This window comes from Hylobates moloch, unplaced genomic scaffold (genome assembly GCF_009828535.3).
Source record: "Hylobates moloch isolate HMO894 unplaced genomic scaffold, HMol_V3 SCAFFOLD_16, whole genome shotgun sequence".
Taxonomy (NCBI): domain Eukaryota; kingdom Metazoa; phylum Chordata; class Mammalia; order Primates; family Hylobatidae; genus Hylobates; species Hylobates moloch.
The window spans coordinates 19,889,538-20,033,716 of NW_026652291.1; the positions used below are offsets into that span (position 1 = coordinate 19,889,538).

Sequence of the window (144,179 nt, forward strand, 5' to 3'; positions counted from 1 at the left end):
AATTAAAGAAAACCCCTCAAGATATTTAATACTTGCTACGTATATTGTGATGACCAAAGTTTACTCCCCAAGGAAAGCTTGGTCATGATCGGCATTAAAAAATAATAATTGCATGATTCTAAATGTAGTCAGCAGTTTGGAAGGGTCATTACTCCACTTATTGCTTTACTGTCCTGATAAAATATACAGTTTTGGAAATAAAGTATTCAGGTTGGCCATTTCCAGATTTCCTTTGCTTTATCTGCAGAAGAAACCACCACAAGCTCACAGCAGAATCCACACTAGTCAAGTAGTTAGATAACAGCAACTGTTAAGAATTTCTGCTAGTGAAGCACTATGGTGTGGTGAGGCAAAACAGCCTGATTTGAAATCCTAAGCCCTGTGTTTTCAAAGCTCACTCCATCACTTATTGTAAGAGCTTAGCCAGTCCTTTCTGGGGGCTTCAGTGTTTCCATCTTTCAAATGGGTAATGCACATAATAATATCAATAGTCTATAAATATAAATTCTACTAACACACTAATTTTAGCCAAACTCATGAGAGAAAATTCAGCAGCTATCCAAGAAGATTGAGACAAATCAATCATTGCTACCATCATTTGGGCTCATTAAAAAGTAGCAGAAAATGGAAACAAGTCTCAGAATGACTAGGGGGGGCCCTTCTTCTACTTGCATTGTAGAAAGTAAATGTGGTGCCTTGAATGCCTAACAGCCTTTAATACTTATCCTCTTTTTGCCCATTCCGATAAACTACTTTCAAGAACAGCTGCTTATTTTAAAACCATAAATCACTTCACAAAGAGAATTCAATTCTCTTTTACTCCTGTCAAGATTTTGTCAACTTAACGAGAAGGCATGCTCATAAACAACTTGCCATCTGGTTAACTGAATTTGTCAAGGAGAAGGAAACAGGGCAACAGTGAATGAGAGTCATCACTTTCCCAGCTTCCAACCAATCACTGAGAAAACCTGTGGGATCCTGCAGGTATCCTTAAAATAACTGGATCATGAGAAAACATTGTTACAGAATAGAGACTGCCTGCTCTGGAAATTCTTTTGGTTTCAGTTTAGTTTTTATCTATCTACAAGAGACGACACTTATCCTAATGCACCAATCATTTTGATTGTCATTTTCTTGAACATTTTTATTTTCAGATAGTTGATAAACTTGGTTTCACTGGGCTTTATTCAAAGAATTGTTTGTTAGCTAAATTTGTTTGCTTTTTTGCACTGTGTGTTTTTTAATCTTTTATTTTTAGCATATACCAAGGTTATTTGACAATCATAAGAGAAGGGGAAAAATTCAGTACTGGTTAATCAAAATAGGTTTGCAGACATGCAGCAAAATCTGGGCCTCTTATATGTTCAGGTGCGTCATTTAAATTGAAGGAATTAGAACAGTCAGTGGTTATAACATGAATTAATGTTACTTCGCTCTGCTCAATAAGTAAAGAAATCCCTTGGGCCCAGCCTTACACCTTCACATAATTATAGTTCTATTGTTGGAGGAATTCAAGACAGCCTTGGGAAGAAGTGTGAAGTAGGCTGTAGCAGGTTGAGTTCTCAAGGAAACGGACTCTGAGACAGAGTAGCATACAAGAGGCTTACTTGGGAGGGTTTTTACAACTGACACCTGTGGAAGGCTAGGAAGAACCAGGACTGGTAGAGGGAGAAGTAAAGCCATGATGAAATCTCAAGGGAAGACTAAACAGCCTGCAGCCCATCAGAGCTGATCTGAGCTGGAGTAAGATGTCTAAGACTTCCTACCCCAATATCTATCAGTCATCAGGAAGTGTTGCCTGGAGAAAAAGACAGAACCATGGGAAAGCACTCTTTCTTCAGCCTGGGCGACAGGCAAGGGCCTAACAGCAAGGCTGTCTGCCAATAGAACCAGAGCACTTCCAAGAACGCCAACCACACAGGCAAACCTTGCTCTCTGCAGTGGCGTCTGTCCATTGTAATGGCCCGTGGTCCAGACTCTTCCATTTCTCCTTTCTCTATCCACACTCAGTTGTCCTTTATCCCATTCTCTACCGGTAATTGTTACATTTAGGATAAGCCACCTAGTCCCAGCTTCCATCATAATGATTACTAAACATTTCACTTCTTGAAAATCTAGCTAATGTGTATACATTTTGTAGTGATGCCTGGTATCAAAAGAATAAGGATAATGGTAGGCATTTCAAGCACAGTGGAGGATGGTGGAGCAAAGTAAGGACAAGAGAGAATTTAAATTCCCTTTAAATGACACTACTATATGGGTTCATATAATTAACCCTATTATTACCACTGGTGGGTGATTACAACATGAAAAATTTGCAAGAGTGTGTGTCCTGCCAGCTTTTCGAGAGACATCCGCAGAAGCTCCAAAGGAAACTATTATGTTTCAAATCTTCCTTTAAGACAAGTGATAGATGAGCCTACCCAAGGAATATGGCAGGAATGGTGGATCCACCCTCAAAGCTACATCACTCCTGATCACATGAGAAGGCACCCTTCTCTGTCTGAGATATTCACAGAAGAGCAGACTGGGGGGTGTTTGCTGTCATTGCAGGAGCATGGAAAATCACTTAGTTCTACCAGGAGTGACAGACAATTGTGGAAAGAAAGAATATTGAATGGAGTTAACGTAACAAGGCAACTGTATATACTAGACACTGTGCTAGTAACTTTAAATGAGTCCTCATACCAACACTATGGTAGGTGTTTTTGTTATACCTTTTAAAAAATATGAAACCAAACATTAAAGAGGTGAAGTTATTTGACTAGAGAACACAGCTGGTAAGTGAATGAGTCAATATTTGAACGCCAAAGCTAATGTTTTCCTACCACGTCTGTGCCATGGTGATTCTTAAATGCCTTTTAATTACTGCAGTTTAACTTTCTAATACTTAGAGGGATAATATTTTCAACTACTTGTTAATGCTTTTAATAACTTCTTGGTCTAGATGAAAATTTTGTATAGTTTATAAATTACCCTTGATTAGTTAAAGTTGTACCCATGCCAGAAATGATTTGTATGTGTAAAATCTGTTTACATTTATCTCCACAACACGTGTTGCTTATTTTTCCCTAAAAATGTATGTCACACCACTATTTACTTGCCCACTTTGATTATTGTTTTGTAAAATGTGTTTTTTTGTTTTTTGGTTTTTGTTTGCTTTTGCCTATTAGAATGTTAGTCTCCTTTTTTTTTTTTTTTCTTTTTGAGACAGAGTCTTGCTCTGTCGCCCAGGCTGGAATGCAGTGGCGCGATCTCAGCTCACTGCAACCTCCGCCTCTCAGGTTCAAGCAATTCTGCTGCCTCAGCCTCCCGAGTAGTTGGGATTATAGGCGTCTGCCACCATGCCCTGCTAATTTTTGTATTTTTAGTAAAGGCGGGCTTTCACCATGTTGGCCAAGCTAGTCTCAAACTCCTGACCTCAAATAATTCACCCACCTCAGCCTCCAAAAGTGCTGGGATTACAGGCATGAGCCACCGCACCTGGCCCAGAATGTTCGTAATTTCGTAAAAACATTTTTTTTTGCCTTTCTTTTTCTTTTCCTGAAGATGGTTTGTTGCCTACTTTTCAGTTTATACTGGCTTTTTAAAACAGATTTCCTTTAGAGTAATTCTTTCAATAGTGACAGCTATATTTACTGAAATAAAATGTTTCAAACATGTCTCGAAGTTTGAATTTCTGTCACTATAGAAAATTAGTTAAGATTAATAAGAACATGTTTTTTTTTTCTGCAGGTGACTTCGCCTTTGATTTTCCTACATTTAGGCAATGTTAGTGATGTTCTTTAAACTGCCAGGTAGAATTTCAATGTTTGCAATACAAATACCATTAAATACTTTTATTATAGTTACTTTGATAAATTCTTTTAAAAATACTATTTTGGTCCTTTATAGAGGTAGCATAATATTTAAAACTAACTTTAAAAAATAATTATTTTACTAATCTGGTTGCATTTTATTAAATTCTCTTTACAGAATTAATGAACTTTTAAAGATTTCATAACAAAGAACTAATTAATGAGAAGCATAAATAACAGCTTATGAAAGAATAGATAATGATACCTTAGTCTGAGTCCCAAGGACCACTTTCCAATTACACAATTACAAGCCATTAATTTAAAATATCAATCATTAGACTATTATCAATTATTGGAAATGTGTATTATATAAACATTATATAAACATCTTTGATAAAGCAATGTTGATTATATTCAGGTGTATGATGTGATGAAATAAAGCTAGTGTTCACTGGCAGATATTCTTAGGTAACCGCTTTAAAGACTAAACATTTTGAAATGAACATTTCATTGTTACCTGCTACGTAGTGGTTTTATAAAAGTATTGAAGGTCCGGGAAAGAAGAATTTCCTAATTATTCCAAAAAGTTGTCATCTTTCTTTTTTTTAAACCATAATTGTACATTTGTTCAAGATTCAGATAAAAGTGGCAGGGATCAGGGTTAAAATCTGTTCTATTCCATCAAAAATAAACCACATTTATTATTTAATATTTTCTAGCTATTCTCATAATTCTTTTTCTGTCAAATATTAGGGTTTAATAGCTGTTATATAAAGGCTTGAAAACATAAAATATTTAATATTTTAAGAAACAATTTTTTATACAATTTTTATTGTAGGACACTCTATCTTTGATAATTTTTACTTAAAGTGTTTTATTAACAGCCTATTTAGTAATATAGATTGCATTTCCTTGTTTTGAGGGAGAAGTGATTGAACTAATGAATTTTGTTTTCACTTGGTTCTCTTTCTATTCATTTGTATTTTTTCAGCCATAATGGGTTTGAATATATGCCAACCACTGAAGTGAAGATGATATAAATTATCTCATCAAATCTTTAAAAGTATTAGTACCTCATTTCATATATGAGGAAACTGAGGCTTAGGGACATTAAATAATACCACACAGATACAAAGTCACAGTTCTTTGTGATTCTGTACCTCCTGATTTTAGTGGTTATGCATGTTGCTTCCCAAACATATCAAGTTTAAGGTTATTATAACTAATGAGAAACATGTTAGTCTTTATACTTAAGTCAATGAAACTGAGTGTTTATATGTTTGCTTTATCTATCCTATTCACATCTTCCTGAATTTTAAAAGCACACAGAACACAAATCAGTCCAAAGAACCAAATCTAAACTACATAGAAAATGAACAAGCATAAAACAGAATTTAAGGTCCAAAATAACTTGGGAGATCAACTAAATTCCTGTGCTTTTGACTACAAGAAACAAGCCAGAGAGAGAAATGGTCTTATCCAAGATATAAAGGAGATTTGAGTTATATAGCCCAACTTTTTGCACACTAATTCCATATATTTTCAAAAAGTAGCTGACATTGATTGAGCATTTTATATGTGTCAGGCACCGTGCAGTATGGTTACTGTTGGTGAGTATTGTTATTAACCCATATACAGATGAGAAAATTGAAGCATAAACATGCCCAAGGACCAAGGTTAGTATGAGCAAGGATTTGAATTTAGATGTAGACAGAATTGGACTCAGAATTTAAAAGATTCATCATGTTTTCATAATATAGCTTCCCATCCAATAGGCTACAGTCTTATAGACACTGTTGCTGTTAGATATAATTGGCCTCCATTACAAAACAACTCACTTCCTGTGCTTCCTCCTTATTTCAGATACACTAGTAAAGCATGCTGTATTCCAACTAATGAGGGCAGTTATGTAAAATACTTAGCAATAGGATAACTGAGGCCTACCAATCAAAACAGACACTAGTCCAAACAGAATAAAGATTGGCAGTAGACCACAGGAATGCCAGTACCCATAGATACTTGTCAAATAACTGTCCTGAAACCAATTAAATCATGCAGTCAAGGACTGAAAAAGTATATTTCCCCCATCATCAAACATCTGAACTTCTGCATTTATTAAGCAAGGAAAGACATAAATAGAAAGCAAAATAATGCTAATACAGGCCGTAGTGAGTGAATTGCTTTGAGACTATTAACTACCACAAAGTGTACAGAAAGAAAACAGCATGACCCTGCTGAAGAGGATGCATGCCTGTTAATAACAACCAGGTTACAAACTTAATAATGATATCGATTGCAAAAAGCAACTGCATGACCAGTGGTAGACTATTGCATCTGCATTGTAGAGACATTAAAATGTTCTTCCATTTGACTGCTACCATCCCCACTATCAGCAAACCAAGTGTGGATTTAGATGCCGTAATAGGTGGTGTACTAGAATCAAATAAAACTGTGTCTTACTAGAAATTATAGATTTCTAAAACAGAATATCAGAAATTTCTTACTTTTTTTTTGAGACAGGGTCTTGCTCAGTTGCCTAAGCTGGAGTGCAGTGGCACAATCAGAGCTCAATGTAATCCTGATCTCCTGGGCTCAAGTGACCCTCCTGCTTCAGCCTCCCAAGTATCTGGGACTATAGGCACATGCCACCATACCTGGTTAATATTTTTTTTTTTTTTTTTTTTTTTTTTTTTTTTTTAGAGATAGGGTCTCACTGCATTGCCCAGGCTGGTCTGGAAATGCTGACCTCAAGCAATCCTCCCACCTTGGCCTCCCAAAGTGCTGTGATTATAGGCATGAGCCTCTGTGCTCAGCTTATCTTGATTTTGTTTTTAGCATTTTGATTTCCAATGCTTTCTGAATGCTCATTCCTGAGGCTTTTTTGAACACCCACATATTCTGAATTGATTTTCAGCAATAACCACAGCTACGTGTACTCTACCAACCAGATAGAATATGTGCTACATTATAAAGAAGTCTGTTCTCTTTCTGTTCAACAATGTTGCTCAATGATCCCACTCACCATGAGAAAAAAAGGCCTGCCATGGTTGTGCGTTATCCCATGGCACCTCATCTTCCCAACTTTTTCCCCCAGAAAGAATAGAGAATAACGAAAACCTTTCTGACAGACTCGTCTTGATAATGGCTGTGCAAATTATTGAGTGTTATGAGGAATTCTGTATGCTAATTACCTTTAAATAGATCATCTCTACATGTAATTCTTACCCCAATACACAAGAAATTTGATTTTCATCATATAAAGGTGGCAATTTGTCACCATGTGCTTGTGAATTACATCTGCATGAAAAATACATGGTGCTTCATGTAATTTATTCAATGTATACTCAGTACCAGATACTCTGTCAACTACTATACATGCCTTTAATTCTGAAAACCACCATATGTGTTAGACATCATTGTCCCCATTTTAGGAAAAGTACACTGATAACCATAAAGTGCAAGTTATTGTCAAGGCCAGTTGGCAGATCAGTGGTTGAAGCAGGATTCCAAAGTAAGTCAGCTTGATTTCAAACTGATTTCTTAATAACTACCACTCTCCACTCCCTTCTTTACAAGCATATCATTTCTAGGAAAGACTATTCTCATGGCAATAACCAAGATAACACAACGTGAACCTTTAAATGAAATATGCTCTATTTTTATATGGAATATGACATAGTGAATAATGACTGTCTTTTTTGATTTTGCTGATGAAAATAAAAAAAAAATCTCTGCTTTTCACATGCGAAGAATTCATTTTGACTAGCAGACCGTCAACATGTTTAACTTTGTGTCTACTTGTGTTTTGTGGACTTGTCATGATGGCAATATTTTGTTGCAAGGTGATTTTTTTTGAGTCTCACTCTGTCACCAGGCTGGAGTGCAATAGCACGATCTCGGCTCACTGCAACCTCCGCCTCCTGGATTCAAGCAATTATTCTGCCTCAGCCTCCTGAGTAGCTGGGACTACAGGCGTGCACCACCAAGCCCGGGTAATTTTTTTGTATTTTTAGTAGAGACAGGGTTTCACCATGTTGGCCAGGATGGTCTTGATTTCCTGACCTCAAGATCTGCCCACCTCAGCCTCCCAAAGTGCTGGGATTACAGGCGTGAGCCACCACGCCTGGCCTTAAGGTGATTTTTAAAGATACCTCTTCGTATGCTTTTCTGCAAGCTGGTTCAGTTTTGAGTTTGTCTGTAATATATCAAAAGGATGTTCTTGGCCGGGTGCAGTGGCTCATGCCTGTAATCCCAGCACTTTGGGAGGCCTAGGTGGGCAGATCACCTGAGGTCAGGAGTTTGAGACCAGCCTGGCCAACGTGGCAAAACCCGTCTCTACTAAAAATACAAAAACTTATCCAGGCATGGTGGCGCATGCCTGTAGTCCCAGCTACGCAGGAGGCTGAGGCAGGAGAATTGCTGGAACCCGGGAGGCGGAGGTTGCAGTGAGCCGAGCTTATGCCACTGCACTCCAACCTGGTGACAGAGCGAGACTCCAACTCAAAAAAAAAAAAAAAAAAAGATGTTCTTCAGGTCATTTTAATTGTTCTCTCAGCATACCCTACGAATGTAGACATACTGATTCCATCTAAACTTACAAATCAGATGCATGGCCACCAAATAATCATAAAAACAAAATTTCTTTTAAAAATGTTCATGAGTAATCAAGAGATTTTAATGAAAATATATACGTTTGTTTTTTCTTGTAAAATGCATACTGTGATGTTTGAGCAAGGCTAATTTTGCACAAGTCAGAACTCCACAGCTCTTTCTGGGGCTATTAAAAAAAAGAGCCATCTGGCCATAAGCGACTGACAGAGTGGCTCTTCCCCTGCGGCTGGGCACCTACCAGGGCCTGGGCATGGCTCTCAACACTGGACGAGGTACAACAATTTACAGAATATGTTTTCTGTTTCCAGGGGCCCCATTGTATAGGCATGAAGCAGACTCACAAAAAATTACAATATATAGGTGCTAAAAATAAAAGTATTTTAAAGTTATATTAACTGCACAAAGGGGTCAGATAATTGGCAGGTGTGATTCCAGCAGCTTTGGAAGAGAGGCCTTTGACTTGCATCTTAAAGGACAAATATGTCATCAGGCAAAGGGGAATGTCATAGGATGAAAGACCTTGAGCACATATACAGTGGTTTGAAGGAGCTTGAGATCCCAGGAAGATAAACGGAAAGCATTTTGAAGGAGGAGGCAATATTGGTAAGGAATGTAAGGGAGCAACACGTAGTAGGATACATATGTCACAGAAAGAGTTTGAATTCTATTTTGCAAGCAATAAAAATGCATGTTTTGCAAGCACTACAGTATCATACTCAGGCATTCCTTATAGATTATGATTACCCTTTGTCCTTCAATGTGTTGGAAAGGCTAAATTAGAAAAAGACTAAAGGAAGGGTCTTAACCAAGTAAGAGTCAGAGAACCGAGAGGAGAAAACACATTTGAGAGACCATTCTAGTGCTGGAACTAGCAGAATCCTAGGCTGATTATTTAAATGCAGCAGTGTGGTTCATGCCTGTAATCCCAGCACTTTGGGAGGCCTAGGTGGGTGGATCACCTGAGGTCAGGAGTTCGAGACCAGCCTGGCCATATTCTGTTCAAAGAAAGCAAAGAGGCAGAAAGAGCCCAGGCCGTCTATTAAAAACCAGCAGCTTCCAAGAAAAATTTTTGATGAGCAAAATTTGACTGTCCTGGAAAACATTCTTATTCTGCACCAGAACTTACCAGGCCTCAGTAAATATTTGCTGAATGAAATCAAAACTAAACCAACCAAGGTCCATCCTATCCCATCTAGGGAGTTTAGAAGACTTTCTGAGCCAGCATAGTTTTATATTAGGAAAAGAGTGACCCAATACTGAGGTTTATTATGTCATTGAAGTAATAAGAATTCCCCTAAGGATATATTGAGGTTTTCGTCTAGTTTAGACTTCATACCAAAAAAAAAATAAAATAAAATAGACAGATATGATCACCCGTTGGTATGTGTGTGCTAAAATGACATATAGTTTGGGGTATTACCATTAAAAACTTTTGTATTCTTAACTTTCAGTAGAGCCAATGAAAATAAAGCTTATATAATATCCCCTAAAGCACACATTTTCATCTATGTTATGGAAAAAAATAAGATCACAAATTCAGAAGCCAGTTTACTAATGCCCTAATAGATTGTGACATATGTGCTTTTTCAGCAGAATCTACAAAATACTTAGAGCAACATCTCAAGTATGAAACAAATGCATTACTAAAAATAACCCAACTCAAGACCTTTTAGTAGCTCTTTCAGCTCACCCTATGGGTACAGACATATCTTGATTCCATCTGAAACTTTCAAATCAGATAAACGTGCGACCATCAAATAATCACAAACAGAATTTTTATAAAAAAATAGGAATGGATGACCAAGGGCTTTAAAAGACAGGAATTTTGAGGCTTCTAAAATGTTCCCTTGATTTGCCATAAATGATAATATATGCATCCACTGAGAAGTTATGATAGCTCCATCATGAAAAATCTGAAGGCTAGTCAGTCTCAAGGATGGTCAATTTATTAAGAGGCAGGAAAACAATCAAGAGTCCATGGAGTCATGCTCAGGGGTAATTCCTGACTCTGCCATTTACAGGATTTGTAGCTATAGACTAATCACTTAATTTCTCTTGAAGCTAAGTTTTAAAATCTAAAAATTAAAATAATGCACCTTACAGGGTTATTTTAAAGACAAAATGCAAACATACGTTATCACACAGTTTGCACAAAGTCTTACATAAACAAAGGTTGTTAGTAATTGTCAGGTGCTATTATTACTCCTTCAGATTGATTTCCACTGTGGTGCTTAATAAAAATTTAAACGGCTGCATGTGTAATTACCAAATACAATTTCTAAGTTTTCAAATACTTGGTGGAAACTCGAAAATTTAATTCAAATTAAGTTCTGACTTTAACAATGTACTCTCTCATTGCTGCATCTATTAAAAGCCAAGAACATCTAATACATGACAGTTGCGTCAACCTTACCAACAGGTAGAAACATCTCTTTTGTCACCTTAGATGTCCTGTCAATTTAATGAAGTAGTATAAAGTGATTACACAGTCTCTGAGACACTGGAATGCATTAGAAAAAGTGTTTATTACCTGATCTGTGAGTTTCTTGATGGCTCACAAACATTTTTCTCTGAATCCCCAGAAGACCCTAACATAGTGCTGTAGAAAGTAGACGAATAGTAAATATATCAGATGAAGAGATTTCTTCAGGGACATAGTGAGGGAGAAGATTTGCCTGATTTGGCTAAGAACGCATTTCATTATTTTGTGAGGCCTCTGAACTCAGCCTAGTGTTTGGAACAGAGTAGGAGGACATTAATGAATTATTTTGAATGAATGGTATTTTTTGACTAATGGTTTAGTCTGCATAGAATGAGGTCTGTAACTCTTGGCAAAAGTACCCAAGAATAGCATGGATGTTACTTTACATAAAATCCCCAAACGTAATATGAATTACTTGTTAGCACTATCTTTCAATGTTCCAACGGAGATTCTACAAACAGGTAATACTAGTTAACTGAAATGTCATAAATTTGTTTCCTGATTCAATCTCTGTCAAATACATTATTAATGAAATGGCCAAGAGGGGTTAGCAAAAGGGGTTCTGAAAAATCATGAGACTAATCAGAATTGAAGTTGAGCAAATGAATAGATACATTTCCTTGAGTGCCTATTGAAAGGATGGATGGATGTGCTATAAATTCTGAAGCAGAAAAGTACTATGAGAATTCTTAAAGAAATCTGACATCTAAAACCAATAGTGTGGCTGGGCATGGTGTCCTATGCCTGTAATCCCAGCACTTTGGGCGATCGAGGCGGGATGACTGCTTGCATCCAGGCGTTTGAGACCAGTCTGGGCAACATGGTGAGACCATGTTTAAAAAAATGTAAAAAATAAAAAATAAAGCCAATAGCATCTATTTTGAAGTAGGGGAAAAGAGTATTCTGATAGGATAAATACAATGACATTATCTATATCCTAAACAACATGGATTTCACCAGTATAAAATAAGATGCTCTGTGTATGTGTGCATACCTAAAAGGTATTCGTAGGAATACACAATTTAGTTGGGAAATTTAAAAGAACATGAGGATTTCATATAAACTCCTCACACAAAAAGGATCAAATGGCCTTTAGAAATGCAAGTCATATTCATGACAGGAGAATATGAAAATCCTATTACCTCTTTGATTCGTGCCCTCCCGTGTCATTTTTTCTACATTAACAGCACAAGTATTGACTGTATCCCAATGAACTTACTCAGATAAACACAATGTGGTTTTCTTTTAAAATAAGACTTTACTGAATATATCAACAAGGTACTGTATAGTGTAGAGTGAAGTTTGTCATTAACAAAGTGTGCGACATGGTAGGTGTCAGAGGATGTGTGATGCAGAATCTTCCAGCCCCTTGTCAGAAAGAACACACTAAACAGAAACCAGAAGCAAATCAGCATATGGTTCAAACAATAACAAATCATCAGGTTAACTTTCAGTGAATATATACTAGTCCTATGAGGGACACACACTTGGCAATGCCTTCACCTTGCCTTAAACGGTTATAAATCTTACATTCCAGGGACACCTTTACAAATGCCCCCGTGTGTGTGTGTGTGTGTGTGTGTGTGTGTGTGTGTGTGTACAAGCATGTGCATGTTTGATATTAATTTTGAAATGCCTGTTGCAATGGCCTTGCTTTGTGCTCTTCTGGTGGGTGTGCAGGTAGAAAACAAAAAACTATAATAAAAAAATTTGTTTTGTTATAACAACGGTATCAGACATATACAAAACTCTTTCTCCAGTGACAAGCATTCCCCATTGCTAGTAACTTGTCTTTTGACCCTGCTGAAGAAATCAGAGAAGGATGTAGGTTATGCCTTCTTAGCATTCATATTTTGACTTTAGAAAGAGCATCAGGCAAGGTTTGACAAGACCAAGAACAAGACCAAGAGCTGTTTTGTTCTGTGTGAGTATTATTTTTCCGTTTGGGGCACTGTTTTCTGCTTTGCTTTCCCATGCAGCTGGAATGGTAAGTCGTGAGCAAAACTGCTATTCTCATGTTCTAAAGTAAAATGTAATGTCTCCTTGTTACAGGTTAGAGAAAAATGCTATAAGCAAAGATGCCAATGGAAATTAACCACTTCACTTTTCAAAAGCTGCGATGGCCTCTGCAGCCGAGGTCCGGCGATCAAGTGAAGCATCCATTCCCTATGGACTACAATATTGCCTCGTGTTCTGAATGGATGCTTCGATCACAGCATGAAGATGTTGTCCTCCCTGGTGGGGAAGGAAATTCTGATTTGTGTGAAATGACTAAGACCATTATGATAGGTGCTAGTAGAAAATGAAGCTGTAATATTAGCTACTTCATTAATACTTTTTACCAGACTGGTCACATTATACTGTTTTTAACCTCAGGGAGAATGTCTAATATATTTTCAACGAACATCCAGATAATTAGAAATTGCATTATTTCTCACAGGGGAGAATGTTTTCCATTTGTTACACAAGGAAAATAGGCAGGGGATACATTCCTCGTATCTGCCTGCGATTGTCCCATGCAGTAGGCTGCTAATGCATCTGACGGTGTTTGACGGTAGCCCAGAGTCTCTCTATAATCAAACATATCTCCCCAAACAAGCAGGTATTAACAACTACCCTGGCTATAGATAACGGTCAATATATCCTTCTGATCATGACTATGCCTCTTCCTTTTCAGTGTCTTCTGTACAGTGACAGTTACCAAGCTCTGAATGGGATCAGATTCTATCTGAATCACCTCATTTGGCCAGGCAGCATCAAGCTCTTTACTGGCCAGTGAGCATGGCCTTTTTCCCATGGTCTTGGCCTGTACTCTCAACCTTGACTCTTGACTAATCATCTCAAAATACATCATAATGACAGCAAGAGAGGCCCAAACATAGAGCAGGTATATCAGCAAAAATACATTCCCATGACTAAAAATGCCAGTCAAAGCAGAATCCCCAGGGACAGTTGTTTGGCAATTTTCATAAGACACATTAGACATCACAGATTCCATCATGTGCTTTCTATCCTGGTGCAGGTGAGGCTGTAACAAATGGGAGACGGATTTTAACCTTAGCAGTCTTTGCCATGTTGTACACGGATGAAAATAAAGCCTGTTACTAGGTTCAATCTCTTCAGGAACACCTCCAGCAAAAGGGACCCTGTCAGACCATCTTAAGCATTGCACATGACTGTCTCCATTGTACCATTTAAGCCCCAAATAATTCTGTGAACCTCATAAGAAATGACAGGAACCTCTTCATCCTTGTTCTTCCTGGCCCAAAGCGGTTTCAGCAGCCAGAAATCCCACTGGGGGTTAAACATACAATATACATAAATGAGAATGATTATTTTGTGAATAACAGAAATAAAAACCCTCAAAAGTCAAAGTACCATCATTTGAATGCACAATTTTATCTACACGGCCAAGGGGAAGAGGACAGTGGAAGGGAATTATCCAGCTAAGTACACAAAGCCCCCATGTCATTGTCTTGATTTTAGATGTCTTACTGCTACACTCATCACCTTCACAGACTCTTTTCCCTTCACTGTGTGGAGCTAACTTTAAAAAAAGCAATAGCCAAAACCCTCTAGCTAATAGACTAAAATGGAAACCAGAGTCACTTTAGAATTAATTTAAATTAATTCATAGCTAAGTTCAGCTCTACTGACTGCACAGTTTCAATTCTTGTGTCTACGACATACAGCTGCAGTTACATTTTCTGCTTATTCTGAGGGACAAGGGAGATTAAAACATATAAGTTGGACTATATTATTAAAGAAAATAAAGCTCTTACTATAAAGAAAAAGTTGCATAGCATTTTATACCTAAACTTTTACAAAGAAGACACATCACAGTTTTCTTTTGCTGAGAGAGAGAGAGAGAGCTAGTAAGATGATTGTGACATTTACTTCATGGGTCCCTATAATAATGGCCAGTGGTAAAAGAAATATGCAGCACAGAGTGAAATGTTTAAATTTGATTTTCAAAAGATATTTTTTCCAAGGGAGTAGTTTTTGATAATGTATGTGATCCATAGCCCTTCTCTACCTAAGGATGGCAAAGATTAAATTACGTGTTTTCTGAAGATGTTGCCTCAAAAGTATCTAGAATTAAGCATGGACATCCTCTCTTTTCTATGCCCTGCTCTGCCAGGATTAGGGGAACAAGCCTTCACTCTCTGACTTGTTTTTCATGGGTTGTCCTGCTAACATAAGATTGATTAGCCCTCCACAACTGTCAAAGTAGAGGAACATCCACGATGGAAAAGGGACAAATAAAATTTCAAAAGTGGAACAGGATCAAAGTCAGTCCAAGGTGGAAACCAGATATTGCTTTTTAAAAAAATTCGTTATTTTGGCCAGCTTTGATGTGTCCTTACAGAATTATCAGCAGTGAAAATTAGTATGCATTTTAAAATGTATAAGTACATAATGGATATTTTGTGCAGCCAAGACTGGCATCCATAATTTTCCTTGAAATACTGAGCAGAGGGAGAAAAACAAAGGTATCATAAACAACTAATTATGAAAATATATGGGAGATGGTTGGAAGACAAGAATTTGCAAGGGGATAAAAGATATTACTTCAAGCTATTTCAACATGATACTAACAAAGTCAGCTGACATAACAGAACCACTGATCAGTTGTTTTTGTCTAAATAGCAGTAAGGGTAATTTTTAAATAAGTCGTTGTATTTTCCAAACATTGATCACCTGTTGGTCTAAATATCATGTTGACATAGCCTCCGTGAATCTACCCAAATAATTCTCATTATCAAAAATAATTCCATTCAATATAATTCTTCCCTTTATTTTATTAGCCTCTTCTAAAAAAGTATTCTAGAATATATCTCTGTTGAATGTGATTCAACCTGACATATGATTTGAACAGTAACACTTTTAAAGGGAGTCTTCTTGCTACAACATCAGACCGGTCCCTGAAGATGACTGAAATCAGACTCAAGTCTCTAACTCTGTTATCACATAGGACCAGGGAAGCATGAAGAGTGATTTTTAAGTTCCCAGTCAGAAAGCCGACCCCTGCATTTTCAGGTCCTTTCAAATCTCATCCCGATTTTCTTGATTCTGTCAGGCCGGGTTAACTTATCTCATGGGAACTGGCTTCCTCTTGGTGCTTTCAGCATTTCCCACACAGGGTCAAATTAGGGTAACTACCTCCATTCTTACATTATAGAATTTTTTACCTGTCTTCCGGACCTGGAGGTATAGGAATAGTGTGAAACTATCTGGGCCATTTCTTGTTTTACCCATATTATTCCTCTTACCCTGATGAGTCCATTTAATCTGCCCTTTCATCTGACCACCAGGAATTTATTCTGACAGCTTCAACAGCAAAGTGGTTGATGTGTATCCTAAGGAAGAATCACTCGTTCTTTTTGCCTTGGCATTGGGTTCTCATTGTACAACCCTGTACAGTACTTCAGCAACTATTTTTTGTAAGATTTAAAAAGCAAAGAGTTACAAAACTGTAATTAACTTGAAATAGAAAAGATAGCACTTTTTTTAAATCCCATTATATAGTACACCGTATAAATTACAGAGTATTCAAATGCACAAATGCATCTGTGTAACATTTATCAAATGTAATCTGCGTGTCTTTATGTGCACACACGAGTGTGTTCTCAAGAGTCTAATTGTCCGCCTTGATAACGCTGGGCCTCTGGCTGTCACGTATGGCAGTGCTCCAGGTCTGGCACGCTGCTGTTGCAGTATCGCATGTTGTTGGGGATATGGCAGTCTGTGTAATTAATGCCCCCATTTGGGGTGTAAATGGGCTGCAGTCTGAAATCTCCTTTAAGGAGTTGATCGTTATTTAAGGAGACGATCTGAAAACTGGTTTCTGTCATCTCCAGGATGGAGTTGTCCTTCTTGGTGCCTGCCTCGCAATAATCATCTTTCCGCCGGCCACGGTTGTATTTCCACTTCTGGGAGGTGTAGCGCCCCTTTTTGTGCATGTGCCAGCAAAAGACGCTGAGCAAGACCACCAGCACAAATATCACCGCTCCCCCGATCAAGCCCGCCAACAGAAAGGGGGAGCCCATGCTGTGGGACGTCGTCTGCTCATGGCTGGACGCTGTGTTGCTGCCGTTGTTCAGATAGGAGGCATGGGTGGTGGCCTCTGAACAAATGGTGTCTTCTACCGCGCGGTAGTTAAAAGCATCCAGTGGCACTAAACAAATCCGATAGGTGGATCGGGGCTCTAGGTTAACCAGGCTCAGGTGTTGCTTCTCACCGCTGACTATGCGCTCCTGAACAATGCCCCCTACTAAACTGTGGCCCATTTTCACCCATGTGAGTTTGTATGCCATCACGGTGAAGAGAGACAGCCAGCTGACTTGAATGGAAGTATCATTCACAAAATGGATAGACAGCTGGATCCGTTCAGAAATAGGTGGGGTCACTCTTTCTCTGCCATCCCATTCAGGAATCGCGGGAAGTTTCGATGTGGTAGGAGTCGGAGGCGTGTAGCTTCGGCTAGGGTTTGGAATAGAGAGGGTGGGAGGCTGAGTGGTCGGAGAAGCTGTACTTGGGGCTGGGGTGAAGAGAGGCAGGCCGGGGGTCGTGGTGGGACAGGACAAAAGATTCATATTTAATTCCCTGACCGCCATCCCCCGGACTTGTTCAGGACCTTGGCACATGAAACCCCGCACGTTGAGAGATGAAGGGATATATTTGAGCCATTCCGTGACCCACTTAATACTGCAGTCACAAAACCAAGGGTTATTCCGAGCTGTCAGCTGCTTCAGGTTGGAGAGATTATCAAAAACCCCTTGAGTCAGCATCCGCAGTTGGTTGTTGGATATATCCAGCCGTTCCAGCTTACGCAGATTTGAGAAGGCTGTCAAAGGAATGTGGTTTATCTGGTTGTCCTGCAAATAGAGCCTGATCAGATGCGTACCTGGGAGATCGGGAGGAGGGTGGGACAGCGAATTACGTACGATTGAAAATTCCTTGAGCTTGGTGAGATGGCTGAAGGTGCCCTCGGCGATACCCTTGTTGGTCAGGAGGTTCCCATCCACAATAAGACGCTCCAAACTCGTGAGATTCTGGAAGGCCATGTCGGATATGACAGCAATTCGATTTTCATCCACTCTTAGCTCTTGCAAGTCCACAGGAAGCCCAACAGGCACACTGCTCAGGTGATTCTTAGATAAAAACAACAATTTGAGGCTAATAGCCTCCCGGAAGGCCCCGTCTTCCACCCCCACTGTGGATATGGAGTTGTCATCCAGGTGCAGCTCTTCAAGCTTCAAGAGCTGGGCAAGAGCAGCCCGTGAAATGGTCTGAATATTGTTTTCCTGCAAATGGAGAACTCTGACATTCTTGGGAAGGTTCATGGGGAATTCGTCCAGTTGGTTGCCATACAGGTAGACCGTGTGCACCGACTGTACATTGTGCAGTTCTGCAGGAAATCCAGCATTATTAATTTGGTTGTTGTGGAGGTAGAGTACGGTTACGCCCTCCGGGATCCCAAGAGGCACTGAGGTCAAGCTTCGCTCATTACAGTAGACAAAGTTCCTATCGCAGCGGCACACACTAGGGCAAGCCAGGAGTTTGGACACCTGTGAGTAGAGCCCCAGGGAAATGATAAGCCAAGACTTCAGGAAAAAAGCCCCATGGCTGGGCCACTTTGTGGTCTGTAGGCCCATTTCTGAAGTACAGAAATAAAATACAATGTGGTGGGAAAAAGAAAAAGAAAAAAAAAAATAAACAGATAGCAAAATCAAAATGACTGGATGGCGTTCTGTTGAAGTCCAGAACTCCAGCTAGAGGGAACGTCCTGAGGGCATATGGTAAAATAATCTCCCTGCTGTCTCTGTTCTTATCAGCCTGTGTTGCCCTCTTTGCTGCTGTCCTCCATGTGCAAAAAATTCAACAGGGAGAATTTTTCCACACTGGCAACAGGTGGTGGCAAGTTATCAGCCGTGTCAACACAAGCCCAAGTGGGCAGGCAGAACTCTCTTCTTCTTTCGTAGGTCAAGCCAGCCTTGATTAGCCTATGAACTTCTTGGTTAAGTTCAATCTGCAATCTGTTGTAGGAAAGAAAAGAGGAAATGGTCAGTTAAAGGCAGTAATGACAGAAGTGCCAAATATGACCCTGAGCCTTTCAAAAACAATGAGATTGGGATGAAATGTTGAGAGGCCAGAGTTGGCATTAAGTGGAATTTCAAATAACAGTAACTTAGTTGGAAAGGTATTCAAGAAATAATTAATATAGTATCTTCAAAAGGACATCATGCTATTACCTGTCACTATCAACCATCATATTGTGAATTTAACATCCCAATCAGTACCTTCTCTTTTATCTATTCTTTATCTATTTGCATATCCAAACACTTAATTACAACAGGCACACTGCTGAATCCACTCAATCAGTTAATGATAATTATCTACAAATCCTACCGGTCATAGACTAGTTTCAAGGTAGAGGTGATGACTGACAGCTAGCAAAAGTAAAGGGGAAAATGTGAAGCCCTGCAGAGTTATATATTTAAAAATGCAAAATGGAGACTAATAAAGTCACTTAAAAAGATGCATCCTTACAGAAAAGTTATTCCAAATGTATTATATATGGAATATATATGATATTATATGAACTTTCTATATACTATGTTATAAAAAAGCTGTAGCTGAATAAATTGCCATTTCCTTTTAAATGTGTTTTAAAACTCTGATACAAAAGCTTATTCATGCTTAATGGAAAATTTTAGAGAATAAAATATAAAGAATACAGTACGAAGCTGATAAAGATTATTCATTATATTATCACTCAGAGATAACTGATCGATTTGCTTACTTTCCTTTTTTCTATACACATACTTAACAAAATTGGAATCATTATTTTTCTTTTTGTTACCTAACATATGTCATGACCACATTACCACGTAATTTAAAAAAAATCATTCAAAGAAAAAAAAGAAATTCAAAGAAAAAATTTTTCAAAGAAAAAAAAAGTAGTATAAACCTAGTGAAAGAAGCATGTATGAAGGCAGACTTTTTTCTTTCCCACTTCTTGTCTCCCTTCCTCTTTATCTTCCTCCAAAATAGCTTGCACCTCGAGTCACCGAGGAGAATGACTAAGCTCCAGCCCACAAAACATTTCCACTTATTTCCTCCTTCGGGACCTCTAGGTCCAGATGAGATATACCATTGTGATCCCTTGAAGAGTTGCCAAGCTCACTACTAGGGGTAAATTATTTTTCAACAGCACCACCTTCCTTCCGTCTGTGCTTTCCTGCTTTTATAAGAGGTCTTTTAGCAAATTTTGAAATGACAGAAGATAAAGTTGAGGAAGTCAAGGCAATCCACAGATAGTAATCATGCCTTCTTGCTCCAGAATGTATTCCATCTGTTTTTAGATTAGAGAGGTAAAGAAGTTAATTGAAAGGTGCCAGATTTGATTTCCCTACAAAATAAGCTAACATGACAGGACATGGCAAACTGAGAGTCTCTTAATTCTCACCAATACATGGAGATTGAAACAACTTACATCTAAAAGCACAGAGGAACTATTTGAAATTGTTCCCTTAGCTATCTTTAGAAATATAATTAAAAAAGAAAAAAAAGAACACTGGAAATGTTATTTAAGTGTTAAGGACGTTGTAAATGTGTTCTATAATTTAAAAGACTGTAAGCCATCTAAAAAAAATGGCTTTGATGACCAGAAATGGTAAAATTCATTTTTTTATTGTTTAGGAAATAGAAGGTGGGTGGCAGGGGATCTTTTTTCAGGTAAAAATAGAGAGATATGATGCTTTATTAAAAATCAAGCATGGCTGGGCTTGATTTCACGTGGTGGCTTACACTTGTAATCCCAGCACTTTGGGAGGCTGAGGCAGGCACAAAGCTTGAGCCCAGGAGTTCGAGACCAGCTTGGGCAACATAGTGAAACCCCATTTCTATTAAAAGTTAGAAAAATTAGCCAGGTGTGGTGGTGTGAGCCTGTAGTCTCTGCCACTCTGAAGGCTGAGGTGGGAGGATTGCCAGAGCCTGGGAGGTGGAGGTGAGCCAAGATCATGCTGTTGCAGTCCAGCCTGGGTGACAGAGCAAGACCCTGTCTCAAAAAGAAAAAAAAAAAAAAAGTCAAGCATTATTTAATTTTTTACAAAACCTAATACACATTTTGTTGCTGAAAAAGGATGCCATTCCTTCCAAAAGAAATCTATCTATAAACTTAAAGAATAATTTATATAACTGAGGTGGCACAGGAAAAATGAGTTTAATGCTATCAGCCTGATGGCATCCTTAGCTCAGGCTTCAAACCATCTTAATGTTCCCTAACATCTTGGTACTCAAGTGTGGTCCTTCGTCCAGCAGCATGAGCCTAACCTGGCAAGATGGTAGAAAAGCTAACCCTCAGGCCCAAAATCTGCATGTTAGCGAGAGCCTGGGGTGGGCGCATTCAAATTTGTGAAGCACCATGAACATCTTATTTAATCATTCATGTTTTAATTTATTAAATGTAAAATAGATGCAAGAGCATGTTACATGACTCTTTTGAGAAGAGTTAAGGCATAAGGCATACTAATCACTTTTGTCCCCGGGAGACAGTCTCAAATAACATCTTATATGTAAATTACATCTTCTGGGTGGAGCAGTGCAATGACTATGTATGACACTTGGCCTTAACAGAAAATGTTTATCTGGATGACAAGTACTAATGCGTAGTAGGACCTTAAAGAGTGACTTGTCATCATAGGAGCCCACTTTTGTAAAACATTTAAGAATAAAAAACTGTTTGGTGCTATTAATAATTACTTCCACAAGAGCTAGGAAAGTGAGACTAAAGAATAAAATGTAATATGTTTGAGTATTCTACTGGAATCTTCAAAGTGTGATGAAGCAACCACTGAAGAGAATGTCCTAAGGGAGAAAAACAGCAGCACCAGGGTCTCTAAGTTCATATGTAAGAAAAAATATACTTCTACATTGTCTTATAGGCCACGTATTAGGGGCTAAGAAACAAATCAATACTTGAGGATGATGGTGTTTGCTTAGACTTCATCAACTAACAGCCTCAAGGACATTAACACTGGGAGTAAACCAAGTACTCAGGGATGGGCCTACAAACTATTATTATGCATCCGAATCGTACATTTTCCATTCCTGAACTGTGTTCTCTGCAAGGAGAGACTAGGCCCCCATCAGCCAACCCTTTGCCCCTGGGCCTTGCTCTCTTGCAGGCATATTTTACTTATGAGTGGTTCTTTTATAATTATATAAGAAGATGATGTGGTTCTGAAGAAAGCTCCTAATAAGATTACATGGGGCAAACTGTCACTGTTCATACACCTTAACAGGAGAAAAGTCCCGTCGAGACCACAATGTGTTGATCGGCTGTGACAAGTTCAATTTTGAATGAAAACAAACTCTCAGAGCTTTCTTTGACCTTCTTGGGAATCCCACAAAATAACAGCAGATAGCAGATTTGTTCTGTTCTGTGTATCAACAGCAGCTTACACCTATCAGTGAATGCACTGTATTTTTGTTTCAATCAGTATAAATATTGGTAAAATTACAACCACCTAGGCCATAATGATTTTCTAAATTTAAATTTAAATTTTCTTTGCATTTCCAGCTGTGGTTCCTATTGAATAATGAAGGTAGAGATCCTTTTAGACTTTAAGTTGGGGACCATATTTACAGAGAAAGAAAGTATAATGGTCACCAAGCATAGATCCTGAGTTCTCATCCTACTTCTATCACCAAGTAGCAGCAGGATCTTGAGTACACATTTCTCTTTTCAAGTCTCAGCCTCCTTATCTGAAAAATGATAATAATAGTTCCTAACTCACAGCACAGTTGACAGGGTTAAATAAAATAATACTTGTGAAAAGCTTATGTTTGTACATGGCAAGAACATAATAATGCTGATTATTCTCTATGTAATTGTTATTATTAATGATATCCAAAGAGCTGAATTCCACTGTGTAGAACAAAATAAAATCAGCCTTGACCTGCCAAGCTTTATGCACTTCCAACTACCCCAGTTTCTCAGCCTAAGCACTACTGACATTTTGTGCCAGATAATTCTGTGCTGTGGGGCTGTGGTGTGCATCCAAAAATGTCTCCAGATGTGGCCATATATATGTCCCCTGGAGTGGGAAAATCACCACCTGTTGAGAACCGATGATCTACACACACCTTCTTACAAGTGCTTTCGGAAGTTGGCATTATTGCCATAATTTTCTAGAGAAAATTAAGATAAATTTCTAATAAACATAACCTAAAAATGCTTCTCCCATTGACATCGAAAAGCATGAAAATGTAATATACTTTCCATTCATTTATTGAACCAATACTTATTGAGCACTAGAACGAGGATACAGCTGTATACAGAGCTGATGTAGTTTTTGGCTCATGAGGCTTAAAAGTTAAGTGAGGGGAGAAAAATGAGTAGGTGGGGAATTAGGGTTCTATGTAAAGAGTTCTTAACCTTAGAGCATCAAGTAATCGTGGTCCTGTGTAAAGAGTTCTACCCTAGCCCATGAGGTATCAGGAAAAACACTGCAGGGAAAGGATGGCTCTGTGAAAATCAGAAGGATAGAGGGCCCCAAGCCAGGGAAGAAATGTAAGTTCTGCATACAGATCCAAGCTGCTTGTAATGTGAAGCCAGAGATGAATCCCAGCCCAGCTGAGGGAAGGAAAAAAAGGTTAACTGCACAATACTTTCTCCCAACTCTCTGTCCGCTTCTCACTGAGGTATCTGTGCTTCTAGAAGATATTAAACAAACTCATGTTTAAAAATCATTGGGCATTTCACCTATAAGCCTAAATGTTGGTGATAAAAATAATTTCTTTACAAGATGAATTTCAAATATCAGAAGGAAAAGGGTTTTTTTTTTTTTTTTTTTTTTTGTCTTTTAAATGTTTCCCTGTTTGTGTGAATACTGTATTGAATATGTTGCTTCCTCTCCAGGAAACTAGAAATTATAAAGAACGGCTTAATGGCAGGTGCTAGGTAAAAACAGAAATTTTCATTTAAAGGAGACTATAGTTTCAAAAGCCTGAGTATAAATCAACATGCAAAAAAAAAATGCTCTTTGGGGGCAGCAAGAACCCGTCCTTGCCAGTCTCTTAAAGATGACAGTAAAAGCAGCAATTCCAGGCTACTTTATTGTAATTTAACTCTTTTCATAGGAACTGAGACTCAAAGCGCGTAAGTCATGCTATAGCTTTCTGCTCAGTGTTTCTCTCCTAGTGCTGCCTAAGAAGGTTTTTTCTTTTTCTAATTAATTGCAGGAGCCTGTATTCCAGGAGAACTTAATAAACTAAGACTATAAAAATCATAGTACAGAAAATAAGAATTGTCAATAAGCATTGCCAATCGCGTAATAGAATGACAAGGACAAACCTAATAAAATCTTAATGGTTTCAGCACTGGCTGAATTGTGACAAGGTAGCACAGTGCACGAAGTGATACAAATGAGAAAGCTATACTGAAGAGGAATTCTCTTAGAAAAGTTTCCCAGGGTCATATCTGACTTACAGCTTCTAGAGTTAAGCAGTTCGTGCCGAAAATCAGACACAGGCAGGTACATAATCCACAGGCCTAACTACACTACAAATCTGGAAACACTAAAGCAATCTATAGATTTTATGCACATTTCCACAGTCTTGACTATAGGTTATAAATACTGTTTGCACAATAATCAGGAGAGTCCTATAGTTAGCTGACCAAGGTGTGGGGATTAGCAAAGGAATTTAGGGAAACATATATCAATAGCCACCCCGTAGTCTGAAACCATTTTTCTATCTCATTCACTAAACTTCAACCAAGCCCCCGGAAGTTGATCATTAGGCAGATATTTCTCTTTACTGAGATAAAGAGAAACAAGGGAAAGGAGAAAGAAGGAGAGAGGGAGGGGGGAGGCAAGAAAAGAAAAGAAACACTTTGTTTAAACACTTGACCATTTCCAGGCTCCAGTCAGTCTAAAATTGAAAACATTAAAATCAGACCAAAAAGGAGAAGCTATGCTCTTGGCAAACACAAAATACTCTAATATATTTGAAGTGTTGTTCTCACATGGTTTCCAATTGGTTGGAGTAATGGGGGTAACTTGAGAACAAATAACCAGTGTTATAGATTCAAATGCATGAACTTGAGGATACTTTCACTACTGCTACCTGCCTCTCTCAGCCTACTAGGAGGGAGATCCCACTGATCATCCCTGGCTCCCTTTAAAATCTGGAACTGCAGGACTGGGTGGCCTCTTTCCACGTCAACTACTGCCTGCATGGTGGTTGGATCTAGAAGAATAGCCAATTGTCTTGATGCTCTGAAAGCTATTCCTGATAGCAACTGGTTGGGCAGTTGGTCCCCAGTAGTAAAGGGAAGCTGGTAGAGCAGAATTTCAGGAGGCAAATAAATTGAGAGAGTACTAATAAGATATAAAAGTATATGGTCCATAACAGATGTATTTTCTAAAGTGAATATCTATATACTTTCAATCCATTTCAAAGGAATATAATTCAGTTCATTCATAACATTCATTCATTTGCTCAAACAGGTACCAACCATCTTATGTTTCAGAGAAAATAACTGATTTCTTAGACTCTAACCTTTGGGGAAAACTTTTCCCTCTCATCACTTGGTACAGTGGTTCCCCAAACCTGAGGGTCATTAAAAACACTAGGGGAAAGTGATGAGAAATGAAGGTTTCTGGGCCCTACCCCTGCAGATTGTGGTTTAATAGGTCTGCAAAGGAGGTGGGTCAGGTGCAATTTTTCAGCTTTCCCAAGTGAGGCTGATGATCAGTCACTTTAAGGTTTGACCACCCAGCCACTCCCTATCAGGAATTGCTTTCAGGGAATTGAAACAACTGGTCCTTCTCTCTTCTGGGTCTGATCTGGTGTTGTGGAAAGAGTTGAGGGTTTGGAGTAAGTCAGAATTTAATATCTTATCTCAGGGCTTCCACTCCCTAACGGCATGACAAAGGGCACCTGACTTAATCTCTCTGAATTTTACTTTTTTTTATCTCAAAGGGGATAATCAGCTGTGCTTAGGAAATTGTTGGGAGGATTAGATATAAATCATGTAAAGTGACTAAGAGTACCAATTAGGCACTCAATAAACTGGTTTAAGAGAGGTAGAAAAGGTGTGATGAGCAAGAGCTGGGCTCTGGAGACAGAGGACCTGCACAACTTTTCCACTTACCAGTTGTGTTAACTTGGGCACACTATGTCACTTCTCTATGTCTCGGTTAATTCATATAAAATGGAGGAAATAATAGTATTACTATTTCACGGTTGTTAGAGGGCTGTAAATCACTTAGAACATTACCTAACATGTGGAAAACACACACTCTTTATGTTGGTCATTCCTAAGATTAGCTTTAAACAACAACAAAAGCTCGAGCATTTGTCCCTAATTTGGTAGAGGGCTGGTTGTACTGAATCCATCAACTTTTACTTTCCTCATTCATTCGTGGATCACGGTTCTTTCTTTTGGTAATATACATATACATCTTCCATCCTTCAATCCTGAAAATATGTGCAGACATTTATGAAGTTGATCAGTGAGTAAGTGACAGGGCTAGGACTTGAACTCAGGGATGGGCTGCAGGGCCTGCTCCTAACCTCTGTCCTGCTTCCCTGTAAGCTCTAGGCAGACAGGCTGTCTGCTTTCGCTCACCGTTATTTCCCCAGAGCCTACAGCAGTATGTGGCAGGCATTCAAGATCTGTTTGTAACACAAATGAATGAGTCAAAGAACGACCTTCAGATGATTACTTTGTTTGAAAAGGCAGTCTGCACAAACTCTTTGACATCTTCAATCTGAGGTCCCATAAGGAATCAGTGAGATAATATTTCAGAATAGCTTTCAAGAGTTTTAGGCTACCTAAAGCTATCTGGAAAGATTGAGGGATAGATAGAGTGATGGATGAATAGTCCCTGGGCATAAAGAAACTAGATGACCTTTGTAAAAGGTGTAGAACGTGCAACTAGGAAATAGTTGCAATTACTATAGCACTATATTTGTTTTACCAAATAACATCAAATTCTATACTCTTATTGACTTATAGTACTGCAGAAATAGGGTCACTCAGAAACATTATAACATACTTGGTTTGTTGAGAGGCATGTATATACCTAACAGTTCAGTTCTATGATGGTTGTGACCTGAAATCAAGTATTTGTGATCTATCACAAAAAAATATGAATTTTTACTTACATAATAAGAATATATTTTAAATATTTATATAAATCCAATGTGACAGTTCAACTGAACTTTAATTGCATACTACTTTACCATTCCACACAGTTAGAATCAACATAAAATAGGCCAATATCTTTGAAAGCTATAAAAAAGCTTATGGAAAAAATAAACTGAATCCAAAAATATAAACATGGCCTACTTTCCTACCCTAATATTGCACATATGTAATATACATAACAAAACAGAAAATCTTATGTCTCCTTCACAAGAGGAATACACATTTCGGTCGAAGATATTGATTAGGCCCATGAAATGAAATTACATAGTGTGTATTTCCAGGTGAGTTATCTGGTTTTGAGTCTATAAAATGAAAAATTCATTGCTTAAGCCTATTTTGGTATCATAGAGATGGTTCTGAATGTAAATGGTATAAAATTTCCTCACTGAATAAATAGGTTTTTACAATGTGCCTTCTCATCTTCAGAACACCTGTCATGCTGAGGTGTCAGGCTATGTTCAGGAGACTATTTCTGGATTTGAGGAACAAGAGGGGATAAGAAACAGAAGAAAAATTAGTATTGCTTATTATCCTTGACCCTCTCCTTCTCTCAAGGACATTTCCCCCACCACCCACCACAAGAACATGACTAGAAATGGGTTAAGATCAAATCAAGTCATTCTAAAGCTTAAAATAAAACCCAGATAAGCTGCCTCAGTATCATATCCAGTGTGGTTGCAAAATAGTCAAGGAATAATTCGAAGGAGAATATTGAAAATACACAGCAGGTTTTAAAAGCTACCTTTAAAATAATCTATAATGGTGGCCTTGATCATGTGAATGAATTCTGAGATGTGTTCTCCAAACACAGAAGAATTTAAACATACAGGCAGATCCTTTTACAGGTTTATACACAACCAGAATGCTGCTTTCATTGAAGGCCATGGCAGCTTTCAAACTCTACCCCAAAGGCAAAAAGCTGGTATTTTCGTAGTGTTAATCAATTTCAACCACTTAACTGTTTTGATTTTTTTTTTGAAAGAGCTCCCACCAATAATAATTTTAAAAACTCAGGAGCACACAATGACTTAGTTTTTTTTTTTTTTTTTTGAAAAGTAAGTTACATTCTGATTCAGTCCATGTCACCCAGGCCATGTGCATATAATGGCCACCAGAGGGAGGCAACACAGCTGAAAGGTGGTCCCAATACACACACACACACACACACACACACACACACGCTCTCGCGCTCGCTCTCTCTCCCCTCACATGAAAAGGTAGTTTTGACTTTTCATCCTTGACTCAACTATGTGATGTTTTTCCAGAAAAAGGTTCCAATCTTCAATGGTCAATAAAAATAACATTCATACAAAAGAGAATAATGTCAAGTCTGTGATGATAAAGAAGATTTAAAACAGTGAGAGTGATGAGAGAATCCTATGCTTGAAATGAAAGTGGGTTATTCATTCCTCACTTAGCTACACTCCCAAGCTTGACTGGACTGCAGGCCCTGGTCCTTGGGAGGATCATACTTGGTACATCTCCAAGACAGGTCAGCTGTCTGAGATAACACATTCTAGAAACAGGTCAAGGAAAAAGATGTGAGTGGGCAACAACTTCACATGTTGTGCTTTCCTGATGAGCCTCCATCTCCTCAAAAATCTTTCCTTGTTGGTTCTCTGATGCTTTTTAAAATTTCATAATTATAAACCAATTCTTTTGGATTAGCCTGCAACCCTCTCTAGAAAAGCAAAGGTTTTTGGTAAACATTCCAAACCAAGTGAAGTGTATCAGACCTTTTCTTTAAAACTAGTATTTCTCATGCATTTATTCATCAGACAATTGTTGAGTGGCCACTGTGTGTCTGATAAAGCCGGAGGCCCGTGTGATGCACAGGTGAGCAAGACAGATAAAGTCCCTACAGTCAGGAAGGTGCTATGTTTAGAAAGCAAGATGGCCTGTAATACCAGCAATTTGGGAGGCCAAGGCAGGTGGATCATCTGAGGTCAGGAGTTCGAGACCAGCCTGGCCAACATGGTGAAACCCTGTCTCTACTAAAAATACAAAAACTAGCTGGGTGTGGTGCCAGGTGCCTATAATCCCAGGAAGCTGAGGCAGGAGATTCACTTGAACCCAGGAGGCAGAAGATGCAGTGAGCCAAGATTGCACCACTGCACTCCAGCCAGGGCAACAGAGTGACACTCTGTCTCAAAAAAATTAATTAATTAAAACTACAAAACTTGAGATTAGAAACGATAAAATTGTAAGCAATGTCATGAAGGAAATAAAGAAGTGTCATAGAGGATGATAATGGTGTGTGTCAGGTAGATTTAAATATGGCGGTCACAGATGGCAACTTAGAAAATGGGATTCCTAAAGAATGAGGAGTTGCTAAGGATGGGGGATTCAGGGTGCAGAATGATGGTGCTCAGGAGAAGAGAGGCCAGTGAGTCAGTCCAGGTCCAGGCAGGAGCAGGCACAAGGATACAAGGAAGGGAGAGCCTTGGCTCTGGCAGGAACTGAAGGACTGGTGTGTCTCAGAAATTTCATGAGAAATGAGAAGGCAAAGTGCAGAAATAGGACCAAGAGTTTTAAGGGACTTAAACAGGCAAATCTTTATGGCTTTGGTAAGCCATTTAGATTCTATTCTCATGGCAATGAAAAGCCTGCAGGGAAGGTATGGTGAGAAGGTAAAGATCAAAGACGCTACCTGGATCTACCCAATAAAGAGATGAAAGAAGTTCTTGAGAAGTAATGATGGAGTAGAACAGGAAATTTTATCAAGAACAAGAGCCTGGAGAAGAAAGGTATGCTCTGAACTTCTGTCAGAATTCTCTCTTCAAATGTCCCATTTCAGAGAGTCTCTTCTCGCAAACATCCCCACACATTTTTTTTCCAGCTGTCTCAAATTCTCTTTAGAAAGAAAGGAAGTATAAATAATAAATAAATAAAAGAAATACAGCTTTGACTAAACAAGGGCTTTGATGGGAAAGTGAGGAACCCATGCTGGGTAAAGACAGCCATGTAATTAATTAGAAGGGTCTCTTGACTTCTATCATGAGCACTGAAGCCTGCCACCCTGCTTAGCATAATGTCCTTTCCACTGGGGAAGGCACAGGCCACCCGCTGTTCCCTAGCAAGTAAATTGGTCCCTACCTATAAATTATTCTATGTGTGGTGAAGGAAACCATTGGTTTTTTTCCTTCTTCTGAAGTTCCGTGCACAGCCTGGCAAACAACCTCCGATAATTTGAAAAAGTGGCTTTTAGTGACCCTAGCAATAAAAAAGTTACTAGTGCAATAGAGTCTGACACATTTCTAGAAGGCTGCCCGGGCTGTGTCATTCATGAGAGGTGACCCTGTCTCACCTGAGAATAGAGGTGCGGGGCTGCTCCACCAGCTCATGGCTCGCTGCAGAGGGCAGGCCCCATTTAAGGTGTGCAGGTGCCCACTCATGCTCTGGTTCTTTCTGAAATCTGCTCATATGTTTCCAGAACCAAGTCTCCTAAAGGGGTTACTTTGTCTTTTGGGGGGACTCACAGATGCAGAAACTAGGTATTTAGGGTCAAGACTAAATGAAACAAATTCCCAGTGCAACAGCCACCTCCATTAACTACCTTTGCAGGTGGCTAAGCTCTGACTCTAGTGTTTTCTCCAAATGTTCCCTCTCCCCAACTCTCTTGACCATTCTGCAGGGAATTCAGAATATGAGAATAATCTCAAAACCAGTGAGAATTCCTGAAAAAGCTGAAATTGACCACAGTACCAACCTTAGACCTACAACCACCACCCCTCCTATCAGGGTAAGGAACGCACAGGTTCAAAGGGATATGACCATACAAAGCCTGTATTGCTCCTTCTAGGCTCCATCTTGGGTACCCAAATTCCAGAATTTCCTGGCTCCAACTTTCTCACAGGGCCCTGGAGGACCTCTCCACTGGGTCTGTCCTCCTGAGGTTATGACACCTCTGAGCTTGTTCGGATTGGGGAGGAGGAGTGCAGAGCTGGGTTGTGTGTGTGTAAAGCCTCTTGGGTTTCAGGACAGAACCTCAGTGGGAAAGGAAGATACTTTGGACCAGTTATCCCTGCACTGCCACTTTCTGTTCTGTATTTGGTAGAGTTTGAGAATTCTAAGGTCAAATCTGCCTGGCCTTCCAGGACATTCTGAAAGCCAGATGGGTCATAATAGCCAAGGTGCCTACACTTTTTAAACAACTTGCTAATGAGATTTGTAACTTTTAAACAATTAGATCTAAAGCAGGCCTCTCCCCATGTTCTTGCTCAGGATGCTGGCAAATGTTTGCATGGGCCTGTTGAGGGCAGCGGCTCTTCACATGACGAGCAGACCTGCCTCCAAGAAGAGAAGGGTCGTGCATACTTCCTGAATAAATAGAAACATTGCTGAAGAATGTCTTCTTTTAAGCATATCTTTAGGGTGGAAGAAACACAAAAACTTTAAGAAACATTATGACTTAACTCACAAATATTGCTAGAATTACTAATTCAACAGATATACCACAATTAAATAAAAATCCACCCATCCATTCATCTGTTCATTCACTCATTCAGTAATCATTTATCAGCTGGGCAAGGTAGCTCACGCCTGTAATCCTAGCACTTTGGGAGGCTGAGGTGGGTGTATCACTAGAGGTCAGGAGTTCAAGATCAGCCTGGTCAAAATGGCGAAACCCAGTCTCTACTAAAAATACAAAATTTAGCCAGGCATGGTGGCAGGCTCGCTCTTGTAATCCCAGCTGCTTGGAAGGCTGAGGCATTGCTTGAACCCGGGAGGTGGAGGTTGCAGTGAGCCAAGATCACACCACTGCACTGCACTCCAGCCTGGGCAACAGGGCGAGACTCTGTCTCAAAAAAAAAAAAAAAAAATCATTTATCAGGCAAACACATGAGAGGCAGTGGACTGTTATGGACTAAACTGTTCCCACCCAAAACTCATATGTTGAAGTCCTAACCCCCAGTATCTCAGAATGTGACTATATTTGGAGATAGAGTCTTAAGGAGAGCATTGAGTTAAAATAAAGTAATTAGGGTGGAGCCTAATCCAATATGACTGGCGTCTGTACAGGAAGAGGAGATTAGGACACAGACATACACAGAGGGAAGACCATGTGAGGACCTAAGAGAAGAGAAGATGGCTATCTACTAATACAATCTAAGGAGAAAAGCCTTGGAAGAAACCAGCCCTGCGGACAGCTTGAACTCCTAGCCACCAGAATTGCGAGAAAATACATTTCTGTTGTTCAAGTCATCCAGTCTGTGCAGTCTGTGGTACTTTGTTCGGGCAGTATGAGCTGACTCATACAGAGACGCTTGATTTCTTAATACAGTAGAAAGCACATAAAATGCATAATACATAAGACAAGCATGCCACAACTAATTACAACAGAAGGTGATTAAGAAATAGCTCACTTACAACCAACTCTCATAGAAGGACTGCAAAGCAAAAACTTGTTTGTAAACTTAAGGCAAGTCCTTCTTCTGGACATTCACACTGAATTCAGTCTCAGCTTCCAGGCCTCCCCAAAAGCATTTCTTCTTCTTGGAGCTGAAAACTTTCTTTTCCCAGGTGCTGTGATCCCACCCCTAGCTGTTGCAAGAATCCACGGACTCCCTACTTTTCTGTTCAATGAATAATGACTTTGAATCTTCAATGACAATCCATTAACAAAAATGAAAACTGCTGCTAAGTGGTTATTAAGAAAAGTCATATCGCTTAACTCTAATTGCTTTCCCAGACTCTAAAAATCACTGATGTGCATCAATCCCTTACTGTACCCTCTGCACCAATGGCTCCCAAATCTAAGCTTCCATCTCGGCAGGAAAACTTCCAGGAGAGGAGGGAGCATGACTCTCGGGTCAAAACTTGCTCAATCCCACATTAGAAAGTCAGCCCTCCTCTAACATTGTGCTCTGATGCCTTGGGTTGAGGAAGAACACAATCATCTATAACCCAATAGATCATGCATTCCCAGTGAGCATATGGCGTCTTCCCCAGTGGGATAATAGCTGGTTCTTGGGAAAAAGAGATTTAAAAAAACCTTAGCTATTATGAGAATTTGTGTCCCTCCAGGTGGCTACAGTACATCCACAAATAGAAAGTAGATCTGTAGTATTAAAATGTCATGAGGGAAGATAATCTTTAGAAAAAAAAAAAAAAATCTAGGCAATCTCCTTTGGATGGTGGCAGGGGGTGGGGGAAGGGGGTGCAATAATGCAAGAAGTTTGAGAGACACTATCATAAACTACCAAGAATGGAAATAAGAATAACAGCTAACGGCCGGGTGCAGTGGCTCACGTCTGTAATCCCAGCACTTTGGGAGGCTGAGGCGAGCAGATGACAAGGTCAGAAGATGGAGACCATGCTGACCAACATGGTGAAACCCTGTCTCTACTAAAAATACAAAAATTAGCTGGGCGTGGTGGTGCGTGCCTGTAATCCAAGCTACTCGGGAGGCTGAGGCAGGAGAATCGCTTGAACTAGGGAGTTGGAGGCTGCTGTGAGCTCAGATCGCACCACTGCACTCCAGTCTGGCAACAGAGCAAGACTCCCTCTCAAAAAAAAAAAAAAGGAATAACAGCTAACATGTAACATGTAATGCACCAGGCCATGTGCTTGAGATTTGCTACCTAATTCTGATGGCCACACTGTGTAGTAAATATTACAGTGCCATTTTAGGGATGTAGAAACTGGGACATCAAGTGCTTAAGTAACTTTCCCAAGATTACAGGTAGATGGGATATATGTAGCAGAAAATTTCCTACAAATATTTCACTTAATCATAGAAAACACTGTTCTCACACCCTCAGCAAAATATACCAGCCCATGACATACTGAGTGTTAGCAGTTGCTACAATATTATTCTAATACCTCCACACAGTACTCTTAACCATTGAGCTGTGTGCTCACCAAGAGTCCCTAAGTATATGATGCCACTTATACCTTTTAACTATAATTATATAATATAAAGAAATATTTGGTTGAGCAATATTAGGAGTACAAAAAGAAGTTACTCATGGTATGAAAACTTACTTGAATGGTTCAGAAAAAATCATGAATGCAAGCTAAAGTTGCTGGTATATGGGGGGGAGGGGGAAGTGGGGAAAAGAGAATCTTACAAATCTTTCATCTCAATATAATAAAGCAAACTAGAAGTCAGAGTTGACATATTTGGGGGAGAAAATAATATGAATTCAATCAGTGCTATGGAAATATGCAGATGAAAACTGAGCTCTACGTCAAAAGATTGGCCAATTAATGTCCAATTTGATGTTTCTGTGTACAAGTTATTTTATTTATTTATTTTTTTTTTTTGAGACAGAGTCTTGCTCTGTTGCCCAGGCTGGATGGAGTGCAGTGGTGTATTCTCGGCTCACTGCAAGCTCCAGTTCATGCCATTCTCCTGCCTCAGCCTCCCAAGTAGCTGGGACTACAGGTGCCCGCCACCATGCCCAGCTAATTTTTTTGTATTTTTAGTAGAGACGGGGTTTCACCGTGTTAGCCAGGATGGTCTCGATCTCCTGACCTCGTCATCTGCCTGCCTTGGCCTCCCAAAGTGCTGGGATTACAGGCACGAGCCACCGTGCCCAGCCACAAGTTATTATTAAATATCTTTATGATTTCTTAATTTAACTGAAGTAAATGTCCCAATTATGTCTGATATTAGGTAACTTGTACACTATGTAAGTTTTCAAATGTATATCATGGTTCTATCAGCCTTAAAATCTGGAAAATCTATGACTTTTTGAGGCAAAACTCAAGCGAAAGTGTTGAGCACCATTCACAGGATAGAGCTGCCAGTACTGGCTTAATGATGTTCCCAGTCTCCAACTATGTTTCCCAGTTATCGAAAGCACAATGTAGCTGAGAGAAAACAAAACTCTGGGCTCCCTAAATGGTCTTTCTTGACAATAGAAAGAGGGGGTGTGGGGAAATGTAGGTTTTAATCATATCAGCTGGAAAGGCCTGAGATGATATTAAAAGAAAAGATAAAAACGCTCAGTTAAAGTCTTCCATACCCAGGCACTTCTGACTGCCTGAATTATTTATCAGGTTCACTGCAGTTAGGCCCCAAAAGGGCTATGAATTCTTACTGGCATCTTCTCTGTGACCTGTGATGATTCTGAATTCTTTGTGTCAAAGAATCTTGTCGGCACTAACAGGAGTGACAGCCAGACTAGGCTGGGAGGACCAAATGTCTTATTTTCCTTCCTAACCCCCACCCACTTCACCCCTTTGCCAACACACACAGCAGGAAAGACTAATTTCTTCCCCATTTTCTAAGCGCTCTTTGAAGGTATTTCTTTAGCACTGCTCTGAACTACAGCTATTTAGAGCAATTTAGTTTATCTGCATCCTTTTATTCCCTCTACCATTAGTCCAATTTCAAAAACAATAAGAACAACAACAACAAAAAATCTTCTCAGTTTTAAAAACAGTCCTAGGCTTATTTATTTTAAACGCTTCTGATTTTTTTTTCTTTTTTGATGGAGTTTTCCAACTCTCTCTCAATTTCTTCACCCAGAGCAATTTACGAAAACAAATGCAGCCCACAGCAATCATTAATCCTTAAAGTGAACAATACTACTGTGAATTATAATGTTCAAAGACTTGGGCTAGATGGTGGGAGCTCAAAAGAAGTCAAAGATATGATTCGAGTGCTTAGTAAATTTGTAATCTAGTCACGTAAATAAAATGAGCACACTGGAGATTACCAGGCAATATATAAATGTTGAAAACAGAGGAAATAGGTATAAGTAAAGGAAGATCTGGATAAGAGTCAGGAAGTCATGATTTTACTCCTGAATGTTCCACTAAGGCAGACACATCACTTACCTTTCCTAGGCGTCATGCCACCCAACAGCATGAAAGGAGACAAAGCAGATTATAGTTAAGCTCCTTTCCAATCTTAAAATATGTGACAATTTCCAACCCATCCCACCCTCAAGACACTCCACAAAAATGTTTTCACTAACTAGTAAGACAGGTTGGGATAGATTTAGGTAGGATGGCTTCCTGAAGTTCTTCAGCACATCAAAATGATATTGAAGAAAGCAATAGAAATGGGCTTCCATGAAAGCAGCCATGTTGTAACACAGTAAAAATGGCACCCTCAAGACACAAGGAAAAGTTACCTTATGTTATCCAGAAACATAAATACATTTAATTTCAGATCTGTTCTCCATTCTCAATCCAGGTTTTGAGATTGAGTCTCGCTCTGTCGCCCAGGCTGGAGTGCAGTGGCAAGAGACCTTGGCTCACTGCAATCTCCACCTCCCGGGTTCAATTGATTCTTGTGCCTCAGCCTCCCAAGTAGCAGGGACAACAGATGCATGCTACTATGCCTAGCAGATTTTTGTATTTTTGGTAGAGATGGGGTTTCGCCAGGTTGGCCAGGCTGGTTTCAAACTCCTGACCTCAGGTGATCTGCCCGCCCCAGCCTCACAAAGTGCTGGGATTACAGGGGTGAGCCACCGTGCCTGGTCTCAATCCAGGTCTTAATTAGATGTGACAGAAAAGAAAGAAAGAAAGAAAGAAAGAAAGAAAGAAAGAAAGAAAGAAAGAAAGAAAGAAAGAAAGAAAGAAAGAAAGAAAGGTAAAAATGAAAAGGATATCCCATCATCTATTATCAGAAGTTATTTATCTGACCTTATCTCATCCTCCTCAGAAGGCCTCACTCAGCAATGAGCAGTGAGACACAGCTATTCTTTATATGCTGGTTTTGAGGCTATCAGTTATTCAGTCAATCCCATTATTCTAGAAAGCATCATGACACATCTTTTTTTTCTCCTTCATAATCGATGGCCAGAACCTCAACTTTCCTCTTTCCCATAGACACAAAGGGACTTCTATCTACTGTCCTCTGTAGATAGCTCTATAGGCATTGTTCTCTGTCGCAGCTTGTACCAAGTACCTTCAGGGAATTCAGAAATAAATCAGTTCAAGTCCTTGCTTGCACATTATTTAGGAGAGAGGAAGACAAGGATGATAGCTCAATTAATAATTTAAGGCAGATGGTCATAAATGCCATAGAGGTATCAACAAAATTACACCCAGACACAGAAGAGAGAGATCCTATTTAGTTGGAATATTTGAAAGACTTGAAGAGAACAGGGCATTTAAGATAAACTTCATTTATACTTTTCACATTCCCCATCAGATGTAAAGAGGGAAGTTATGCTAAAATGCCCCCATTCTCCAAAAGCAAAACAAAACAAAACAAAAAAACCCGAAACCCTAAAACAGAGGTAATCACTATTCTGGGGTTATGGTAGATTTCTCTGCAATATCTCTTCCAAATGGTTTATTTGTTCCATTTTAAACAGAAATGAAGGGTCCCCTACACAAAGAATTCACATGCATCAAAGAAGACACCATCCGTTTGTGACACTCCAGCAACTTGTTTCCTAATAAGTTGCCAGATCTATTCAGTTAACAGGGCAAAAATCACTGATGTGAAGGTGCAGTTCCTAAAGCAAAATTATGCCCACTCTTTCCATTTCACTCTTCATAACTGGAACTTTTGCCAAATCATAGTTCCCTGTGCTGAGCTTAGAACTCCATTCAGCTACTCTGGCTTTGAAAGCTCAAACCTGGCTTTGAACAAACCCAGAGGAAGACAAAGAGAGCACATAACGTAATCAATCCTGATTTCTCCAATTTGTTCTTTGAGCTCCAGGGTGCTTTAATAAAATCGGAAGTGCCATCTCACCTTCTAATTGAGAAGCTGAGCAGGGAGCAAAGCCAGTAGTGTACCAGGAATAATTCTGCAGTGATAACTCCAAGTCAGAGCAAAGGGACTATTCTAAGTTTGTGTTAGCAAAATGGTTACTTTGAGAAACTGAATTTGAATAGATTGCTTTGTCAGGAGACAGTAAAGAAAATCAAGTAGTTACATGTGTATTTTTGTGTAATATACATGCATATTTATGTATGCATTTACCGGGTGTACGTATGTATAAGAGTGCATATGTAAATACGTACGTGCAAATGCATTTATAAGCCACTATATATCTAAGCAGACACTTTGCTACCCTTCATTATAAATAAATAATAACAAATTGTATTCACAGGCTTAGATATGGGTAAAAAGCAATTCTCTATTGTGAAAAGGGCTGCTCCTTCATACAGATCAATAATCATTGTTGGTGGTAGACAATGAACACTTCCACCTGACTTCCAGAAGCAACTATTTCTAGAACCTGATATTCAAAACATTCCATGGTGACCTCAAGGGAAAATTTCCCATTTTTGAGCACAGTATGTCAGACACAGGGAAATCCTTCCGCTAGTACTCTTTCCTAGCCATCCACATCTCTGTGACTTTACCAGTAATAATTATAATTATTTTAAAAACTAATATTTGCATATAATTTACAAAGTTTTCTCTGATGCATCTTGCTTGATCCTCACATCTCTCTAAGGCAAGTATTATCATTGGTCTCATTTCATAAGCGACCAAACTGAGGCTCAGGGAGTAGCAGGACTTTGCTCAAGCTTGTCTAGTTAGCAAGCAGCAAAGATGGGGTTCAAACCCAAGTATTCTGACTCCAGGGTTGTGCTTTTTCCTATGGGCTGGGAAGGTCTTCAGGGCTTTGCTCCCTAAGCCATTAATCCATTGCAGCTTGCCATTCACCAGCTGCTAGGACAGCCTGCTGTCTTCCATTATCCAGAGGCCTGTGGTCTCCCCAGGGAATTGGTGATGTTGGGCATAATTTTAGTCCTGGAAGTCTGGCTGTGTTCCAGAACCTCTTTATTAGGATCATGCTGTGTCATTTAAAGTTCAAAGAGGCTTGTAAGCAATGCTTAAAAAATGGCTCAACAATGGCCCATGAGTCCATGGTGAGTTCAACCTGGCCCTGATGGCTTGGACTGACAGTTTACTGCCTGCCCAGGGCAACATTATTTCACTTGGTTTCTTCCACACTGCAGCTCCCTTCTATCTCATCCTACACTACCTACAGCACTTCAGCTTCCATCCCTACGTCTTCACTGCTTCCTGTACCTTAGTCCCTACCTGGTCAGCTGAACATTCTCCTTTCTGAGGTCCAGCTTGTGCCCCTCATCCAATCTCCCTCCCACCCTCCTGTTACTGTAGGACACGACTTCCAATGGCTTATTTATTTCTATTTTTTTACACAATATAAAATGAAAGTCATATCTATCTCCTGGCTTGATAAAGACTAAACTTGTCATTCAACAAACATCTACTAAGCAGTTAGAATGGGTAACACTCTGTGCAGCATAACGCATAAGTCACAGACTCGACCCCCAACCAGGTCTTCTCTGATGAGAAAGAGGATCAGGTCTTTACTATTCCAAAAACTCTTTTCCCAGCACTGGAAGTTCCCCCAGCTCCCACTCCATCTTTATTTTTGCTTCCATGTAAATCATATCGTCTCTATTTCTTACTCCCTGGCTCCTTATAATCCAGCTTACACTCTCCTGAAATACTTTTGAAATTGCAAAAAAGTCCACAATATGATTTCATAATACAAAATCTAATGGTCTCTTTCAATTTTCCTTTGCCTTGACTTCTCTGCAAGGATTAATTCTCTTGACCACGTTTCCTTTCCCCAAGCTCTAACCTCCATCAGTTTCTCTGATGTCCTGTCAGAGTCTTCCTTTTTCTGACCATGCCTGTTTGCTTCCCTGCACATAAATGTGGGCAGTCCTCATAGTTCTATTTCCAACCACCTCTTCCTCAGTACATAGATTAAATGTACATGATTAAATGCTACCACTTTACTCTTATAAATCTGGATACCAAATCTTTAACCCAATTAGAACATTCTGATCAGAAATTTAGCCCTGCATTTCCAAACCCATGGATACTAACAGCCACACATCCATCTGGAACTTCAAACCAAATCTTTCAAGCTCTTTTTCTGACTTCTCCATTTTGACCAATGGCATCAACATCCTTCGTTACAGTAAACGGGCCTATGCTGCCTCCTACTACTTCCTCTTATCGCCCAAATGAATCATTAGTGAGGTCAATTCTTCTTTTACAACATTGCTCACATGCCTCTCCTCCTTTATTTATAGCTACCCCATAAATGAGCTGAACTGCACTTGCGTCACATCTCTTTGTCTCCAGTCTCTAAACACCATCAATTACTTACAGATGATATTCTGAAGGTATCATTGTGCCCATCATATACTGTCCTATTAACAACTTTTATTTCTACTGCCTGTGACAATAATATTTAACATTTCCATGGCTGTATGCAGCCTTTTTATTTCGATCTTGGATTTAAATCCCAGATCTAACACTTCCTAGCTATGTGACCTTGGGGAAGTTACTTAATCTTCCTGTGGCCTGGTTTCTTCGCCTGTAAAATACACGTATAATTTGTTAATCAACTGATAAAGGGAAGAAAGAAAGAAAAGGAGGAAAGAAGGAAAGACAGAGGGAGGAAAGAAAAGAGAGAGAAGGAGAAAGAGTAATTGAACTGATTAAAGATTAATTAATGGCTAAGGTACAACTTAAGTTTGTTTAGTTGTACATGGCGCTATCAGACTGACTTAAACCTTCTTCCTTCAATCCAATGTGGTATAGAGGAAAACACATTAGAGAAACCAGTGTTCAATCCCTGAATATTCTGAAATTACTGGAAAGTAATTTAACTTCACTAGGTCACAGTTTTCTCCTGGTACATATGAATAACAATACCTCCTTTACATGGTTGCTTTAAGAATTAGGAAGAGAAATATGTTGTATCTTTGGTAGCGCCCTACTTATAAGATTGTTCTTCAGAGTGGTTAGAGAGGCAGCAGCCAAAATATGGCCATTTCTGACCTTGCAAATACTTTTAGCCTATTGAGTTAATAGTGTTTCATAGGATCAAAAGCTATTTGCAATACTTGTCACCTTTAAAAAAAAAAAGTCCGGGCACAGTGGCTCATACCTGTAATCCCAGCACTTTGGGAGGCCGAGGCAGGCAGATCACGAGGTCAGGAGATCGAGATCATCCTGGCTAACACAGTGAAACCCTGTCTCTACTAAAAATACAAAAAGAAATTAGCCAGGCATGGTGACAGGCGCCTGTAGTCCCAGCTACTTGGGAGGCTGAGGCAGGACAATGGCTTGAACCTGGGAGGCAGAGCTTGCAGTGAGCCAAGATTGTGCCACTGCACTCCAGCCTGGGCAACAGAGTGAGACTCCGTCTCAAAAAAAAAAAAAAACCCATCCCATTTCTCTTATTTCATCTTAATGTATAGCTATATAAAATAAGTTGCACATCATTAAACCTATCACACAACACAGCTTTTTAAAGAGAGGCTGTCTGAATAGGAGAAGGAGGTAAATTGAATTCCAAAGACCTACATCTTTGTCTTAGTTCTGTCACTAACGGGAAGTGTTGTCACTTCATTTATCTAGGATTGTGTATTAAAACCGTAACAGGAAGAAGAGGAATTTTATAACGTCTAAGGTTTTCTTCAGCTTGAAAATCCTATGAGGTCCAACTTAGAAGCAGCTCTATGATCACACAAACTTCTAAAGAACTTCTCAGAGCATCAGAACATCACCATCAGAAGCCAAGCCCTACGATGAATTCAGTGGACATAAAGGGCTGATAAGGATGATAGAGAAGACTTGGTTTTCTGAATCTGCTCCCAGTATCTAGTATCACTTGTGCACTGCACCCCAAAATCACTTGAAAATCTAAGTTTAGAATTCCACTATAATGCCTTTATTCAGTTATGAAATCTGTTTAATTCCAGGATGAACGAAACACAGTTCACCCAATCCCACTCCATCGTTCCCTTTTCTCTGAAATGCAGTCAGACAGACTTGTATGTCCGAACACTTCCTCTGTCATTAATGAGCACTGGGCAAATATGCAGCAAATCATGTAACTACTCCGGTCCAAAATCTCCTTGCAACAAGGTTATAAGGATTAAATGAGGCTATTTATGCAAAGTTTTTACTTAGTAAATGGCCTGAATAGAGTAAGTGCTCAATAAACGGCAATGATTATTTTCATCATTAGACGTAGGGTGTGTCTATATGAAGTGACTAGATTGACAGTTTTGAGTGAAACAACTGAAGGAAATAGTGACAAGTGTCGGCAAGCCATAAGAAAAAGAGTTTGAAACTGAGATCAGCTCAGATGGCTTCCCAACTGCAGACAATTATGTTTCTGACTGTAAATCAATCACTTTGTGGGTATAAAGGCATGCCAACAGAATATATCATCTCAGCAGTCCCACTCAGCTGTAACATCTATCAGTATACAATTTTAAGCCACACGTTTCCACATAATTCACTCATGTTTTTACATTTCCACAGAAGTAGAAATAATTGTGTCTCTGAACAGACTGGACTCCTCACAAGTTGTTTAAACCAAATAAATATCTTAAAGTTGGCCGCATCCTTAGCGGGGCGAGGTGGCACATGCCTGTAATCCTAGCTACTCAGGAAGCTGAGGCAGGAGAATCCCTTGAACCTGGGAGGCAGAGGTTGCAGTGAGCCGAGATCGTGCCATTGCACTCCAGATTGGGCAACAAGTGCAAAACTCCATCTCAAGTAAATAAATAAATAAATAAATAAATAAAGTTGACCACATCTTGTTACTTCCAGTATCAAGCTTCTAATCAAGAAAATAGAGCAACTTAAGAAAAAAATAAGCTCACAGACTTTGCCATTTAGCTGGTAATGGCAGCCAGCAAAATCAGGTAGAACAAATAAAAAGACAAACTTAACAACGTATGTTTGTAATATGATGTATTTTCTCATAAAGAAATCAATGTTCTCTAAATCACCCATCTCCTTTTCTCACATACCTGTCTTAGTTAATAAGAGAATATGTATGGAGTATTGTATATATAAATGTAGTTCATGCCCTAACAGCTTATACTTCTCTTCATCTTTCTCTCATGGCCTGATATATATTCTCTCATTTTCCAGCTCCTTGAGCTACATTTTTCCTTATTATATTTTAATTGACTTTTTCATATTAAATTTTGCTTGAAAGGATGATTTGAGTTCAAAAGCGCCAAAGTTGTCATACCTTTTGAGCAAAGCCTTATGTCATATTTAATTTGATCCAAACTTGGATAGCAAACACTGGTGTTCCTCTTTATTTTTTTCATCTCAACGCAATAAAATATAATAAAGGCATAGCTAAAAATAATAAAGAATAAATCGTTTCTGCCATTCAAACACCCAGCTTTCACCTTGACTTTGATGCTCAGAAAACTCTATCATTTTTCAATGTTTGCTTGTTTTCTGAGAATCAAATCGTTAAGGCCATATGCTCTCTCCCAGCTCAGTATTCTCATTACCATTTCAAGTGTGCTTAAAATCAATTGAAAGTCAACACACCCCATAACAAGGCACAACTAGCATGTTCTCATCTGTGCCAGATGCACAGTAACTGCTCATCTGTGAAAAATCTGAATTCTCCCAGGTACCATCATGATAGGCAAAGAGAATTTAAATAATGAAAATGTTTTTTTAAAAGTCTTTAGCAAGATGATAGGTTCAATTACTTTAGAATCTCTACCTCTGAAATTATTTTATCTATTTGTACACTGGACAACTCCAGAAAATAAATTCCCACATTAAAATCCTTTTTCCACATTTAAAAAACAACAACAACAACAACAACAACAACAACAAAGCCTGCCTTACATTAGTGTCTAATCTCTGGTTTGGTCCATGATTGTAAAAAGCGTAACATGACAAATAGCTAACAAATGTGCTGGAGCTCCTCAGAAAGGAAAACAGAGCGGCATGAAAAGTGTATGTCCAGTTGTTTCAATATTTACAGAAACGCCTGATTCTATTTAAGATTCTTGTGAAGATGAGTATTGGTGGTAATTTAATGGACCACACCTAAATCCGCGAGGACAGTTTCTATGTCAGTCTCCAGATCTGGAAGAGAAGATAACGTGTGAAAACAAACAACGGCAAAGGTTCAGGGGCGCCTGTTTCCTGGCCCCTGGGTGAGATGCTGCCTCCTTGCCCTATGCAGGGAGTCATTGTTTGTTTTTTGGGCATCAGTATTTTAAAAGGCTCTTCCTGGACAGTCAAAAAATGAACTGTAATTTCCTGAGAGATGCAGCCACAGCCCGTCTGAATCGGAATGAAAACCAGTCCAATCCCAATTGCAGAAATCTCAAAGACCTCCAAACCTGCCCCAGGGGACTTGTACAGCTCAACTTCAAGCAACAGACAAAGAAACACGATCACTTCTTGCCCGCCAACTGAACCCTTCCAAATCTTCTTCACAGAACCAAGAAAATATATATGTGAAGTCAAGAAAACATAGCAAACCAGAAATGGCCTAGTTTTCCCACTGGGTCTGTTACTTGATGTTGAGAACTTATTCCCCTATAGAAATAGCTATGGGTTTTACCTCCAGGTCCTTCTGTATCAGGGCTTCAAAGAAAATTTTGAATATTAATTCTATCGATGCCCTTTGAACATGGTAGGCAGTTATACCTTAGATAAAAGCAGGACATTAATTCCTAAGCTCTTTTCATATAGACTTCAATGGGTTCTTTCTTTCACATTTTCAAAAGGAATCCATGATTTCTCTAGCTTTGTGCATATACACATACATAACAAACAAGCACCCATATATACTTGAAATGTATGAAAATCAGTTACTGAGCACCTTCTCAATGCCAAGCACCTTGTTGGGCATTTTTTTTTTTAACATCTTACTGCTAATTGTCACAAAATTCTTGTAGGTCATTGTTTCTAGCCCATTTGTGAAATTTATCTTAAAACTAAAGTTAAGTAAATTCATTTGCTTAAATTTACACAGACTGTAAACATCAGCACTTGATCCTAGGATTATATGACTCCTAAAGCCAGGGTCTTTCTAACTTATAAAACACATCTTATTAGTTAATGACTTTAGGCATTATGGAAGTATAGTTGGCACTAGAACAACATGGGTTTGAACCATGCAGGTCTACTTATATGTGGATTTCTTTGAATAAAAGTAGCATCAAGTGTACCTGCCTCTCCTGCTTCCCCTTCACCCTTCATCTCTTCCACTTCTGCCACCCTGAGACAGCAAGACCAACCCCTCCTCTTCCTCCTCCCCCTCAGCCTATTAATGTGAAGACGATGAGGATAAAGAACTTTATCATGATCCATTTCCACTTAATACATTTACTTAAGTAAATGTATTTTCCTTACAATTTCCTTAATAACATTTTCTTTTCTCTAGTTTATTGTAAGAATACTGTCAATAATACATATAAAATACAAAGTATGTGTTAATCGACTATGTTATCGGTGAGGCTTCCACTCAACAATAGGCTATTAGTAGTTAAATCTTGGGGGAGTCAAAAGGTAAAGGCAGATTTTTCAACTGTGCAGAGGGTCCGTGTTCCTAACTCCAGCATTTTTCATGAGTCAACTCCATTAAGTAAACTTTAGTTTTTATGAGGATTATAGGAAAATTGAATAGGAGACGGGTTTAGATTCAAAAGTACCAAAACATGTGTTCCTCAACTGCAAATGAGTGAGATTAAAACAACTCCAAAGACCCTCATTCTTTCAGAGCTCAGGGAGAAAGTTCTCAACTGTTTATTGAGCACCTACTGGGGTAAGAGAGATTGAGAGTTTGTGGTGGAGGGCCAAGGTTTAAATAGTCATGGTCAAGCTAAGCTGCACCTAGGGTAGGTGAGTTGAGACTTACAGGCATGAGGGAGCGGCACACTCTGGGAGGAGCTATTCGATGAAGTTTCACTCACTCACACAAAACCAAACTCAAAGACATGTGCACACACATTCCACACACAACACAAATCCCCAGGCCTTCCCAGCCATACTGATCAAGGCCTACACAATGTTTTCCTCCTGTCCCTTAACTGAGAGTGTTTAATATTTAAGCAATAACAGTTAAATATTATATGCTTAGTGTATGTTTAATATTATTAAACAATACTTATTTTAATGAATTTAAAAACAAATTATTAACAAATACTTGGGCCTGAATATTCTAAATAAGTAGACAAATGATGGGATCCACAATATGTGAAGTGACTAGGAATTTTAAATACATATATATATACATATATATATATATATAATTTTTTTTTTTTGAGACAGAGTCTCGCTCCGTCACCTAGACTGCAGTGCAGTGGCATGATCTCAGCTCACTGCAACCTCTGCCTCCTGGATTCAAGGGATTCTCCTGCCTCAGCCTCTGGAATAGCTGGGATTACAGGCATGTACCACCATGCCTGGCTAACTTTTATATTTTTAGTAGAGATGGCGTTTCACCATGTTGGCCAGGCTAGTCTCAAGCTCCTGACCTCAAGTGATCTGCCTGCCTTGGCCTCCCAGAGTTCTGGAATTACACAAAAACATAATTTTTAAATATCAGATGCTAAGTATCTTTAATGCTCAGAGCTAGTTATAAAATTGTTTCAATTAAAGGGGAAAAAATGCCCAGGTAACTAAGAGTCACATGAACAATGCTAAATAGCCAAAAGAAACAGTAGAAGGTTGGCAATGATGTAAAGAGTCAAGAATTTGTAAAACATTATTCATTGGCTCTGAGGTAGACTATAAATACCCAACAATGCCTTGGTTCTTATCCTCAGAAAGTACATGACATTCAAAACCCTACTGGCACTCAGAGATTTGGGCTCAACACATTTTCAGTCTTACTGAATCAACAGAGCTTCAATCATATATAAGGAAGAGTCGTATGAAAGGTATGAAAAGCTCTAAATTAACCCTACTGGCCCTGCAGCCAGAAGGTGAGGTCTGAGAAAAAGAGTTTGAACATTACGTGCAAGAGATAGTGGTTAATTTCATGGAATTTCAAAAGTCACACAGAACTGGACACATAGACATTGTAGGAAAATCTGAAAATCTTAGGAAAAGCCTAAAATTAACCATTTGAAAGCAACCCATGCTTCAAAAAAAATTAAAAGTTAATCTAGGAAAATTATATAAACATCTAGCAAAATGTCTGTTTCCTGTCCTCTTTTGTAGTTAACCTAAATGTTCTCAAAAAAACAGTATAACCTGGTGGCAATTACTTAGCCTAAGAAGAAAAAGAAATGTTACCCGTATCCAAATGTGAATTGAGATTAGTGTACAGTAGATGAGGATATATTTTCTGCATTTCCAATCCACTGATTTGAAACTATTACTTGAAAATATTGTGTTAGACATGTATGTAATTGGAACACATTAAAGAATGACTACAAAGAAAGCCCTGTGCACATGGAGCCAACAATGTAGAATGTTCTCCAGCTCTGAATATTCCATTATACTCTGCATGGTATCCTGTATGAACACGTACAGAATTCATGTGGTTCCAGGTTTTCTTTTTTTTTTTTCTTTTTTTTTTTTTTTTGAGATGGAGTTTCGCTCTTGTCACCCAGGCTGGAGTGCAGTGGGACGATCTCGGCTCGCTGCAACCTTCGCCTCCTGGGTTCAGGTGATTCTCCTGCCTCAGCCTCCTGAGTAGCTGGGATTATAGGTGCCCAACCTGATGCCCGACTAATTTTTTGCATTTTTAGTAGAGATAGGGTTTCACCATTTTGGCCAGGGTGGTCTCAAACTCCTGACCTCAGGTGATCTGCTCACCTCGGCCTCCCAAAGTGCTGGGATTACAGCCGTTGAGCCACTGCACCCGGCTGATTCCAGATTTTCACCTGGCAAGGAATGGTGATACTTCTTTGCACATTCCAGACCCCATTTGTTGTTAGAGCTGACGTATATTTATCACCAAACAGGATGGTCTACCAGTTCTATCTACCTGATAAAAAAAAGAAAGGAGAGTGGAGGTTCCCATTTACCATGTGTCCCACAATTTGCAGCCCAATTGCTGCCAGATAAGGAGAGGAACCAGGATGTGGTTTTTGGGATGTAATGAGCAGAAGAAAGGGGGAGCTACCACCTTCTTTCTCTGGGGACATTTTCTTTTTTTTACATTTTCTCTTCTATCATCACAAGAAAACCATCTTTATCCTATCACTTAAAAAAAAAGTCTTATAAAATATTTTTTTGTTTTCTTCCTGTCACATCTATTTTAACTACCCACTGCAGGCAGGGTAAAATCAGCAACTATGTAAAAAAGTATTTAATGTGACACTTTTAAAGTCAATTTGTAATTTACTTTGTTAATTTCAACTTCATGGAGTTATTCATTTCTTGACTGTTTATGTGTTTAAAACAATGACATAAATGCATATTAAAATTATATAGCATTCTATATAAGCATAATGCCTCTTTATTCCCCACATCCATAAGAGTCAGGGCTTAGCTCATGAAATATTTATTAAGCAATAAAAATGCTATGTATTCACCAGACAAAACACCACATTTCACTCAATAAATCAAGAGCAGTTAAGAAGAAACATTTAGTTGCCTACTGCTCTAGATACATGGAGATTTGTTATATTCTCAGCTGTTTCATGTACTAATTGGCAAAAGCAATTTGATGGCTATTTTGCAGGGTTGAGGTGATGGGATTCCCAGTCACCTAAGGATTCACCTGTTACATTTCAAGTGCTTAATTACAACCTGCTCTGTAACTTCCTCAAGCAAGAGGCAGGGCTGTGGTGTGTCCCCTGCCTGTGCATCTTCAGAACTTCAGAGGCCAAATCTTTTTTTCCATCGTCGAATTTCTAATTGGGAAAAGGCATTCCCACAAGACAATGTACTTCAAACATATCTATACTGGAAAAGGGCAAGATGTGTCCTCAGCTTCTATGAAATGAGTGGATGATACCAACATCCAGTCACTACTGATGCGTGCTTTCATTCAGTTTTTCTACAATGGTTTTGTATTTACCCAATCCTCAGTGACTCCAGGCTTGAGAAAGGGCCTATCCCTGAGAAAACGGCTTGGAAAGGGGTTGTGTTACTACCTCCTGGCTTTCTTCTTACTGTATTTTAAATACTGATGGCTGATAAATGAACTATTTCATCTCCAAAATTAATTCCAATGAACAATGCTTTCTTTTTCCAAAAATTATATTTGCTTTTCAATGAATTGGATGTCTTGGAATTCCTTTCAAAGAGTTTTGCAGTTACTATCATGCTACCCTCCAAAGTCAAAAGTAAAAGGTATTACAGTAGAAGATAGTGTTTGCTTTCCCAAAAAAGATAAAGAAGAAATACAAATGATTTAGTGACTCACTCAAGGCCACACAGAAATTCAGAGGAAATAGTGATTAGAAGTCTGACTCAGTGAACATGTAACTACTGCATATCCCAAGCACACAATCAGGAAAGAGAGGTGAGCAATTTAAAAAATGCTATGGCTCAAGCCTGTAATCCCAGCACTTCAGGAGGCTGAGGTAGGTGGATCACCTGAGGTCAGGAGTTTGAGGCCAGCCTGACCAATATGGTGAAACCCCATCTCTACTAAAAACACAAAAATTAGCCGGGCATGGTGGGTGCCTGTAGTCCCAGCTACTCGGGAGGCTGAGACAGAGAATTGCTTGAACCGGGGAGGCAGAGGTTGCAGTGAGCCAAGACCGCACCACAGCACTCCAGCCTGGGCAAAAGAGCAAGACTCTGTCTCAAAAAAAATGAAATAAAAATAAAAATAAAATAAAATAAAAAATCCTTACTCTGTCTCTTCTCCATATGCATGATACTGTGGAAATGCTACTGCCTTCACAATATGTGGATCTCTATACAAGATTTAATTTACTATATCCACAAAGAGAAAAGGAAGTATTCATCAATGCACTTCACCTATCATTGAGATGAAAAAGCAGACATTAGTGATTTGCTTTTCAAGTTCTAAACTGTTATGCTCAGATGAAAAAACAGAAGGGACAAGAAGACAGGTATTGTACAGCACATGGGTTAAAAGGAAGGAAATTCATCTAGGGCATTCCCAGGCTCTGTCACATGGCTAGCAAAGTCATTCTAATGGGGGCAGTTTTGCCTCACTGCCCCCACTCCAAGGAAATTTGGCAATGTTGGAGACATTTTTGATAGTCTTGACTGGGGATGCTGCTGACATTTGGTGGGTAGAGACCATGAATGCTGCAAAATCCCATACGATGCACAGCTCAGCATCCTACAACAAAGAGCTCAAAAGGTCTATACTGTTATGTTTAAAAAAAAAAAAAAAAAAAAAACCTGAGCAAAAACAACAAAACTGGAGGAATCACATTACCCTCAAATTATACTACAGAGCTATAGTAACCAAAACAGCATGGTACTGGCATAAAAACTGACACACAGACCAATGGAACAGAATAGAGAATCCACACACCTACAGTGCGTCCACTTTCCACAAAAGTGCCAAGAACATATGCTGGGGAAAAGACAGTCTCTTCAATAAATGGTACCGGGAAAACTTGATATCCATATGCAGAAGAGTGAAAATAGACCTGTATCCCTTGCCATGTACAAAAATCAAATCAAAATCTATCAAAGACTTAAATCTAAGACCTCAAAGAATTAAACTACTACAAGAAAACCTAGGAGAAAATCTCCAGGACATTCGTATGGGCAAAAATTTCTTGATAAATATCCCACAAGCACAGGCAGCCAAAGCAAAAATGGACAAATGGGATCACAAGTTAAAAAGCTTCTTCACAGCAAAGAAAACAATCCACAAGGTGAAGAGACATACCCACAGAATGGGAGAAAATATTTGCAAACTATCTATCTGACCAGGGCTTAATAACAAGAAGATATAAAGAGATCAAGCGACTATAGGGAAAAAGCTAATAATCAATCAAAACATGGGCAAAAGATTTGGATAGACATTTCTCAAAAGAAGACACACAAATGGCAATCAGGCATATGAAAAGGTGCTCAACACCACTGACCAATAAAGAAATGCAAATTAAAACTACATTGAGATATCATCACACTCCAGTTAAAATATCTTATATGCAGAAGAGAGGCAATAAAAAATGCTGGCAAGTATGCAGAGAAAAGGGAACCTTTGTACCCTGCTGGTGGGAATGTAGATTAGTATAACCACTATGGAGAACAGTTTGGAGGCTCCTCAAAATACTAAAAATTAAGCTACCATATAATCCAGCAATCACATTATTGGATATATACCCCAAAGAAAGAAAATGTTTGCCATTTGTATATCAAAGAGATGTCTGCATCCCCATGTTTGTTGCAGCACTGTTCACAATAGCCAAGATTTGGAAAGAACCTAAGTGTCCATCAACAGATGAATGAATAAAGAAAATGGAGCACTATTCAGCCACGAAAAAGAATGAGATCCTATCATCCATCCAACATGAATGGAACTGGAGATCACTATGTTAAGTGAAATAAAGCAGGCACAGAAAGACAAACATCACATGTTCTCATTTGTTTGTGAAATCTAAAAATCAAAACAATTGAATTCATGGACATATAGAATAGAAAGATGGTTACCAGAGGCTGAAAGGGTGGTTGGGGACTGGGGTGGGGGAAAGATGAGTATGGTTAACGGGTAGAAAAAAAAAAAAAAAAGAACGAATAAGACCTATTTCACAGCACAACAGGGTGACTATGATGAATAATAACTTAATTGTACATTTTAAAGTAACTCAAAGAGTATAACTGTATTGTTTGTAACACAAAAGATAAATCCTTAAGAGGATGGATACCCCATTCTCATGATGTGGTTATTTAACATTGCATGCCTGTATCAAAACATCTCATGTACCTCATAAATATATATGCCTACTATGTACCCAAAAAAAGTAAAAATTTAAAAAAAAAACTGAGCTAGTGATAGGACCTGGATCAAGTCATTTAATTTCTAGAAGGCCAAGTCTTATTTGAGTAATACTATCATTAACACAGCATACCTACCTTGAAGGGTAGATAAGGGTACCACAAGAGACAATTCAAGCAAAGCCCTTCATCTAGTTACTGAAATGTGTATTGAATTGGAAGTATTTTTATTATTTTTAGTAATATTAGTGCTCGTCTGTCTTTCACTTAACAAGATATGAGGAGAAGAAAGAAACGATAAGAGGACACAAAAATACGCACTAATTTTAAGTGTATAATAGTATTAAGAAAATAAAACTCAGGACTCAAATAGTCACACTTGTTTCATTCTACAATATTTTTGTCTAATCCCATCATTATCAATAAGAAAGAAGCTCAAATACTACTCGGTAGGCTGAGGCAGGAGAATGGCATGAACTCGGGAAGCGGAGGTTGCAGTGAGCCGAGATTGCACCACTGCATTCCAGCCTGGGAGACAGAGTGAGACTCCATCTCAAAAAAAAAACAAACAAACAAAAAAAAGAAGCTGAAATAAAAGCAGTCCCCCAGAACATTTCCTCATCATTCACCATGCCAAAGTTCTAGACATCTTACTAACCAGGTGACGAGACAATACATCATTGTGGGTAATATTTAATCATGAGAAATTTATGCTAAAAGAGGATGTTAAAAAATGTTCTCGTCTTAATATCATTTTTGAAATACGAGCTCTTCTTCCAAGGATGAGTTTTCATGTAAAGTCTTCAGGGTTTTGATTTTGTTCTTTTGAGCTGTCAACGGTGACCACATCTAAAGAGGCCGCTTGCATGTGTCTGCTGAACCTGTGGTAGGGTTTGAGGAATGGCAAAGTGTTCACTTAGAAAAAAAAAAAATTCATGGTCAAGTCCTTTAATTTGTTGACATAGTTGGAACTTGAAGAGCAAGTTCCAGTTAAAATGACCTAGGAACTGAATATGTTTTTTCTGTTTTAGGTGGTGAGGAGGGCCAAACCACAAGATTATACATCAAATGCACAAACAAAACAAATCAGGAAAATCTCGGACAGCTGAAGTAGCTTTTGCATAGGAATTCTTTGGAGCTATTGGCACACTGGTGTTTGCTGTCGGTGCCAATTACAATGATCAAGATGAGTTCTGCTTTTTTTTTTTTTTTTTTCCATTCCTTAGCCAGCTACAAACTGGATGACAAAGCAGTTTCAAGGCTAAAACCTACTCATGCCCACTTCCTGAAATACTAAAAGAATGTAAGTGCTGGTGTGTGTATGCGTGTGTGTTTTCAAGTATCATTTTGAAAGCAAAGTAAAACAAAGCTTCCTCGTTTGATGGTAAAAGGGGCAATTGCAATACGTTTGTCTTAGACAGAGCCAAGGGCTAAATATCAACTTAGATACTGGCTGTAGAAAGTAATATATAATTGTGTATAAAATAGCATATAATTTCCCTATGGCCAAGCAGGAGAATATATACTGGTCTATAAAGGAAAACCAGCTCCACCTAAGCTCAATGAAAACCAGCTTATCTTCCCACGTCAACCTTTTGGCTGTGAACTTCTTTCTTCTGACTTTGAGAAACAGCACGACGCCACTGTACAAATGACAGGATCACGACTAAACTGATTCCCTATCTGCCATGCCCATGAGAATTTGCCTGATTGGCGTTAAAATTTCAGTTGCTAAAACAAAAACCTAAACAAAGACCTTTTTTGTTTTTTCCTTTTTACTTTGAGATACGTTGTGTGTGTGTGTGTGTGTGTGTGTGTACGTATACATTTACTTCATATATCAAAATACCATATTTTCAATTCCTAAACTGTGTAAGAATTGGCACATAAATATGAGTGAGTTTTATCACGATTACAAAACATCAATTTTAAGTATTCTTTTTTAAGTGTTCATTTTATTATAGTAAGAACATTTAATATGCTGTCTACCATCTTAACAAATTAAGTGTTCAATACAGTACTGTCAACTATAGGCACAATGTCGTACAGCAAATCTCTGGAACTTATTCATTTTCCATAACTGAAACTGTATGTTATTGATTGAGGATTGTTTCTTATATCAGTATTGTCAGTGCAGTAAGCAGAGCACATAAGAAAACTCAGGCTCCAGAGTGCCCTGGGATTGAAGCCTGACTCCAGTGTTTACTGCTGTGTGACTTACGGGCAAGTTACTTCACTAACCTCTCTGTGGCTTCTTTTCCTCTTCTGTAAAATGAAGATAAAATAATTACGTATCATGGAGTTGTTAGAATTAATCATATTTATATTAATATGTAATATATACATATGTGTATGTATATATGTATTATATATACACTGATTATATAAAAATATAATAAAAATACACTGACTATATAAAAATTGTATATAGCTTATATAACTGAAGTGTAATATATATTTTAATTAAATATATATTTCATTAAAATATATGCTTTTAATTAAATATATATACACATTTAACTAAAAATATATATACTTAATTAGAAGCATGTAGCACCAATATCAAAGAAGCAAATTATCAAAATATATTCTCTCATTATCATCTGGTGCATCATTACTCCCGCAGAACATCAAGAACAGAAAATTCAGCTGCTCATCTTTGGTTCCCCAGCTCTTCACCTAGACAGACCTCATGGCAGGTGCCGCAAGGGCCCTTGTAGCTTTATATCTCCTTTTACCAAATATCCTGTCATTTAGATTTAGTTAAATATGAGAAAAACAAGGTTCATCCATCTTCATTCTCAAAAAAATCATTTATTTTACAGTATCAACAACCCTAAATAATAAATAGAATACAAATAGAAATGCCCTCTATACACACGCACATGCATATAATACACACATGCACACACGATTCTTTCTGTGTGCTGAGATTACAATTAGTAGTAATTTTATCCTTTAACTTTGGATTTTCCAAATTATCAACAATAAACTTACCTTACATTAATAATCAAATAAAAAGGTTTACATTTTTTAAAATGAAGGTAATTTTGGTATTATCAGTATAACTGAACACTGCTGGGCCCCGTCAAATGAGGAAGGCAGCCTGAACGCAGTGACAATATAAATACTGCCCTGAAAAATAATAGTCTGGGATGAACTAAACCTGCAAGAGATTTATAAGAGAAATAAAATATTTGAGCAAACCATCTTGCCCTTTCAACCCAGGGGGCAGATTCTCACTTCTGTCAAACCTGAAGATGGATGGCCACGAAAGGAAAAGGCTTATTGAGTGTTGACGACAGATGATTGGACACACATTAGGTCCCTTATTCCTACCTCCAACCTTGTAGGTAGTCATCAGGGCCACCATTTTACAAAGAGGGAAACTGGAGCTCAAGGTCACACAGCAGGTCAGGAGCAGCATTAGAATTCCACCCCATTTCTTGGTGCCAAGTTAAATATCTTTTCCTCATGCCACAAAAGCCCTCGACTGCATCTGGTCTCTCCTTATCCTTCTTACATCTTTATCCATCATCTCTACCTTCCCCCCGCCCTGCCACCCTCCTCCCACCCCAACTCTATGCCTTTTGGATACGGCCCCATTTGCAATGAAAAGTAAGCAAGAGTACAAAAGCCTCATATAGCTCCCACACAGAAGGCCTGGCTAAGGTAGGGCCAGCGTTGCCTGAACCCACCAGTATTCTCGCAGATGTGCAGCTGCACACATGCACACCGCCTCTGCAAGGCTCATAAAGCAGCTTTCAGCACCACTTAGAACCCTGTGTCAGCCAGCATCTGCAGGGGCAGCCAGCAACTGCACAGGAAGTGATTCTCTGCTCAGCCCGGGCAGGACCTGCCCTGTTTGCAGAGGAGCAGGCATGGAGGCCCAGAGAAGGATGTCTGTCCTCTGTGGCTCTGGGGGGCATACTGTCATGTCCTGAAAGACACCAAGGGGAGAAAGAACTGCAGAATGTCTAAGGAAAAACTTCAAAATCTGACTGTATTGAGCCACTCCATCTAGGCATTCAATACCTACTGCTTTACAGAAATACAGAATTAAGACGCAGCATAAGAAAGGCCATTCACAGCTTTGATTGGCCATCACATTTTTCTCTTTATACCTTTCGGCATTTTTTAATGTGATTTCTTTTGCTAATGATTTAAACAAAGAAATAAGTGCAATGTCCTGAGTCAATACTATGCAGCCATATGTGCACATCTCATTCAGAAAAGGCATTTTCTAGTCCTGTGCAAATATTAATCAACTTGTTCATTTTGCGAGGCAAGTAGCTAAGGAGCCCTAGTTCACCACTGCTTAAACAGAGAGGTTAAAACAATAGAGCAATTTAATTGTAGAGCTTTCCTGAGCCTGCAAACTCACTGGTGAGGAAGTGAGGCAGCCCATATTCTCTGAGGGATAAATAAATAAATCCTATTACAAGAATAAAGACGGTCCACTGCAACCACAGAGGCAGATCAAAACACTAATGCCAATCCCTCCCTATTCTTTTTTTTTAAGAAACAGTGTCTTGCTACATTGCCCAGGCTGGCTTCAAACTCCTGGGCTCAAGGGATCTTCCCAGCTTGGGCTCCCAAGTAGCTGGGATTACAGGTGCACCTTTGCATTCAGCCAACACCTATTCTTAAAACATCCATATATCCATTGTCAGATTCTGATTAGTTTAAGAAAAGTCCATTTTCTCTTCCTTCTGCCTGATTTTCAGGAGGCTCCTGCCTCTGCTCTTTCTAGGGCATGGCAATCAACATGCAGCACTCCACCTTATATAAAGTAAGTTGTATCTCCTTCCATGCACAATGCCTTGAGGGAATATTCTTTAAGCGGACCACGAGCTCTGATCCTGACTTTATCCTGTAGGAGTCCGGGGCTGTGCTAGGAGCGTCTCTCCACAGCATCTACTGCTTAATTCTGGAAGTACTTGGGGCTTAAGTAACTGTTGCCAAAATAGGAGCGTTCTGCTCCTAAAATTCATTGCTTTAATCCACATTTGAATTCTGTTCATGGGACAGAGTGCTCATCAGTTGCTCAATGGATTAACTCCTTGACAGCTACAACTAGGGGAAATCTGGCCACTTCAGCACACCAGCTGCAAGGCTTCTGAATGGGTTAAGAGTGTTTGTTGAATTTCTGATTTAACAAAATGAATGTACTTTACCTATTCTTTTCCATTACCTTTATTTCTCTAAGTATTACAACACAGTATACAAAATGAAGGTGGACATTATAAATAAATAAATCTCCCTTGTATTTCCTATTAGAAGCGCTGGAAGAGACAATTTAACCTTCAGAGTTGATCCCTGCCAGTAATTTTCAGCATCCTATAAAGATTATCTTTCAATGATTTTCTGTAGACAGTTCCTAGAGCCCTAACCCTTCACAAGGACAATTTCATTTCTCACATGGGAATTTTCCCTAGGTTCTTTTCTTTCAGATGGCTTTCTATTTTAGATAAGGGCAGGCACAGGAGAGTGGAGAGGTAGCTTAGCTTTAACCTCCAGAGCTGTGAAATCAAACAATGAGGCAGAAAATTATAGAAATATATAGTAAAAACTATATATATATATATATATCTCCAACATACACAGAATCTTATAAAATGAGACCCTTTTTGCTAGCCATCACTTAACAACTCTCAAAAGTAGATGCTGTCATCCTAAATTAATAATAAAAACAGCTAGACATGTAATCCATAAAGGCCTGTATTAGTCCAAAAGATGGACTAATTATTATTCCCATTATACATATTATACTAATGATTATAATGGCAATAGTTATGGTTTACTCGGTGCCTAATTACGTACCACGCATCTTATTTGAGATGTCTTCGTTTAATTCACACAGTAGGATTATAAGGTCGATGCTCCAGTTACTCCCATTACACAGATGAAGAAACTGATCCCAGAGAGGATAAATAATGCACCCAAAATCTACGCTAATAAATGCTAGGATTTAAGCTCTGACTGGCCTAATTCTAGACTTCTTGACCACTTTGCTACAATGCCTCAAAAAAACACTAAGTACAAATCACAATCAATTAGTAGTATTGAAAAAGACCTCTAAGAGTTATTGAACAAGTAATTTCTACCTCTTCCTTAGGGTCTCCATTCAAGCTTTCTGTAACTTTCATAGAGGTTCCTAAATTGAAACAAACCACAACTACACCCTGCATGCATATACAAACACATACATCATATAATCACAAGGTTGTATTTCATAAGTATCAAAATAATGCTCATATGGCTACTCGACAGAATTCTATCAACACTGCATTTGTTTTTGCCTTACCATCAATCTACAGGATCTAAGAGCAGGATCTACATATGGATTCAACCTCCTATATCACACAGATTGTAGAGTGTTAGTTAATATTATGTAAGTACCTCCCATTGTTAGTGGCACTGTTCCATGCCCCTCACTGTTTGGAAAGATAAAAGTTAATACCAAACTGCATTCATGTTTATAGACACAGCTATCAATCATAGTCAGGATTTCATCCTTTCAAAGGCTAAATAAGACCCAAGTTGAAATGAAATGACATAGAATCACATGTGTCACACTTCCTAACTGGGGGTGGAAAGATCTTAAAAATAACACTACAAAATGATTCCAAACATTACACCAAGTTTTACTCAAATGAAACATGGGTCAAGAACTTTGGGGCACCAATCTCATAGCCCCATAAATAAATACACATTTTCCCTGAATAAAAATAAATAATTTCATTATATAAAATCCATTTCTATAAATTTAAAATAATTCTGTAAAACCAACTTTGTAAGAATGTATATAATGTTACTACTTTATAGAGATAATTTAATCTTTTATTCCAGAAGAAAATGGATGTCTCCATTCTGGAGTCAACTTCTAACATGAATATTCTTTTACTTGTGCTATGAAGGCCCATGAAGACTCAGGCTGTGAACCTAGGGGAAGGGAACAACCGCCATATTGCTCCAAGAAGTGGAGATGTGGTAGTTTTCTAAACTGTTTGAACTAGGACTCAGTGGTACCCTCAAACAATTATTTTCCTTTCTTTGACCACTAAATATAGAGGTCAGTCTTCTCTGGGGGTAAGTGGTATCCTGTTATGAGCCACGTGAAGCCACGGGCTTGTCATTCAGAGCACTGCTTGCTCTGTTCTAAAATCTGGAAGACTCAAGGACTGCCTCTGCCCTCAACCATCTCCAAACAAATGGGAAGCTAATTTGCATAAGCCTCATTTCCATTTTATTCATCCTCTGCCCAAATCTAGATCAGGATGTTTTAATACCATCCCACTGTGGGCGGTCGTGCAAATTTCAAGGGTATCCGTGGTCAACAATTAGAAGGCATGGGTTTCAGAGTTGAGTTTATGTTAGAAATTAAAAGCCGAAATAAGAGAATGCCTGTTACAAGATAGAGAATAAGAAAAACAAAAAGGCCAGCTAATATATAAAACATGAAAGAAACCTGAATCATCACTATGGACTTCTAATCTAATCTCTTCGGATTAGCCAGAACGCCACTATTTTTGGAATGCCTAGGATGTACACCAGGTACTTTACTTGCATTTCCACATTTATTCTTTAAAAGTACCTAGATAAATGAGGGCTTTCTTTTTTTACTCCTTGATATATAAGTAAAATCCCAGAGGAAAAAGAAAATCAAAAGGCAGGCATTTTTCTCAATCCGCTAAATAGCAGAAGCAAGATTGAAATACAGGAATGTCTGGCTCTCCACCCATTTCCTTTACTCACCAGCCCACATGACCTGGCTTCTGCTGACTGATTGTCTTCTGATGATAGGTCGTCATATAGCAGGAGTATGTCCTAATAAGTGTACACAAGAAACTTCAGCAATTCACTCCACTTTTGGGTGTTTTCTTCTCTTTGAACATTAAACAGACTAAGACAAACCGTTAACTTAACTTTAATGAAACTATTGAGGTTTATGAACCAGATTTTTAGGTATGTGTGAATATTATTTTCTAAAAATAAACTGGTTCGATGCCATCTTAAAGGTGTTATAATAAAGGGGCATGCATGCACTCACACATATATGAAAACAAACTTCTTTTGCAAATGTAATCCCATTAAAAAGGAAAAACAAAATTACTTCTGAAAACTTCTGAAAATCCCATTAAAAGGGAGAAACAAAATTACTTCTGAAAACTGCAAAAATCTTGCAACACCAACAGTACCTTCCCTGGCTCATTAATTCTGGCCTAAGTTTGCTACTGTCAGGCAAACCAGGCACACTGTCCAGCAGACACCCACCTGCTATTAGGCTGAATGTGCCTGGCATCTTGACATTCTATTGATTCCAATCCAAAGCTTATGTAAAAAAGGCAGCTCAGAGTCCAAAAGGAATTTCAGCCACAAATACTTTGGGAGAAATCCAAGCAACTAAAAACAGAAAGAAAGACAAGATGCAAATCTGAGTGACAAAACTGAGACAACCCAAGCCAGACTGGAGAATGTTCAAGGACAAATCTCCAAATGACCCAGGCATCAACCCCTTTGGATAACCACTTATTTAAAAAAAAAAATTCTAGTACCCTGTGCATGGATTGACCACCCCTGACCCAATCTAGAGTATTGGTGGATATATTCACAAAGAAGTATTCACTAGTATCCCAGTGGCATTGCTTTTAAAGAGAGCCCTGTCATTTTTGCCCCGTAAGCCCTTATTACACATTCAGTAGAAACTTGCCATCTCATAAGTACAGTCTTGATAATGACAAAGAATTCAAATTATTAAGCAGTTAAAATGAACCAGAAACTATGTAAAGTGCTTAAGAATATCAGTCTTTGCATCTTCAAAACAACCCCATGGGCTAAGAATTTTATCTCTATTTTATAGATAAGGAAAATCGGGGTTCTGAGAGGCAAATTAATTTGCTCCAAGTGGCTGGAAAACGAGATACTAGAAAAGGGAGGACAACAGGATTCATTTATACATTTTCTGAAACTTTCCAGCCCTTCCCCACCCCTCCCAAATAACCTAAGCATAAATGAAATGGGTATATGTCCAATTTCCAAATCCTGGTACTCGTAGCTTTGGTGGCAGCTGCTTGTCACAGTCAACTCTGTATGAATAAGCTGGCTCCAGAGGGTTCTTTAAAGCCAGACCAATTCCCCCAGTCTTTATTTTAGCCAAGAGAAGACACACATTTCAAAATAAAAATAAATATATAAAAAGGAAGGAGAAGGAGAAACCCGTAATCCCAGTAAGCAGCATGGATTGCATCTGGTCCTGGTTCCCCCACTCCAGCCTCCCACTCTCACCAGCCCACTGCACAGCTCACACTGACTTCAAAGGCAGCTCCCAGGGGAAGGAGAAACAAAAGTCCAACAGGGCTGGCAGAAAGGAGGACCTTATCCACAGGGGAGGGTGGAAGAGGAACAGAGATTCACTGCAGATGCCAGTGGTCTCAAAACAAGAAGTCAAAGTGTTTTCCCAAGGCTGATTTCTATGAGGGGTGCTGGGGTGGATCAGAAGGTTGAGACTCCAACTGGGAGAGATGTGTTTCTGCTGCTCAAATATTTCCCAGGTTTGCAAGACATCTCCAGCCTTTGGAGTGCCTTGTGGTTTGAGGAGCAGGGATGGCCATCCAGGTCTCAATGAGACTCAATTAACTCCTCCCATGACAAGGCAGCTGTATTTCACCATCCAGTAGAGCTGCCTGTGATTTTTTTGTGTGTGTGCATTGATTCAATTTGAAGCAATACTCTTTCGGTGAAAGAATGCCCCCTGGGTTGAGGTACGTAAAGTAAATATGTGAAAAAATCACCAAGTTCCTTAAAAGAGGTTTATTATATCCCTCAACCCGTATCTCCCCACGATGCTAGGATGACTATTTTCTTTGCCTGTGTCGGGGTTGAAAGCTTTGTCCTGAAGTCAGGTCTGTCCTCCTTCCCTCTGCTCTGCCTCTGATTTATAAGCTGACTTCTCCGACACAGCACTTAGCCATCCGTCCTCAGTTTATCACCCATCGGTTACCACTGTTATTGCTGCCATTAGTATTCAAAATGATTATAGACTTATAAAGTTGTTCTCTTCTGATAATAATGTTTGCAATATGCTTTTACACTGCCTAGTTAATATAGTGAGCCTGTGATTTTTTGCTCTGGCACAAGTCACACAAAACTGTTGCAGGAGAATATTGAGCAGATTTCTAAGTGTCTACATGGAGAACTAGGGGCTAAAACACAGGTGCCAATATATATATACATAAAATATATATAAATATATATATATATATTTTAAACAACAAGCTGGGTGTCCTTTTGTGCATAGGTAACAACAAAAAGGTGGCAGTGGATGCAACATTAGAAACACTGGGCCCTTTCCCACTCAACTCAGTTTGACACAATCTCCAGAGACAGTGATAGCCATTTCCTGAATAAAGCCCAAAGTCTGCTCGTGACCTTCTCGCGCAAGTCCTATTGACAATTTAAAAACTATAAGAGTAAATCGGGCCCTAGTGCGGTAGCTCACACCTGTAAGAGAGGTGAGGCAGAAGGACCACTTGTGCCCAGGAGTTCCAGATTACAGCAAGCTATGACTGCACCACTGTACTCCCAGTGCCTTGGGAGACCAAGGCTAGAGGATCGCTTGAGGCCAGGAGTTTGAGGCCAGCCTGGGCAACGCTGTGAGACTCCATATCTACAAAAAACCTTAGCCAGGTGCAGTGTTGCACTCCTGTAGTCTTAGCTACTCGAGAGCCTGAGGCAGGAGGACCACTTGTGCCCAGGAGTTCCAGATTACAGCAAGCTATGACTGCACCACTGTACTCTAACCTGAGCAACACAGTTAGACCCTGTCTCAAAAGAAAAAAAAAAAAAATCAGGAAAACCATATGGAAAGTAGGGCATAGTCCTCAGAGGCTAATAGCCAGACTAAAAGTGAGGAGACTGCCTAGAAAATAGTCTTGAAAGGGAGCATGGCTGCAGGGAATTAACAAAAATCCATGCATCTCCTTTTAGAGACAGCAGCAGTGAGCTTGTGACTAGAATTCTCCTCTTCATAAATGTGCTTAACTTGAATGTCAACAGGAATTTTGTAAGAGCACTGCAGGGGAAAATGGATTCATTTGTCATCTAAAATGAATCATTTCACTTCCTCTCCTCCATTTTTATGTATATTGACAAAATATAAAAATACATTTTTGAAAAATCAATCCAGCTTTGTAGTTTTCTACTCAAATGCAAAAGTAGCCACCAGAATTATAAGATTCAAAAGCCTTTTACTATATTATTTAAATAGGGTTCCCCCAAAATGGGATTCCATGGGCCTCAGATTTACCAACGCCAAGCGAAAACCGCAAGTGGTAATGCATTATAAATCGCTCATCGTTTATTTTGAGGTTTGAACTTCCATTTTATTTTTAACAATAGTTTCACAGTTCACTGACAAACGTCCTGAACTATATTTAGAAGAATAACAGTATTTAAGATCAGGAGCACACATGGGCAGAGCTGGCTTTCCACTTTTTCTAAATAGAAATACAAAACGTGTGCACATTTTGTGAATTTCATGTCAAAGATTTGGGGTCTGCCAGCAGAATTTCTGCTCCCCTCTGATGACTGAATGCCAATGCTCTTTCAGGTACATTTGGAATACTTTCAAGGTGTGCCTACAATACCTTTTCTCCAATACAATGGAATATTTCCACCACCAAGCAAGCAACTAGTTTTAATATGGAGAGCTGCAAATCTGAAATGGGTTTGAAAAGAAATAGGACAAACAGCTTGTTAACCTACCCCAAAAGGCCCAACCAGTGTGTACTGCCATTGCATTTGGAATTAGATTTTCAGAAATTGAAAAACACTGTCTTTGGCTTTCCTTAAAAGAATGCTGAGAGGCAAGCAATATGCTGATTATTTTTCAAAGGAGGAGAAGAAGGTGTTGAAAGCTTTTAATAACATGTAAAGCTCCCAGTTCGCAAGCACCAAACACAAAACAATGGAAATGGTTTAGCACTTCATAAATGTATGTCATTCTGTCTACTGTTTGGAGACAGCAAATACTTTTGGACAAATTATAATGTCTCTGCCTTTATGCCTAAATAAAGGAAAACAGCCAAATACTTTGTGGCATCAGAAGATAACCATGGTGATGGAAATACACAGCTCTTGCCACGAAAGAAAATAAAAATTAAATACTTATAATTAAAACAGCACTAGAGCTGAAAGAAATCCGGATAACTGAGGTCATGAGTTTTTAAGGCTGCCACTGTCAGCCAGAATTTCAAATATAGCGCACATTTTGAGTAAAGGAAGATCATTTTACCTCATGCTTGGTCATGGTGAGCTCCAAAGTAGGTTATTAATCAGAGGAAACACAGCATATAAATAAACACGTCCATGAACAATCTCTTAACGAGTTAGTGCAATAAGTACCCTTTCTAATTCTAGAATATACCCTCACAAATTGAGTTTTAAAGGCAAGAGGGAATTAAGGTTTCCTGAACTCCTTAAAAGCTATACCCCTCCCAGGCATTGTGCTAGGCACTTAACATATATTACTTGCTTTAATCTTCTCCATAGCCCAGCCAAGTAAGTGGCATTATCACTTCTTTACAGATGAATATTTGACACACAGACGTGAAGGCATTTAGCTGTAGACTAGGGCTTCAGGAGCTGGATGAAGGGCAACAAAGCCAGGCTCATTCTGTCTTCCCTCCTAAACACTTTCACTTTCTAGAGGTTTAAATTGCTGCCCATTGTTCTTCATTCATTAGTCCATTTGCCCTATGGAAAAAAAAAGTGCAGTTGAGGGAAGGATTTCCAACGCTCGTTGTACAAAACAGTGGTTTGGGGCCTCAGGGAAGCAAACTGTTCATCTCATTTCCCCACTGACTACCCCTTGCCTGGGATCACCACTGTGCCTGACCCAACACAGACAACTGTTTTATTTCCCCAGGTCCAACCTAACATGTGCTTACCAAAAAGGTAAGTAAATTTGGGAACACTTTGTTTTTGAGCTGCAGAACTCCTTAATTCCTTTGACAACAATATTTTAAGGTGGAAAATCAGAAGTATTAGTAGATATTTTTGAGTTCGCAAAAAAATGTTTTAAGAACTAATCAAACTGTCCTCACCCGCAGACAGAGAGGAATGTGGTTCTCAGTCGCAGAAGCCATTATTCCATTCACCCACATTCCACCCCAAAGCACCCAGAAGCAGGAGATCCTTGACAATCACAACCCCCATTGCAGACTCTGTGCTAGTATGTGCCATATTCACAAGATAAGTGTGCCTATTAGGGGCCTAGAAAATTACATTTGAAAACTTATTAAATAAAAGCCAAAGCAAAAATATTTGCTTTTCGAATGGCCACAGGCCTTTTTTGCTGAGTCGGTTTGCAATAACTGTGGGTGGTACCCAGAGATCAGTTTCAATAGAAATGAATCCCGGCTTTGTTGGCGCTGACCTGGTTTGCTCTTGAACAATGGCCAATGCCTTGGTTTCCTACCTTGTTTGGTATGTCCTGGGTAAGTTTTTTTTTTTTTTTTCCAAAGGAGCCTAAAGAAGTACAATTTAACTACAGTAAGAAATATTGTATTTCAAAGAATAACTATTTGTGAAGACAACAAATTGGCCAGTGAGGAGATCTTAGATTTCTTACACGCCTCACGTCAAGATACTTTGCAATTTAGGAGAAGGTGGCAGTATCCACATGAGAAAGATTGTAAAAAATGTCTGTATGAAATGATGGCTTAATAGGAGCTATGTGGTTAAATTCCTTGACACTCTAAAAAAAAATCTTCAATTTATTTAAGAAATAAAAGTGAATGCTGCACTGGCAAAATGCAACAGAAAGAGAAGAAAAGGAACCAAAAATTAAAAAGGCATCTCCAAATTTCCACTATAATGGTTCTCAAAAGGACTCAGAATACATTTTAACGGGCAGTACCAAAGCCTCTACAAACCCTCTGTCTCAAGGTCGTTTGTGACCTCTCAGCATTAGTCTTTGTGAAAGAATTGAGATTTTCCTGGCTCTATGGCATGAAGCATTGCCAAATAAGGTAAAACAAGATTTGAATATTGCGTGGGATATATGTGTGCAAGAATGTGCATTATCAGAAATTCAAATATACCTATTTTTATTTATTATTTATCTTCTGTTCTTATGTATTAAATATACTATTATATATAATATATATTTATTTATATATAAAATATTATTATTTATATCCTCTATTTTTACGTATTAAAACTATCAACTCTAATAACAAAATAATGAAATAGTCATGGAGAAATTTTGAATGAACTATTTTTGAGCTGGTTAATGGTGCAGCCCAGATGCCCTTATCACTAGTATGCTTCACGGTTTCCTGGGAAGAACTCTGAAAATCTGAACTACTGGGACCTTCCCCTGTGGATCCGGCCTCTTACGCGCCAAGCACCACTATGTTTACAAGCTCCCAGGTGAGCCTTGATGCACAGCCATTTGAAAATGATCTGCTAACTCAGACTAATCAAAAGAAATGAGGAAGACACAACAAGCCAGATTTCTCTGATGGCTCAACTCACTCCACTGAGCCTTTACATGTGGTATAAAAGTCTTAAATCTTAAAGCAGTGTTTACTTGAGAATGTCAAAAGGAGATCATGTAAACCCAAATAACGGCTGCAAAAATACTGTCCTGGACTACTTCATTACGCAGATGAGGACGCTGAGGGGAAAATCATTCTCACCCTAAATTAGCAGTCCAGAAACAAAACCAAGAATAGAACCCCTGACAACTGATGTCAGAATTTACCCCGTGCTGTCACTGCTAAACAATTCCTCCTCACATACTGTGTCTTGAACAGCTGAAAGGGTTGGCACACCCAGCAGAAAGAGCTGAGACATTTTTCCAGGCTTAGCTGAAGTGCAAACTCCTTCACTACAAAGCAACTGGCCAATCACGATGGAGCATAAAGAAACCCAGATCTGATTCAGAAATTACCTCAACAGGTTTAAACTGCTTCTTCATTTTATCAGAGAAAGCTAATATAATATTAAAAATGAGAAAAGAAAAATCTAATTGCACTGCACTAAAAGTAAAACTCAATTACTTTTTGCTCCCAAAGATGTGTGTGTATGTGTGAGAGAGAGAGAGAGAGAGAGATGTGTGAGTGTGATGTATGTGATATGTGTGATGTGTGAGTGTGATGTGTCAGGTAGGAGTGAAGGGGTGGGAGAGGGAGGGTCTCCCTCTCTTAGCAGAATTTTTTTCCCTGTGATAGATCAGCTTTTAAAATAACTTGCCACCCATCCCTCTGTTTATACTGATAGGAACTTTCCTCTGATAGAGGATATGACAGACAAATCTGGGTTGCTGACTATGAGTTTCAACCCAGTTCTATGCCCAAAATGATGATTCACAAAGAAATGTATACACACAAAACTGTGACTAATCAGAGATAGGAATGACTAAAAAACTGAAGCATGGCATGTATGTAGTAAGAATTCATTAGAGTGGAAAGTAGTGAGTGATAAAAACTCTCCCTTGAGAGAGTTACTCAGACTTGTGTTCAAATCCTGGTTCCACAGGCCACGAGACCTGGACAGGCTACTCAAACCCTCTAAGTCCCTTAGCCATCTGTAACATATAAATAACAGCAACTAACTCAAAGGGCTACTGTGAAGAGTAAGTCCATTAATATGTTTGAACTATCTTCCACAAGCAGGGCACAAGGCACACTAAATGTATAGAATGAGAAGCATGAGTGTGTGTTTCTGTGGACCCAGTGGGTCAGCCAGTCACCATATACCTACAGCGACTAAAGCACAAAACTTACTCTGCGCCTAGCAACACGCAGGACAAATGAGCTATAAAAGCATAGCGAGGCCTACTGTCTGCACATAACTGTCTTATAATCAGTTAACCAACACATGCTTAATAACAGCCCCTGCCATGAATACGGGATGTGAATAATTATGCAGACAATACAAAAAATTACTGGATATACTGTCCTGCTCCCTATGTCTGGGTTGAGGAGATAACGCATACCTGCTTGAGAAGTTAATGAAAATGACAGTTAAATAACAACTACAAAAGAACATAAAAGTACACATGGCAGTTCCTGATTAATAGCCCAAAGTGGTATAATTGATAATGACTATGAGCTCGGAGAAAAAGGGAACCACCGTGTGTTAAAACAGTCTGGGAATTTTTCGTGGAAGATAAGCCACTTAAGATTGGCCTTGAAAGAGGAGTAGGATTTAGATAAGCAGAGAAGAGGAAATCTTAGGTTTATGATCTAAGTAAAGACACAGAAATGAGAAAACACAGGGCTGAGTGACGACTTCAAGATATAAAGTACATGATTTGTGTTGTTTGTAGCAGTGAATGCCAGACACAACAGTGAGGCCATAGCTGTCTAGGCCGGGGGTTCTCAACATTTTATGGTTAGTCTCACCCCTATGCAGCTGTCAGAAAATAATAGTGATCATTCTCAAGGCTCTGGACCCCAAAATATTTGGGGTTGCATAGGTAAGACTGGTTGCAGATTATAGGAAATTGCTAGTAAACTGGCACTATCCCATCCTTCCAAAACACATACACACATACTCACCTTTCTATTTCACTGAATGCAGAACAATGGTGTCTCTTGACAAATGGTTTAGGTCACTGTAATAAGAAAGAAGAGCCACTGAGAGCTTTGACGCACCACATCATGAGACACTTGATAAGCAAAAAAGGTCCTAACTGTGTTCTTCGGACATCAAATCCACAAGAAATCAGAGAAGCTGTGCCTCCCTTTGGCTTTGTCCCTATGCTGACCCACCATAGCCCACCTAAATAAGATTCCTCCCACCCCACCATGGTAAGCACGTCGAGAAAATATTCAATACTGGACTAACAATGATTACATTTGATTCTAATTCTTGGAATCAATCGTTGGTATAGCCAGCCTTTGAGCATGTCAATCGAAGGGAAGAGCAGAGATTATACAAACCATTTCTTCTCCCTATGTCTACGTCAACCACCCCATCCACTGGTTACACTCTTCACGCTGCCAATTGTCAACAGTTAAGTGAAAATGTCATATTATACATTATTTGACCATCTAAGAATTCAATATTCTCCCCACCCCATGACTTTTTTTATAGTTTGTTAAAATTTCTGAAACTATAAGAGGGTAATAATTTCTATTCTGAAAGAAATTCCAGAATATAAAAACATGATAGCAGACCCTAAGTTAACATGATGGGATTCTTAAGATGACATCATTTTCTACAGAAAAACATTCACAGATATCATCCAGGGCTGAAGTAAAGTATATCCATTGAAACCATCTCAGTCTTGAGCAAAGCAGATGAAGAAAAGCCCTGAGTTCCAAATCTTCAGGATGTTACCAGGACCCTAGATCTACTATCACCACCTACCATCATCCAAATGTAACACTACTGAAAATCATAAATTTTAAGTAACAGGCTTTAAAATCTAAACTCTTGACTCAGTAAAGTGCAAAGAAAAGGCAAGTATAATGGAATACATTAAGCCATCAGAGGTGTTTTTTTAAAAAATAAGGAGAATTTGGCTGGGCACGGTGGCTCACGCCTGTAATCCCAGCACTTTGGGAGGCCGAGGCGGGCAGATCATGAGGTCAGGAGTTCGAGACCATCCTGGCTAACACAGTGAAACCCCATCTCTACTAAAAAAAAAAAATACAAAAAATTAGCCGGGCATGGTGGCGGGTGCCTGTAGTCCCAGCTACTCGGAAGGCTGAGGCAGGAGAATGGTGTGAACCCAGGAGGCGGAGCTTGCAGTGAGCCGAGATCGTGCCACTGCACTCCAGCCTGGGCAACAGAGTGAAATTCTGTCTCAATAAATAAATAAATAAATAAATAAATAAATAAATAAATAAATAAAAATAAGGAGAATTTAAAGGGAAACACAAACCTAAAAAAGTCTGTAAAACTATGCACTTCACTCTTTGCTCTTTCATTAACTGTACAAACTGAAGCACACCTATGCAATGTTTTAAAAAATAATAATTGATAGCTAAATGTAAAGTCATTTGGATACTTCCAATACTGTAATCAGATTAAGGTAAGAAAGTAAGACTATGAATTCTAATTCCTAAAATGAAAATGAAGTTGAATTGTTACATGTTCAATTTTCATATGTGTTTACTGAGTTATTTACAATATCCTCACATAGAATCTAATTTGGAGTTGGAATGTGACATCTATAAAAACCAAGGTCTTCCATCTTTAATATTCAATGCAAACTTGACAAGGAATCAGAGAACATTTTCAAAGGAGCCCAAGGTACAATTTATGTGTCAAAATAACAGCTCTACCCTCTTGAGTTATGGCTGTTAACATCAGAAGCTAGAGAACGGGATGGTGGAGATACACAGTCTTACTTGGTGTGAAAGCTTGTCACTTTCTGTTTTTGATTTCTGTAATGCTGAAAGACGTTATGCCCATTTGGAGAAAGGCTGTTTAAAGAACACTGTGGTAGATAAAATGGCCATACCAACATCTTACAAATACCACTAAGACCCACTGTCACGTTAACATGATCCTACAATTCAATCTGGCCAAAACTTTTAAAAGAAAGTTTGGTCATGACAACACTTGTCATCATTTTTTTGGCTAATGCAAAATCCCTCCAAAAGCACAGAAAAAGAAAATGCTTTAATAACGTGATTTCAGGATTGGTATTCTGCTATTGTCTCATCACTGTGTAGCAAGATAAATGTATTTTTCATTAGCTCTGCTAAAACCAAAACAAACCATGGTAACCAAAGGGCTAGGGGACAAAATAAACCTCATCTGAAATTCTTACAGCGCATTCCTCACTGTGACTGTCTGCCGACTTTATGAGAACTCTAAAGTACACGTCCAATGTCCTGGTTCCTAATGGTGCCTTTGTCTCTAACATTTATCTCTAAGGACCGAGTTGAATGCATCCAGTGTGGGTGGTGTTTGCTGCATGAGCTGATCTTTCCTTCCTGCTGTCCTTGCCCCATCCTGGTCCCACAGTCCCAGCACAGAGGACTCCACTAGACTCTGCCCTCCCTGCTGCTCCTGGTACGGTTTCCCGGTCAGCTGAGGGAGCCAGAGGAGGACAAACTTCCCCTTCACTCCATGCTAGGCTGGCAAAAGGAAACCTGCATTGCCCATGGTAGGCTTGACAATCGGTATTCAACTGCCAAGGGTGTGGGGGGATGGCAGAGCTGCTTGAGGCAGATTCATTTCCTCTTTTCTTTCTAGGAGAAATTCAAGAACAATGCTCAAAGGCAAAAATGGTAATCTGGAGTAGCTAAAATGTCTTCCTTTGTCCCCACAGAGCCCTCACGAGTTTGTCACAAAGCCTAAAAACCCACCATCTATGAAGTCTTTTGTTTCAGTTAAGAGTTGCAGTCACTAGGAAACTGCTACTAGGTATCATGAAAGGGTTTACTGATCCATCAGTACCACAGTTGGGATTTCTAAAATAAAAGATAGGTTGGCAGGCAAATCCTTAAGAGAAGGGAGAAGAGGGAAAAGGGGAGACGGAATGAGTGAGAGGCAGAGAGAGGCGGCTGATATACACCATGCACTGTGCTAGATGCTTTACATACCACATATGTTAATTTCTGAAGTCTGTAATGGCATCTGTAGGTTACAGATAGTAAAACTGGGTTTCCAAAAGTTAAGTAGGTAAGAGAAGAAAGGTAAAGATACCAGAAATAGGGGGAGAGAGCAGCCAAAGTTGGGCTCCATAGTGAAGTGGTCTCATTAATTGTGGGGTGAAGACAGGATCAGGCCATTGAGTCCCTGAAGAAGTTCATGGAAACAAAGAGAAAAAGAACAACAAGAACAACAAAAGCAGGAACTGGATTTGAAGCCCAAACACCATCTCTTGTGCAATTTGGTCCAGAGCTGGTCCAGGCTTCTTGAATGTGAGCACATTTTTTTAATTAAAATCCCCAACTGCAGGATATACCAGAAAAACAATTAAATTCATTCAGAAACATACCTAGCAATGACCACTGACTTGGTACTGATGCTTTACACATGGTCCTTGAGCCTGTCCAATCATTTTATGATTTCCATGTTCACTCTCCTTACAAGAAGCTTTCAACTGCACAAGTAGGAAAGCAAAACTCAGCCCATTCAGCGAGAAACTGAGTGACTTACCTTGGGCAGAACTAGAGCCAAAACTATGTGCTCCGTCTCCAAGGCCCATGATCTTCCCCCAGCAATCATCCCCTGCAGATTAGCAAGGTACTGTGAACAAAGGCAATGCCTACCCCCACTTCCCTATCTCATCTTTATTTGTCCCCTTATAAAACAGGGAAAGGGTCAAATTCTCAAGGAAACTTCTACAAGGAGAACAAAGGCAGCTTTCCAAATAAGTAGTCAGGCCACTTTCTTGTGGTATTGTACAGGCCTTCTGTAACTCACCTGCTGAGAGGCCGGCAAGTCATGCTGTTTCTAGGGGAAGTTAACATTCCCCTGATCTCTATAGAAAAAATAAAAATCAGGCCTTGCGCGGTGGCTCACGCTTGTAATCTCGCACTTTGGGAGGCCAAGGCGGGAGGATCACGAGGTCAGGAGTTCGAGACCAGCCTGGCCAATATGGTGGAAGCCTGTCTCTACTAAAAATACAAAAAGTAGCCGGCCATGGTGATGCACACCTGTAATCCCAGCTACTCGGGAGGCTGAGGCAGAAGAATCTCTTGAACCCGGAAGGCAGAGGTTGCAGTGAGCAGAGATCATGCCACTGCACTCCAGCCTGGGTGACAGAGTGAGACTCTGTCTCAAAAAAAAAAAATCATGTAAGTCACTTCCTGTGTGCTAGGCCCTCTTCTAAGGCTTTCACAGATACTAACTCTTTCAATCCTCACAATCACCCTAAGAGTAGGTACTCTAACTATGTGCATTGTACAGAAAGATACAGAGGCAGGGTGATGCAGAAACTTAAGCTCCTGAAGAAGTGGCAGAGCTAAGATATGAGCCAATGCAGTCCAGCTCCAGAATCCATGCTCTTAACCAGCATAATGTGGCAACTGGGCACACACACACATTGCAAACACAGAGTGTATGCTTTTCTAGAAAGCCTCAAGTTGGTCTAATAAAGGAAGATGCTGAAGGAAGCTTTGAGATTCCAGGTATCTTTGGAGATTCTATTACATGCAGACACCCACCAGGGATGAGGCAACCACAGCGTTCAGGAAACTATCCAGTGTCCATGGGATTCTGAGGGGACATGTCAAACGTGGCAGCTCAAATATAATGCTTTCACCCACTTTCGTGAAGCCTAAACTTTATGCACGTGTTTGCAGGTATCTTCCCCAAACCCAGCCCCTCTGATAAAATTACAATGAAGTGAAAGCATAAATACATTTTTCATTTAAATAGGTTCTAACAGATGTGTCCTTCCTCCAACTTCCAATGACACTGTTTGAATCATGAGAAATTTTGTGTGACCCATGGAAACTATATTGATTACTTTTTAGGCACAACAGAAATATTAATACTGCCCCAAAGTTCTGTGCTGTATTACTCTTCATCTGGCAGAAACGGACAGCTTTTTCATCATGACTAATTCACAAATGACCAAACTGAAAAATATTTATGTTTGCTTCATTCCTGGGAGCTGATACATAGAAGGGATATGTTCCTTTTTTTTCATGCGGAAGATTTCATAGTACCCAACACAGAGACTATTTTTCAGCCACGAGATGACACTTTCTTCCCCTGCAACTAGGCCAGGAATATAAACCTTGTATATTCTACCATATATATTTGGATCAACTACTGAACAATACTAAATATTGCATTTTCCAAAGTGCTTTCACCAAAATAGCTGCAGATTTTTGTTTGTTTGTTTGTTTGTTTGTTTGTTTTGAGACGGAGTCTCGCTCTGTCGCCCAGGCTGGAGTGCAGTGGCGCAATCTCGGCTCACTGCAAGCTCTGCCTCCCGGGTTCACGCCATTCTCCTGCCTCAGCCTCCCGAGTAGCTGGGACTACAGGTGCCTGCCACTGCGCCAGGCTAATTTTTTGTATTTTTAGTAGAGACGGGGTTTCACCGTGTTAGCCAGGATGGTCTCGATCTCCTGACCTCGTGATCCGCCCATCTCGGCCTCCCAAAGTGCTGGGATTACAGGCGTGAGCCACCGCGCCCGGCAGCTGCAGATATTTCTATCTTGGGCACACACACACACACACACACATACACACACACACACACAACCATGGAAGTTAAGAGGACTGAGTGTTCCTTTAGGATTCAACTTGAGAATTTCCCTTTGATTATCTTACAGGCTAAGCATCAAGATAATTTTCTTGATTCCTTTATGAAGTCATTTTATTCTCAGAAAACAGTCCCTGATTTCAGTCTAAAGCAGAATAATACTTTGTTACGTTTGCTTCTTTTTTTCCTCAATAAAACCCTCTCTTGAAAGTCTCTACAATCAGACTCAACAGGCATCCGGTGAAAACCATCTTCCCTGACCCACGCATGCGTGGCTCATCAGGGTACAACACTTTGACTCTTTCCCCCAACTCATATGGGCACTATTATTTGTCAGATTGTGTGCATTCTCTAAGGCCCTCAACCAAAATGAATTAGGCCAAGTATCATTGTGAAAGTGGGTCTCTATCCAGGTAGAATCTACTTTGTCTCCTGATCTCCAGTGTATGAATCATCAGATTACTTCATGGAAAGAACTACTGCTGGCATAATAGCACTTGCAAATTTCCCTAATTGTGTCATTTTCCTATATGGGTTTACCTGTTGGCATGGCGTAGATTTGGCAAAGGACAAAGACTCATGTTTCTTATTCTAATGATTGGTGGGAACATTGGGGTGGGAGGGGTGGCAGTTGACAAAAAAATTGGTGTATTTTGCTTATTCGCCCTTTCATCCTCTACTGAAATTATTCCCCAAACAATGAAGTTTCTGTCTGGAGGACTAATAAAGCAGTGTGTTTTCTCCATTAAGATAAGACCTCATGGTGGGTATTTTATCATAAATTCCATTTCAGGTTCCAAGGCCCCATGGATTCAATTGGTATGAAGTTATCAGTGTCACATCAAGCACATTTTCCCTCATGAACTAAAATAGCTTTCAATCTAGGATTCTTTTAATGCTACTTCCAAGTGTCTTTCAAGCATGGCAACTCGAAATACCAACTTTTGTTTTAAAAGCTAACAATGTGTATTTTAAAACCAATAACCTCACCACAAGAAGCATATATATCTTAATACATCTCCATGCATATGGTTTCTAAAATCATTCAAAAATTTAAATAAATAAATGAATAAATGTGATCACTAACCATGCATGTAATGGAGAAGTAGTAATATCACTATTAATAACATTGGGAAACTATCGGGGTTCCAGATGCCACATAATATTCTGAATAGCAACATCAAGGTCATTATTTCTACATCCAGCCCAATAAAACAATTGTAGATTCCACTTGTCACATATCCACACTTTAACTTAAAATGAATGTGACAGATTACTTATGAGACAAATAGCAGCACACAAGTGATGTTATGACAAAAGCTATTTTTATGACTTCATGCATACTGAGGTTATTAATATAACTCCTACGCAAAAACAATATGTGACACTCCAGGCTGCATGCTATTTGGGTCAGGAAGGCTTTCATTATCTTCATTCAGAAAAAAAATCCAAAAACTGTTTTTTAAAGTAAAGTAGTTCGTTCCCTTTCCCAAGATCCCTGAAAGGAATGGAGGTGACAAAAATGGAAATCTGGTTTAAAATAACACTTTAGGATTTCTGTGGCTTTGTACCACTGACTGTTATACATACTATCTTACAAATTGCATACCAAGACTGGCAGAGTTCATAGCTTTGCTACTCTTTTCTTGCTATCATAGAAATGGTAAGGCAGAGAGTCAAGATAACTAGTGATCGTATGATGAGTCTCTTATCTCCTTCACTTGATAAAACTAGTGATCACATGATAAATATCTATCTCACATCACAACCAAAAACCCCTTTGAGATCAGTGCTATTAGAATTCTCATCGTCCAGATGTAGGAGTTGATTTGCAGAGGATGCAACGCTGCACAGTTTAAGAACTATTACATTAAATTACATATAGTTTGTTTCAATCATGCTAGGTATAATAGTATTTTTCTGTAATAGTGTTAGCCGCGTCTTCAAAAGACACAGAAAACGGTGTGCACACAGAAAACGGTGTGCATGACAGAATCTTACTTTCAAATACTGCCTTTCGATGTTATTTGAGAGTCTCATAACCCACCAGAAAACTAGCCCTTTTGCCAATGTCAAAATATCCTTGATTAAATCTTCCACGAATACATTTGGAACAATCTTGGTTGGTCCAATGGAAATGTAATCACTTAGGCTTTTAATTACCTAAATATATTTTTAACCCAGGTTACAGGTGATTGTATTTACTTGTTTAATTTTTGATTACTTTCTATTTCTCTAAGATGATTCATTTGTACTAAGATGAGGGAAACCAGTGTTTCTTTTAATACTCCCAAATTGCTACTTGATATATGGGTTAAACATTGTTAAAGCTTCTAAATTGATATAGGCAATTGAAGCCAATCCAAGCAATACATATTCGAGTAATACATAGTCACTGGCCAAATCAATTCGTGGGTTATGAGAAAACAATGCCATTTGGCTGAAACATTCCCTACGTACAGGCAGAGAAGAGCAGGTAGCCAAGTGCCACTTTGGTGTTCTGCCATGTCAACATTGAAAACAGGGCCATAGAAAAGCAAAACCCTCTGTCCACCCTCTCCTTCCCTTAATAAGGTCACCTATGTAGGAAGAGGACAAGTATCCTGACTTCTGGCTGTCCATTTAAGTGTCAAATGTAGGGGCCCTTTCACAATAAGGCTTCTACATGAGTGTCTCCCTTTAAACTCTCATGTCTTCCCTGGAATTTAGATCAACTATCATCCATTGAGTTATGTACAAATAGCAGACATACTCATGGTCTCCACCTAAGAGGAAATAGAACATTTCACTTTTCTTGAGAGAAAAGTCAACTTTTTCTATTTTTTTGTTTGTCTGGGTTTTTTCTATTTTAAGATTACATAAAGTACTACGGTTTGGAGATAAGAGATCTGAGCCAAGTCATGGTTTTGCTGTGTCTGCACCCAAATCTCATGTTGAATTGTAATCTCCACATTGGAGAAGAGGCCTGGAAGGAGGTGACTGAATCATGTAGGTGGACTTCCCCCTTGCTGTTCTCATGATAGTGAATGAGTTCTCGGGAGATCTGGTTTTTTAAAAGTATGTGGCACTTGCCTCTTCTCTCTCTTCCTCCTGCTTCACCATGTGAAGGTGCCTGCTTCCCCTTCGCCCTTCTTCCATAACTGTAAGTTTCCTAAGGCCTCCCCAGCCATGCTTTCTGTGCAGCCGAGGAACTGTGAGTCAATTAAACCTATTTTATTCATAAATTACCCAGTTTCAGGTAGCTCATTACAGCAGTGTGAGAACAAATTAACACAAGGTGTGTGGGACTCAATGTATCTGGCATTTGTTAAACAACATAGACCATGGAGTCAGACACATCCAGTCTCATTCCAATCTCACCATTAGGAAGTGGTTGTAAGGCCCTGGTGACAGGGGTAACTACTGTGACATTATCTGGGAACAACTGTGATAACCCCTACTTCCCTATGCTTCTGTAATGCCAGGCAGCAATGCCCAGAGAACCATAATTCTCAAACTTAGTACGTGTTCCTTTTAAGGAGTGGAGGTCCAACAGATGCTTTTTAATGTCTAACTTTACGTAAGTAAAAAAAAAAAAATTAAAAATCACACTGCTTTATTATTTATTTACATATACAACACTGTGGAAAGGGCGCTAGATAAGTAGAACAAGAAGCCCGGTTTCTGGTACATCCTGCTTCTCAGTCACCTCTAGGTCTCCGGAACTTGAAAGCTATGTCTCTTCTTGCAGGGTTCTGTTACAATCCATTGATTTTCCCTCACAGTATAAAGTTCCCTTTGCTTAGTTTCACTGGACTATTTCCCCCAGGTCATTCTGACAAATGATGTTCTTTGTTGTTTATACTGTTCAATAGATTTCATTTTGAAGAACATGATGCAATCATGTGAGGACATTCTTTCCTGTTATTGAACCATGTGGCCTGAATACTGCCCTAAAGGACAGGAAAGAATTGATGCCCATGGGCATAGTCTTTAATATATCTTGAGTCTAGATTCAAAAAAAAAAAAAAAAAAGAAAGAAAGGTGAGTTAGGAGATTTGGGAACTAGCTTCAAGTAACTAACATTATAGACCCACCTATTCTTTCTGATCTATTATCTCATCTGATCCTTAGAATGAGTTCATGAGTTGGTATTACTAACCTCAATTCTCAGAGGAGGAGACTGAGTTTCCCAAAAGTCAAATAACCTGTATTTGGTCTTCACAGCCAAAATGTGGCAGAGATTGCGTTGAAACGTGGGTCTTCTTGATGCCAAATGCCACACATCCAAGAAACACACAAAGCAACGTAAAAATGTTATGTAACATTTGAGTTACTTTGGATTTAACTGTCAGAAATGTCTGTCTGTGTGGAAATGAAATATTCTCTTGGAAACGTGAGTGAGTCCCATGGACTAAAGAAGGTGACCAGGTGTGTACTGAACAAGGGATGCCTTTCCTTCCACGGCATTGTTACTTATTTTTTCAGATACCTGCATTTAGTCCAAGGTTTTACTCATAGTTTTAAAGTGTAAAGACTGTCAGAAAACTAACACTAAGCATTGGTATTAGTCACATTCCCTGTAGCGGGAAAGAGTCTTCAACTTAACTTGAGACCAGTTTCATTGGTAAGAAAGCTTAAGGACAGAAAAGAAATGAATGAATGTGTCCATGGAAATGACGAAAGTGTCACATAGATGTGAGGATGAGAAGCTCTGGAATTTTAGGGGCACTAAAACCAAACAACAACCACAACAACAACAAAATACAAAGACAATGACAGCAACAGAATTTCATAATTTTACCAAAGGCTGGGGCTGTCTAAAGAACTAATGATTTTCAAGTTTACTTTATTATACATTTTTTTAAAAGGGCAATTTGGCATTCTAGTTGGAAAGGCTTCTGGTAGGATTCTATTTTATGTCATTCCTACTTTATCATTGTATTCTAGGCAGTCATTCTGTAGCTTTATTGGTTGTCAACAATATTATCTGCTGTAATAACAGAGGGAGAATTTCCATGATGGCAGGAGCCGTGCATCAGGATGCCTTGCCATCTACCTGCCAGGGTGCTGTGAGTGTTCTAGTACATTTCCAACATTCGTTCTGTACCATTCATAACCTAACAGATGGCACCATTAAGCAAGTGTCCCCAGTAGTCAGTCTCTTTGAAAATGAGGGCAAAGAAAAGCAGAATAAAATTAAGTTGACTAGAATAATACACATGCTTATTCCTTACAGTATGTTGACAATGGCTGACAAATTTCTAGCGGATATAATCTCAGGGAACATGCACAGTAACGTTTTACAACATAAACTGAGATTGTAAGATACCTTGACAAATAGCTACTTTCTTACCCCAGGCTGGTTCTCCTCTCTCCAGATACATGTACAGCTCCCATTACCATCAAACAGCCAGGGGAGAATTACAAACTGCTCAGGAGATAGCTTCTGAAACTGGGAGATGTTAAAAAGCCATATTCAAATCATGGGGTTGTGCAACACAAACATGTTGTACAGAATGTATTATCATTTTCTGAGGCAAAGAAATATAGACTGTGCAATAGAAAGGTAATGGGGAAAAAATTTAGTGCTCTACATACTGACAGTGAGCCGTTAACAAGGTAAAATTACCAAATATTGGTGCAATTTGGAGCATGCATTTTTCTGTTTGGGGAATTATGATAATGTGACAAGGTTATCGTTATAATTAGGAGAGTAATTAAAGTAACGAAGTAATTGCTTGTCTGCATTTTTTCTTAGCCAAGAAGATCTAATTGTACAAAAAGAAGAAAAGAAAATTCTTCATATTTTTTTTTAAGTTTCCCACCAGCATCACAGAGACCCTAAAGCAGGCAGCCTAGCCATACTGGTATATTGTGCCTTCTAATTTTTTTTTTTTCTTATGAACAACTATGGTTTCTCAGCTGCTACAAATTCCTGGTCACATAGCATGCATTCTGTGTATGAAGACTGCTTTATGAGGAGCCAGCCCTTTTTTGTGATGTCATTTCTTTTTTCTCTTTATTTTTTATTTCTTTTATTTATTTATTTTTTTTTTTTGAGATGGAGTTTTGCTCTGCAGCCCAGGCTGGAGCGCAGTGGTGCGATCTTGGCTCACTGCAACCTCTGCCTCCCGAGTCCCAGTTCAAGCAATTCTCCTCCCTCAGCCTCCCAAGTAGCTGAGATTACAGCCATGGGCCACCATGCCCTGATAATTTTTGTATTTTTAGTAGAGATGGGGTTTCACCATGTTGGCCAGGCTGGTCTTGAACTCCTGACCTCGTGATCCACCCTCCTCAGCCTCCCAAAGTGCTGGGATTACAGGCATGAGCCACCGTGCCCGGCTGTGATGTCGTTTCTAATTCTGTTGCGTTTCTCCTTCTGGCTTCATGATTCTAGACTTAGTTTCAATTAACTGTATGTTCACATCTTCTCACCTATAGATACAAGGAAAAACAAAACCTCACCCAATAGGATGTAAATCCACATGGAGTTGGAGACATGTAAGAACCAAAAAATAAACAAGTAAACCTACTCAGCCCCAAAGAGTCAGAGCTGGGACAGACAAGGTATGCCTGGCAGAAACACTTTGAAGTACAGAAATGACAAAATAGCATGAAGAGATTTGTTGAAATTCCTGAGGGCAGTGAGACGGAGGACCCGGCAAAGCCTCTGGGAAGTCTGCATTTGCTCAAATTCTATGGCTTCCTGAGAGAGATCATCAACATGAAGTGAGAGTGATCCAGGCAGGCCCAGGAAAGTCACTGACTAAACGCTGCTAATGCCATCAGGAGATCCGGATATCAGAGATCTAACTTGTAACCTGTGATCTAACCTCAGGGAGACAATGGGCAGCACAGACCTGAGTAAGAACAGTGTGTCCCAGAACATCATTGGAGGGAAACTGGGCCATGTATCTCTGTGAGCCTCCCTTTCCTTAGCTGAAAAATAATGATCATATTAAACTGATCTGCTGAGCTGCTGTGAGGTTAAAAAAAAAGTGTAAAGGGGCTTTATAGACAACATATAATCATGGGTAGATATATTACATACAGATATACATATATGACATAGATACAATCTTTCCTACAAGCATGTATGGTTCAGCTCACTCTCTTTCCTCCGGGCAGTAAGAACAGTGCCTTTAAAGAACATCTGAGCCATTTGGAACCAAAGGAACTAATACTCATTTTGGTGTAAATTTAGTCCCAAAGTGGTTACTTACTGCATCCAGTATTCCTTCTTCTTTTCTGCTCAGCTAATCCATGTTCTTTCACCAAGGACCAGCTCAAAGGTCATCCATCACCTCCTGGAGTCTTCCCAGGGGCCCGCAGGAGAAAGGGCCCCTCTCCTACTCTGTTTTCAGGCTGCAATGTACACAGCCTCCCCCATCATAGCATCTCTGCTCCCAAGTCTGTCCCAACCAGACTGTGAAGAAGTTGAGACTGGGGTCTGAGTCCTCTGTATGCTTGTACCCCTCTGCTGAGCACATTTTCAAAAAGTATGTGTTGATGGGGCTGAATAGCAAAGTATTCTGCATGAAGAGCTATGACAGTGATGTATGTGTACACATGCACGTGCACCTATCTATGTGTACACATGTGCTTCTATGTGCGTGTATCGGTCTTTGTTAATGTATTTAAATACAAGTTTATTTCTTTAGAATACTAAACCTTTAGGAAGCCACTAGCCACCTGTACACATTATCCAATCCAGAGAAAACTATGCAAATAACTGGTTCCTTTATTTCAGAATACATTATTTCCTGAAGGTTATTATCTGCTCTGGTATCACAGCAGTCACTCTAAAGACAAACCATGTCAAATATGCATGATACAAAAGCATTCCAAAAACAAAATGTTGATCTAGAAAAGAATCATGTAGCAGGAACTCCCTGGTGAATAAATACCTCAACGCTCCTGTGATGGCTGCCCTTCATCTGAGCAATTGCATCTTCCCCTCTCTTTTGTGATGTGATTTTAAACTGAAAGCATTAGGTAGCAAGGAGCACTGTAATTAAAGCTTCAAACAAAAAAATGATTGAAGAAACACCGAAAGAGACTTCTCCTTTGAAACTGCATTTCAATTCTCCTCATGTCTCTAGAAGAAAAATGCTTCTGACAGTCTATATTTTACCACTGTTTCATTTAATAATGCATATCGACATTTATCCAGGAACATGCTTTACTTCTCATTTTAAATCAGCTGAACACCTGCCCATTCCCATGACTCCAAATTCCTCCTTCCCTCCCACCTACTCGGTTTTTCTTTTATCCTTATTTACTTTTTTAAAAAGTTTATTTTTGATGCAAAGATAAATGTTGAAGGATTAAAAAAAAAAATCCTGAAAAGCCTGACTATATAATTCTAGGGGCATATGAGAGCCCTTTGCCTCTTGTTCTGCTTACAAATTAAAAATAGGGCATAAACCCAAATGAAAATAAACACACGAGCACATGCACATGCACATATATTCCAAGGGCAAACAGAATACATGGAGGGCTTCAATCTCCTTATGGTCTGTTCATACAGCATCATCAGTGCTTTCTACGGAAGTCTATGGATGCTTTCTACAGAAGTGTATGGATGCTTTCCACAGAAGTCTACATTACATGTTTCATTTCCTGAAAAAGACCCCAGTTTGACCGTTTCTACAGTCACCATTTTCCTTCTACCATGAACTAGTGACATAAGCAAAGTAGCTCTGAGAAGTGTCTTTTTAGTTTGCTTTTGTTATTTATTTATTTATTTATTTATTTATTTATTGAAATGGAGTTTTACTCTTGTTGCCCAGGTGGAGTGCAATGGTGCAATCTCGGCTCACTGCAGCCTCTGCCTCCCAGCTTCAAGCAATTCTCCTGTCTCAGCCTCCCAAGAAGCTGGGGTTACAAGCACATGCCACCACACCTGGCTAATTTTTGTATTTTTAGTAGAGACGGGGTTTCATCATATTGGTCAGGCTGGTCTCAAACTCCTGACCTCTGGTGATCCACCTGCCTCAGCCTCCCAAAGTGCTGGGATTACAGGCGTGAGCCACCGCGCCCTGCTGTGCTTTTGTTTTTATACTCTATCTGGGCCTAGTGGAGATGCCACCTATTCTATCTCCTTTTTGAAAATCTAGGTGCCCTACTCATAATACTTCATATTCCTAATGTAACCTGCAGAAAAAAGAAATTCCAGAAGATGTATTAATTCAACACTTCAATACTCGGTTAGGTGCAGCAGAGGCATTACAAGATGAATATGATATGAATCTTGCTCTTAAGGCATTTGCAAACTAGTAAGGTAGCTGGCTAATAAAAAAGTGATTCAAAAAAAAAAAACACTGGAAATTAGTCATGGTTTTTAAGCTTCTACCTTAGTAGCAGGGTCTCTGTGTTTTGCAGGTTTATTCATAACATCTGATATGGTTTGACTCTGTGTCCCCACCCAAATCTCATCTTGAATTGTATTCCCATAATTCCCATAATTCCCATGTGTTCTGGGAGGGAGCCAGTGGAAGACAATTGGAATCATGGGGGCAGTTTCCCCCATACTGTTCTTGTGGTAGTGAATAAGTCTCACGAGCTCTGATAGTTTTATCAGGGGTTTCCGCTTTTGCGTCTTCCTCATTTTCTCTTGCCACTGCCATGTAAGAAGTGCCTTTTGCCTCCCGCCATGATTCTGAGGCCTCCCCAGCCATGTGGAACTGTAAGTCCAATTAAACCTCTTTTTCTTCCCAGTCCTGGGTATGTCTTTATTAGCAGTGTGAAAACAGACTAATACAACATGGTTTACCAGATCAATCACAAAAGGTACAGAAATTGTGCTAGTAAGGCATTACTTACAACTAATAGCAATAGCTAATACTTATTGTGTATATACCATGTGCCAAGCACTATTTGATGTATTAACTCATTTAATTTCTCAACAACTTTATAAAGTTGGTCTTATCTCCAGGCTCTACATGAGAAAACTACGGTACAGAGAAACAAGTAACTTGTCTACAAGTTAGCCAGTGTGTAGAAAAATGAGACTTTGAACCCAGGGAGTCTGGCTCCACAACCAGCTTAACCACTTTCTCCAACTGCCTCTTGGCATAGGTGCGCCCTGCAGAGTAGCATATACACGGCATTACAGGGTTGAATGTGGCTTCTCTCCCAGAAACATGTGTCCTCCCCAGATCAAGCTCAGGCAAGCTGAAATATTTTTAGCAACAGTATTTTATCACTAACATTATGAAATTAACAGATCACCAGTTGTATGTGAAATGGAGGAAAAGAAAAGAAGGTATTCGGGAATGTAGGATAGAGCCAATAAAAGGAAAGCTAAAAATCTAAAAGAAATCTCCTACCAATGAAATTACTGTGCCATGCATATACCCCTATAAGCTTATTTTTCAATGACCCAGTGGGTGTTTTCTCGCAAAATCTGTATAGTTGTCTCTAGGATACTAAACTTTTTAAAAAAAGTTTTAAATGTCCAGACAGCACTGCTTATTATTATTGCATTGATTATATTCCATGTAGTTTTATGCAAGCCTAAAACATCTGTATTCATGGGATAGGATTTCCCAAGTTAATGGTAAATTTCTTAATTATATGCCTTCCATCTATATTATACTAACATCTCATTGCTAGAAATTAGAAACATGTATACGTCTTAATGCTTATTTCTTCAAGTCCTTAAAAGTGTTTTCTAGTTTTTAATAGTTGGCTTTCTTCCAATTTTCCTCTTTCCTCACCAGATTCATTTTAAGATCTCAGATAGAGGCCAGGCATAGGGCCTCACACCTGTAATCCCAACTACTTGGGAGGCTGAGGCAAGAGGATCACTTGAGGCCAGGAGTTTGAGATCAGCCTGGGCAACAGGGTGAGACCTCGTCTCTAAAAAAAAAAAATGAAATACAATACAATAAAAAAGATTTCAGATAAGAGAGAAATAGTTAAACTGCTTGATATGGCTAGGCTGTGTCCCCACCCAAACCTCATCCTGAATTATAGCTCCCATAATTACCACCGGTTATGGGAGGGACCTGGTGGGAGATAATTGAATCATGGGGTGGTTTCCCCCATACTGTTCTCATGGTAGTGAATAAGTAAGTCTCATGAGATCTGATGGTTTTATAAGGGGAAACCCCTTTTGCTTAGTTCTCATTCTCTCTTGTCTGCTGCCACGTAGGATGTGCTTTTCTCCTTCCACTATGATTGTGAGGCTTCCCTAGCCACATGGAACTGAGAGTCCCTTAAGCCTCTTTTTCTTTATAAATTACCAAGTCTCAGGTATGTCTTTACCAGCAGCATGAAAATGGACTAATACACTGCTGATCTGCTGATGTGTAACATCTTCTGGGAATCTACGCATATTCTCACATACTGACTAGTTCATTTCTAAATGTACAGCAAGGTTATCAGGACTGCTAACCTTTTTGGCCTCATGAGTCAGGATCCGAATCTACTGTGATATTTAAAGTAAGAAACTAAGCTTTAGTATGCTACCACCTTAGATTTTAGCTCTTTCTCTTCCATTAAAGACAGCTTTTATACAAATAGTACAATCAAATTTCTAACTTGCATACCACATCTCTAAGGCCCAAAGTTATACTATCAAAGTGATGCCTATCTCCAATAGATAGGCATTATTAAATGATGTTACAGATCTTTAATCCACATCAGTGCATTCTGCGAAAGTGGCATGTGACAGATGCCACCACTGACTCTGCAGGACAGCAAACTACCACCTTCAGCCACAGGGAAAAGGGACCTTAGAGTCAACCCTTAATGGGCATCCTGTAATGATACAGACGGAATTGCTCTCCCAACCAAGCTGTTTATTGAAATTCATAGCGCAACCCTCTATTTTTATAATCAGAAAGGAAAAACTAAAGAGAAGTAACCATTCCTCAGATTAGATTAAAACCTAGACTAATATTCACAACCCTAATTATTTAGATCAAAGTCAGTGAATTCAATTTTACAAATAAGGGATCAAGTATATTCTCAACCCTATCAGGTGAGCTGAATTTCTAAGCAATTTTAATTGGAGTGTGAGGTTTCAATTCAGGAAAAGACTAGAGGATTCAAAATAGGTACACAAACTACACAGAAGTGATCCGAGGGGATCTGAGAGCCATCTGTAGTCCGCTGGCACTTAAAGACAATGAAAATATTGCACATCCTATACAACCTGGACAATATTTCTCAGATTTACTAATATATCAGAAAATGAAGCACATACGTCCACTCTGTTGTAAGAGCACTTGTGGCCTGTGATGACTCACTGATAAATGTTTTATCTTCTACAATGTATTTTGTGACATGACTTTGTTAAATACCTTAGGAAGACCACTTAAACTAGCACTTTGAATTTTCTGGTATATGAGGCTTCAGTAAATACTTGTTGATTGCTGGCTCACTCATGAATCTTTTTTTTTTTTTTTTTTTTTACTTAAATATGGGTAGTGTCCTGCAGAGTGTAACAAAGCCTTCAAATAAGTTATGCTCTTTAAAAAAGAATAAGATGTTCTCCCCTTTCTTCCAAATGAGAATGAAAAGAGAAGGGAGGCCTTGCTTCATATTTTTGATGAGATTTTTCTTTCCAATGTAAACCCTCAAAACCACATTTGACAAGTATCTACCCTACCCTGTAAGTGAATGAATATAAAACTGAATCTATTGTTTTTAAAGTAGTTTGGACACCTGTGTCCATCTTATAGGCAGAGTTCAGTTTTAAGACACCTGAAAACTCATCTGTTAATGCTATTTCTTCAACAGCACAAAAACACTCTATCCTTCCCCAAAGTGACAATGCAGAATGAAAACTAAAAACAACAACAACAAAATATTTATAGTCACCTATTGGAGGTAGGCTCTAATCTTTTTCCCTTTCTCTTTCTCCCTCATTTTTTCCTTTCCGTCCTCACCCTTTCCTTCCACAAATATTTGTTAACTCCTGACTTGATGACTAATCAGTGCTTGGATCTGGGGATAAAAGTATGAATCTAATGTCTGTAGTCCCCACAGGATTCAACAAAAGAAATAACCCTTAGATCAAGCTTGTCCAACCCATAGTCCATGGGCCATATATGGCCCACGACAGCTTTGAATGAAGGCACAACAAAATTCATAGATTTTCTTAAAACATAAGAATTTTTGTGATTTTTTTTTCTAGCTCATCAGCTATCATTGTGTTTTATGTGTGGCCCCAGACAATCCTTCTTCCAATATGGCCCCAGGAAGCCAAAAGATTGGACGCCCTTACCTTACATGGTCCCAGCAGCATAGTCTCACTGAGAGAGCATGTGGATTATTGGGCACAGGAATTTAAAAGTTGGACACTACTAAACTCCCTGTCTGCATTCTAAAATTTTATCATCACAGAGTCTTTATTTGTGTTTCGTGGCCAAGAAACCTTAATGCTGCACTACACTAAATTATTTTGCTCTTTCTGAAGGCTACAAAGAAGAGCTGGGTATGCATTTCATAACAATAACTAATGCAGATATTCACAGAATCTTAACCAAATCAAAAAAACAGGGCCAATGGGTGAAAGGCGGCTGCTCTCTTAGGTATTCCCTGCCTTATTCACTGTATCTATTTTACCTGAAAGTCTTTAATTCACAAAAATCCCATAGTTAAAATTCAATGTAGGAGTTGTATGTTGAGCACCACATGAAAAAATACCGTTACTCCTGCAGTGTTCTACAACTAGATCCTGGGTGTCAGGCTGGCAAATTTTTCAGAGACTTAACACAGTGGCAGAAGCATCAGATACATAAGCAACAAGAGTCATTACTTACAGCAGCTTAGGTGTCTCGGAAGGATTGCAGGAATACCTCCTCACATCAAAGGCGCCACAATCAGCCCTCCAAATCTTGCCATCAACCCAAAGGTCCCCGTGTCTTACCTGTCTGCACCAGAAAACCCAATGATGCGATGGAATTATCAACATTATCATCCTCAAACAATTGCTGAGCTCCTAGAGGGGCCATTTTTCTCTTTGAAGAGGCCTGTGGGACATTGTGGGATTAGCTATGATGGCTCTGCCCTTTAGAAAGCTTTAATGATTTGGGCATGATTCAGGCAGTTGGATCAGTCATATAGGAACCTGTTAATATCAACTGCTTTCTAAAAACATCAGTGATACTCACCTTTTTTCTGAATAAGCCACAGTAGAAGATCTGCTAATCTACTGAGCACTTAATTGCATCAGGCACTATGCAAAATGCCTCCTGTGGATTATTTTATTTAATCCTCATGGCAACTCTTCAAGGGCTTTTATTACTGCTATCCCCACTACGCAGATGAGAAAAGTGAGGATTATATAGGTTAAGTATTTTGCCAAGGTAACAAAGCTATGAAGCAGCAAAAGTACCTACAAACCCAAGTAGACTAAATCCAGAGCCAAATTCTAATCACTAAGACAAGCTCCCTAGATTCTGAGATTCAGAGAATTACTAGAACTGCCTGGTCTTGTACAGATGAAGAAACTGTGCCTCCAAGGTTCAGTAAATTGACAGAAACCACAGATTTTTTTAGGGGCAACATAAAACCTACAATGCTATGCTCCTGCTCACTATCCTATTGATATTTTGAGTATCCCCCATTGCTTGACAGTCCAATTCGTGGCAAGAGTTGTTGATAAGGTGTCCATCTGCTACACAGATGCACAAAACAGAAACGGACATGACCTTTGGTAGTTCATTTTCCTCTCTGGAAATCTAGAAACAGGGATAAATACATATGCCTTACTACAGATGATAAAGAAGTGAAACGATAATCAAAATGGAAACTTTAAGCAATAAAAAATATGTGAGTTACAAAAATGGAAAAGATTATGGAAAATGGTTCTCACCTTCAAGTTTCTCACCACATGGCTACCTTTTCTCACTGGCAAGAAGTGAATTAAGTTATCAGTAATGTCAGTCGGGTCCATTGAAATCTAAAATACAATAAATCTTAAAGTATTTCAGGGCGAAACCCCTATATATATTCATCCATGCCATGCATCCATCCATCCCTGTATGCATGCACTCATCCATCCATTTAGTAAAGAACTTAGGTACAATGATAATTAGCCAAAAACTTCATAGCCACAATAATAAACAGGACAAATGGAGGTAACACTGGAGCCATTTTACTTTTTTTGTGAATACTCAATACATATCCCTTGGAGAAAGGTAAGAGCTACTGTAAACAGAAAAGGAGATACTAGAAGGTAATTTCCACCAGTGGCATGCCTGTGCCTTTCTCAAATTTCTCTCCCGCCCCTCCCATTTCCTAATTTTTCCAGACAACCCCATTCCTTACATCACACCAGTTATGATCAAATGGTCCCATATACCACCTTGCACAGATACCAACCACTGCTCCTCCATCAGCAAGGTGCTTTTAATTTCAAAAAGAAAAGGAAATGGGATTTGATGTTTAAATTCCTTCATTTTCTCTTTAGGAGTTCTGGTAAACAGGTGTAATCAGAATCACTTATAAGCTACTAGCTAAATGAAATTAAAGATTTCTCACTGGATTTCATTATTTACAAATCTCTGCCACTTAAGAATGATGAATTATGTGAATAGTAATTTTTTCAGGAAACTATTTGCTATATATTTTCATAGAAATTCCATTCATGATTTCACAAGACAGAATCATGGAGGAGGATAGGGTAATGACAAGCCAGCTTGTGTGCATGCCTGTCATAAGACCAAATTTAAGCTAAACCAGCAGATTAATTATTCTTGTTATTTTTAAGGGTAGCTAATAAAGGAAATGCTACAGTTTTCCCATGAAACCCCCTCCAGATTTTCAGCGTGTGTTAGACAAGATCAATCCTTCAGCACAAAGAAAAATATAATCAAATATAAGTTCTAATATCCATGTTTTAAGTTAAAAAAATGTGTTCTATAGATCCTTCTTTATCTTTTAACATTGAGTTTCTAGATTGTGGATAAGCCTTAAACTGAAATGTAGGTAAAGGCTAAAACAACCCTAACTTCTCTCCAAGCATCAGAAAGGAAGTCCACATAATTTTGCATGACTTTAGGGTTTTCATCTGAAAAAAATACCTTCTTAACTTTGGATGATGTTAATATTATGCAGAAAAAGAAAAAAATACTCATTAGCTGATTGTAATTACATTAGTTATTCATGCTAAATGAAATGTGCTCGTATCACATCACATTTTCCACAATGTGGTCTACAGTGAATTCATTTACTTGATCTGCCTTTTTTTGCTTCCCTGTTTGAAAGGGCTCTCATTTCATTGTTTACCTGATTCCTAATAGCCATTCCCTAGGGTTTTCTAAGAGTAAATGCTCATTCTTAGAACCTCTTACTTGAGAATTCCACCAGTAGAAACACTCACAGCACTGTCCCCATAGAATATATTACGAATGTGGCTATTTTCTCGTTTATAGTGACAAGCTGAAATTTAGTAGAAAAAATCTCCTTTTTTGCCTGTTGATAAGCCAGCCTCCTCTACATGCAGTTGTTTTTAAGAGCACTTGCTCTGGGTAATTCCCTTCCAATAATTCATGATGCCTGCTGTTTTTGAGGTGAAGAGATGGCTGAAAATATTTATTTATTTTTTCCCAGAAATAAGTGGTTGTAAGAGTTCTTCAACAAGCATATCCAAATGGAGATAGAACAGTGACTACTTCTAAGGTACCTTATCTTCTTGACCACAGAAATAAATATTGTTAAAAAGAAATTAGGCAAGATGTCCTGTGGCCCCACAGGGAGGCCCTTTAGGAGAATGGTAACACAGCCTTACAGAATTGTCTTATCTATGCAGGACCAAAAAAAAAATAGCTATGTGTAAGCCACAGAATTCATATTATTTTACATTGGAGGGCAAAGGGATAGGGATTTTAATGCATGCTAGTACTTGAAGTGTGGCAGATAACACACAATCTATTCAACAATTCACCAGAGTGGTCCTATGAGTATTATTTTTTCTCTACTGAAAAATTGAGGAAGTAGACACAAACACAAGCACCGAGAAACATGCTGAAGTCATCCTAGCTGCTTGAGACAGAACCAGGATTCAAATCTAGTCTGTCTGATTCCAAACTCCATGACCTTCTCTCTATGTTCACTCTATATCTTTATGAAATGAGATATTCCCCTCGGACCCTTTGCAAGACTCGCGAAGGGGTTGGCTCATTTACCCAGCCCACAGCTCTTGACCCCTCATGGGCAGGGTAGCACACAGGTGAGCAGGTGCAGAGGCCAGGACAAGAGCTTCTGGGCAACTGGGCAGAAGCAAAACACCGTGCAGGCCCATGGCAGCATCTAGGGGTTGCCCACAAGCCCCTAGAGTCCCAGAGGGCCTGTGTTACAGTGTGCTCTTTTAGTTTTGCCATCCATGGTTGGCTTAAGTGTTAGACAGCTCAGTGGAGGGTCAGTGTGACAGTCTCTTGCACCCACACCTGGGTCATTGTCTGGCATCCAGGAGGAATCAGGTCACACAAATGAATTGAAGATGGTAAACCTGGAGGATTTTATTGCTGATGGAAGTGGATCTCGGTGGAATGAGGAGCTGAAAACGGGATGGAGTGGGAAGGTGGTCTTCCCCTGGAGTTTGGCCATCCCTGGTCAAACTCTTCTCCAAGGTCCCACTGTCAAGCTGTCCCTCTGAAGTCAAGCTGCTTCTATCCAATGTCCAGCTACTTCTTCTCTTCTGTCTTTGTCAGCTGCTCTGCTGCTCTGCTGGTGGGGCCTGTGGTTTTTATGGGTACAGGATGGGGGACAGGGCAGGCCAGTATGGTTTTGGAAAAGGCAACATTCGGGTGGGGAAAACAGAGATGCATGTTCTCACTTCGGACCACAGGTCCAGGCTTGAGGGTGTGGCTCTCACCAGGGACCACCTTCTTCTACCCAGTATTTCCCTGCCTCCTGTTCGTATCATTTACACAGCTCCTTTTTTAAAAGAATACAATTATGGAGATAATAAAAATCATGTGATTGTTGTATTTTCCAAAACATCCAGATGTCTTCGAAGATTCCAGCAAGCTAGTCTATAGTTTTGCAATATCACAAGCATCTCTTCAATATAAACTATAGCACAATTAATTTTGGCTATCAAGCCTCATCTTAATAATTCAATTCAACATAATCAAGTTCTAAGGCCTCTGATTATTTCTATTTGTTCTTGCCTAGAGGCTTGGAAAGAGTACAGGTTTTAAAAATATAAACAGAGGACTTATGATGCTGTTGGAATGTTCTACCTTCCTGTTTTCAAAGCAAGAGGCTGCACTGCTTTGGAAAAGATTCCATAGAGGGAACAAAGGAAGCTTCTTCTATGAGACAATTTTAAAATTCATATATATCAGAGTTATTTGTGCAAACTTGGTAAATATTAATTTATCCAATATTTAAATCTAATGGGAAGTAGCATACATGAGGTAGACAGAGTGGTACTCTACGGAAGTTTCACAGAAGTAGGTTGAGGCCACACACCTGAGTTCAGTTCAACTTCTCAAACATTTATTCAGCATTATTTTTGCCCTTGTGAAAGGAAAATAAATCCTGGGGCCCCAAAATCACTAAGCTAAAGGGAAAAGTCAAGCTGGGAACCGCTTGGGCAAACCTGGCTCTCATTCTATTCAGTCACCACTCTGCTCACTGAGATAAATGCATATCTGATTGCTTCATTTGGAGAAGCTAATCAGAAACTCAAAAGAATACAACCATTTTTCTCTCATCTACCTATGATCTGAAAGCCCCCTCCCTACTTCAAGTTGTCCCACCTTTCCGGACTGAACCAATGTACATCTTACACATATTGACTGGTTTCTCACGTCTCCCTAATATGTATAAAAACCAAGCTGTGCCCCTACCACCCTGGCACATGTCCTCAAGACCTCCTGAGGCGGTGTCATGGGTGCACATCCTCAACCTTGGCAAAATAAACTTTCTAAATTACTTGAGACCTCTCAGATTTTTGGGGTTCATACCCAAGATGAGCTTACCCTCAGAAAATAAAGACAAAGCGGCCAGGCAAGGTGGCTCAAGCCTATAATCCCAGCACTTTGGGAGGCCAAGGCAGGTGTATCACAAGGTCAGGAGCTCGAGACCAGTCTGGTCAACATGGTGAAATCCCGTCTCTACTAAAAATACAAAAATTAGACAGGTGTAGTGGTGGGCACCTGTAATCCCAGCCACTCGGGAAGCTGAGGCAGGGGAATCACTTGAAACTGGAAGGCAGAGGATGTAGTGAGCCGAGATCGCGCCACTGCACTCCAGCCTGGGCAAAAGAGCGAAACTCTGTCTCAAAAAAAAAAGAAAGAAAGAAAGAGAGAAAGAAAGAAAGAAAGAAAGAAAGAAAGAGAAAGAAAAGAAAGAAAGTATTTGGTGAAATTTTACATCACTTTGGGGCTACTATGCAGATAAAAATGGGGACACATCCTAAATTTAGGTCAGAAGGGAAGAATAGGTTTCTTTGGAAAGATTAGGGAAAGTTTGAGAACGAGGGACCTTGAAAGTCAAACTGGGGAGTTTAGACTTGATCCTCTAAACAATGGAGAGTAATATTGTCAGCACAAGAATGAGGAAGAGTAATTTAATTGGTGTGCAGGTCAAGAAAGGAAAGATGAAAGGGAGGGAGAAATATGGGCTTAATTACAATGACCCCAGTATAACCAAAACAGAAATTTGTCTTAAGTGCCTAAGACTAGTGACAGAACATGTGAAGATGAATAAAAGACAGTAATCAAAGAACACTCAAACTGATTCTAGGCAGCATATTTTGTTTCATAAAGAAATGTTAATTCAGCACAAGTAGGACTTTATTGGGAATGTTTAGTTCATTCTAAAACACGCTGACACTGAAGTCCAGTGGAAAATCCAAGTGAGTTCAGCACTTGGAGGGAAGGAAGAGGGACACCATGCCATAGGCTGATTCTTGACAGACGCATGTAGTCCAGACAAACCAGGAAGCCATTTCTAGCAGCAGAGACACTGGTATGTTAAGGTTTCGTTTATAGGGCCTGACCATTTTTCAGGAGCAAATTGCAGAGGGCAAGCGTTTTGGTTCCACCCAATTCAGCTAAATTTGCACTTCCATAGACAGAAGAAACACCGCAGAATTCACCAGGAAGCCAAATGGTGCTGGTGCTTTCATGTGGTAATGGATGGAGCTGGCTGGCTGTGGAGCCATTCACCTAACTGCTACCACACCTAGGTAGTACCTACTTCCCTAAACAGCCCCACCAAGGATTCCATTAGACTGGCCCAGGGCAGAAATAATTCACAGTCGCCTCTTGACAGATAATCAGCAGATGGTGACAAAAGAACACAGAAGTGACAGAAGCCACAGTCTAGTGGCTTAGAGGGAAGTGAAGGAATTAAGGAATGGATCACATAATTTAGACAGTATTAATAATATTTACATAGAAATACCATGGACAAATAACTGAAGGGTCTTAATTAAAATCCTAGAATTGAAAAAACACAACTTTCATACATGTAGAGATGAGTGCCATCACAGAAAGTGCAAAAAGCGAGGGATGGTCGAAAATCTAATTCAACAGTGTAAAGATTTGCAAGCACATACTGTGCTTATTTTCCATTCATCAATGTGGAACAAGCCTTTCCCAGCCCATCTCTTGTCATTTTTTTCACCCAATAAAAGTCTACCGCCTGAGCAATTACATAGATTTTGAAAACCAGTGAAGCTGACCTATTAATAACACAGTCAATTCTCCATTTTTCCCAGGCCCTCTCAGAGGCCACACACTTTATGCTATTATCTTCCCTCTGGTCATTCCATTGTCCATTATCACCTCCACAGGGAAAAAGAGGTGAATCTCAAATCAATCCATTTAACTGTTTATTAGTAGCGCTGGTAAAAGGGTAAGGGGAAAAAATGGAGAGTGTTCTCTACAATAAATATAGCCCCTAATCATTAGGCATGTATCCACAAGCTTTCCTTAGTACTGAAAATGTGCTAGAAGTTGTCATGCTCTGTTTTCAAATTAATGATTCTTCACTATTTCCATGTTACAGAAATACATTGAGAGATTCATGAATCTCACTCAAAAGTGGCAAAGATTAACTAATGATTTCTTAGGCAGTTATCCACTAGAAAAGACAAATATAGGAAGCTGGACCACTGGTTAGCAGTTCATCATTTATACTCACTGGACAGTGAGTAATCACCTCTGAATTTGATTTTTAAGCCATGGACAAATAAATTTCGAGTTGATTTTGGAAATTATCCAGTGTTCACCTACCCTTTTAAGACAATTAATAACTCTAAAGTAAAATAAGCAATCTGAGGCAATTCTCTCTACTTCAGTTTTCCTTTGTGTAAAATGGGGTTATTCACAACTTTAATCAACAGAACCTACTTTACAAAGTTTAGATGAGATAATATACATGAACTGCATAAGAAGCACTCTAAATAGACCTTATGATCAATATCATTATTAATATTGTTGTTATTGTTGTTGTTATTACTGGACTTCTGGATAAGAAGTTGGCCCTGCCAATACTCGTTGTAATTCAAGAAATCAGGAGAGCACATTGTTTCTAAACAGTCACATAAATTAACATGAAAAGATCTGGGGTGGTGTTATAAGCCTCCAGTATTAAGGGGTAGCGTCTGATCAAAAATCATCTCAGATGTTTTTTCACGTGTTTCCCACTGGCTTGGAAAGTATTCCCAACATGCAGACAGCCCAGATGAAACCAAAGGCTAGGAAGGGGCATATCAAACTATGCTCTATCCTCTTCTACTCTTTTCGGCCACTGAAAAGTTTTGTTGAAAAAAGAGGAGGAGGGGATTGGAGTGTGTTTAATGTGTTTGTAAATACATCACTTGTATGCAAGTCAACTTTGTCCATCAAATGAAAATCTACCGTGAAACTTAGCAGAGTATAGTTAGAATTTTCTTTTGGCCAACAAGAAGAACCTAAAGTTCAACTTCCTGTAACCATCAACATATTAAACCTATAAATTTAGAATTTATTGTAACCTTCCCAAGCTTTGTGCTGTACTCAGTGTGCAAATCATGAAGACTAAGGGTGGATCCTGTTTTGTGGAGCCAAATTAAGGCGTTGTGTTTTCTAGTCTTCTTTTCCCTTCTCTGGAGAGCCCTAGGTCCTCAGAGGCCTCTATCAGGAAATAATGGGACTAGGATGAACTAAACAAAATAGTAACAAGCAAAAAATAAAGAAGAGAGCAAATGCACAAAATTTCACAAGACCTTTGCTTTGCTCTTGTTAATTATGCCAAGACAGATATACAAAGTTAATGCTATGAGTTAAATTTCTCATTCTGTGGAAAACCACATCTGTGTGAACATCTACTTAACTGACAGTTTTACTCAGTGCCAAGAAAGGCATATCATCAAGTGAAATTATTATTCTTTAAACAGACCTATCCAGTGTGGCATATGAATTGCCTCATGTGTGGTTTGGAAAGCTTGCTGCTGATCAAGGTTGGGTTAACCAGCCAATATTTGTCTGACAAACCTGCTCAGAGTAAGGCAGAAAGGTGGTGGTTGTATTTCCCCCTCCATTGGGCAATCAATGTATGGGAATAAAAAAGTACTTCTGAGGAAGCAGTCCTTCTCACTGGATTATGAAGATCTTCTTGTGTTCTAGGTCTGGTCAGTGCTGTTCCATTTACTGACTCAATTACATTTTTGCAGAATGTGGTACCCTGGGCAACTCTGTTAGCACCACGGACATGAAATGAATGGGCCAACGTTCCTAAAGTCTAATGAGAGAGATAGACATGTAAGCAGACACATTTTATAATACAACATAAACAGGGAACCAATCAAGGTTCAAACAAAACTCTGTAGAAGCCCAGAGAAAGGAGTGACCGGGAGGGAAAGTGTCATCCGTGTGCCTCTTAATGGAAGAGTTTGCCAAATGAAGAGTATGCAATAATGTTCTAGGTAAATGGTAAACAGCATGGGAAAGGCAAAGTATCAAGAGGGCCATGCCTCACCATGTTTGGCATGAGGGTACAGGGAATGGGTGCTGAACAATGAGGTCTGAGGAGTGGTTTGAGATCTGGATTGTCACAGATCTCGCATGGCATGATAACAAGTTTTGATGGGCTTTATCCAGAGGTATAGGTTTCTAAAGGAATATGATGTGATTTCTTTCTTTTTTTTTTTTTTTAGAAAATTAACTCGGGACACCAAGAACAGTACAATGGATTAGGGGATACTGATAGTGGGGAGAACAGACAGGAGACTGCCGCTACCAATAGAGTAGCCAGCCCTGATATCTGGCCTCTCTGAAGGTACTTTTCTAGCAGATGGAGTTAAATTGAGCAATATTTTCTATGTGGCAAAACACACAGAAAAACTTTCAGAAAGTCACAAGTGACTACAAGTCAGACAACTATAAAAAGCACTGATTCTCCAGGTCAGAAAAAAAATTCTAAAAACTATCTAGCTCAGTGATTTCCAATAATGGGAGCTTTCAAGAACTCACATTCCCAGGTTTCATCACAGACTTAACACATCAGGATCTCCACCAAAACAGGATCCACCTTAGTCTTCATGATTTGCACACTGAGTACAGCAAAGGGCATGAGAAGGTTACAATGAACTCTAAGCTTACAGAGTTAAATGTGTTGATGGTTACAGGAAGTTGGACTTTAGGTTTTTCTTCTTGGCCCAGGAATCTGCATTTCTAACCAGCTCCTTCGGTTAATTCAGGTAGATAGGTCAAGTTTAGAAAAGACTGACTATAGGCCAACCTATCAGATTTCTCTGTGAGCAGGGACAAAGTCTTGTCTGAAAGAGTATCCCAAGGGCCTAGCACAAAATTTAGCATGGTGCCTGGCACACAGTGAGGATTCAATCTTTGTCAAATCCTCAGTTACAAGCTCGTGACTCAAACGGATGTCTGCGTGGCATTCCTTCGGGACTCAGAGATTATTAGAATCGAGTTTTAAATTCCATTGCTGTCAGCACCACTGGACTTGTTCTTTACCTATTTGAGTACAAAACTACTTTTTAAAACCATTTCCCAAAGAATTTTAATCTCTCTTACATTTCCTAAAGTAGCAAAACAAGGTCTTTTTGTTTTATGCTGCGTTGAACGTTGGTTCAGAAGCTACTTACTAAGATGTTAACAGCTTACAAAATACGCTCTAGTGCCTGCTTCTCTCAGGTCCAATTTGATTAATTGTATGTATATATTACATTATATATTATGTGATCTTAACAGAAAAAGCCTATGTGTTTCCTAGCTTGGAGGTCTGGGGCATGCCTAACATCTTGTTAAATATAGCTTTCCTACATCAATAAATTTACAGATTCATAGTGTTGAAAAAAAAACAGGGGCAAATCTAAAATGTTGAGTGGAACACAGAAATTATACTATACATACATGCAATTATAATGATAAATGAAAAATAACCCCAGTACCATGTATTTTTACAGGGACATCTGAGCACTGCTATTTGTTCAGAAGTATCTGCAGTAGAAGCAGTAAGAAGTTCCTTTACTTAATTGAAAATTATCTTCTGAAAGAAATAGTTCCACACTGAACTCATAGTCCAAAAGTATCATTCTGATTCTAATGTCCACAGCAAGGTATAACCATTCTATAAGGATAGAATAAGCCTTAAGCAAGCATAACGATAATTTACATGCTAATCTTCTACAATAAAATATTTTCATGACTCTGCCAAGAGTCGTGTATAAAGTGAACTGTGTGAGGAAAGTTGTTAAAATTTATTTTGATAAAAATCTTTGTACTTTGGCAAAGACATGACCATGGCTCACTGAGCTCAGTGTCATAGTCTAGACGTGGAACTCCTTGGAAGCTGCAGGCACTGGTGTCATTGGTAGAAGGACACATGGCTGTGAGGTAGAAGGCATGGGGGTGGGTATAAACCCGTTAATTGCCACAAAGGATATGCTTTCAATGAACAAATAAAGTCCAAGTTAGGACCCAGTTCATTCCCCAAACTGAGACAAGTCAGTAGACGGTAATGGTAACACAATGAAATCATTATCATTTTGGAGACAGAAGGACCTACAGTAGGCATTCATTAGGCCTCTACTATGTGCCAGAACAGGTAGACATTTTAAAGAATTATCTCAATCCTAAAATTAATAGCTCTAGGAGTAGAAAGTATTTTCCTCCATTTTCCACTTGAAGAGACAAAGAGTAAAAGACATTTAAAAATTTGGCCAAGTTCACAAAATTAACAAGTCACAGAGCTAGCACTAGAGCCCAGGACGGTCCATCTCCAAATGAAGAGCTCTTTTCACTAACACTATGCGTTTCTGGCACACTTAGTGTTGACTGCACTCCCTTCAATCTTGTATAAAACTGCAATGCAATTAGGTTTTGTGTCTACCTCTCTGCTCACCAGCCTAGCTGGTCTCAAGTGGAGGGATCATGCCTTACCTACTTTTGGCCTGTCCCATCTTACTCTATGCCCAGTTCATGATTAGTGCTAAAAATAATCTCCTGAAAGAATGAACAAGCTTTCTTCATTTGGTGAAACCTCCATAAGAATATTTCCTTCATGAAGATCAAGCCAGTCAGACTTAAATATATTTTCTGATTGCATTTTGTACTTTTCTTCATTTACAGTTTCCCTAAGACTTATTTGGAAAAGAAAATCACCAATTAAAAACTATTTGGGTTATATCATTATTTTTATCATATTAAGGACATATGGGCTAAACTGGCACCACCTAGCTTCAGGGTATAACCGTACTTCCTCCCCATAGTACATAAGCCTTATATATAAACACATACTAACTCCCCACATATATACCTACAGATAATTCTTATTTTATTAGTAGACCTCTTTAAAGTAGTAGCAAATATTTTCTCTCTTCAAATATTATATCATTCAACACTACCAGTACAAAAGGTATTCAGATTAATTTTGCCAAACTATGCAAGTAATTTTTCATGTTAAAATACAGTTCTGTGGCCACATACTTTACAATGTACTGCTAAAGTACTAATCAACTTTAAAAAAAAAAAAAAAAACATTAAAAAAGCAAGTGTCAGAACTCCGACAATAGCAAATCATAGATTGAAAAGAATGTTGTTGGATACAGACTTCATACCTCAAATCACTGAAAGAAATATTCATTTTGGCCAAGAATCAGGATCCAACCACATATTTTATAAATATAGATTTCACCAAGGCATTTGTTTTCTGAAGCCTTCAACTATGCAACACAAAAACAATTAAGAATTAACCTTTACAAAGGCCTAAATGTAAACAATTTAGCAAAGAGAAATAAACATGCTCACTCTTGGAACATTTAAAATTAAGTGTCTCAGATTTGACAATAGTAAAAACAGAACTGAACAAAACATGCAGAAATACACTGTAAAGAACTGTTCCACAGGGTTTAATGACACTAACATCAAAATAAAGCCAAGCTTTGGAATACACTTTGGCTTCATAATAAATTGTCTTTCTATTCACTGGTAATGGGTTGAGGAGGTTTGCCAAACTACTAAAATGACTCTTTTGCACTAGCTTGCCTTGTTTTGCAAAACAAAATTTTAAAAAATCATTGTATTTCTATTGGTGTGTGTTTGCAAAAGGTAACCTGGATAGTTAAACTGTAAATCCAGTCAAAAAGAGAAACAACCTCCTTTCGGAAAACACTGATGATTTATTTTTCCAAAAAAAATCCTCAAAATTCTCTTTCCAAAATCAAAAGTTTGACCCTCGAACTCAACTCACCCTAATTATCCTTTATCCTTAAAATGGATACTTTCATCAAAATAGCGCAAACTCATTAAAGGAGATAATCCATTATTAACTGAATGGAAGAAATGATGCAGGGGCTACCAGACAGTGTATTTGTTAGACAATATCCCTTGAACCCATAAGAGTGAAAGCTCCTGAAAGGCAGGACTCTGTCTTGGTTACCATCTTATTTATATAAAACCTAGTCTATCATAGCACAAGACAGGCATGCAGTGATAAATGTTACCAACTTGAATAATGCCTCTTTATAGGAATATAACACTGTATTGTTATCAAGGTATTTTCACACACATTAATCTTATGTGACCTCTCAACAACTCTGTTGAACTCTGCAGAGAGGAAATTAAGTCTCCAGGAGATTAAGTAGTTCATACAAGGCTGAATATAGAAAGAAGTATGCTGACATGAGAATGTAGATTTTCTTTTCTTTCCCCCAAAGCAATCTCATTTATTTCTCACTCCCCACCACAGTCAAGGTGCCAAATACCTACATCATAGGATGATATTCAGAACAGGCAAACTTGTCATCTAATCTAATGCTGAAGAGTGAAATGCTATTATTTTAAATCTAAATATTTCTAGGCTTGTGTTTTTTGTTTTTTGTTTTTTTTTACTTTTCTAACTAAAACAAACAACTCTCATCATTTTGTGTGGTTTCATAAAGAATGGAACTTCTCAATTCTATCTGCAGAATTCTACATCTATATGATAAAATGTAAAATACCCAGCCTTAGTAGCCCTTAACTTCTTTCTGGCTCCAGTTACCCAGTCAGAAGTGAGGCAGGTAGGACTTTCCTGTATAAATTCAGAGGCAGTTGTGAGAAATAAATGAAATCCTGGATGTGAGAACTGGAAAATGTAAGGGCCCGGAGTGATGAGGGTGGATACAAATGCGCTCTCAAAATCAATCTTAAAAAGAGATTCCCGGAACCTCTATGGCCCATATGCACGCAAACAAACCTCTTACCTCCACTTTGTCTATTAGATATGATGAATATTACAATTCCTTGCATTATTTCCTTTGTCTAAGTACTTGAGTCCAATTTTGGGAGCAAAGTGGGAGAGGAAATCACTACAGAGGTTGTTTAGATGCTGGATTCTGATGAAAGTGACATGTAGAGGCAGCTGGGGCTAAGAGTGACACCAGCATGTGAACCTATTTCAGGACTGATATGCGTCTAATGTTTTCCATTCAGCCATATGACCTCTGTTGACTTCAATGGACAGTATATTTGTGAACCAATTTTAGGAGCCACTGTTCTTTTGCTCCCTGCTGAAGGTGGTTTCAATAGTTCTGAGGCCTAATATCATCTATAAACTTTGGGACCTGATATTTTTTCAGTGGGTTTAAATCCAAAAGCCCTCAGGTTCTTAAGGGGTTCAGAAGGAAGATTCTTTTATCTGTGTCTTGAAAGCTCTAATGAAGAGAACTGAAATATAACAGTATGACATGTGAACTGAAGGGAACAGAAGACCTTTTTCCAAGTTTCTTGCACATTCCCTTAAAAGCAACCTGGGAACAAAGTGGGGGGAAAAACTGCTCAGTTCTAATGAGCATCTAATGGTTAGTAGCTCCAAAGAGTTATTTTGTGAATGCTTCAAAAATGGCTGAGGTCTTTAACCATTAAACTGCCAGAAAAAGTATTTCCTTATTAAGTATCAGTAGAATAACTGACTGTTTGATAATCATCAATGTGCCCTTTTGACTTTCCAAATTATGTAAGAATATTTTCTTTGACCTTCCCTGATTAACAGATCCGGATGTAACAATGACACTGCTTTGTTTGGGTGACTCAAGGCACATGGCACTGCACTTTTGAAGGAACACATCCTACATTAAATTAAGTTAGAGGTGGTATTTGAAAAATAAATAAATAACGGAGTTCCAATTCACTGCAAATGGTACAGGAGGCCAGTAAGTGGGAAGCTTGCGAGAGAAGGACTTCTTTTAGAAAGATGTTTTACAGAACTTTTTCTGCATCATTAACTCTTCTGGAATCCTGAACACGACATGATGAATTTCCCTGAAAAAGTAGCTACTGTTTAATTTTGAATCACTTCAAAGAGCCACAGTAGAAGGAATCAAAGAAAACCAAAAACACCAGTAGATGTGAAATTCGCGAAGAAAAAAAAAAAACATGAAGGTTCTAACAGATTTTGACCATGTACTCAAAATACCACTGATTATTTTACTAGTACAGTGTTTTACTGTTCCATGAGACTGAAATAAGTCTCTGTATTCATCAGAACACAGGATATTTTTATTACAATATTTGTGTCATAGCCTTTAAAAAAGGAACATACTTAAAACCTTGAAAAGAATCTCTGTCTTAAAATGGTTCTCGATGTGTGTGTGTGTGTGTGTGTGTGTGTGTTTTACTATAAACAGATACGTAATTGGAGGTCCTTTATTACTGAAAGGAGTAAAAGTATACTGATACTTCAATTCGCGACATGTAGTTTTAGAAGAAAGATATAATTGCACAAAAGCAATTTGGAGAGTAGAAAAGGTAAGAAAGTTGTCTGAAGTAAGATAATGGTTGTTTAACTTTAATAATAATAATAGCTAGTCTTAAAAAAGTCTTTTGTGTAAAAATTGCCCAAGGGAAAAGAAAGAAAACCTCCTAAAAATTCCATATCCCCAAATACCACTATATCAAAAACCATCTGGAAAATGTCAGATAATGGTATCCACCCACCTAAGAAATTCAGTAAACTTTGTCTTCAATTAGCGTTTGAAATAATCGGCTAAACTTGAAATTTCTATCTGAAAACCCTCACAAGACAAACCTGGATTAGGAATCAGATTTTTAAAGTCTCCTTAAAAGGACCATCTGTTTATAAATACTCTTCTCACACTCTTTGATCTGTACCATAAGTTCACAGTAGAAGCACAGCAGAATTTAAAGACATATACACACAGCTACCATGAAGTCTAGTTACCACATACATATTCTGAGCTCGTCTGTTATGTAAGCACTTAGGAGCAATAAAATTTCACTTACATTCAGCAGCATTGTGAGTCCCAAAACAACAGTCAGCCTGACTGTACAATCCCTTCATTGGCAGTGGATAGCTCTGGTGTTTTATTTATGTTGATCACATTGTCAGTGCTATATGGAATAACCATTTAGTTGCCTCTCTATTAGTCCATAACATTTTTATTACTGTAATTAAATGTCATTATCCATATTGAACTCTGTATTAGAAAAATCAAATTAGGTAAACGGAAATATCCAGAAAGAACTACAGAACTGTTGGGATTCATCCCCAGCACCCCCGACATCATCTTCAGACTTTGATGAGAAGGAAAAAAAAAAACAATGAGTATTCACTTCTCACAGATAGAGGTCACTAATGGACTGAATTTGAATCACTGTAGCAGAAACCATGAAGTTATTAAAGTAATCTAGTGAAAAAGGAACTCGAATTGAAATTAAAGATATCAAAAGATGATTATCCAGAAAAGTCTGACCTGAATACAAATATTACATCACCTTGACCTTTTTTGAATCTTCTAAACAGAGAGCAAAACCAAAAGCCGCTCGGCACCCTTGCTGTTTTTTAACTTCAGACGCTTCAGATCCCAGAAGCAGGAATTCTTCCTTGTAAAGTACAAAGCTCAAGAGTCAAACTAGATCAGATGTTCACACTGGGTCTCTACAGAATAAAGCTTCTGGACTTGAACATACTTGAGCCTTTCTTAAAACCACAGCTTCAAACTGGGAAAATATAAAGTTGTCTAAATCCTAAATCAAACTCTCCAGCAGGCCAGAATATAAATGTAACGGGCATCAGAGAAGGTTCAAATTAGATCCAGCCGGTCAAAGTCAAACCCGTATATGATCACATCATCTGCAATCTAACATACAGGAGAAGCCAGGACTGCTTTGGGGACTCCAGGGTAGCCCAGCATGGTGTCATTTGGGAATCTACTTTCTTCTGCTAAAAGCATCGCCTGGAATTTCTAAAACTGCAATGAAACTACTGAAGTGTTAAGACATGGGCTTTAAAAAAAAAAAAAAAAAAAAAAAAAAAACAGCATTCCTTCCATGCTAGGTTTGTAATAGGTTCTGCTACAGTACAGCTAGCCCAATTCTTTTTACAATTTCTTGTATCTACTGGCAGAGACATGGAATAATGTTTGAAATTTCATCTTCCAACCTCCTCCAGTCAAAGATATTTGCAACTCAACATGACAGTATGGTGTTGCACTGTCTTCAGTGATTATTAAAAATCCCTAAATGGTTTAACCCTATCCTGTTTCAGGCTTTCAAGGAGGGGAGGAAGAGAAGTAGTATTCTCAGGCGCAATAACGCTGTGGAGAAAGAAGCAACTTTTCATGGTATGCGTATTACCCACAGATTGATTCTCTGCTAATATGGTGGCTGGTGGCCTGCCGGTCATAAGTAGCTGGCCCATGTTGTTCAGTAATGAAAACAAATAAGAACCTAGTTCTAACACTTTAAATACGGACCTAAAATTTTACATTCACACTGAACAACCTAATATATCCCTGGACAAATGCCAATCTGCATTCTATTTACCTCGAAATGTTTTTTTTTTTTTTTTTTTTGCTGGGGGGAGGTGGGGCTTTTCATTGGATATTTATTAAGGTCATACCGGTTAAGTCTACAGACAATATCGGTCCGATATGGAAGCTAGCCTTCATATTAGCTTTTGGTTGTGAGAAGTTAGACATAATAAATTTAGCAGTAAGTCTGTGAGCGAGTGGACATGCTCCAAAGCGCCCTGAAACCCTGTGTGATTAAAGAGCCTCCCAGCTGAGTGGGGAGCAATAGCTCCCATTTAGAAGAGGCTTTGCATAGCAAATGCAGCATGTAAAGAAATGTAATCAGCACTTGCACTCTTGAGCGAGCGTTTACACGGATTTGTGCCTTGCACTTGGTTAGCTAACTGTAAGCTTTACAGGAAATTCTCTTACTAAAATTAATCAAAAGCTCTTGAAGACTGATTCCCATTCACAGGAGAAGATAGGATGAGTTTCCAGGCGAATAAATAATGATCATAATAAAGACAGCAGCAGCAAACGCTGAGCTGCTTTGAAACTAAAAACTCAGTTGGGGGAAAGGGGGCGTCGGGGAGTTGGGGCTGGAATCTTTTTGCTTTTGGAGTGAGCTGCAGCTATTTTCTTAGCCTAAGTAAGTCTGCCGTTCGGGAAACGTGACCCTCTTCTCTCCGCTGCCGCCGCCTCAATGCGCTCACGCGGCCACTCACTACCTTAGGACCACTGCGCGTCAGGCCACCGAGAAAAATTCCGCCTCTCTGCAACACCACTAACCCCCTCCCCCAAACACAGGCACACACACAAACACACATACGGACGTCGTGGCAAATTCACATCACCAATAGCTAACACGTTTCACCTCACCCCTGAATGAAAATGTAACTTCTAAAGTTCCTATCTGATGATGCCAGAAGGTGAAGGGAGGGAAGGAGGATTCCAGGGATGTCAAAAAGGGAAAAGATATTTTTTCCTCTTTGCTTGCAATATTTCACCCCTGAAATTTGCTGTCCAGCTAAACGAAGCAGGCGAATAGGGAGTGGGCTCAAATCATTTTTTAAAAATGCTAAACGGGTAAGAGTGTGAAGGGGGGAGCGTGAGGTAAGTGAAATCCATGAACCACTTCTCTGGACTGAAGAATTTGAATCACTAAAAGCCCCAGGATTCACATTCCAAATTTCCAAAGAGCTACAAGATAGGCACCAGCTGGGGCTGAGGGTTCTCATCCACTGCTGAGGGGATTTGCCTCTCAGCACAGCTGCCCCTCTAATGTGACTAGTGATCCGCCAGCGCTCGGTGCTCATCCCCGGGATCTTAAACTTCGCCTCGTTCTTACTTTCTGCCAGACCCGCGAGGGCCAAGAAAGGCTCTGGGAGGAAGCGGGAGCGCAGCGGCGGGGCTTGGAAGAAGAGGGTTGGGGGCGCGCGTTACCTGCAAAGGTTCTCGAGGTCTCCTTCCAGCCCTGGTGGTAATCCCGCTCAGCGCCGCGCCCTCCCCCAGATCCAAACTTTTGCTGGGTCCTCCGGGTGGCGGCGGCGGCGGCGGCGGCGGTTGCTGGAGCCAAGCCCTGTCGCCAGCAGCGTCGGGGCGCGGGGGTGCGGAGGCCGGGGCCTCAGAGCGGCGCGCGCCTCCCCGCAGCGGGCCAGGGCCGGGGCGCCCAGCTCGCCTCGCTTGCTCTCGCCTGCGTCCCCTACGGAGCTGCGGCATCGTCTTCCCCCGTCCTCCGCCACCTCCGCCTCCAGGGTTCGGGCATGCCACTTTCTCTTGGCTCCGGCCGCCGCGGCCCCCGCCTTCTCTCCTCCTCCGCCTCCCCCTCTCCGCTTCGCCAAGCCAACGAACCCCAAAAGAAGTACAGTGAGCGGGGAAGGCGGCGGAAAGCTGCCCCGCGGCGCCGGAGCTCCTCGGATTTGGAGGATCCCGGGACTCGGCGGGAGAGCTAGGCGGGCTCTTCTCCGACGCGTGTGTGCGGACAGCTCGGAGACGGGAGTGCGGCGCTGCGCGGGGGCGGGCGCAGGGCTCGCTCCAAGTGCTGCGCCCTCCCGGCGTAGGTCTGGAGGCTGCTCAGACCACACTACTGCCTCAATCCGACGCGGCCGGGCTAATGTAGGCACCGCGGCCCCCACCCCCACCCCTCCTGACACCCCCAGATATGTTTACAGTAATGAATTCGCGGGATCGCCTCCGCAGCTCCCGCGCTCCTCCTCTCCCTCCGTCCCTCGCGCTCTGGCGCGCTCCGCTCCTGGAGCCCTCTTTCTCTCCCTCCCTCATTCCCTCCCTCTCTCCCGGAGTCCCTCCTACTTTTCTGGTTTAAAGAATGCTTGGGAGGCGCGGCCGCTACCCAGCGATTTCCAAGAGGCAAAGTCAGACTTGGCTTTTAACCCTGTCCTCTCTGAAAAGAGTTGCAGAGCGCCTAGCTAACCCGGCAGTTGCCACCCTGACCTTCTCTCTGTCTACCCGGCACATGCCGTCCCTACCACCAGCCCTTACGGATAATGTCACCATCTGAACGCTGAAAGGAGATTTTCCCCATACCTGCTTAATGGTGTACTGCCAAGAGCGAGGATCTATTACTTAGACACTGAGAAATGATCGAAATGTGAGATTAGAGGGTAAAATACAGCAAACCTCTCAACCAAAATGGCGTTATTTCAAATGCAGGCAACCTTGGTGATGTGCCCCCCACTCCTCACCCCATCACTAGTTCCCTCATCCTGGACCACCTTAAATGACTTTAACTGGGGGAGTAATCCAAAATTTAATAGCATTAATTTAAACACTCCCACTTTCTTCCTTCACCCTGACTGCTTCTGGCAAGAGCGTTGTTAAATTTCCCCATAGATTGCAGCGGACAAAGAGAGATTCAGCCTAAAGATTAGGAAACAGTCTTGACAGCTAAGAAGCCTGATTTCTGTACAGGCAACGTTTCCACTTCGCAATCTCTTTCCAAAGGTTAAAGGGTAATGTAAAACAAACAAACAAACAACAACAACAAAAAACTAGGTGCACGTCTCTAGGAAGGAGGAGATGTTTTTGGTTTTCTCATCTTATTTCGTGCTGCTCCTCCTGCCTCCAGTAAGTTGCTGTCATGTTGTAACAAGTCCGGTGAGGCTGAATCTGAACAGAAGAGGGAGAACGAGCCCGCGCCAAGAGCTACGCCGAGACGCGCCGTCGGTGGGGCCACGCGAGATGCAACCGGAGAGTTTAAAACTAGCCCAGGACCAACCCCCCAGGGATCCGCTCAACTGTCCCGGCAGAAGAGTTTAACTGGGGCGGTGGCCGCCACAGGCTGAGGATGATTTCCGGAGGGGCCCCAGGCGCGACCGCTCTCCTCGTCGTCAGTTCAAAGCCTGAGTGACTTGGCACCACTTCCTCAATTGTTTTTTATTTCCTTCGCATCCCTGTTGTGTCTACCGCCTTCACGTATTTGAGAGCCTAAATCATGTTAAGACGACTTAGAGAAACGCCCGATTTGCCTCCCAAGCCACGCAAGGATCCACCCAGACGCACGGCCGCGCGGAGACGCACGCTGGCACACGCGCTCACACACGCGCGCACACACACGCGCACACTACCCTGTTCGTGCGCGCGGGTCGCTGTTCCTGTTGCATTATGCAAAGGTGGCTAGGAAAGCGCGTTGACTTATATTTACATAGCCCATCTCCCCACAGTGTGTGACTAATACGTATCCCGGGGAGGAGGGGGCGCGGCTGGGGGTGCTAATCGGAAGGGAACAGACAGTGAGTGCCATCTTGCTGGGAGGTTCCGAAGCAAAGCGCCAACGACGACAGTAGCGGTGGCCTCAGCTCCACCAGTAACCGCCGCTGGCAGGAGCACCACACGCTCTAGGAGTTTCCCGGGTATCAAGTATGGGTCCAGCCCGTCCCAGTCATCCTCTTCCCCTATGGCTTCATTCCCGTTGTCAGTACCCCGACCTCAACTTGCAACCTTGATCTTGGGCTTCATTACAAATGACGAAAGACCGCGGCAGCCCTCAAAGTGCGGGAGCGAGCCCGGTACTGGTCAGCGCGGCGGAGGGATCTTTCCAGGAGGCCCCAAGCCCCCAAGCCTGTGCAGAGACTTGGTAACAGCTGGCAAGGCCCTGCTCCAGCCACCCTCGCTGGCTCCTTGCCCCTGCATTCAGCGCCTGGGGGCGTTATTCGCCCTCTCCCTGCGTCCCACGCACGCGGCTCAAGGAACTCGATCCCGATTCCGCCTCCTGTGCTCCCTGAGCCTTCGCCACCTCCGCAGGCGGTCAAGAAAGGCGCGATGGCCCCAGCTCAGTGCCAGCCAGCCCGAAGAGGACAAGCAGGGCTGGAAGGGACTTGGTTTTGGAAAAAGCATCCGCCCCCCCCAACTCCAAGGAAAAGGAATTAGTATCCACCTCATCTGTTTAACTGCTAATCGATCCCAGATTACAGGCAGGTAGCAGGCTGGTGTCTTTAGATACAACAGCTTGATAATAACGCTGGTGACATTAACAACAGCTTGTGGAGGGGAGAGGGTTGTTACTGGTGAAAGTTAAGCGATTCAATCTAGGGAAGTAGGAGACTGAACTCTGACAAGGTTAGGGGCACTGAGAACCCCAATTTAGCATCGATGCATCTACCAGGCAAGAAAATTTGCGTTTTGACCCAGAACTCAGTCATGAAGCTCCTTAGAGGAGGTGGATTCGACCAGCAGACAGATGTCCCCAAAGTCGAGAGAGAGCTAAGCTGCCTATTTTCTCTCCAGGTGAAAGACAAAGCCTAGAACACCCCACTTAAGATGACCACCCCCAGCTCTTTCAAAAAAAAATCCCCGGAAGAGACAGCGTGGTGCCAGCGTAGCAGCAGCTCAGCAGGTTACTGGAAACTTCACCTGGCACCGCAGCCCCTTTTACCTGACGGCTGCGTCTTCTCCTTGCAATGGGCTCATCCGAATCCGACAGGGTCAGGGAGGTGGAAAGGGAAGACGCTGGCGCGGCAGCGGCGGGGCTCCCGGGGCATGGTATTGTTTTAGGGGTCGCCGCCGAGGTCCCTCCTGCCCATCGTTGAGAACTGCCACCCTGATCCCAGGGCTCGGTGGACACGGCGGCGGGAGCGGAGATGCCGCCTCGCCGCTGCTGGGCACCCGGGACGAAAGACCAGAGGCGCACCTCGGAAGGGAGTAGCGCAGCGCCTTGGCGCGGAGATTTGCGGGCACTGATGATATCTCGAGCGCTCGTTCCTCCGCGGTGACAATGGATAACGCCAAACGCCCAAGTGACGGCGACAGGTTTCGAACGTACAACTAACTACAAGGTACCCAGCCTGAGACAGTATGCTGCTTTTCCCCTCCTCCTCCTCTCCCTCCTACCAGGGAGGGAACTAACTTAACCCTGTGTGCGCCTGACACTCCCTAGAGAAGTTGGGATCGACTAGGAAACCGCAGGCAGCGGCTCCCGGGGGCGAGAGCTTTGTTCACGTGCGTTTCCAGTGGGTGTGTTGCTGTCTAGGGGCACTCGCGTGGCAAGACGCCCGTGGCTGGCTTCCAGCGCCCAGATTCAAGGATGGGAAGGAGCCCTAGCGTTTCATCCGGACCAGACCCAGCCCTCGGAGTCTATTTTTTGCCTCCAGTTACCGGATTTATTGAAGTTGCCAGCGAAGTTGGTTTTATTCCTTTACTTCTCTGCTCTCCGCCCCCGTCCACATCCCCCAACCCTGTATTATTTCCTGTCCTAGCTGCGCTTTAAAGATTCGCAATTCTTCACTCGTTCTAGCTACAGATTTTTACTGTGTTCCGTGTGCGAGACGAATTGTGGAGGGCACCCACCCACCCATGCCGAGTGTAAATGAAACCGCAAGAAAAGCTGCCTCCCACTCACCCATCCAGTGTCCAAGTAAGCCTAATGACACACATTCACATAACTAAGAAGACACCGGAAGATAAGGGTGCGGAGGACGGAGTTTGATGTGTGAATGGGAAATGGAGAGGGAGGGGAGAGCGCGCGCGAGAGAGACAGCGCGAGCCTGAGCCTTAGAATGGAATAAACGGGAAACACACACAAGAATGACGATGCAAAAATGTATCTAAGTCCCAACATTGACAGCAGCGGGTCAGCTTTAAGCGCCTACATTTTGATCCGCGAAATTTCCCAGCTTTTTTGGAGGCGGTTAGATAGAGAATACAGGAGCCTCTGCTTTGGCCGCCCAAATGCTTTGCATTTTGTAAACAGCTTTGACTAAGTGCTCTGGACTTCCAAGAAGTTAACTGGAGTGGAAGGCGAGTCATATTGTGAATGCGGAATGGAAGCTTAGACAAGAAAAAACTGTCAGCAGAGCGCCTCTGCTGTCACCGTTACGCCCAAATGAGCCAGGACGTCGCTCAGAGCGCAAACTGAGATCCACACACGGACATCTTCAACTGAATCCTTCTTCTGTCTCCATTCCGGACTGAGGAAAGAAAGAAAGAAATATGGAGCCTTTATAGAGCATTCAGAGGCTACACACATGGATCTTGCTGAAACGGAGTTATTTAAAAACGGAGAAAGTGTGTTTTCCCATGAGATAGATGTTATAATTTCTCTCTGAAACATACCCAAGTCTATGCGTGTCAATAATAGCCATTTCAAATGCCTCTCTGAGCCTTGCCAGCCCCAGAAGAGGCTGCGGGAATGCTGCTTCCAGCTTCCCCTGTGCAGAACTCCGTTGTAAATCCTTCTGAGTTTCCAAGGTGGCAGCAGAGCATAGGGATAGCTCCTCAAGCTCCAGCATCAACAAGGAAGATCACATTTTAGGACAAATACTCATCTACCTGCATTTAAACATCCATTTTCGTATGTAAGTGTACATAAGTATCCGCAGGAGGTTCTTCCTTTGAAATCTTGACCCAAGAAAGCAGCATAATTATTTCATCTTTAAGAACACATTTTAAAAAGGCAAAGCAGGATCTTTAAAGCAACAAAGGTTTTGCTTTCTGATTTATGCTGCTAGAAAATGAATGAGATTGAAAATGGGGGAGGAGGTTGTTGCAGATGTACAGAATTCATATTTTAAATTATTGCTGTTTCTAAACCATGAGCAAACCATGTTATGAGTATGTGCCACCTATTAAAAGCTATTGGTTGCAGCTATTGTAATCAGGACAAGGAAAATTGAGTAAGGAAAGATATCACGCCAAAGTACAAGCAGAATCTTTGTAACAAATTTCTTATGCACATGACCTATGAGTCAGCTTTAGAAATGTGTGATGATGGGGCCAGAGGAAGCAAACGAATAGGAAATGTGGCTCAGGGACTCCAAAGAGCAATAATTTTGCAGATTTACAAAACTATAACAATTAGGTTACTTTATTTTTATTAGGAAACACTGATCCATAAGAGAAGTGGGTGAAAGAAAAACAAAAAGCAAATCTGCAAGCTTCAAAAAACAGAGGGTCAGCGCCCACTATTCTTAAGACTTCAGTCCTCAATAGTTTTCCTTTCAATTGAAATTGACTGTCATCTCAAATTCTTTAATCCCCCACCCCCATGTTTCTTATATCATTCCCCATCTATACACACATATGTACATTGGCCTTTCTTTTCTAATACTTTGCGAAAGTAAAAATAAAACAGTATAATAAGATCATGATTTCAGCTCAGTTTTGATCTTGGGTAAATTCAACTCTGAGGTTCCTCTTCATTTATAAAATGGACATTAAAAAAATCCCTCTTCTGCCAGCCTTATAACATTGTCCCACCATGAGTCAGCATATGTGAAAGTGCTTTAGAAATTTGACTTGTTGTTACTACTGATGATATTATCATTACATCACACCATATCAGCCTTCAAAATATTGACAAATTATATTAGTGTAAACATTGTCAGTTTCCCTGATGTTATCATCTTACATTACCTTAGAACATTTATCAAAACTAAAAAACCAGCTACATTGCTATTAACTAAAACTTAAACTTTATTCATATTTCATCAGTTTTTCCACTAAGTCTTTTTCCTATTTCAGGATCTCACCTAGGATACCACAATGCCTTTAAATATCCTATCTCTTGTATTCTGTATAGTTCTTCAGTCTTTTCTTGTTTTGTATGATCCTGTAAGTTTTGAGAAGTGATTGTCAGGTATTTTGTAGGATATCTATCATTTTGGTTCATCTAAAGTTTTCTCATGATTAGACTCTAGCTATAGTTCTTGGTAAAAAGTATCAGAGGTGGAATGCCTTACTGGTCACATCATGTCAGCTGGCACATGATATCAGCATGATGCCACTGATGACATTCACATTCTCCACGATATTTCATACCAGGGTTCTCTACTATAAAGTTATTTGCCCTTTCAATACTCTGTTCTTTGAAAGTGAGTCACTAAATCTGGCCCACCCTCATGAATTTAGAATTTTCAAATGAGCAAAATAAGCATTTATGACTTGTAAACATCTCAAATATCGAATTTACTCAGCAATAATCTCTCACGAAATTTTTCCTGTATGCAGTTTAGAGAAGTCCTCCTGTATTTCCTTAGGAAAGTGCTGAACAGGCCGGGTGCGGTGGCTCATGCCTGTAATCCCAGCACTTTAGAAGGCCGGGGCGGGTGGATCACGAAGTCAGGAGTTTGAGACCAGCCTGGTGAACCCCTGTCTCTACTAAAGATAGAAAAAATTAGCCGGGCATGATTATGTGCACCTGTAATCCCAGCTACTCTGGAGGCTGAGGCAGGATAATTGCTTGAACCCAGGAGGCAGAGGTTGCAGTGAGCTGAGATCGTGCCATTGCATTCTCTCCTGGGCAACAGGGCGAGACTCTGTCTCAAAAAAAAAAGAAAAAGGAAAAAGGAAAGTGCTCAACAATCTCCTCTGGCTACATATTTTGAAGCAACTTTCAGTTAGTCTGTGTTTTACAATTCCCAAACCCAGTCATTCTCCAAATCTTGGTAAAGTTTTTTTTTTTTTTTTTTTTTTTTTTTTAATTCTCCCTTTCTTCCAGTCCCATTGCCACATTTCTGGATGGTTCAAAACTCCAACTTCTCTATGAAAAGATAATATCTATTATATCCTAAACTTCTCTCTTACATTTTTCCACCATTATGGTACTTATTTCATTCTCCCTTAGAGTAATATTAGCAATCTACATGTTTAATCTCGTGTCTAGATCTTATTGACTCCAAGAATTAAGTTGGTTTCACTTTTCTATTCTCTTAGTTTCCAGTATAGAACTTTCACCTGATTCATGTTAAAAACATGGTTGCTGAGTTCACAAATAAGCTCCTCTGTCAGGTAGAGAGCATCTTTTTCTCCAAGGCGTGGACCAGTGTAAGGAAACCCATGTCTACCACACTATGGAGAAGTGGATTTTCTTTTCTCTTATGAGTATAAAATACTCAATCTATCACATCCTTTAGTGAGTGTGACTTGATTCACGTGAATCTGTGACATTGAAATGCATACCCTTCTGATTTTGAAACACTACTCTATAGTAAATGGCTCATCCATTTATCCAACACACATCTGTAGAAAACACAAAACATGTAGCAGGCCCTGGATGAATAGATTCAGTCCCTATCTGTCAAACCTCAAAGTCTAGAGGAGACCCATAGAAAAATAATTATCCTCTCTTTAGGGAAATATAACAATTTAGATATATGCAAAGTACTTTTGTGCCCTGAAACAGGTTCTCTCTAGAGAAAAGGCCTCATTCAAATGATGATGAGGCTCTTTTGACGATGTACTGATTTTACCAGGGACTTCGTAGCATTATTTTATATCCAGCCTTCTGCATACAGCAGCCCCAGCTACTGGAGTCCCCAGTCTCAAGGAAAGTCCTTTGAGCCAAGAATTGGAAAATCAGAGTGGAAGTAATTGCTTGAATATCCATTTCCTCAAGCCGTGGTTTCTTTGCCTTTCTGTGCGGGTTACAAGATGATTATGCGTAAACAAAAACAGAAGGTACATACTAGCAGGAAACAAAAGCACGTTAAACCATGGAGATTTCCTCTTACATAAACCTGCCATTTGTTAAGCAGTTGCTCTCTGTTCCACAGGGAAGCTGGCAAAAACTTGATACAAACATTCTCCAACTGCACTGGGAGGAATAAGTGAAGGTAACACCTTTTTAAGAAGGGCATACAAAGAGATAAAAGATATACCTAGGGGCTTATTCAAACCTAGATGCTACCATTGTACGAAATGTTACCGAGTTTACCTATATCTAACTATAGTTCTGATAAACAGGGAAGTGATGTTTTAATCTGGGAAAACACACTTAATCAAACATGTAAATGAGAATCTGAATTAAAATTAATATGTACTTTCTCTCATTATCTATCAACATGCTAGAAAAATAAAATTGCCTTCTTTGGAAGGACAGGCGCAATTTTCAAGAGTGCTTATTCACAGAAAAAAATGAATATTTGCACTCAACTTTATGCAGTTAGAAAGAGCTCTAAGCTTGGTCTTGGAAGATCTTACTTCATGTCTCCATCTTACCAGGGAAATCACGTAACTGCTCTGAGCCTCAGCATCCCTTCTACCAAATAAAAAAAAGTATAATAAAGATCATCTTTCAGGATAGGTATGAAAAGATCAAGTAAAGTGAGGTGTTTCAAAGCTCAAAATAAGAATAAGCTGTCATTATTTATATAATTAATGTGTTTATATAATTTATATATTTATATAATTAATGTGAACACAATTTAGTGTGAGATATATTTTAGTCCATCTAACCTTCAGCCGCTTCATGGAGTTTTAATTGCATTGCTACTTCCTGCTTTGTTGGTACCCTTGTTCAATATAACCTCTGAGAGCTTCAAAGGTGTAAAGCTGCTTAGTTCCTGTGCACTTAATTCTGCAGTGCTTTCAGGTGCCACTATTTGCTACCCTAGACATAAACTTGACCTACCTTAGAAATAAATTTCCTCAAACCAGAGAATTCTGAGCTTGCCTTTTCACTACATGTATTATTTAAAAATTCATATAATTGCTCAGCCAGTTTTCTTTCACCCTTTTTTTTCTTAGCTAATAGAGGTAACTGTAAAGTTTTTCAAGTAAGTCTTTTATTTTGCTTTTTAATTTTATTCTTGAATCATTTTAGTGCTTGAGTTTTCTGGATTTAGTCATCTCATTTACTTACATGGTTGGAACACTTGGATTTTATGTTTCCTTTTTCTCTACATAAAACATCTCTGAAAAATAAAATTAACACTAAAACTTGATAAGAAAGTTAAAGAAACAGTTCCTCACAAATAGTGCCTGTTTCTCTGTCTCTGCCTTACCTTTGAAAGTTTCCTTTAGTACAATACTTTATAAATAGGCTGGACAATCACTTACCATGAATACAAGTGAGTTTATTAGTATTAGATGTTTGCTTTTTATTAATCATATAGGGAAAGGAGTTAAATTCTTCCTAAACACAGAAGAGCTAGTCTGGACCAACCACCTGTTTTGTAGGTCGACAATGGCTTAGGGGCTCTTTTCAATGACAAAGAGCTTGATTTTGAAAGTCCTTCTCATTTTCCTTGATATTTTGAAGAGATGTCTGTCTAGTCAATCCCAAGCACAATATCAAACCACAGAAAGGTCAGCATTGTTCAGTTTTTGAATTGTTTATTTATTTTTCCTTCTAGTGATTCTGCTGCATTTTCATGTTTATATACTGGAATTCCTTCTTCCTTTTCCTTTAATGCCTTATAAATAATATAGTGTTAGATTATTATTAAATTCGGTAGATACAAGAACATGGATTGTAGATTGGGGTTGATAGAAAGTTAAGCAGTAGGCATTAAAATGCCTCTATTTGTAGAGCCTTTATCCCTCAGAGCATTCCTAAATGAATTATTTTACCTGAAGGCCTGCCACCCCACACCCTCCATGACATGCTATTATGAGTTAAGTGTCAGCTCCTTATCCAAGGTTACAGTGAGGTAGCTAGTGGTGAATGCTAGGTCTTGAGAAACCTGTCCAGAGTTCAGCCCAGTGACCTACTGTGCATCTTATTCTCTCATCGGCAAGAAAATTTGTTCTTGTCATTATGGATAAAACCAAAAGTACTTTCAAAACATTTTAAATATCTCTGAACTAAAAGCCAGATCCCATAAAGTGACAATGTCTTCTTCATAGGTCTGTCTTAAGCATGAGGCTTTAAAAATTATAGAAGTAAGCCTATAATAGCTAAAGGGGCTTCAGCATCATTAAAGAAATGCAAACCAAAACCACAATGAGATGCCACTCCTACCCATTAGAAAGGATATAATAAGAAAGACAATAACCAAGGCTTGGCAAGAAAGTAGAGAAATTGGACCCCTCAATCATTCCTGATGGGAATGTCAAATAGTGCAGCTATTTTGGAAAAAAGTTTGACATGATGGTTTCTTTAAAAGTTAAAACATAAATTTACCATATAACCCAGCAATTCCACTCTTAGGTGTCTACTCAAAAGAAATGAAAATATGTTCACACAAATAGTTTCACATGAATGTTCCTAGTAGCATTATTCATAATAGTCAAAAATTGGAAACTACCTAAATGTTCTTCAACTGGTGGATAGATAAACAAAATGTGGCATATCCTATGATGGAATACTATTTGGCAAACAAAACGAACAAACTCTGCATACATGCTGTAACATGGAAGGACCTCAAAAACATTATGTTGGATGAAAGAAGATGTACACAAGAGATCACATATTATATGATTTAATTTATAGAAATCCACAGAAAAGTCAAAGCTATGGAGAGAGGAGGCAGATTATTGGTTGCCAGAGGAGAGGGATTTGGGAGAGAGAAGAGGGAATAGGGGTTAACAGTAAACACGCATGTGGGATCATAATGCTGTGATGAAAAGGTTCTAAAATTGATTCATGATGATGGATGCATAACTTAGTAAATTTACTAAGAAGAGGCTGGGCATGATGGCTCACTTCTGTAATCCCAGCACTTTGGGAGGCCAAGGTGGGTGGATCACCTGAGGTCAGGAGTTCGAGACCAGCCTGGCCTACATGGTGAAACCCCTTCCTACTAAAAATACAAAAATTATCTGGGCATGGTGGCACGCATCTGTAATCCCAGCTACTCAGGAGGCTGAGGCAGGAGAATCACTTGAACCCACGAGGTGGAGGCTACAGTGAGCTGAGATTGTGCCACTGCACTCCAGCCTAGGTGACAGAGTGAGACTCCATCAAAAAAAAAATTACTAAAAAGATGTATGGAGAGATACACACACAAAAAGAACAAATTATATGATATGCAAAATATATCTAAATAAAAGTATTTTTTAAAAAGCTAGGAAGGAAGAGGTCAATACCTATATCTTGGTCAAATTCTTGTTAGATCTTCATACATCATCAATAAATAGAACTTGAATTATCTTAAGAGGATAAATAAAGAATATGAAATGTATCAGAAATAGTAAACAAATATGCAAGTCTAAACAATTTTTCCTGTAGTTCCCTAACTTTTCAAAACAGCAGGTAATTTCCAATCTAATTAAATACACTTTTTGATCTGTAAAATTTAGATATAAAATAAGCAAAATACAAAGTGACATATCTCTTTTACTCTATTTTCTTTTTTAAAAAAGTTAACATTTTTTAAAAGTTTATGAATCACCAAGAGTAAATAAATTTTCTGTATTTGTATTAGTTCTCTGCTCACCAGGCTCTTCTGCCAAAAGATTCTTCTATTTTTACAACCCATGGTGTGTTTGTTTACTATGGCCCAAGTTAACATGATTGTTTATTAATAAAAATCTATCTTTCATAATATAGTTAAGAAGCATTTTAACGTATTCAGGAACGGTTTAATTCCTTCAGATATTCATCAGTCATGTGTTTTTTACTCTGTCCAGTTAGGGCAATATAAATACCATTTTGTGAGGACGTCAAATTTTTCTTTTTTCTGGCAAAACAAGAAAGCATAAGACAGATGGGTTAAGAAGAAAGTCAGACACAGTATCAGTTGCCAAAGGGGGGAAAACAAGTAAAGACAACATCTTGTCCATCAAGGAACTCAGATAAAGGCTCTTTCTTCTCTCAAATGATGACAGCTCCAGAGCTGTGAGCGACGAGAAAATAAATAAGCACAGCCACCAAAAGTGTTTCTCCATGGTTTCCACTGTAATATCTGGAGTAGACAAACATGTCATTTTACTGGGAAGATTACCTGAAAAAAAGTAACCAAAATAGAAAAGGAAAAAAGAAGAAAACTGAATAGGGTCATATCATGTCTATTACATTTGGGTTGACAGTTATCATGCTTTTCTAGCATGAATAATCCACATCTCTTTCAACAATATAAAGGGAACCAAAGCACCGATGTGTGATTCTGACACAAGAAGCTTCAGGACAACTGACATAGTTGCTCTCAGTTGAAAACGGACCCTAGTTGGTATTCTGAGTTTATTTTTCTCAAATGGAAGTTTGCCCACAAGATGTGGTAAAATTGAGTTTGTATGCTCTTAAATAGACATTTTACAGGCAGGAAGATCTTGTTTGTCAGGCCTCAGGAAACTGTTGTTAGAATGAAGGAGGTTAGAATTGTTACTGGATCTACTGAACCTGTGAGCCATCCATCACCCATTTGCAACGGTATCCCGAATGGAAGAGAGATGAGGGTGAGCACGTTTAATGAGGTGTGAGCTTTGAATGGACAGAAAAACACAATGCTGAAGGTTTTGAGATCAACTCCTTGAATTAACACAATGGAAAATATTTTATTGTGGATATAAATTATCTTTTTAAAAATCCTTTACGTTACTCAGACTTTAGGAAAAGAATAGAAAGTAGATTCAAAGATACTAAGAAAATTTGCTAATTGCCCAGGTTCTTTTGCTAATTTCTTATAGGGTGTGTTTAAGCATAATAGCATGTTGCAGTCTATTTGGAATAGAATCAGGCTGAGTTTTGGTATCAAATATGCTTCAAACTAGCTGGGTATTTAGGAAAGTCACTTAATCTCCTTATGCCCCAGATGTCTCATCTGTCACAGGTGATAATAATTTCTGGCAAACATGCTTTACATCATTTTGTAAGTATAGCATAAAATGATAAATGTAAAAACATTTAAGGGAAAAGCATTTCCCAAAGCAAAGGTGCCATTCTTATTAAAAAATGAGAACGTCTCCTCTTTAACCCCTAAGTTTACTTGAGAATAAAAGCCAAGGTAACTCCTTTAGGAAATGATTAGGTTCTGGTTTACATTTCTTATGTTATGGGGTGATAAAGGCTGATCTTTAGACATGACAAGTACAAAGTCCTATGCCTGTGCTAGAGTTTGAAGAGTCTCATTAATCATGCTCCATTGTGTTACAGGTTCTGTAAACATTGCAAAAGCATAAAGTACGGCCCTTCTCTTAGTGACATCTTTCCAGCCTAACTCCAGGAAGCCTTTGAGATTTCTTTAAATGACTGGATTTCATTTCAGTCATTAGTTAACCCTGCCTAGTGGGTGACTATGAATCCCACCAGGCAGAAGTAAGGGGATATGTATTCAAACAGTTCAAACATGGTTTGTCCCCGTCACATAACCATTAAGAACAGTAGGAGGGCTTTCCTTTCTTGGGGTAAGTCAAGTCGTTTATGTAACTCAGATAATATTCCACATTTATTTGCCTTTAGAAACCAATGCTATAAAGTTATAGTTAGAAAAGAATGCTGACAATTCTTTCCATGGATATTTTAAGATTAAAAGGCAAATGTTATTTCTAGGGGATTCATAAATTCTATTGGCAAAGTCTTTTATGTAGGAAGAGGCTACTTTGAGACAAGCCAGAAGCCAGACCACCTTTGGGACCATGGTCAGAGTACACTCTTTATTCACTAGGACGCATTTACATAAGGTTCCTTTTTATATTTTGGTTACACTTAGCTTTCCAAACCCTCTAAAATTCTTTCATTTGTGAATGTTTTATTATTTATTTTCTGATATTCTATTCATATTTTCCTTCCTAGAAATGTTTTAAAGCACATCTATTAGTTGGAGTATACTTTCGTTTTGTAGTTATACAAGCAAAGATTCCAACAGGATTAATGCTAACAAGACCACTTAAAAAATTGTGTGGGTGAAATTTGTACAGAACACATAAAAGTATATTTCAATGTAATTACTTTTACAATACTTTTGAAGAAGACTATATTCAGCCCCAATTTCCAAGTTGTTTTGGGAGGGCCAGATACTCTAAGCTGAATTAAAACATTAATTTCCTGGCTGCTTTTCTTGCCTGTGAACCCCTCCATTCATTTTACTTCAGGTAAAGCGATGGTTACAGTGGTTAGGGATTGGTCTAATGAGGCAAATGGAGTTAATGTGATAGGCAAGCTGTCTTCCTTCCATTTAGGTAACATAGAAAACTTCAGGCCAGGCGTGGTGGGTCATACCTGTAAATCCAGCACTTTGGGAGGCTGAGGCGGGTGGATCACCTGAGGTCAGAAGCTCGAGACCAGCCTGACAAATATGGTGAAACCCCATCTCTACTAAAAATACAAAAATTAGTGGATGTGGTGGTGTGCGCCTGTAATCCCAGCTACTCCAGAGGCTGAGGCAGGAGAATCGCTTGAACCTGGGAGGCAGAGGTTTCAGTGAGCCGAGATTGCACCACTGTACTCCAGCCTGGGTGACAGAGCGAGATTCTGTCTCAAGGAAAAAAAAAAAGAAAGAAAACTTCATATGTCTCACAGGATGATATTCATACATATGGAAAAGGCATACAGCTGTATCTGAGACAATTCATTACCAACTACAGATAAACTAGTTAAGATATAGGATATGCTGACAATGGGTCACCATCCGTAAAATGTGTTTATGGAAAATAAAGCATGTATTTCCTATGCCTATAACTGCAACCTTCTTCTGATTCAGCAGCAACCCTAATGTCTCTTCTACCTTCTAGAAGTTTACCACTTTCATGCTACTACTTTTAACATATTTCAAAACAGTGAGATTCAAACTATGCAATTATTTAGAAGAAGAATAATTAATCAAAATATATATCTAAATAATTGCAGTGGGTAAGTTAGAATCATTAATAACAAGAAAATGTGGATGTGGAGACATCCACATGCTTATAATGATGGACAAAGCAGTGTGAAATATAGTCATGGAATGGTTTCCTCTTCCTTATATATCACAATCCATACATGTCTAGTTATTACATCATTATCTCTCATAGCTATATCACCACTTTCTCAGATTTCCCTGATGTCCCAACAAAAATTCATGTTCATTCTACCACTCTTGGGCCTTGTGTACTTCTCCTTAACAGTTGTTTTCTTTGCACTTTTCCAGATTAAACTTCATCTTGATATTATAGATTTTTTCTTTTTTTCTTTAGTATATGAATGGTATCTGCATTTTATTACTTATGTTATTAAATATATCTGAAACCCTACTATGTGTCAGGTGCCGTATTTGATTCCATTAAATGTGGCAGCAAGGATGCTAGCTCTGCAGCAGATTATTGCAGAGGATTCAGACAAATAAGTTAAACTACAGTGCAATTCTAGTAAGGACTAGATTAGAGGAAACATAACGTTCTATGTAAGAACGTAGAAGAGGCACCTAACATATTCTTTTGGAGCCAGGAGTTTTTTCTGGTATGGCATGGAATACTGCAGAAACTGATTTAATGTCATTCACGCTTTGCATGGAATGTCTATGTGGAGGAAGGGGATAAAAGAAGAGTCAGAGGTAGAAGTAGTCTCTGCAGGTTGAATTTAGAAGGGTGAGCTTTATATTGAGGGAAATAAGGAGCATTGAAGTTTTTTAAACAGGAGGGTAATAACATCCAATTTGTAATTTTGCTACTTAACTCTGTCATATACAAAATGTAAACAAATGAGTGTGTTCCAATAAAACTTTATTTACAAAACTAAGTGGGTGGCTGTAACTGACCCACAGGTCAGAGTTTGCAAAACCTAGAAAGCTGCTAATAAGGTAAATTGCAAGGTTTTGGTCACCTGCTAGAAGTAAGGGAGACAGAGATGGTAAGTTTCTGGCTTAGTCAATGTGAAGCAGATAATTACCAATGAATAATTCTAAGGCATGTGTGTTAATATACCATGTAGAATGTTATAGAAAAAGCCAATGATACAATAATAGAAGTTATTATCATTTGGAGTATATCTTGAAATGCTACACACAAACACAAAGTTAGAGTAAGCATTGTAGTATGAGAGTGTGAGCTAGCCATTCTATCATTTAAAAAATTATGATGTAACTTTACACCTATAAAATGTATAGGCATTTTTTAACACAGTAGTTAGACAATATTTGTTTAAACACCAGGTTCTAAAAATAAAAGGTGCTAGATACAAGAAAAGTATTACAACACAGTAACATGTAATATTTTGAAATGCTTAACAAAGAGTCATACATAAGCTGCAGAGACAGGGGGAAATATGGAAACATTTAAAGAAAGGATGTGACTCACAGGAAGAGAGCCAATCTGAAAATTCAGAGAACACAGGGAGGAGACCAAGGAGAAATCCAGAGTGAAATGAAATAACGGTTTGGGGAGCAGATGGTGCAATATCTCATTCTTAAAAGATAAGATGAGTGAAGAATCTGCCTTTTCTCCTTTGAAAGTTACATACCTTCTAGTTTCTATTTCATTTCTTTTTTTTCTTTTTAGCACTGGTTTCATCTGTAATTTATCTTTATCCACAATTGGATTTCTTCCAGTTTCCCAGATAATATCACTGCTGTTGCCTTGATGACCTGGTGTTCTTATGCTATTTTTTCTCATTCGTTCCATCTCCATTTTTGCTTCCCTCCTTCATTTTCTGCAGATGAACATGAAGTCAGTGAGGTTGTGCCATAATGTGCCAAATGTGATGTTAAAATGTTTTGGCAACTCCTAATTACTGGGTTCTGCAAGACATTTGGGAGATATTATACTCTTACAAGGAAGGGAAATTTCTTTGCTCCTCCTTTTTGGCACGCCTCTCTTGTGGGCCATCAGAGCCCATCAAATGGAGAAGATGCAGCTTTTAAATTCCTGGCAAATACAACTTGGGACTTCAAGCTTTCATTGGTTTTAGCATCCAAAATCCGGAGATCCTGCCCATATCCCCACTCCCTGCCACTCTACCAGTTCCTATTCTCTGAAACTTTGGTGTCAATATCTTCGGTGTCTGCAAACTTTTGGCATGGAAACCACTACCAAACCATGAAACATTTCCTTCTCATGTAGATGAGGCACACATCCGTGTTCCTTAGATCTCCAGAACCCCTCCAGGAACTGTCTAAATGCCCCTATTTTAAAGAGAGGACACTGATTCAAATGTTAAAACCCAATGACAGCAGGGTCATTGCCATCTTGAGTTCTTAATTTCAACATGACAAGCCCTGAGTATGTCCAGATGTGTGAGAATAAGGTTTCATTTAGTGTGCTCAGAAAATAACGTGGAGGCATAAAGTTGAAGGCTATTTATTTGGAGTGTGTGTGTGTGTGTGTGTGTGTGTGTGTGTGTGTCTGTAGTGATGTGTGTGTGTGTATATATATAATGGGTATATATATGTGTATATATGTGTATGTATGTGTATATATATGTGTATATATATGTGTATATATATACATATATGTGTATATATGTATATATATACATATATGTGTATATGTGTATATATATACATATATGTGTATATATACATATATGTATATGTGTGTATATATACATATATGTATATGTGTGTATATATACACATACATACACACATATATATACATATATGTATATGTGTGTATATATACACATATATACACACATATATATAGGTAGTGATTTACATTTTCAGAGGGATCTATTGTCCAGAGAGCAAAATGCATGCTTTTCTGTGTTCCAAAAGGCAGAACCTAGGGTTCACTACTTTTTAAAAATTGTTTTATCAGCTTTAAAAGATCCTGTTAGTTATACTGTCTGTCATGTAGACACGACTACACAGGTCTAACAACATATCCTTGAGTTTTTTCTTTAATGACAGGGTTCATTTTAATGAAACAGGGCATACATACATACACACACAAAGGAAAGAAAAAGTGCCTGCTTCTTACCAAGTATATTGTTAGAATAAAGCTGGGTCTATCCAGGTTCAAGTCCAAATGTCCCTGTAGATGTTTCACCTTATTCAAAGTATAAGGAATAATCCCATCTATTGCATCTGAAATATAACTATAAAGATTATCAGATGTTTGCTTCAAAAATTATGAAGATTCACATATAATATTGTTTTATTGTCTTAAGTTATACAAATATATACCTACTTTGACTTAGTAATGAGGGTTAATATGGCTTCATTCTTATTTAATTTTCTCATAACTGAGTGTTTGTATAGAGCAGACAAATTACCATATCTTTTTATTAGGTTCATTAAAACCACCGAAAGGTGATATTTACAATTAGTTGAAAAAAACATATTGCTTTGGCTGAAACAAATCCAGAGTAAGTGATCAAGACCGTACCTCTTCAAAATTTCATAGCCACAGTGCACAGAATACATTTTAGATAATTCAAAACACAAAATCAATGCTTTAAAAAAACCCATTTTAAAAAGTCATATCTCACCAAATAACTACCCAGTTATGTGGAAAATGTTCAGAGATTCACTGCTTAAAATATGCTTATTAGTCTGTATTATAATAAGCTGGAATTTGTAATTTAGCAAAAATTACCCCATCTTCTTTGTTAATCACATCAACCTATGGATAAAAATGTATTGCTAGTAACTTTTCTAGTCCCATTGCTCAAAAATTGTCAGAAGGCAGAATCTGCATGCTTTCTGGACTTTGCAACTATCTGGGCACAGATTTTATACTCTCAGACATATCTACAAGGCCTCCAAGAAAAGAGCTAGAGTTTTTTATCCACCTTATTGTTTAAATCTCTCAGAAGTAAGGTAGCTGTTGCACATTGTCTAGATACTCAGAAAACAATAACCTTACATCAGCAAATGATACGTGAGAACCTACTACACATGTGCTGAGCATGTATGCTAGGTGTTGGAGATGCAAAGCTGAAGAGGAAGCTGTCCTAGCTGTGAACCTTCAGAATTTGTTTGGTTGCGACCAGTAGAAGAGAACATTAAGTTGCTTTACTTGACAAGAATGTATCAGATAAAACCTGTCAATTATTGTCCTACTCCAAATTATTGGCTTGCTTTTGTTCTAGATGTAATCTTTTTTAAAAAACCAGGTATCTGCTAGTTTCATTAGCTATTCAAAGCTTGTCAAAGTGACAAATTATTCTTGTAGTACTTCTTGGTTGATTCCAAGACAAAATATGATTTTAAAACATGTTGAGCCTGTGCTTTGCACTTCACTGTGAGTTTACAAGACAGACGATTAAGTTAAGAAATCATTCTCTAGTAATTAAATACATCTTAAAACCTCTGAGGTTCAGCAAGGGTAATTGCCAGAGAGAGAGAGAGGAGATCACTGACTCTGCTTACCACAGATAACGTCTTCCTCTTAGGGTTTTCCTACTTTCAGTGACTGCAGCCAATCTACTCCTCAACATCACCTGGGTCCCTTAGCTGTACCTGCCAATGTTTTATCTTGATGTTCACATGTGAAACCAAAATCCCTCCCTTTAATTGTCTATTGGTAAAACTGAATTACTCTGGAAGTTCCCCAAATCTTTACTGAATATTAATAAAGAACAAATGGGAACTAAATGTCAGAAAAGAAAAGAAAAAAAGAAGTATTTCCCCTGATAAGGTAGAGATGTGTGTGTTCATCCTATCTAGCTTTCCTGAGCATCTGCTAACCTTATCTTTCTCAACTAGTTAATTAACTGCAGAAATTATCGAAATTATCGTGAATAGTAATGTCAGTGGGAAGGAAGGTAGAAAGAAGTAATAGAGCAGGTGGAGTATCTAGGCGAGACATTACATAGACAGTTTTACTTTTATCTGTTATGTTTACCTTTCAAGTGAAATTTCTTTTTAAGAAAGTTTTCATGAGCTAAGAATGTTTAAAACCACAACACAAACTATCTAAGCTGGGTACCTCTGATCCATATGTGACAAACATATGACAGGAGCACTACTTGTTATTTTCCTTGCTTCCATGGAAGGTTTCTGATATGGTTTGACTTTGTGTCTCCACCCAAATCTCATCTCGAATTGTAATCTCCAACGTGTCGAGGGAGGGACCTCTAACCCCCACAAGTGGAGAAAAGTAGGCGATTGGATCATGGGGGTGGTTTCCCCCATGCTGTTCTAGTGATTGTGAGTGAGTTCTCAGGAGATCTGATGGTTTTATAAGGGGCTCTGGGTGCTTCGCTGGCATTTCTCTCTCTCCTGCTGCCTTGTGAAGAAGGCGTCTGCTTCCGCTTCTGCCATGATTGTAAGTTTCCTGAGGCTTCACCAGCCATGGGGAACTGTGAGTCAATTAAACCTCTTTCCTTTATAAATTACCCGGTCTGGGGTATTTCTTTATAGCAGTGTGAAAACAGACTAATATAGTATAACTAGATTTATGTAAGCTCACATTGATTCCTGGTGAAATCTTAGAATCCTTCTCAACCCAGCATTTCAGACAACTATAATAAGTGGTTAGTATTGGCAAATAGTTTAAGCATCATCCTTCTTCTAACACTTTGTTAGAGTTCCTTACTTCCCACCTCCAGGCCTATCTTGAGGTTACAAGAACATCTTGATCCTTAAGGATTTTCCCTGTGTATCACTGTCTGCTCATTGTCTCAGCTGAAAGTCTAAAAGCTAATTCTGTCATCCCAATAGCTCTTAGATTAATCCATTGCCAACTTTTTTCCCCCGAAATCTTACGTTTCTTACAAAGTGTTCTTTGGAACACATTCCTGTAGTATAAGCCATGAACAATTTCTGTAGGCAAATATACTTGCAACATGCTCCTTGTGAAGGGTCACAATGGGCAAATAGCTAAGCAAAGATTCTGAGAAGTGCTATAGTAGAGAATTCAGTCTGATTTAGTTTAACTAAGCATTGTTCAAACTTACTTGACCACAGAAGACTTTTATCCAATGACACTTCGTAACAAGTCTGAGAATGCATTTTGGGAAATACTCCAACAACTTTACTCAAGCTTCTTTTTCTTTCAGCTCATTTTATTTTCTGACACCAGGATTATCTTTCTAAAATTATATGGCTGATAACATTGTTCCTGGCTTCAAAAACCCTAAATGGCTTCACATTAGCTATAGAATAAGTCCAACCTCTTGACCATAGAGTTCAAAGTTGGAGGTTCCCTCTGCGATTCATCTTTACCAGTTGCACATATGATATGGTTTAGCTGTGTCCCTACCCATATCTCATCTTTAATTGTAGCTCCTATAATTCCCATGTGTTGTGGGAGGGACCTGGGGGGAGATAACGGAATCATGGGGGCAGATTCCCCCATACTATTCTCGTTGTAGTGAATAAGTCTCACAAGTTCTGATGATTTTATATGGGGTTTCCTCTTTCAGTTGGCTCACATTCTCTCTTGTCTGCTGCCATGAAAGACATGGCTTTTGCCTTCCACCATGATTGTGAGGCCTCCCCAGCCATGTGGAACTGTGAGTACATTAAACCTATTTTTCTTTATAAATTATTCAGTCTCTGGTATGTCTTTATCAGCAGCGTGAAAACGGACTAATACAACATAGTAAACACTTTATGAATGAATATGTTACATGCTTCTCCCCAGACTCATGTCTTCCTGATTGTTATTTAACAGACATTGACATTCTCACTCACTTTTATGTCTCTCTGCTTTCAGTCTTTTTTCACCTCTATCAACCAGGGAGCTCAAAGATCACTTGCGATCTGAAGTATTTCTCTTGTCTACTCCACATCCCTAAATAAACTAATCACCACCTCAGATATATTCTCATTATACTCTGAATTCTTCTCTTTCTATTTTTCTCAAAGAACATAAACTGATGGCTCCTTAAAGGTCTAGTCTGGGGTTTCTCAGCTTCTGTTCTACTGACATTTTGAGCTGGATGACTCTATTACAGGGAAACTTCCCCAAACATAATAGGATGTTTAGCACCACCCTTGTGTGCCTCTACGCACAAGATACCAGTAATACCCCCACCAGTCATGATAATCAAACATGTGTCTAGATATTGTCAAAGGTCTCCTAGGAAGCAAAATTTCCTGGAGGTCAAGAACCATTATTCCAGATCAAACCTTTTCCTCTTCCTGGCTTTGGTCCTATGACCACCAAAGTCACTGAATTCAACATAAATATGAATTGCCCTTATTTGCCTCTTGAAGGATTGATTGTAGTTGACAAGGAGAAGGGGAAAAAAAAAGAAAAGAAAGAGGAAATAACATATTCTAAAATGCTGTCATTTGGGAAATCTTGTGAGCATCATCATTTTCTAATTTTAGGCTTATCAAACCTGAGAGAATGCAGGATACTCCCCCGCCCCCCCGCCCCATTGAAAGATTCTCCAGACCTTCGAAGTCTATTACTCATTACTAGGATTTTGTAATTCCAAAGCCGTCTTTTGTTTTGTGTTCTCTCAAGTTTTCAGATTTGGTGAAGTGAATACACAATTGAGCCATTAAGACTTGCTAACTGCATTGATTTATCTTTTTCTTTCTGTTTCTCTTTCATTAATGACACGTAGCGATTTGTCTCCGGAGATTTTTTCATCCTTTCAGAAAAAAATCTCATATTTTATTTCTTACAAAGCATTGTCTTGCGGCAAGAAGACTCATCAAAGTCATAATTACATTTCATTTGTCCACATTGAACTGTCTGTCATCTGTAAGCATTTGAGCCTGGCCTTTCTGCGCTTGTACTACATTTTGCCTGATTACTTACCCCTCTGTGATGATTCCTTAGAGTAAGCTACTTTTGGCATTCTCTGTCTTTAATTTTTCTGGTTACATAACAAGGTTGTTTATAATATTCTAGGGGTTCTCAAGCCAAGATGATGATGCCATTTGTATTTTTAGTTATAAAAATTACTGAAAAGTACTCTTTGCCAGCAACCTTGATGTTTATCTATACACTCCATCTCTAAAACAATCTCTAGGCTTTATCCACAAACACCCAACTCCCACGTTAGATGGAGGTGTTGAATTAAAGAGTTTCAAAAGCATCCAAACATTAGGATCTTTATCTGAACCTTACCTAAATGAGCCGGGATTCCTGAATCTCACATCTCAAATACTGAGATTGAAATTGGAGAACAAGCTCTCTCACTAGGCTTCATGCTTTGAAGAAAAGTAGCTAATTTAGGGGGAATTTGTGTATGCAGGGAACTTCTGCATGTGAGCCTTTGATATTTAATTAAAATTACAACCTACACTTTGCCACTTGTCTTTGTTTAGCATGACGTGCTATTTTGGACCAAAAAAGAATCCTAATTTAGGATGCATTTGAGGGCCTTCAATCTACAAAAGCAGAAACCCTGGCTGAGGTACTTTAAGTAGTTTCCACTTTTGTTTTGTTTTGTTTTGTTTTTTGGAGACGGAGTCTTGCTCTGTCGCCCAGGCTGGAGTGCACTGGAGTGATCTCAGTTCACTGCAACATCGGCCTCCTGTATTCAAGCAATTCTCCTGCCTCAGCCTCCCGAGTAGCTGGGATTACAAGTGCCCCCAACGATGCTCTGCTAATTTTTGTATTTTTAGTAGAGATGGGTTTCGCCATATTGGTCAGGCTGGTCTTAACCTCCTGACTTCAGGTGATTCACCTGCCTTGGCCTCCCAAAGTGCTGGGATTAGAGGCATGAGTCACTGAATTTTTAAAAGAAAGATAATACTCAGGTTAAAAAAGGAAGGCTTTACAATGTTTTCTAATCCTCCAGCTTGACTCTTTAAGTTCAGGCTGAGAGGTGAAGATCAGTGGTTTGTACTTTTCATTTCCTCTGATTTTGATCTGGCCAATGTACAGGTGTTTATTTTTAACCCCAACACAAAATAATGGTAAAAGAATAGTCATAGAGTCTGTCCCCTTCCTCTCATTTCTGCTTTTACCTCAATTTTTATATAGCTCATTAATCCCACATATAAAGGCAATCAAGTATATCTTCACAGGTACACTCAGTCATCTTGACTTTTATAGTCACTGGAAGAAGAAAGCATTAACCACAGTTACCACCTACCTCCACACTTATTACATTTTGGGATAAATTTCATTTATTCTGTATATTTTTCCCTGTCTTAGAATTAAAATGCAATAATTTTCTCAGGATTTTCATTAGCTTTTTCTAGTTTAATTGCATTTCTTCCATGAATGTGTAAAATTTTGAAAACATTCACCCCTGTGTAGAGATCAGTGTTTCTGTGAGGGTGGTTATGTAGACCATGTGTGCCAGAATTACCCAACATGCCAGTCAAAAATGCAGATTCCAGAGACAGCTCATCCTGGAGGTACTGATTGAAAATCTCTGAGCACAGATACCAGCAGTCTGCATTGTAACAGGGTCCCTCCAGGGAGTTCTGGTATAAACTAATATTTGAGGTGATTGCTTTAGAAGGTGACTTCTGGATTCCAAGTGTCACGCCTGGTGGCTTATGTGCACTTATCCAGGTGTCTCTTTTTCTTTCGCACTCTGCATCTAAATCTGTCAGCCTATTCAAAACAGACCCAGATTCTCACCCTCTATCTCTGCTCTCCGAGTCTGGTCTGGTAAAGCCACTATCATCTCTTGATGAGATCACTGCAACTGCCTCCTAGCTTCCGCTTTTTTTCTTTTTTCTTTTTTTGAGACCAGGTCTCACTTTGTCACCCAGGCTGGAGTGCAGTGGTATGATCACAGCTCAGTGCAACCTCGACCTCCTGGGCTCAAGCAATCCCCCTTCCTCAGCCTGCTGAGTAGCTGGGACTACCGGCATACATCATTATGTCCAGCTAATTAAAACATTGTTTTTTTTTGTAGAGACAAGGTCTCACTTTGTTGCTCAGTCTGGTCTAGAACTCCTGAGCTCAAGTGATCCTCCTGCCTTGGCTTCCCTAAATGCTGGGATTATAGGCGTGAGTCTCCATGCGCAGCCTAGCTTGTTTCTTTCTTCTACTTTGCTCTTCTGCAGTCTAGCTCAACACAGTCACCAGCAAGTTCACTTTTCAAGTAAGGTAAATCCTATGACCTCCATATTTAGATGCCTTCAAGGGCTTCCTGTCTCAGAGCAGAGGTCAAAAGTCATTACAATAGTCCACAAAACCCTTGTGATGTGGATGCTGAGCTCTTGCCCCTCACCCTTACTGCCTTTTCCTTTGCTCCCTCCCCTCCAAGTATACTGAGTCCTTATTCTTCTGCAACAGAGCTTCTCCCTCATGGTCACCAAGATTGATTGCCCTTCTCCCTGTTATCTGTATGGCCTACTCACTTACTTTTTCCAGATCTATGTTTAAACTTCTCAGCAAGGTTTCTCCCAACAATCCTATTTAAAAAAGAATTGCCCTACTTCTGGGCACTTCCCGTTCTCCTTTGTCCTTTCCTTCTTTTCTGTTTCACCTAAATTTATCATCATCTGCCATTCTGGACATTTTACTTACCTTATTTATTGTAGTCCCTCCCCACTGCCAGCTACAATCCATAAGAGCTAGGCATTTTTTTAAACTTGTTTTGCTCATGCTGTATTCTGGCCCCGAGAATAGTAGAATATGAGAAAGACAATAAATACTTGTAGAATGAAATGAATAAATTATCGCATTGTAACAATGCCACACTGTAAGTGCTATTGCCTCTGTTGACAGATAAGGAAACCAAGGCTTATAAAACAGGAATAAATAACTCACTCAAAGTCACATGGCCTGTCTAGAGCTGGGCAGAGCTTTACTCTGATACCAAAGCAACCGTTCTTTAAACGATTCCTCCATGTGCCTTATGGATTCTCTTAGTTCCATTTCTTTGTTCTCCAAATAAGAATGTGCTTTTAGCCAAAACCATCACATCATCAGAGTGAAAGAGAGAAGGTGGGACTCCATATGGCTGCAGTGAATAGAAGGCAAAGCTCCTCCCTGTTTCTCTCCTCAGACCTAAGAACCCTCCCAGCCCCCTCCCAGGGGTTCCTCATTGCACCAGTCCAGGTGTATTTATCTGAATCTAAAGTATATTTTCTGTTTTTCCTCTTGATCTTCAGGTGCAGAGATTTGAGATAATCATACTTTTCCATTTATGTCAAATTATTATTGTGAGTTCAAGCAAAATATCTCTCCTACTTACATACCTTTAGTTTTCTCCCTCCATCCTGAACCTCCCCTCCCATGGTTTTATCCTGTAGACATTTACTATGGTGTGTTGGGTATATGTCATTAAATATATATGTAGTTTTGCAAAATAAATTGATGTGGTGCTGTTGTTGATGTGTGTGTGTTATCCTTACATGAATGGTATTGTGCTACAAATGTTATCATTATCATTTTAATGTTACCAAATCATTATGTCAAACAATGCTGAGAAAAATGTTTATGTACCTGGACCCTTACCGACCCCTAGGAACAAGGTGCTTGAAAGTCATAGGGTACGTGCTGAGTTTATTTCACTAAGTATTAAAAAACTGCTTTCCAGATTGAATGCTGATTTACACAATCAGCAGGTTGTGTGGCTGAGTTCATTTCTACATGATCTCACCAAAAAATAGGTTCTACAATACTTGTGAATATAAAATAGCATCTTTATAATATAAATTTATTTGATTACTGATGAGATTGGACCTCTTTTCATAAAATTTGTATTTGAACTTTCCCTTCTGTTAACTGCTTTTAAAGTATTTTTGAACATTGAAAAAACTGGGATTTCTGTCTTTTTAAAAAATTTTGAGGTTTTTTCTGTAATTAAGGAGAGTATTAGTGTGTTTATTTTAGACATTTCAAATATCTTTTTCCAGTCTCTTGTCAATTAACTTCGTCTATATTACCCATTATCAGATAAAAACCCATCTTATTTCAATTTTTTTTCTTCTTCTCTAAGTCACAAATATATTTTGGAACATTTGCTTCTATTAGTTTAATGGTATTACCTCTCGAAATTTTTTAAATAATTTTTATGGAGTATGCTTTTGCATTTTGTATATAGTAGAGATCTGTTTAAATTTTTCCTGTAGAAGGATCTTGTTTTACCAACACCATATATAGAACAAACTATCCTGTCCTCTTCGCTTTGAAATATCAATGATACATATTTCTTTGAATAACATGTTTCTTTGTCTGAATAGATCTATACATAATATACATAACCTATGCATTCTGTTCCACTGACATTTTTGTTCCTTCACCTATGTCATGCTCTTTGTTTTATTTTAACCTTGTAATATATCTTCTTTTGTTTGTTTGAGATGGAGTCTTGCTCTGTTGCCCAGGCTGGAGTGCAATGATACAATTTTGGCTCACTGCAACATCCGCCTTCCGGGTTCAGGCAATTCTCCTGCCTCAGTCTCCCGAGTAGCTGGGATTACAGGTGTGTGCCACTATGCCTAGCTAACTTTTGTATTTTAGTAGAGACAGGGTTTCACCATGTTGCCCAGGCTGGCCTCAAACTCCTGACCTCAAGTATCTACCCGTCTCGGCCTCCCAAAGTGTTGGGATTACAGGCATGAGCCACAGTGCCTGGCCAACCATGTAATATATCTTAATATGTAGTAAATTAATTCTGCCTAACTCAACCTTAATTCTCCTTTTTCAAAACCAATATAAATACTTGTAGACCATTATTATTTTATACTAATTTTAGATGGAGTTTTATCAATTTTCTAAAAATATCAGCTGGAATTTTTATTGTGATTGCTTTGAATTTGTAGAACAATTTGGGAAGAAAGACATATTTATCATAATATATTACCCTATCCATGTAATTGGTTATCTTCCATTTATTCAAAATTTATCCAATTTCTCTGTAAATATCTTTTTCTTTGTGTAGTTGGTTGCTAAAGTTTTGGTGTGATATTGAAAAGTATTTTATTTTTCTATTGGTTGTTGTTAGTAATTACTTGTCCTTTTTTGTTGTTGTTAGTAATTACTACTTCTGAAGGGGTAGGTAGCACTTTGGAAAGGTAAAGATGGGCAAAGAACATTCCAGACAGAGGAATAAACATAAGTAAAAATCCACAGCCTGCAAAGATTAAAAGATAAATTGGCAATGGAAGAGTTAAATTTGTTTGGAACGAAAGATAGTTGAGGAAAGATGTTGAAGAATAAGGATAAAACACATGGTGGAAAGACATAAATGGAATGTTACAGAGTTTAGGTTTCAAAGGTAACCTGGATGAAAGCATGAATTCTGGAGTCAGGCTGTGCATATACTCTCTCTGTGACTTATTAGCTAGGGGATTCTCAGCTCTCTAGGCTTGTTTCCTAATAGTGAATGGAGATTGTGACAGTACCTACTGCATTAGAGAAGAGTGAGGATTAAATGAGTTAAATCATGTAGCACCTGGTGTATAATAAAGCATTCAATAAATGTTAATATTTATTGTTATTGTTGCTATTGTTATTAGGAAATCGGAAATCATTAAAGATTTTGATGTGACCCAAGGTCAGAACGCAGCTTAGCAATATAGCAGAGAGAAAGACTTAAGACTCCTGATTCCCAGCATAGAACTCTGCTTCTAAGATTTTGTGGAAACATAAATGGATTAAAAAATATTTTGAAGAAATGGCCACTTAGTACAGTATTTTACAGAGCCCACTAATATCAAAGTATGAATGCTATAGTGTTCTCAGTAAATAAACTGGCATAATATACCCAAATGCTGTCTGCATACATTTTAGAACACAAATGATGCTTGTGTACCCAAGTGCCAAATTTACATAAAACACTATAAAAATAATTTAAAGCTGCCATGTTCTGACAAGTAAAGATGATATAGAAATACTTTAAAAAAATCAATTCAAATATTTCATCATGTATTATACTGTGAAGAAAAGGAAACCCTTAATCAAATATTTAAACCATAGAAAAGATTTTATTGGCACCTTTGGTAGTGGCCTCTTGGAAACAGAGAATGGAGCAATAAAGAAGGCTTCAAAGGTGGAGTTTAGTCACCCTAAGCAACATAACCAGGTCATGAAAATTAAACGAATTATTAGAGACATTTGCAGAAGGTGGCATATCAAGAAAAACTGGCTAACACTTACTAGCTATGAAACATAGTTTTCAAATTTAAATAAGTTCTTTTAGCTTTCTCTTTTTTTCTTTTTTTTTGAGACAGAGTCTTGCTCTGTCGCTCAGGCTGGAGTGCAGTGGTGTGATCTCGGCTCACTGCAACCTCCACCTCCCAGGTTCAAGCAATTCTCCTGCCTCAGCCTCCCGAGTAGCTGGAACTACAGGCAAGCGTCACCACATCAGGGTAATTTTTGTACTTTTAGTAGAGACAGGGTTTCACCCCTGACCTCAGGTGATCCTCCCACCTCGGCCTCCCAAAGTACTGGGATTACAGGCGTGAGTCACAGCGCCCGGACTCTTTTAGCTTTTCTAATAAATAGCATAAACATGGACAAAATTAGTTTATCCTTTACTGTCATAATACTTCACATTCACTTATACATCAATTATTTTAGGATTGAGGAATTGACAATAAGGTAATTTGTTTTTTTGTCTGTCGCCTGGATCAGTGCATGGATCGGTCATGCAACTCATCCTTCGGTTCATGCCTTCTCTGTCTCAACCTCCCCCCCGCCACCACACCTGGCTAATTTTTTGTATTTTTAGTAGAGACAGGGTTTCACCATGTTAGCCAGGATGGTCTTGATTTCTTGACCTCATGATCTGCCCACCTCAGCCTCCCAAAGTGCTGGGATTACAGGCGTGAGCCATCGCGCCCAGCTTCTTTTGCTTTTTAAGTCAGACAGTTTGTGCCATTCTATGCCTTTCCTCCTTCCAACTTTGTTATTTCTTATGTGTTAGATCTGCTTCCACCACAGACTTGTAGATTGCAGGTCTCTTTGAGGGCAGGAAATATGTGTTATAAACATGGAATACGCAGAAGGCACTGTACAAGTTAGTCACAGGGTAAGTAGCCAATAAAAATGTAGTGGCTGATGCCAAAAGGGGCTGAATTAATTTGCTTTCAGTGAGAAATTACTAACATTTCTGAGTAAAGAGGTTTTAGTTTCATGTAAGATCTAGAGAGCGTGGGGACTTACTTTTCTACTGGAAATCACAGAAAACGTGTGGGGTAATTATTGGGGGTGGTTACTTTAACCTGCAACTGATTGCTCACTGCAACTGATTTGCAGACCTACCAGATAATGCTTTGTGTTGTATCACCTAGATACTACAACATCCCACTAGGTTTAACATTTCCCAAGACACCACTGAATAGAAATTCCACCAATTCCTCTTCCAGTTTTGTGTTTAGACCACTCAAATCCCAAGTACCCCACCCTCGCCCACCTTCATGGACACACAATATTCATTCTTTTTTTGTTGTTCCCCCTAAAACATTGATAAAAATAAAGTTATTGAAAGCCTGAATGGCTTTCTTTAAACAGAACAGCACAAATTCATACACAAAGGCTGCTGCCCTTGAATTCCCTCTGGGCCTGATTCTAGGACCTCTATTCTTTGGATAATAACTCTAATTTGGTTAATAACTAGGATAGGAATAGGAAAAAAAAAAAAGAAAAAACAATTCAGATAAAGCAACCACCTCTCTAAAACCTATCTTTTAATGGATTTGAAATCTGAAAGCCAAAGACAACTATTTTTTTCTTTCTTTTGCATATTTTACTTCCTTTGTTAACTCTCAACAGGAAATGTAAACCATGTGTACACAAAAATATATACCAATCTGGCCTTTACATAAAGCTTCTTTCTTCTGGTTTAATGTTTACTGAAATTTTACCTCAAGGTAACAACAAACGTTTAGAATTTTCCAAACAGCATATCACGCTGTTTTAAAGATATATGGAATAAATGCTACTGATCACATTTCTAAGATTTTCTACTTGCAGATTCATACTGAAGATGAGGGATTTTAGTTATCAAAGTTTTAAGAATGATTTATTTCGAATCTTAAACTAACAAAAATTTTTTTTTTAAGAAATGAATATAGTTCATTGATAAATGCTTTTGTTGCCAAGGGAGAAAATAGACCCTTTGTCTGTCTTGGCTCCACTATTTAGGAGTTGGCATCTAAGTAATTAGTTATCAGGGTTGGAATCACACAGTGAAGCAATTCCCTTTTCTCCTGATTATGGATTGCATTTTGATGGTAAAATTGTTGGTTGTGTCCCTCCTTAGTGACAGATTTTGTGTGATTAATGTCTCTGGGGTCTATTTTTCTCTGTCACCTTCACACAATAGATGCCACAAAATCAGCATCACCAAATCAAAATGTGCCTTCTATCCCCTTAGAAATGATCACTCTCCATCTTTTCTTGTTGTGGTTGATCTTTAGCTTCATATATTTGAAAATAAAGAATGAAATGAAAGACTGTACCTTTGCTACACCTACCTCTGTCAGGTGAATTTAAATCACAGCTGTATAGTTCTAAGCTTCACTAGATTTTCACAGGGACAAAAATCATTTGCAAGTAGCTCATTAAATGTATTTGTTTTAAGAAAATGCCATTCAGAGAGATACTATTGTCTGCAGTTGCCCTAAACATTTAGTTGTTTAACTGTGATTCTGTACATTTGTGTTTGTTGATACCCTTAGGCAAACACACCTGACTTCACAAACATTTGCTCAAATGCTTGAGTAAGATACATTTTTTATATCGTTAATATAAATATAACTTCCCAGTGCACTTAGCTGGTGAATTTGTTACACTAGCTTGTTTGCAAGGAAAAAATAAGAATCTATTCAAGTTACCTTAAAACAGTGGTTTACAGACATATTGCTAAGTTTAGGAAGCAAGTCTTCTCTTGAGACTGTGCTTTATTATCACAGCTTTTATGCTCTTTTCTTGCTCCAGTTTTGTTCCCCTATAAACTAACTTCATCTGCATTCATTTTGTTCCCCGCTGCTCCTCCTTCTTATCTTTGCTGTCCACATGGTCCTTCGTTGCCATTCTTGGATCATTCTCTGTCCTAAGCCTGTCCAGGGGCTCAATCTCTCAGCATTCCCAAACCAAATGCTGGATAGAGGACTCTTACTGTGTCATCTCGCTTCTTTGAATGAGGCTATAAAGATGATAGATTAGTTTACAGGACTGTGTATTTCAGTGTCCTTCTGTTGTGGCTCATTCCTGGTCTCATCGGTTAGGCCCGGGAGAAGCATCATCACATGGAATAAAACATGGCTTTCTAAGCCAATTCTTTAATGTTGTGTGGCTGGAGATGCCTCCTTAGAAAGGGAGGCTTATCTGGATGGTGTCTTAGCCCATTTTGTGCTGTTGTAACAGAATACCTGAAACTGAGTGACTTATAAACAACTGAAATTTATTTCCTCACAGTTCTGGAGACTTGGAAGTCCAAGACCAAGGTGCTGGCATCCGTTGAGGGCCTGCTTGCTGCGTCATCCCATGGCAGAAGGGCATAACAGGGTGATAGAAGACAAGAGAGTGAACTCACAGCCTCAAGTCCTTCGGCATTAACCCATTTATGAGGGTGGAGTCCTTATGACGTAAACATCTCCCATTAGGCCCCACTTCCCAACACTATTGCATTGAGAATTAAGTTTCCAACATATGAACTTTAGGAGACACACTCAAACGATTGCATATGGGTAACCTAAACTGTGTGTGGCGTAATTAATGGGTTATTTGTTCCTTCCTAACTAAATTTACCTTCATTTTTGTAAACGAGTTCCATGATATATTTGAAGGCACAGCCAACAGATTTGCTGATAGACAGGATCTGGATGTGAGTAAAACACAATTGTTTTGCCTGGAGCAAAATTGAAATTTTATTAACTGAGTTTCAAAACCTGTAGGAGGCATAGGTGAGTTGGAGGTGACGGCAAATTTTTAGTTTACAATACGTTAATTTTGAGATATCTGATAGACATCCAAGTGTCAGTGTTTTGCAGAAATTTGGATATTTTGGTCTGGAGATCAGAAGAGAGATTCAGGTAGGAGACATAAATTTGATAGTCATCAGCATGCAAGTGGTAACTAAAGCCAGGAACCAGAAGAGATCATCTAGGGACAAAGCATAATTAGTAAAGAGGATGAGTTCACTGACTGAAGCCTACTAACATTTAGAATTAGATAATTGAAAAGGAGTGGAAAAAGGAGATGAGAAAGAGTGGGTAGGAGAATAAGAGGAGAACAAATTGGTTGTGGTATCCTGAGTGAATGTTCAACTGTATCAGATACTGCTGATAGGTAAAGTAAAACTGGACAATGAAAAAAACTATCCTTGAATTTGGTAATGCGGAGGTTATATTAGTCTGCTAAGGCTGCCATAACAAAATTCAATGACTGGGTGGCTTAAACAACACAAATTTATTTTCCTACAGTTCTAGAGGCTGAAAGTTCAAGGGGCTGGCGGGGTTGGTTTCTCCTGAAGTCTCTCTCTGTGGTTTGCAGACAATGCCTTCTTACTGTGTTCTCACATGGACTTTTCTCTGTGCAAGTGTATCCCAGCTTTTTGTCTTTCTTATAAGGACACCAGTCATATTGGATTAGAATCCCACCCTACGATCTCATTTAACCTTAATTACCTCTGAAAAGGTCCTATCTCCAAACAGTCACGTTGAGGGTTAGGGCTTCAACATGTGAATTTGAGAGGGACAGAATTCTGTCCATGACAAAGGTCACTGATGAACTTGAAAACAATAATGTTCTTGTCATGGAGTTCTGCTGGAGAGAACCTGACTCTAGTGACTTCAAGCAAGAAGGGAAAGTGATATGGTTTGGCCGTGTCCTCACCCAAGTCTCACCTTGAATTGTAATAATCCCCACATGTCAAGAGTGGGGCCAGGTGGAGACAATTGAATCTTGGGGCCAGTTTTCCCCATAGTGTTCTTATGATAGTGGATAAGTCTCAGGAGATGTGATGGCTTTATAAATGGGAGTTCCCCTGCACAAACTTTCTTGCCTGTTGCCATATAAGATGTGCCTTGCTTCCCCTTCGCTTTCCAACATGATTGTGAGGCCTCTCCATCCATGTGGAACTTTGAGCTCATTAAATCTCTCTCCTTAATAGATTACCCAGTCGCAGGCATGTCTTTATTAGCAGCCTGAGAACAAACTACTACAGAAGGGGAGACATGGAGACAGTGAGTGGATGCAGGCCATAACTATAAGGAATTTTGCCATTAAGGGAAGGCAAGAAGTGAGGAAGTCCTTGAGCAGAGAAATAGAAGAGTTTTGTAATATATTTTTTTTTATTCGGTGAGAAAGATGCTATTAGATGTTTGGTTATTTCAAGATTCAGCTGCCTCTTGTGTTGAACAATTTTCTGCTTTTGTGTATGTTGACATTGGAGTGACCAGCAGGGCTTCAGGAAGCTACAGAGAAGTGGAAATGGAGGTTGAGAGGGAGGTGAGCAGAGGATACTTGAGGGATTTTATAATTCATTTCAGTATTTCAAAGTTTAGTTATTTGTAGGATACTTTAACATGTTATTATGGTATAAAATTATTTATTTGTACAAACATAACATTATTTATCTATATAAACGTGTTCCTTTTTTATTATAGTCTCTGAGGGTCCTAAAGAACAAACATTTTAAAAATGTTTGAATAGTTTGTTACCTATAGTCACCTCAACTCAAATGTAAATAATTGCCATTTCTTTAGGTGCTTAAATAGCACTTATTTATGATGGGTAATGAATAAGTCAATACTTGGTTAATTGTATATCCACTAGCAATTCTGAACTTTCACTGGTGTGTGTTTCTGTACTAGGAAGAGAAAGGAAGTGTCTCTGGCCTTGCACTGGGTACTGACTGTTCTAAGTACTTGCCTATCCATGAGTGCTTCTCTCTAGAATTAAAGTGCGTTCACAGCATGGTATGTTAAGAAAGGGCACTGAGTGTGCAGTCAGCAATCCCAGATCTGCATTTTAATAGCCTTGTGGGCTAGCTTACTGTATCTGTAGTCCTAGGTTCTGTGTCTGTTCAATAGAGATAATGGTACACGGTTTTATGAAATTTATTTTAGGTTACACTTAGGCTCACACTCAGACCAACTTTTATCTGAAATGAAACCAACCTTGACATATATTGGTCTTAGTATTGCAGATCCATTTGTCAATAGTATGGTTTGGGATTTTCTGTCAACTACTGGTCATTCTGGGAATATAAACCAGCATCCTCAAGGTAGAAACTGCCATTGAAAAGAAAAAAGAAAAGCTGAAAGCTCAATGCTTACTTCAGGAACAAGGATCTAATGGGCTCAGCGATTTTAGCTGTGGAATGCCAATAAAGAAATATAGACATAGAAAAGCAAGTCCTGAAATTTATGGTATATCTATAAAGACAAAGCGAACCAGAGACTTCAGCTAATTCTACTACTACAGGCAGCAAATCTGGATAGTTTTGCCCTTGGTTTTCCTATCTTATAAAACTACAGTAGCAGGTTTAGAAGAAATTGAATGGAATCAATTTTTTTCTTTGCCTTTATAGACAAAAGGGTGCTTGGCAGGGGAAAAGGTAGCTGGGAAAATGTTCTATAACAGAGAGAACTCCTGTATTGTGATATATCCTTCCTTTAGTTTTTGGATATAGAAAAAGGTAACTATAGAAAAAAGGCAGAACGTAAATTAAAGTTGTTTTAGAAAATGCAAGTATTCAGGTTTTTCTATTATTCCATCATTATTTTTGGCTAGTTGCAATATATCAAGTTTCTTAATAATTGAGGTAGCTCTAATATACACTTTATTCTCAGAGACAGAATAAACGCATTCCTACAAATAATAGGCAAAGCTAATTAGCAACTTAGCACTCTTATTTTGGCCAGAAGCCACCTTGACTGAGTTCTCTAATTCGTGAATATAACCTAGCTCTTAGAGTGTTAATTAATCTGTTCTTTCAATGGCCACATTTTCAAAAGGTAAGGTTAGGGTATTGTTAAAGCCTAAAGCTCCTTGTTCCCCCTTTCTCAAAAAGGGTTAGAAATATGGCATCGAATTTCTTTATAGGGTTCTGTTAGAGAAAAACAGTGTCCTTGAAAGCTGAACATTTTGAATTTTTTTTTTTAATTGTGGGAAATGTAGACATTTCTGGCTCATATGTGAATGACAAGGAAGGAAAATGTCACATTTTAATGAGAGTTAGAATCGTGATATAATTAGATCTGCAAATCATCTAAATTCAATTTATTGAATATGACTGAACACAGGTTGTATTAGCCACATGGAGATGCAGAGGTGAATACAGTTCATACTGTGACTATAGAGACATTTAGTAGAGCAATAGTTTTCACACTGGGCTACATGTACTTTGCAGATGTGTACAGACTTTCAGGGTAGTAAGAGCAGCCAAAGAATTCTACAGACATCACTGTCTAGACAGTCAACTCCATTGTTACATGTTCCTAAAGTCAATCTATCTGAGATGGAACTTTCCTACCTCCCTTTCGGAGTAGCTCTTCTTCCAGTTACAAGAAAAAAGCAGGTCTCTGAGGTTCTACTTAGATGTGTAAGAACTTTTAACTAACAGAGCAATGGTGATAAGAAAACAAATCGCTAAGGACTATGTAACTAATCCCTTTGTGAATCTAAATGATTTCCAATTATTTGCTTAGAAAAAAAAGAATGGGAACCTAATAGAGTGGAAGAGTGAGGAAACATAAAAAATATTTTTAGATGTTAGATTACAAGTTAATTTCTGTGGTGAAACTCCAAGGTGGGCTATGAATTGAGTCTCCCCAAACTCATCTATTCCGAACTACTTATTTATGATAACACATTTTCTCAGTTCTACATCTATAAACAAAGACAATAATGAGAAATGGGGAGAAAAAACCTTGATGCTGAGTCCTGTGCTATTCTATCAGTAATTAATATTCATTCAAGACATACGAACCTAGAAAAATAATAGATTAAAATAACGCAGTTTATCTTGTTACAGATGCTTACACAACAACATTTCCCTTTTTATGTTTAATAATTGTAATCAAATCTACAAAATAATTCCATTGTCTAGTCAATTGAACATTATTAATCATTGTAATGACAACTTACTCTATGAGAAAAAATGTAATATTTAAAGATTTATAGTTATAGAAAATTTTAAAATAAGTCTTAATTTATCTGCATATTTTTGTTGTAGGTTATATGATTGAGCAACAATAATAAATATTGGTGCAGAGGTGGGAGGGGGAAA

At 39.2% G+C, this 144,179-nt stretch overlaps 1 protein-coding gene across 4 annotated transcripts; it reads right to left on the reverse strand.

The window, feature by feature from the left end:
• Positions 1-12,694: 12,694 nt before the first annotated feature.
• FLRT2 (fibronectin leucine rich transmembrane protein 2) lies at positions 12,695-110,388 on the reverse strand. Of its 4 annotated transcripts, XM_032179328.2 has the most exons (4): positions 63,474-63,570; positions 59,985-60,113; positions 59,466-59,537; positions 12,695-18,929 (listed from the first exon to the last, which is right to left on the reverse strand). In XM_032179328.2, the coding sequence occupies exon 4, from the start codon at positions 18,546-18,548 to the stop codon at positions 16,566-16,568; it is 1,983 nt and encodes a 660-aa protein (XP_032035219.1). In that variant the 5' UTR covers positions 18,549-18,929; positions 59,466-59,537; positions 59,985-60,113; positions 63,474-63,570; the 3' UTR covers positions 12,695-16,565. The 4 variants fall into 4 exon arrangements, with proteins under 4 accessions (XP_032035219.1, XP_032035220.1, XP_032035217.1 ...); XM_032179329.2 differs by lacking the exons at positions 59,466-59,537; positions 59,985-60,113; positions 63,474-63,570 and adding an exon at positions 110,238-110,388; XM_032179326.2 differs by lacking the exons at positions 59,466-59,537; positions 59,985-60,113; positions 63,474-63,570 and adding an exon at positions 109,983-110,388.
• Between the last annotated feature and the right edge of the window lie 33,791 nt (positions 110,389-144,179).

Bases quoted from the DNA above. Each gene is read 5' to 3' on its own strand.
- FLRT2 (XM_032179329.2), bottom strand. From the start codon at position 18,548: ATGGGCCTACAGACCACAAAGTGGCCCAGCCATGGGGCTTTTTTCCTG.